The sequence below is a fragment of the Bactrocera neohumeralis genome, chromosome 2 (genome assembly GCF_024586455.1).
Source record: "Bactrocera neohumeralis isolate Rockhampton chromosome 2, APGP_CSIRO_Bneo_wtdbg2-racon-allhic-juicebox.fasta_v2, whole genome shotgun sequence".
NCBI classification, from domain to species: domain Eukaryota; kingdom Metazoa; phylum Arthropoda; class Insecta; order Diptera; family Tephritidae; genus Bactrocera; species Bactrocera neohumeralis.
Genome location: NC_065919.1, coordinates 58,591,689 through 58,704,686, shown reverse-complemented (window position 1 = coordinate 58,704,686; position 112,998 = coordinate 58,591,689). Strand labels below are relative to the sequence as shown.

Below are 112,998 nucleotides of genomic sequence, written 5' to 3'. Positions count from 1 at the left end.
TTTTGGGGATACCAAATTCAGACATCGCGGCATAAATGCAACTCCTTTCCGTGCTGTCCGTGCAGCTTTAAAATCGACTAAGTGGTGGTGTGCGTTGATTTTCTTTTTGTGGGTCTTTTTTAAGATCTGGTGCATGGTGAATATCTGGTCAATTGTTGATTTTCCAGCCCTGAAGCCACACTGATAACGTCCAATAAGTTTTTTAAAGGTGGGCTTTAATCTTTCACACAGTACGTTCGATAGAACCTTATATGCGATGTTAAAGAGGCTTAGCGACGGTAGTTGTCGTAGATTTTAGGATCTTGGGATTTTGTGGAATGGGCAGAGCACACTTAAACACCAATCGACGAGCATACTTTCGTCCAACCATTTTCTACAAAGAAGCTGATGCATGCTCCTTATCAATTCGCCGCCGCCGTATTTGAACAGCTTAGCCCGCAATCAATCGGCCCCTACTGGTTTGTTGTTCTTCAGACGGGTAATTGCTATTCGAACTTCTTCATGGTCGGCAATGGAACGTATGTTCTATTGTCATCGATTGGGAAATCGGATTCATCATCTCAGGTGTTATGGTTTCACTGCCATTCAGCAGAGTGTAGAGGTGCTCCCTCCAAATTTCAGTATGCTCAGGGCATTAGTCACTAAATCACCTCTGGGGATTCTACAAGAGTATGCTCCGGTCTTGAAACCTTCTGTTAGTCGCCGCATTTTTTCATAGAATTTTAGAGCATTACCTTTGTCGGCCGGCTTGTCAAGCTTTACGTACTCACGGATTTCGTCCCGCCACTTTCTTCAACCATTAACACTACAAATGAATAACCAGTCAATTTTGATTTTCTTGCGATCCGCACTCTTCTTATAAATTAGATTATTTATATTTACGAATCAATTGCAAATAATCCTGTCGTCCGAATATATATATACCCTGAACAGGGTATATTAAGTTGTCACGAAGTTTGTAACACCCAGAAGGAAGTGTCGGAGACCCTATTATATATAAATGATCAGTATGTTGAGCTGAGTCGATTTAGCCATGTCCTTCTGTCTGTTCGTCTGTCCGTCCGTCTGTCTGTCCGTCTGTCTGTCGGAATATATACGAATTAGTCCCTCAGTTTTTAAGATATCGTTTTGAAATTTTGCAAACGTCATTTTCTCTTCACGAAGCTGCTCACTTGTCGGAATTGCCGATATCGGACCACTATAACATATAGCTTCCATACAAACTGTACCATCGGAAAAAAGTTCTTGTATGGAAAACTTTTGCATTTGAAAAGATATATTCACGAAATTTGGTAAAGAATATTTTCTAAGACACCAATGTAATCTCCGAAGAAATTGTTAAGATCGGTTAACTATAGCATATAGCTGTCGTACAAACCGAACGATCGGAATCAAATTCTTGTATGGAAAACTTTGGCTTTTGACGTGGTATCTTCACGAAATTTGACATGGATTACTGCTTAAAGTAATAAATAATCTCCGAAAAAATTGTTCAGATCAGATTACTATAGCATATAGCTTCCGTACATACTGAACACATAGTTACTAAAAGAAATACACCTGTGAAGGGTATATTAGCTTCGTTGCAGCCGACGTTAACGTTTTTTCTTGTTTGTATTTAGTTTTATTAATGTGCTTTCAAAACTCCTTCTCTCAGAGTAATCTATTGACTATGTTCAGATCAGCTATTGATATTATTTATATTATTTACTTTCTACACATTGTAACGTTGTTCTCTTTAAAGTATCCACTGAACTTGACTTGGAAAATCTTACTTTACAGTGACCATTTTTTGGTATTTTCGAGGGTTTCCTCCATAATAACCTTCATCGTCTTCGGTATTTTATGGAATAAAACGGGATTTAGCAAAATACTGATAATTATTACTACGACTGATGCAGAACCCATATAAAACTAATCTGCCCATTTATTGCCCTTGAATTTTAGGTTCAACTTAAAAATATACGAATATTGATTATTTCAGTATTATTCTAGAAGAGCCCGAGTTTCTATGGTTCCCTTGTATTAAAGAATGTACGATTATATCTTAAGAAAATAACTGGAAAATTTGTCCAGTTTTCCAACATACAAACGGAGGTTAAATATTTTCTCTTAACCATATTGCTCTTTTAATCTCCCAAAACTGAATATTTTATTCGAACCTTGAATTAAAGCCTTAAGATGGATAAAGATTCCAAAATTTTGACTTAATATTCCGACACCTCTTACTGAAAAACTAAAAGTGAAACTCCCGTCTTCACACTGTGATACTGTTGATGATTAAGAATACGTCATACATGGAAGAAATCCGAAAATTATTACGCAATAAATTGCACTAAAGAAAAATTTCCATTTTTGATTGATTTCAGTAATTTACCTCTGATAAAGCATCAACGCACTTATGAGCGTCTAATGACTTCCCACAAACACACCTACAGCAGCAAGTACATACTTAGGCGGCATGTTCACACCCTACAATTTGACGCCATTCATATCCGTATTTATCCGCAATTGGCCACTAATCCATGCATGTTGCACGCCGACCGTTATTAAAACATGCAGCAGAGCATATTGTCAGATACGCCGTCATACATACGTACATATATGTATAACGCATACATATGTACATATAAATATATGTATAACACATATGTAAGTACCAAAGTTCCGTTACAAAAAACGTTTTGTTGTTTTCACGCAAGAGCAATACACTCTCAAGAATCAAAGAATACTCATATAATATACATATGTAAACATTTGAGCGTGTGTGTGTGTATGTGTTGCGGTCAAAATGCATTTGCCACGAAATTAACCTTTCGCCCAATGGCAAACGTCGTCAGTTTTTAATTTATCATTTGGTCAAAGTGGTTCAAGTGCATTTCCCTTCTTTTCCGGTTTTACTACCGCCCTTGAATTGCATTCGACAAAGAAATAACATGGTCGAACATGAGTGTGCTATCGTGTTGGATAAACTTCGTTTTTTCAGCTTTTGTACCTCACATTATAAGCTGACTTCGTGCCTGCCCCTCGCTGTTCAGCTGAATGGGGCACTCTTAAAATTCCTTAGGTAATTTGATTTTGACTACTTTAAATTATTGAGAGGCGTAAGCGTGCTCGTGTATGAATTATTCTCGAATTTTTAAAGGTTGAAAGTTCATGAGAATAACTTCAATAAATAATTTTACTAATATATACTTTTTCGTCTATTTGAAGTTAAGCTAATGGAAGGGTGCCATAAGTAAAAAGTATACGACAGAAACATTCTCTGCGCGCCAGTCTTTCTTCATTTTTGTTGTGTGGCGAAAATTGGAGTTTCCAAATGTAGCCAGGTCCTTCTCCACCTGGTCTTCCTAACGGTATGGAGATCTTTCTCTTCCTCTGCTCTCCAGGCCGGGTATTGGCTCGAATACTCTCAGAACTGGAGTATTTTCATCCATTCGGACGACATGACTTAGTCAGGTAGCCGCTGTCTCTTAATTCGTTGAACTATGTCAATGTCGTCGTATATCTCGTACAGCTCATCGTTCCATCGAATGTGGTATTCGCCGTTGGCAATGCTCAAAGGACTATAAATCTTCGCAGAATTTTTTTCTCGAAAACCCGTTACGCCGACTCATCAGATGTTGTCATCGTCCTTGCCTCTGTACCATATAGCAGGACGGGAATAATGAGTGACTTATACAGTTTAGATTTTTGTTCGTCGAGAGAGGACTTTACTTCACAATTGCCTACTCAGTCCGAAGTAGCACCTGTTTTCAAGAGTTATTCTGCGTTGGATTTCGAGGCTGACGTTGTTGTTGGTGTTAATGCTGGTTCCAAGTTAGACGAAATTATCTACGACTTCGAAGATACGAATGTCAACAGTGACGTTATCCATTCTAGAGAAAGCAGAACTAACGGCACAGGTTTTGAGACCAATGATTCTTTTGGTGTTGTTCAACGTCAGTTTACACAATCGTATTAGTTTTGCGGGGATACCAAATTCAGATATAGCATCGTAAAGGCAGCTCTTTTTGGTGCTGTCAAAAGTAGCTTTAAAATCAACAAAGAGTTGGTGTGTGTTGAACCTCTTTTCACGGGTATTTTTCAAGATTGGCATTATGAATATCTGGTGAGTTGTTGGTTTTCCTGGCCTGGAGACTTATCCCATGGTAGTTGGCGCAGATTGTCGGGTCCCCTTTTTTGTGGATTTCGCAGAACACACTTAAATTCTAATCGTCGAGTACGCTTTCGTCCGACCATATTCTACAAAGAAGCTGATGCATCGGCCCCGTCGCTATATTACAGTTTAATAATCTACAGGATCACACCATAGTCTAAACTAAAGTAATTATAGTATAATTTTTTGTAATATTGTTTCCTTCCTAATTTAAGATTTTTCAAAGTCTTGTGGAATCGATTTAAGGCTTAGTTCGACTTTTATTCTTTCTCAAAAAAGTACTGCAAATCTTTGAGAACTTACATAACTCATTATAATCTAGAACCATTTTAATACTTCTTCGTTCAGAATATCCTTGTATAGAATATATTATTTAAATTTGAAAACGATTGATTTTCTTCCGGACATTTTCAATGTTTTTAGTGTTCCCTAAGTAAGAGTACACCAAGGCCCATATCGGAAATATTTTAATACCACATTGTTACACCGAATGACCCTTTTTCAGCTGAGAACATTGCAATCTTGGCAAATTAAACCATTAGAGCTGTTAAATGTTTCAGGCCCATCAATAATCAGAAAAAAATTGTGGTTGTGACAAACTGGGATTAATAAAACAACTAGGTGGACTGATTCTTCGTCAGTTGTATCCAATTTGAATCATCAAGTGAAGGCTAATACTTTACCATCCTATCATTTCTAAGACTTTACTGTTTCTCTGCGACAACCAGCAGGAACCACGAACCACATGGAACCATTACCAACAGCATTCCAACTTGTCAAGATGGCAGATTTAAACTCAGTGCATTTCAATTTAATCTTTCCAAGATTTTGATACACGAAAATGAGGTCGATTGCAGAATCTTCAGGGGAAATCCTTCTCTGTTTTTTGAGATTTAGCAGACAGATTCCGCAAAAGTTCCTGCAGCTTCTAGAATGTCCACCTTGTTGCTTAAGAGTTGATGCATTTATTTTATGAATTCCCCGAGATCAATTTCTTCTGAGCTAGTACTTTACGATTTCCCTTCCCATACACGTCTTCGTTTAACAGGTTGATGAAGTGGTCCAACGGAAATTGAATATACTTTCGAATTCAGTGACTAACGTTCTTCTTCATTTTCCGTCTTTCTGGTTGTACTTTTCCAGTTTTGGTCTGTCTTTTCTTCGCAACCTCTTTCTTTTTGTCACCACTGGTTTCGACTTTCTTGAAGTCGCTCGCCTCCGTGCAGTTGAATCTGCTCGAGGGGATTGCTGTTGTGGGCTTCGCGTCACTTGCAAGTTCTATCGATTCTAGCTAATCTAATTAGAGATATCTCTTTGAAGATATTAAATACTAAAACTCAAAATCTTCCAGAAATATCTGATTGAGAGTCTTAAACTTATAAGCAATATCATTCTCCAAATAGTGAGCTAATAATTCTCCACCAACCTCATTGTGCCCCACCTATTAGGTATACCTACATAGATATATGGTATTTGGTGTAAATTAATTCATGTTTATTAAGTGCTTTTCGAGTACTTTGTGAAATCTTAGAAGGACTCACACAGTGAAGTGACGTACCACTCGCAAACTACCGGCGCTCACAGCGGTGGCGTCGTAATCAAAAAAGTGAAGTAACAAAAATTGAAAATAAACGAAATATAGTAAATGCCTTTGCCGATTAAACTGATTCACTGATTACGTGTTGGATTTCTGCTTTGTGTGGCAAAAAGTTAAAATAGTTTGCGCCAACTTCGGTGGATGAGTTCGGTCGAGTGCATAAAACAGAAATGTTTCCACTGCCACACGGCGCAACAACTTCACGCTCGAGGTGTTAAGCCTTGTCCCATTCAGCGTGCTTGGCGAAAAAGTGCTTGTTCGTTTGGCCGCTAAATTGTTTGACTGCTTTTGCCATAATTTCGCCAATGTATACGAGTAACATGATTTTTCGTTGGATTTCGCTGTTGCTATTTTTTCTTTGTCTTCTTTATGGTAGGTTTATTTATTTACCTCTTTGATTCTTTATATTTCGTGAGTTGTGGGAGCTTTCCATTAAATTGATGACGACTTGGTTGCACGCAATCCATTGCGTCATCAACACAAAATCTTTGAAGAATTGGGCTCGCACCCACCATTAATTTTGATTTTGCAAGTATTTTTACTTTGCTTCAGCTCACTCGACAATTATCGCCGTGTGCTTTGAAGGTGTGCATGATTTTCTAGCTTGTCTACTTAATATTACATTTCATTATTTTTATCAAAGCAAAGCAAAATGTCCGTGGTTGGTCTGCGTTATGGTTATTACATAGTGTTCGTGCTTATTTCTAATCCATTTTTATTTTCAATTTGAGAGATGAGCTGTGGAGTGCTCTCAGTATGAATTTCCGGCGGTTTTATGTATAACAAACAATCGTTCAATTATTGCTAGTTACTTGTGACGTGAAAGAATTCCATTAAAGTAGGTGGAAAATGAATAAACGCTTCTAAAAGGTGGTCCATTTCGAGGTTCCCTACTTTTTTAAAGAAAAACACAGAAACTTCCAATTTAATGCGGAATGTGTGTTATCATTCGAAAGAATGACACGCGTGATGTTTTGCTTCATGGCCTAAATCGAAGCGGGATTACTATTTGCATACACTTTAGACCTTACATATCCCCGGAAAAAGCCTAACTTTGTGATATTACACGATTTTGGTAGCCAATCGACCGGCCCAAAACGTGAAATTTTCTACTCACCGAAGTGTTCTCTCCGTTGATTGATGTGATGTGTGAGAAGTGGCGCCGTCTTGTTGAAATCAAATGTTGCCGAGATCAAGAGCTTCAATTTCTGGCATCAAACAGTCGGTTATCATGGCGAGATGACGGTTACGTGAAATGGTAACTCTTGAATCACTTCAGGTTGCTTTTTGTCCTACACTCGGCAATTTTTGACATACTCATTGAGCCAGAAATGGGTCTCATGGCTGAATAAAATTTGGCTCGAAATCGTTGGATTTTTTTGGAACTTTTCAAGAGACCATAGAGTGCGGTGATGTCGCTTGGGAAGGTCGAGCGGCTTCAGTTTTTGCACAAGATGTATTCTGCACGATTTCAATTTAAGATCTTTCCATGAAGAAACACCAAACAATACTGAACAAAAATAATATGACGGCTTGACAAGACTCATGCGTGATCTGTCAAAAAAGTAAATCGGGTACTCTCGGGATTGTCGGTTAGAAGAGTAACTCATGTAGAGATTATAGTCAGTTTTCTCAGGCTAACTTTTAATCGGGTAAATTTGGAGCCGTACCGCTTTGAATTACGCTAAAGTGCAAACTCGGTTATACAACTACTACCTTTTTTTCTATACAACGGTAGTTTTTCAAACTAACTAACCACGTCTTCTTCATATCTACCAACATTTTTAATTTCATTAAATCATTCACAAGAACTTGAGAGTTTATAAAAGTACTAATCGAGATCCAACCATAAAATTTACGCAGTATACCAACTGATCAAATTTGACCAGGACTGGTTTATTTAACTGCGTTAACTTGTTAGCGTACACATGTATTTGAATGACACAAATCTTTCAGTGAAAGTGACTTATCAAAAACTTGCCTTATGCGAATCGTCCTTTCATCGCGGTTAGTGATGAAATGAAAAATGAAAATCGTTGATTCAGCATCAGAGAGTTAACAGATAATCTCAACAACTTTAATGGATCGACTCAACACATTTTCGTTAATGTTTTGGGTATGAAACGTCTCAATGCTGCTTAGACCTGAATCTTTTGCAAAACCGAAGTCGGAAGTAAGTGGCAAAAGAGAGCCTTGACAACGTAGCAGTGGACACTACATTCGTCAAACGCATCGTTACGGATGACGAGACGTGGGTTTATGTATATGACGTCGAAACTGTTTAACAATCTAGCGAATGCCGCTACAAATAATTGACGTGATTTTCAAAGATTCAGTCTCTTTTTCGGAGTTGGTCTTTTTGACTGCTGTTACTTGATTTATAATCAGTTTAGATATTGTTCATACTCAGAGATGCCGTACAGTGAGCACAAAAGACCACAGCGTATCGAAGCAGATCCGAATGAGTCTAAGATTTTGAAGAGGCGCATCGCACGTGCGTTTAATGTGTCCAAAGCGAGATTGACACCGATTACTATTTTCTAAAGAAAATTTTGTTATTGTTAATAAACATATTTAGAGTTATGATAAACCATAAGCAACTATTGAGACGCCGTTACATCCTCAAGAAGTCAATGCTTATTCGGCTCTATGGGCAGAGGGATTCATTGGTCCACATTTCTTCAAAAAATTAAGCCGACCATAACGGTCTCATTGCTATAGGCGATTAGTGATCTTTTCGCGCTTGAAATGATGGATGTTGATGTGGACAACCTTTGGTTGCAACAAGACGGCGCTACATGCCATACAGCCAACGAAATAATCCATTTATTGAAAGAACTTTTGACTCCTATTGCGACAGTAAAGAAGTATTTTTGAAACGTTATTTGGATGCATATGTGCGGAGGACTGCGGCAAGCGCTCCTGTTCGAGAGCATTTGTCAAAGTCATATCATTCAGCAATGCCACAAAGCAGCAACTGCAATTTGCATATGTTTTGCCCACAAAGCTAAGGGTGCTTGACCGCAGCTTTTAGTGTCGAGATTGTGTCTAATCCTTCACATATAAATACTTACCCTCAATTACACTCTCAACGCCGTTGAAATATGGCAAACCAATCATAAAATCAAGGCACCTTAAATTATAAACCCCGTATATGTACAAGTATATGTATGTATGTATGTGCATGTGTATATATTGGCATGCATGAGTGAGTATATGCCAAGTACAGTGGTGACGTTGATGGTGGCATTGATCTGCAAGCTAAGCTGTTGATATCGACTACAAGACTTTGAAACTTAGTCGCAACTTTGATATAGTTCACTCTATAAAAATCTATGTACAGTTATATGTAGCGACGTTGGCATGTCGCCGTTAGTAAATACAAAAATTAAATGTGCATATAAAGTGAGGTTAATGAGTGTCCAAGTGAGTTTACCTGAATGCGCCAAATTGCGTGAATCGCCGTCGTAGCGCCAAACGTTCACCGCACACACTTTACAGTGATGTGCGAAATTTTTGCATAGCAAATATTTTGTTAATTTATAAGTAAGAAGAAAACAACTTAGTTTCAATTTACGCAACATGAGTGTATATTAGTAATAACAACAGGCATTTTTGTTTTTGCTAGTGTCGCTCACAGTTTGCGGTGGCGTTGGAATGTGCTAATGCCTTTGAGTATAGTGAACTTTGTGCCAAGTCAGAGTTTTTGCTTTAATCGGTTGCTTAATGCTTGAATATATACACACACATAGTGCCATGCATACACACCCACACACATACATATGTACGTGCCCGCAAAGAAAATAGCCAGCTGAAGCATTGGTAAGAAATGTGCCACTAGGCGTATAAGTAACATTGTGCAAATAAATAATGAATTTAAATTTACGCCAATTAATTTGGAGGCGCCCGTGGCTGCATGTAAACTCAAGTGAGTGGTGGAAAAAATTCGTATGATTAAAAACTAGGCTTTTATGCAGTGTTGGGGGCTATGGACATATCATAAGTGGCTTGGATGGGCTTTTAATTTTTATTTATTTTTTTTTTTTTGGTTTTTTTGTCCTAGGTATAAGATCGATTTTGGTTATATTTGTGTCCATAGTTCATTAAACTATCAATGAGTAAATATGTAAGATTTGTTCTCGTTTAGTTTTAAATCTTTATTTTAATTTTACTTAACAAAATTCAGAAGAATGAAAAGGTTCGAATAGCAATCCCATCTGAAGAACAACAAACCGGCGGGGGCCGTTGAATTGCCGACCGAGCTATTCAAATTCCCCGGCGAAGAACTGATAAGGAGCATGCATTAGCTTCTTTGTAGAATATGTTAAAAGGAAAATATGTCCAACGATTGGAATTTAAGTGAGCTCTGCCCAATCTACACAAAGGGAGACCCCACAATCAGCGCCAACTAACGTGGGATAAGTCTCCTCAACATCGCATATATGGTTCTATCGAGCGTATTGTGGGAAAGATTAAAGCCAACCGTTAACAAACTCATTGGATTTTATCAGTGTGGCTTCAGGGTTGGAATATCAACAACTGACCAGAATTTTGGAAAATACCCATGAAAAGACGATCGGCACACACTAGCTCTTCGTAGATTTTAAAGCTGCTTAAAACAAACCGAAGAGGAGCAGCCTTTATGTCTGAATTTGGTATCCCTGCAAAACTAATACAGCTGTGTAAACTGACGTTGGACAAAACCAAAAGCTCCGTCAGCATCCTTCCCGAGACGTTCGCCACGAAGCGAGGTTTCAGACAAGAGGACTTCCTATCGTGATACTTATTTAATCTACTGCTGAAGAAAATAATTCGAGCTGCAGACCTTAATCGACGACATCGATATCTTTGGTCTCAACACCCCTGCCGTTAGTTCTGCTTTCTTCAAGTTGGACAAAGAAGCGAAGCAAATGGGTCCTTTAGGGAACGAAGGCATAACGAAATATCTCCTGTCATCAAACAAACAGTCGTCGCACTCACGACTTGGCTCTCACGTCATTGTTGACTGTCATAACTTCGAAGTCGTAGATAATTTCGTCCATCTTGGGACCAGTATCAACACCACCAACAATGTCAGATTGGGAATCTAAAGCAGAATAACTCTTGCCAACAAGTGCTACTCTGAACTTAGTAGGCAATTGCGAAGTAAAGTCCTCTTTCGACGAACAAAGACCAAATTCTACAAGTCACTCTTCATCCCCGCTCTATTGTGCAGAAACATGGACGGTGACAACATCTGATGAGCAGGCGTGTTTTCGAGAGAAAGGTCCAGCAAGAGACAGCGGCAATCCTTTTTTAAGAACTAGCAGTAATCTACCATAAATGCCAAACGTTCCCATCAACCTTGATAGATCACTTTTACTTTTAGATCTTAGTGCAACAGCTTTCTCAGTGTCTCACTACAAGTATAATTATATAAACTATCCGAAACTTTATCCAGATGATTGCGAATATAATCTAACTCCAGTTTGTCAATCGGTAATTACTTGTTGTCTAGGAAATTTTCCACAATCAATACAAAGCTTTTCCGGAACAGTTATAACCATGAAATAATATAATTATATGCCGTATATCAGGTCCAACAAAGACTCCACCTTTCAGCTTTTCTCTATGAAGTTTGAAATTTTCTACAAATTTCCCTCAAACAATATCCTTCCAACACTTTGACAAATCGTTTTACAATTCCTAACTTGATCATATATTAAATCGCTAAGGTCATTTTGAGAAAATAACTTTGTTGTAGAAGCAGACCGTACCGATATCTGGGTAATACTTTGGAAACAGAAGCGAGATTTTCATTGAGTAAAACAAGAAATTTTGTAGACTGTAATTCTAGATACATATATCCACGATTTTTAATGAAACCTTAACACATTTCGGATAAGTTTTCGTATATTTTCGGGTTAGGAGCCTGAGAGTGGAGATCACGTGATGTTTGTATGCGCGAGAACGTTGCTCAAAACCCTTATCAGTACTAGAAAACTAAATTTTTATTACTAACAAGCCCATAATTATCAAAATATTTATGAAATTATCATAAATAAAAGGCACATTCAATATTTTTTGGAATAAGGAAACGTGAAAGCATCAAAATTTTTTGAGATATCTAGGGCGAATTTTTTTTGTAGAACTGCTCTCCATAATAAACTAATACGGACGGACGGAGAGAAAGACAGACGAACTCGGCTTACTGAGCGCATTATTCGCAACATCATCACCCATCTTGAGACCCAGCATCATTATTGGATAATATTCGACCGAATAGACCACGTCCAGCACGCAGTGAAGAAAATATAGCAGCCGGAGCTGAGACTGTATACGAATATCGTGGAGATATCGCTTCAGCGCCGATCAGAGCAACTCGGACTGACGTATGAAACGATTTAGCGTATTTTATTTCGAGATCTTAAATTGAAATTGTACAAATACAGCTTGTGCAAGAAATGAAGCCGCTCGACCTTCCCAAGCGACATTGCTTCGCCCTATAGTCTTTTGAAAAGTTCCAAAAAGGTTCCGACGTTTTTGAGTTCAATTTTGTTCAGCGATGAGGCCTATTTCTGGCTCAATGAGTATGTAAACAAGCAATTATCTCATGTGGGACGAAGAGCAACCTGAAGAGATTCCAGAACTGACATTTCATCCAGAAGAATAACGGTTTGGTGTGGTTTGTAGGCCGTTGGAAACATCGGTTCATATTTCTTCTAAAATGATGCCGGTGAGAACGTAACCGTCAATGGCGATTGTTATCACCGCGCCGTTCCCACGACAGTCGGGTCTACGTAACTGGAACGTACCCGGATTTTTATCCGGACAAGGACTGTCAACTCGGCAGAATTCTTCCGCTACAACAATAACAACAACAACCGTTATCACCAATATGATGATAACCGACTATTTGAAGCTTGGAATTGAAGCTCATTATTTCAACTTTGACAAGATGGCGCCACTTCCCACATATCGCATCCATCAATGGATTTATTGAGAGAATACTTCAGTGAGCATTCGTGTGATATCACATCGTTAGACTTTTTCCTGCGGGGATATGTAAAGTCTAAAGTCTATGCGGACAATTCCGCTTCGATTAAGGCCTTGGAGCAAACCACCACGCGTGTCATTCGCCAGTTACCAGTCAAAATGCTCGAACGAGTCATCGAAAATTGGACTCAAAGGATGGACCATCTGAAACGTAGCCGCGGTCAACATTTGAAAGAGATAATCTTCAAAAAATAAATACAAAGAATGTTCTTTCGAATGATCATAAATATTCTTCATTAAATTTGAAGTTTCTGTGTTCTTTCTTCAAATAAGTAGGAAACCTCGAAATTAATCACCATTTATAAACTATTGATCTTTAAGTTCGGTTTAATGGGTGAAAAGTTGCAGATTATTTCGAAAGTGGTGCATTTTCCATACTTTATAAGGTTTTCTGATGGCACTTAAATTCTCTATTAAATGGAACGATATGAAGCTGCTTTATGATTGCATGCGATAAAAGAGGAATGCCTTATTGGATAATCCTCAAACGAAGTCAACTCGTAGCATCAATAACTACAAGAAAAAAATCTCGTTTACCTACAAATGGTGAAAATTCTATCCAATCTTTCAAAAATTATGTATGAGTGAGTGGAATATATGTAATTGTAATATTTAAAGCATTCTAGGAAGAGCAAACTCCTTTTTCATATACTTAGCGCAACATAGTTCCTGCTTTTTCTATCATAGTAATTTCTTTGATAATGCTGAATATATCACTATACTTCTCAATACGCAGCAGGGTTTCTATGAATTTTACTAATTTGTTCTGGCATTGAGTTGTTGCTCCAAGTAATTTTGAGAAGTACTGCCGAGTTTACAATCTTTGGCCGGATAAAAATCCGAGTTCGTTCCGTTTAAAAAGAACTATAAACTGAAACATGTGAATCCTATTCACTTGTATTTAAGAACACTTACATATACCGATATTTTATGGTGTACTATACAGTTTCATACCATATACATATATAGATGTTAATCAAATTCACAAATATATGTATGAAAAACTTAAAAAATTTAAATTTTGTTGACCTGTAATTGTATAATGTCTTAATATATGTATAATAATATATCTCAACATATATGTCATACACATCTAAAACCACTGTATTAATATATAGAACACTTCTTGATAAAACACGTTATGTAACCAAAAAGGACATTATGGAGATGACCCACATTTAAAATATTTCACCAAATCGTATAATTGACATTTCGGTTTTGTAAATGCAAAACGGAAATTTTAGTGATTTCGGTTTCCTAGAAGCCGCACGTGTATAAAACTAATCCATACAAATTTCCACAAATTGCATTTTCCAATAATAAAGAAATATATTCTCATAATTAGCAATTGGCACACGTGTGACTTTTAGCGGGATTTTTCCACGGCTACAAAAAATGCATACATAACCAAGTTCCCTCAGAAAAATTAAGACAAGTAAATAATTCTCAAATTAACTACAGAAAGTATAAAAGAATTTGTAACCATTATTTTTCAAAGAAAAATGAGAAGGCGAAATAAAGCCATAATATCTTTTTTAGCTAGAAATTTATTTTGTATTACAATACGACAATCCTGCCTTCACAATAACTGAGCAAGTATATTAGAAAATAAACATAAGTATGTATGTATGTCTATTTAGTTATATATATATGGAAATAGAAGAACATGAACATTAATACGAGACTAATCTGCACAAGACTTAATTTCTTATCTCTAAACCATTTAATCAATTTCAAATTAACAGCAACTCAAAAATGTATAAAATGTCTATGACAATATGAAACAACAAACAAAAAGTGCATAAAGAAATAAAAATATGCTTTCGATACTTTTATATTTTTTTCAACAGCACACATTTCTAGCTATTATATGTCTGTACGTCTTATATTTATTTTTTGACTGCTGGCAAATTAAGAAACGTCGTTTACATATTGTCATAGACTTTTCACTTGGTAGCCATTTATTTTTACAGCGTGCGCTGCTCGTTTGTTTGTGCATTTGTAGCCGCGGCATCGTCATTGATGCACATCCATTGGTTCTCGTTATTTTCTTTCCACAGTGTCACTTTATTGTCACCACCAGTAACGGCTAATATATTTCCAGTCATTGACCAACTCACACTCCAAACCACATCATCAAAAGTATGCAATATTGTTGACGACCATGTCGTTAAATCAGTGCTATTCCAGATAATAACATGACGATCTTGTGACGCCGAAGCGATTTGTGAACGGGCCAGCCCGATTGATGGCGCCCAAGCTACGTCACGCACCCAGTCAGAGTGTCCCTCAAGCCGATTTTCCTCCACCCAACGATCAGAATCTTCTCGCCATATTTTCACACAATTATCGCAGCCAGCACTAGCGAGACGCTTAACCGCAGTGTTTCGTGTTGAAGAACGCTGATCAAATGCCGGTTCTGGCACAGTTGAAGAACACCAAGAAATTGCATTGCAACCGATAGTGTGTGCATTCGAGATCTTCTTGCTATCCCAAACGCCATATTCTATGTTGCATGTTAGTATGGATATCGAACCATCCGAACTGCCGCACGCTAGTATCAGACCGTATTCGGCAGGCGCAAAAGCTACCGAATTAACGGAGGAATCGTGATTGTTGTACTCATAGCTAAAAAAAAAAGTATTTTTGTTAGTAAACGATACCGTCTTATCTGTTATGTGTATATGTATTTACAATTTCGTCCATTCATTTGCAGCGCCCTCTTTCCATACGATAACTTTACGATCATATGAGCAGGAAGCCAATAGATTTCCAAACTTGGGATGGGCCCATGCTACTTGCCACACAGGCCCTTGATGACCCTTGAGGTCAGCAACCAAAATTTGATTTCCGTTCTTTACATCGAACACCTTTACAGACCCATCTGATGAGCAAGTTGCCAAATGCAGTCCATAGTAGTCCAGCACTGCATTGTGGATCATATCCTCATGACCGGTGTCTACTGTGTTGATCAAACTAACCATTTTAGCCAAATTTAATGGATACTGTGCGATATAAGCTTATAAAAATCACAAAAAATTTATTTTTTTATCGGGCAAGGCGGCTTCTGAGCTAATTCGCGTTTCGTTTGACGTGGAGCTATGATCGGTGGTGCCGGACTATAATACAAACTAGAATACATAAACAAAATCGAAAAATGTTGTATTAAACCAACTGAGAAAAAATTCTAAATAATAACATTTGTAGTATTAGTTAGAAGTTATTTTTGTTATTTATATATTCTTCTACATATATATTTGGCTTTAACATTTTTTTTTTTAATTACTATTTATTCATTTCATCTGGTATGACAAATCGATCAGCTGACTGTATTTAAATTTATAAAGTCGGCAACCCTTCTTCACTTCAAACAATTTGCCGCCAAATAAACATCAATTGCAATAAGTTTTTCACAAGTTCTGCAAATCTACGGAAATCCAAAGTTTTGCAAATAAATTTTATGCACATAATGGAGGATGGGGGTGGCAATAGACCAAAAATTCTTCAAAACACAGGCAAATTTACTTCGGACACACGTGCTGAAGGGTGAGTATTTTGCAAAATATAAACAAAATGTGACAAAATTGTAATTGTTGAATTGTACACAGCGATGACTTCTTCAACGAGGCTGGATACCGACAGTCGCGTGAAAACGATAAAATCGACTCCAAATATGGCTTCGACCGTGTAAAGGATAGCCTTGAGCGTACTGGCTACCTCATAAACATGCACTCGGTAAGTTACGTTTGTTATTCAGGTTTTTAACAGCCTTAAATATGCAATGCTTTATTTTCTGCAGACTGAGATTTTGGATGAAGACCGTCGTCTGGTTGCTGCCTTGGATTTGTTTTTCATTCAAATGGATGGCTCACGCTTCAAATGTACTGTAGCATATAAACCATATTTATTGATACGACCGGATGAGAAACAGTCACATGAAGTGGCACGTTTTCTGAGTCGCAAATACTCTGGCCAATTGGCAAATGTAGAACACATAAGTAAAGAAGACCTCGACTTGGCAAATCATTTAGTGGGTAAAAAACAACACTTTCTCAAACTTTCATTTCTAAATCAAACGGCTATGACGAAAGTGCGTCGTGAATTAAACGCAGCGGTCAAACGCAATTTGGAACGTGAGAAATCCAACACATTTTATATGCAAATGTTGTCGTCCTCACTGGCGGCGTCCAATATCGGTAGCGATGGTGAAGTCAAAAAACAAATGGATTATATGGATCTTATATTGGACATACGTGAGCATGACGTGCCTTATCATGTGCGTGTGTCAATTGATTTAAGCATATTTTGCGGTCAATGGTACAATATACGCTGCCGTAGCGGTGGTTTGGAATTACCATTAATAACACAACGTCCCGATTTGCTCGAGCGACCTGAGCCAGTCGTTTTAGCTTTTGATATTGAAACCACAAAATTACCGTTAAAATTTCCGGATGCACAAACAGATCAAATTATGATGATTTCATATATGATTGATGGTCAAGGTTATCTCATAACAAATCGTGAAATAATTTCCACAGATGTAGATGACTTTGAATATACACCGAAACCAGAATTCGAAGGCAATTTTATCGTATTTAATGAAAAGAATGAAATGCATTTAATACAGAAATTTTTCGACCATATAATGGAAGTACGTCCACATATTGTGGTTACATACAACGGTGACTTCTTCGATTGGCCGTTTGTTGAGACGCGTGCTGCTGTCTATGATTTAGACATGAAACAGGAGATTGGTTTCTCAAAACTGCGAGATGGTTTTTATTTGAGTCGCCCCGCTATACATATGGATTGTCTATGTTGGGTAAAAAATAAATTTTCTTTATTTTATTTATTATTTATAGTTTTTATGTTTACCAGGTAAAACGTGATTCCTATCTACCAGTCGGTTCGCAAGGTCTAAAAGCGGTAGCGAAGGCTAAATTGCGTTACGATCCAGTTGAGCTGGATCCAGAAGATATGTGTCGCATGGCTGTGGAGCAACCACAAGTTTTGTCGAACTACTCAGTGTCTGATGCGGTAGCCACCTACTACTTGTATATGAAATACGTACATCCATTCATTTTCGCTTTGAACACAATCATTCCTATGGAACCAGATGAAATTTTGCGCAAGGGTTCGGGCACGCTTTGTGAAACCTTACTTATGGTGCAAGCTTATCATGCCAACATTGTATATCCCAACAAGCAACAGAATGAGCTAAATAAATTGTCGAATGAGGGTCATGTATTGGATTCGGAAACATACGTTGGCGGACATGTAGAAGCTCTAGAGTCAGGCGTCTTTCGTGCGGATATACCATGTCGTTTTCGTCTCGATCCAAATATGGTCAATCAATTAAAAGATAATGTAACCAAAGTGTTAGTGCATGCCATTGAGGTGGAAGAGGGTGTGCCAATAGACAAGGTGACGAATTTAGAGGATGTGAATAAAGAAATAACACAAGCGTTGCAAGGTAATTATACCCAATTTACTTAATAGGATGTTGAGTTAACTTTATTATATTTATTTTAAGGTCTCCATGATATACCCAATCGTCTAGAACAACCTGTCATATACCATTTGGACGTTGGCGCTATGTATCCCTAATATCATCCTCACCAACCGCCTGCAACCTTCGGCTATGGTGAGTGAAACCGATTGCGCTGCTTGCGATTTTAACAAGCCAGGCGCTAAATGTAAACGCGTCATGGATTGGCTGTGGCGTGGAGAGATGTTGCCAGCGACACGGAATGAGTTTCAACGCATACAACAACAATTGGAAACAGAAAAATTTCCACCACTTTTCCCAGGCGGACCGAACCGTGCTTTCCATGAACTCTCACGCGAAGATCAGGCCGCCTATGAGAAGAAACGTCTCAGCGATTACTGTCGTAAGGCTTATAAAAAGACGAAGATCACAAAACTGGAAACACGCACCTCCACCGTTTGTGAACAGGAGAACAGTTTCTATGTGGATACAGTGCGCGCATTTCGTGATCGTCGCTACGAGTACAAAGGGCTCACAAAGGTGGCGAAGGCAGCTGTCAATGCTGCACTGTCGTCTGGTGATGCTGCCGAGATTAAAGCAGCGAAGGGCAGAGAAGTGCTGTATGATTCGTTGCAATTGGCACACAAGTGTATTTTGAACTCTTTCTACGGTTATGTGATGCGAAGGGGCGCACGTTGGCATTCTATGCCAATGGCGGGCATTGTCTGCTATACTGGTTCAAACATAATCACAAAGGCGCGTGAGATAATCGAACGTGTCGGACGCCCATTAGAGTTGGATACTGATGGTATTTGGTGTATTCTGCCCGGTTCGTTTCCTCAAGAGTTTACGATACAGACGACACACGAAAAGAAAAAGAAATTCAACATCTCCTATCCCAATGCGGTGCTAAACACAATGGTGAAAGAGTATTTCACCAATGATCAATATCATGAATTGGTCAAGCCCGCACAAGATGGCAAATTGCCGGAATATCGCATACGTGAAGAGAATTCAATTTTCTTTGAGGTGGATGGTCCCTACTTGGCTATGGTGTTGCCGGCGGCAAAAGAAGAGGGTAAAAAACTGAAGAAACGTTATGCTGTCTTCAATTTCGATGGTTCACTTGCTGAGTTGAAAGGTTTCGAGGTGAAACGACGTGGTGAATTGCAGTTAATTAAGAACTTTCAAAGTTCAGTTTTCGAAGCTTTCTTGGCGGGCAATACTTTAGAGGAATGCTATGCCTCTGTCGCCAAAGTTGCTGACTACTGGCTGGATGTGCTTTACAGTCGCGGTTCTAATCTACCTGATTCGGAACTTTTTGATTTGATCGCTGAAAACAAATCGATGTCTAAGAAACTGGAAGATTATGGTGAACAAAAGAGTACTTCCATTTCCACAGCGAAGCGTTTGGCCGAATTTTTGGGCGATCAGATAGTCAAAGATGCCGGTCTGGCTTGCAAGTATATAATTTCGAAGAAACCAGAAGGTGCACCCGTCACAGAACGTGCAATTCCGTTGGCTATTTTCCAGTCGGAGCCGAATGTGCGTCGTTATCATTTGCGCCGCTGGCTGAAGGACAGCACAATGGGGGATGCAGATATACGTGATGTGCTGGACTGGAACTATTACATCGAACGTCTGGGTGGCACTATACAAAAAATCATTACCATACCAGCAGCGCTGCAGGGACTTTCGAATCCCGTGCCGCGTGTTCAACATCCCGATTGGTTGCATAAAAAAATACTCGAAAAGAACGATGTGCTGAAGCAGCGACGCATTAATGAAATGTTCATGCCGAAAGCGAAAACAACGCGTGAAGTACGCGCCACCAGCGAGATCGCCGATATGGAGGATTTGGTAGCCAGAAATACAGCTGAAGGCTCGCTCGACGGACGTCCTGTTGTAACGAAACGCAAGCGCGTGAATTCGGGTGAAAGCGAGGAGACAGAAAATGAAGCTAACAAGGCAGCCGAAGCGGCAACATGGCGCCAAGCGCTTGGTGCGCCGCCAGCGATTGGCACAACGCGCACCGAAATAATCGAATGGGTGCGTTTTCAAAAGAAAAAGTGGGCGTGGCAGTTGGAGCGTCGTCTACGCGTGCGCCAAGCCAACAAGAGGCCACGCAACGAACAAACACTGGCGCCACTAATGCCGAGCGCCAGAGATGGCGTAACAGCCACCGGCACAATAGGTGGCTTCTTGCGACGGGCACAACGCGCGCTCATCGATCACGTGTGGCATGTGTTGCAAATAGTGGCAAATGATGATATGGGCCATTTCACTGTGTGGCTGATGATTGGTGACGAACTGCATCGCATCAAGTTGACGGTTCCGCGTATTTTCTATGTAAACCAACGCAGCGTGGCGCCACCCGAAGATGGCCAATTGTGGAAGAAAGTCAACCGCGTGCTACCACGCGCGCGTCCCGTCTATAATCTGTATCGTTACAGTGTACCGGAGCAGGTGTTCAAGGATAATTGTTTGGGTATGCTCGCCGATCTGGCGACGCCGGATATTGAGGGCATATATGAGACACAAATGTCTTTAGAGTTTCGCGCGCTCATGGATATGGGTTGCATGTGTTCGGTTCAGCGCCAGGAGGCACAACGTTTGGCCTCGCTCGCCACGAAAGACTTGGATAGCTTCTCAATTGAACAGCTGGAGCAACGCTTGCAGGGTCACACATATTTGAAAGACTCTCAACACAAATTGCGTAAAATATATCTTTATCAACACAACACGCCCACAGCCAAAAAGGAAATATGGGGTCTCTTTCTTTTGTCTAGCAGAAAGGCGTTAATCTTCGCATTAGACACAGTGCGTACCAATCAAATGCCGAATATGCGCACACTCTACACAGCCGAACGCTTGGCGCTTATCAAAACTATGAAAGATGTGGCTGAAATAGAACGTTTGCCACCGGAAGAGTTCACTTTCGAAGTGCTCATCGAAGTAGATGTGAAGCAGATCTATCGCCACATACAGCGCGCGCTTACCGCCTATAAGGATGAGAAGCGCGGTCCCTCCATGCTGTACGTGCAAACAGCGACAGAAGCGCGTAAGCTGAACTCGGCTATGCCTGTCTTACTTGACTTCCCACAAGCGCTCATACACATCACAGACGATGCGTCCCTTTTGTCTGGTTTGGATTGGCAGCGCCAGGGCTCACGCGCGTTGGTACGGCACTTTTTGCATCTGAACAATGTGGTCGAGATGATGTTGGATCAGTGTCGCTACTTTCAGGTATGTAAACATTGCTTTAAAAAAAATGGGTGACCTTGAGGTTGGTGACTGAATTATGACCTTGTTTTTTTCTATATCTTGATTTTCGAAAATTCTGAATTATGATATGAAGTAAAATCTAATTAAAACTAATGAAATTCCTAGTAAAGCTTAAAGTTTTCAAAATTAGATAATTTCGACTTTCTTTAGGAATTCTGAACGGATTTCAAACATCCTTGAGTATCTTTCAATATTTAATAACGGATATTGTTTTCGAAAATGTATGCTGAAAACTTATTTTCAAAAATTTAAATATATCCGGATGATCTCAAAACTTCGAAATCCGATATAAAAATTCTAAACAGATGATATAGTTTTTGGTTTTTTTTGGGAAACTTTTCCGTTATTTTCAAAATATTGATACTTATATCCGGATAACCTCAAATTTCCCAAATTTTTAATATTTCTTTCGCCGAAATTGTTTCCAAAAAATTTCAAATAATAAACGCAAGAATTAACTTCCACTTCAAATTTTATTTAATACCCCTCAGGTACCCATCGGTAATATGCCACCCGACACAGTGCTCTTCGGGGCGGATCTATTTTTTGCGCGCATTCTACAGCGCAATAATTTCGTGCTCTGGTGGTCGACCACTACACGACCGGATTTGGGTGGTCGTGAGGCCGATGACAGTCGTCTATTGGCTGAATTTGAAGAGAGTATTACGGTCGTACAGAATCGACCGGGTTTCTATAGTGATGTGTGTGTAGAGCTGGCGCTGGACAGCTTAGCCGTTAGCGCCTTGCTACAATCAAATCGCATACAAGAGATGGAGGGTGCCAGCTCGGCAGTAACCTTCGATGTGATACCACAAGCTTCGTTGGAGGAAATGATTGGCACCGTGCCCGCTGCAACGTTACCCAGTTATGATGAAACGGCGCTGTGCTCCGCCGCCTTTCGTGTGCTGCGGCATATGGTTAACGGTTGGTTGCGCGAAGTAGCCCTGAACCAGAATATCTTTGCTGATTTCCAATTGATACATTTTTATCGTTGGGTGCGCTCTTCAAACGCATTATTGTACGATCCGGCTTTACGACGTACCTTGAATAACTTAATGCGTAAAATGTTCTTGCGCATTGTGGCGGAGTTCAAGCGTTTGGGCGCCACAATTATCTATGCCGACTTTAATCGCATCATACTTAATTCGGGCAAGAAGACTGTGGCTGATGCTTTGGGCTATGTGGAGTATGTAGTACAGAGCTTACGCAATAAGGAACTATTCCATTCGATTCAGTTGTCCTATGAGCAATGCTGGAATTTCATGCTGTGGCTCGATCACGCCAACTACGCAGGCATACGTGGTCAACTGCCGCCGGGCGTAACAAGTGACACTGTTTTGTGTGGTGTTGATGATGACGATGAAGATGGCGATAAGGCAAATAGCACATCGAAGCCTAAGCGCCGCACTAATGACCACGAAGAAGAGGACGAAGATGATATCGAAGAGATTGTGCGTCCAGAAGCAGATGAAACCGGTACAGCCGACGGTGAAAGCGAGCAACAGCTGTCACTGGAATTGAACTGGACCATTGGTGAACATCTGCCAGATGAGAATGCTTGCCGCGAGAAATTCGAAACACTGCTCACACTATTCATGCAGTCCTTGGCCGAAGGCAAAGACACCAGACAAGCTATTAAAGAAATATCACATCCCGCTTTTGATTTTGTATCAAAATTGCATAAAAATTATGGCAAAGGTCGACCAAGCCCTGGTTTAGATTTGACGCGTGCTGTAGTGAAAGCGTTGAGTGTTGACAAGGGTTTAACCGACGATGTGAATGAGTTGCGGCGTAACATGTTACGACTCGTGGGTATTGGCGAGTTCTCAGATCTTGCTGAGTGGAAAGATCCAAGCGACACTTACACCATTGCTGAAGTGATTTGTAAAGCATGTAACCATTGCCGTGATTTGGACTTATGCAAAGACAAACATCGAGCAATGAAGGACGGCATGTAAGTACATAAGATTCCAACAAAATTTTTTAGGATTTGAATGCGACTAACTTATTTATAATAATAATGCTACTTGTTGACTAGCTATGCTGTTGACATACTTATTTTGAAATACTCTCCAAACGTCAATAATTTGTTTACAAACAATTTTTCTTACAGCCCTGTTTGGTTGTGTGCACAATGTTTCGTAGCGTATGAAAATGAGGAGATCGAAATGCGCATTATCGACGTGGTGCAACGCAAGGTCATGTCCTATGTACTGCAAGATTTGAGATGCGCACGTTGCAATGAAATAAAACGTGAAAATCTCGCTGAGTTCTGTCCCTGTGCTGGCGAATTCGTGCCACTTATAAGCGGTCGTGAAATCAAAGGTCTGCTAAGTACCTTCCGACGTGTCGCGGAATATCACAAAATGCAACTGCTGCAGGAGACAGTGGAGCAAGTCATAGCGACATAACCCGTTATCTTCAAACTTAATCTACTTTAAGTACGTCTCATTAACAATCATAAAAGTGTTGTGAGTGTTTTACCATTAGTTATTTTTTTTATTTTCTTCTAGGAGGCGTTATTATTTTATAGACCATAAAGAAATAAATTGTTTACCGTATTTTAATTAACACGCAAAACTTCTTAATGCACCGTTGGCAGTTGGCCACAAGCGGCATTTGAAAATTGCATCCTAATGAATATTAAAAATCTAATTGGTTGAAGTGATGGAATCGATTTTGACTTCAGGGAACTTGAATTCGGGGAATTTAGTCATATCGACCTTGCCATCTCCGCCGTATTGCTTTGCAACGCGTTCCAATTCGTTCTTCAACTCGCGTTCAATTTCGGGTGTTGAGTCAACCAATTTACCACCACTAAAATATGGAAGATAAAAGGTACTCGTTTATTTTTCTACTCTGTATTTACTATTATAAATTAGTATGTGTACCTGCTGCGCTTCTTGTAGTCGCGCACTTTGTCCAAGAAGAGCTGCTGGATGGGGTCGGAGACTTTGTTGAACGCTGGTGCCATGATACCAATGCTACGACGTGCCTCGGTGCGCAGCACGCGTACGGTAGACAGTACTGATTGCGACAACATCTGCAAATAATTTTTAGATGTTTAGCAGTCTAAAAGTTTCCAATTTCACGCAAAAATAATAGCAGAGTAACCTAAAAGGTTATGTAATGACGTTTGTCAAATCGCTTCTTGTTGTTCGTTAGACTGTTTTGTTTGTTATTTTGACTGAAGCGTGGTTGGACAAGCACTTAATTTTTATTTTTATGTAACATTTACCTTGTTTTAAATGTGTGTTAATTAAAATTCCTCACAAATTATATTTGCGATAAGAATACTCTCAATCAGAATGAAGACAACTGCTGCGGTTGGTGCTGTCAAAAATTTATTCGCAAGTTCAAATGTCACAATTGTGCTCAAAGTTAGCTGCAATACAAACGAGTGTGTTCAAAAATATTGACGTCTTTTAAAGCACTATTCGTCGATAGATGTCGCTTATAAATTAGTTGTGAACTACTAGCCGATCTGTAAATTTCGAATATATCAGATTTATTTGGTTTTAAATTTATTTTGATATTTTATAGTGGAACATCTTTGAAAGGTACATTAGGAAAATTTTCTAATTAAATGAAATTTACGGTAGACCTTACAATCAAATAGAATAGTGACTTCATCTCTTTAACTGCTGTTGGTTTCTGCACTTCCGCTGTATCCTTCCCATGAAGCCAGATTCTGAGCAGGTGTTCATATACGGAAAAAAAATTCTCTTCATAGATCCAGTATAGCTCATTGAACTTGAAGCGAAAGAAATCGATATCAGTTCGAAGCCCAATTTTACTAATTTGGGTGAGGCATCGACGAAGGTGTGGACCTTTTGTTGTTGTTGTAATGATTATGTAGACTCCATCCAAAAGGGTTAAAATGCCGAAATAAAAGCCTTTGGCCGCATAAAGCCGGGTTAATTCCGGTAACGTAGAACGGGCGTTTGTAGGAATTGGGCGCGGACCTGTCCGCTCTCATATTTCGTCGTGTCCGTTCTCATATTTTGTCCTGTCCGTTTTTCTGCAATGTAGTTGATTGTGAATCCTCGAAAACTCAGACCGTCATCGTTTCGTTTTCCTATGAAACACCGGTTGCCTTTTTCCACGGAGGTGCGTCGAGTAAATTGCATTGTTTCTACAGTTCTTTGGTCTTGGGCATGTATTCATCAGGTGTAGGATATTTGCAGGGTAGGGCAGGGCAGTGTTGCAATATCTCAGAAAATCTTTCAAATATAAAAGCAAATTCTTCAATTGTCTACCAATGCCTTAGCAAGTGAGTTAAATTTTCTCGAGGATGGGTCGATTTTTTCGAAGCAATTCCGGCTTGTAAAAACTCCTCCATTTCACTGCTTAATTTAAATCAGGATGTAGTGCTGCTTAGTTTTGCAGCGAGGACAGCGAGGTTATTTCTTTTGTTTTACCCAATTCGTACACCATTTTCTGAGATCGACAGAGTTTGGCGTGATATATTTTACTTTTTTGGAAGAAGATACATATAGCAATTTATCAGCGTCGAAACTCTGCAATCGACGAATAGAGGAGTCGTTTAAGTTCGAAGGATTTCTCTACGGAGACTACGTTAATGTTAACTGACGTTACCAGCAGGTTAAGTCTGTTTCCGGCTTTGGTAAATTGCACATGGCTTCCTCCCATCGCAATGCGGATCCCCAAAATACTTCTTTTTGCCACCTTTACTCCATCTGATTTTGGTTTTCATTTCTACCAGCAACACATTGTGTCCATAGCTGGGTATAACAAGTCTGCCAACGCAAAAACCCCGCAAAGCTCGAAGCACAATTGGAAGTTCATTCATAAAATCCAACTGCCGACATACTTACACGAACACACGCGCATGCAAAAGGTGCGCTGACGGCTACAGTGGATATTAACTCTCAGAGATGCAATGTTGCTCATCGGCGCTCTTTCCAACGCGCTGCACTGCGCCGCCGACACTCTAAAAAACTGTTGGAAATACATACAAAAACAACTTGTGCTTTGGCATTCGTCGTAAGGTAGACGACGCCTATCGGTGTTGCCAGTTGGTTCGCAAATGCTGACACACAGTTGTGACAATATTAGCGCTCCACCCGGCACACCTCACTCCCCCACAACGCAGCCAAGTACCACAACGAGCTCATCGAAGTGGAGACAATTTTGTAAAATATTTATTTGCGATTGCAAAAACAACAAGCGCGCGTTATATTGCTGTCATAATGTGTGAAATGTGTAAGCGCAAAATTAGGGAGAGACAAAGAAGCGAAAATTCGTTTCTGTTTTGGTTCTGCAATTGAAACTGAATTGACTTTCTGCTATCGCTGCTTCTTACCGGCGCGCGCTCCTCTTCTTCTGCATGTGATAAATATATGGTGCGCTTGATGTGTGACGTTGACTTAGCGGTTGGCGTCGACGCGAGAGTCGCTGCAGGCGTTCGTTTGCTCTGTCGCCCGATTTGTGTTGGAATGATCGGTTTTTCACTTGCTTTTTGTTTTTTAATTTGGCTGAAGAGGTTTGCAAGTAGAATTCAAACATTGTTGCGCACATGTATGTTTATAGCTGTTCGTATGTATGTGTATATTTATGTGTGTGTGTATATGTATACTTGTGCATGAATTTATTTTTATGAATTAGAGTAAAAAGCACGGTAACGGCGAACGGGTTAACGCGGTGTGGCTGGCGGACGAATTAAGCGATTTGTTGTTGCTATTGTAGCTGATGAATGAATTTTCACGAATACAGACACACACAAATACATATGATATATGGTGCATACGCAAATAGCCTTTTTTTATGCTGCGCCGAACGGTGAGATAAATTACACAATAAGAATAAAAAAGTAGGTAAGGCGCAGCTAAGTGCGGGCGAAACCGAATTTCAAATACTTTGAAAAATGTAAATGGATTTGGAAAGTTTTTTATTACGCTCCCATCCTAGGGCAGTGTAAGAGAAATTTACTAACGGCGGCTACATTTTCGAAAGTTTAGCTGATTTTTTTTAATAATGGAAATATAGTTTATGTTGTTGTTGTTGTGGCAGAAACATTCCGGCCTACCATAGTAAAACACTTTATTTTTGGCAAATTTATTTTTTTTTTATTCAACACAGTTCTCTTCAAGGGTGATACCCTTATTATGTGTAGCTACCCTCCAACTTTTCGATATCATTTTTGTAGTGCAATTTGCCCTGTGCTTGAAAAATGCCTCAGCGAGCATTGTTTTGAGATCTGAGAGGGGAAATAGTCGCTGGGGGCCAAAACTGAAGAATACGCTAGATGAAGAAGAAATTCGTTGCTCTTTATACACGGCCGTTTTAAAGGTTAGGGCATATGGATTTAATTCTAATAGCGCCATCTTTGTATATGTCAGGTCGGGGACTCAATTGACCTGTTATATAAAATGTATAGTCATCAGTATTTTATATAATTTTTCTATGCTGGAACTTTTTACTAAAGTAAATTATGTTTTCACTGTGTGAGCTGAATTTTCAAACCTTTTCCGCTTTGGCGCTGTATTCTAAGACCCATTTTATGGTTGTGATCGTGCTTGGTGCATGCATTTGTAGAAAGAATCTTTGATTGAATCCATTATTTTCTGTGAATTTCGCAGTCTCTCTCGCACCACACATCCGAAACCCAATTGGCTCTATCTTATTCTTAAAGAGCCTGAACCTGATCCTGAATTATCGAAAGATAGAATTTGCTGATATGAGGCAATATGGAAGTCTATAAGACGCTTATCCACCTGCAAGTCAGAAAATTGTTTTTTTTTTCTTTTTGAAGTAGATATACTTATATTTAATAAAATAACAAAAATAATTTAAATTTAATGTTCTTTAATAATCGGCGATTAATTTTGAAAAATTTTAGACAGTTCCTTGATTCTGTATGCGATCTTTGGGAGGATCTACGCTAAAAGTTATCTGACGGCGAGGAAGATTTGTCTATAGATGAAAACAGGTAATAATCGAAGGACTAGTCAAAATTAAATTTTCGGCGTTTTTGCTTGAAAATTCACACTTTCAAGGACTTATTCGAAATTATTATCAAAAACCTTATTCCTTCGATCATTACTAACAAATTATGATCCTATGAAATTTTCAAGGTGATCGATCCGATTCGAAACGATTTACCGGATCAACTTCAGATTTCATACGTTTCAATGCAAAAAAATCGTTTGCTAAGTAATTTTATGTATCGAAATTACTAGTGTTGTCATTAAAGAGCGTCTTGATTACCTTTGCTCTCTTCTTACTTTGTTGAGACTCTTGCTATTAGAAATGCCCGCAAAATTGTCGAAGAGAAATTCTCACTACGTCAAAATGAACTGATATGCCGTTATCACCCTACCTATGCTTTTCTTATCAAATTTACTGTTAGATTAGGCTGTCTACAGACAAACAATTGATATCTATTTAAATACATATATGTTGGTATGTGTACACTTTGCACTAAGCAAAGGCTTCCAGTTGGGCCGTGGACCCGGTTAAACATACGCTTGTTTGTGTGCATTTGCTCAGAACTCTAGATAATCGCACTTGGACTCTCACTTTTCGCTTGGTTATCAGCGGCTTCCAGCTGCACGAAATTCAGCGTGGTCAAAAACGAATCTAAACAAACACATACAGACCCATATATGTACATATTGCGTGTGAGTGTAAACTCATGGCGCAGCCGACTTGCAGATAGTAACAAAATCGTGAGCAAAGTCGAACGGAAGAGAGCCCCAACGAACGATCGCCAGCATGCATACTTACATATATACATATGTATATGTCTGTATTTGGCTGTAGTGTATGTGGCAGTGCAGGCTACGTCGGCAGCGACGCCAGCAGCGACTTGGTAACAGCGTTTTAGGGATAGGAGAACTCCGACAGAACAACAGAGCGACCGAAATCAGTTGATAGCAACACTCTGCGTGCGGCAAATCATACAATTTCTTAAGCGGGCGAAGCGTGAAAAAGTAAAACGAAAAAGCATTTTAAAAGAATTTTAGCGAGACGTGCGTAATTTGGGATTTTAGCAAATTTGAAAATTGTGAAAAGCAGAAATGTTGAGCGCGAGCATTTTACTATGCGGGAAATCTATGAATAATGGAAAATGCCAAATAAACGTCATTGAAAGTAAATAAATAAGTGTGCCGCTATTGGCAGTCAAAAGCAAAATAAATATATATTTTTACGTAAGCGCAAAACAGTGTCAAATTTTGTTTTAAAATTTTGATGAATTAATAAACAAAAAAAAAATAATAAAAATAAAATTAATTTTTGACAGTGCAACAATAATTTAATTAGGAGTAAATAGTATAAAAACAATTTCGTAAATAAAATGTATTTTTACAACAACAAAAAATATTTCTTACAACAAAAATACTTTTACAACAACAAATAAAAATATAATTTTTTACAAAAATAAAAATATTTTTACAACAAAAATATTTTTTCAACAGCAAAATATTTTTTTAACAACAAAAATTTTATTTTTACAACAAAAAATAATTTTGTACAAAAAAGAAAAACTAATATTTTTCAACCAACGTGTTGGCGTCGGCTCAGCACACATATGCATGCATTTGCGGCAAACGAAAAACCTACATGCAACCGCTATTTAAAGCTATAAACATCCACACACACATACTAAATATATTAGTGCATTAACTTATCCGACCAACAACAACTGCAAAAACAAAGAAAACTATTGAGACAGCGCCGGGCGCAGCCGAAAATCCAACGGCCTCTTGCAGTCTGCCTACTTAACCACACATACACATACATATATTCATACAACTGTAGCGACACCCAGCGCTACAAACCTGCAGAGGTTGGCGGGCACAGCTCACTTGCATACTATACTACGGGCACATATGGAACGCCGGCGGCATAAAGCGAACTAAGGCGAAGACGACGACGACAGCGACGTCGTTGACAATAACAAAAGCAGCAACAACATAAAGCCAATACGTATAGCTAGCCAAGTAGCTAAACTGATCGATCGATCGACGCAACGACCGATAGGCAGCCAGTCAACCACGCAGCAGGTACCCTCACACACATACTACTATACTACACTCTTCTGCAGTGTGTGCGTGCCGTGGTAACATAAGATTTGTCGGCTCTACCTACTTACCTACTACCTACTGCAACTATCGTAGCGATCGTAGCGCCCAAAAACCAACTGATCACTGCACAAAAGTAAATATCGGCGTCTGCCGCTACAGAGACAATAACAACGGACGGCAAGTGTAAGAAATAGCAACAATTTCTTGCGGCGCATGCACGCACTGTTCATCCAATTTGAGTGGTGAGGCGATCGGTTGCCAATACTTGTACTTTGTTGCCGAGAGAGCTCGTTGGAACATGATCCTGGCGACAGAAAAGTAAACTACTCAAGCGGTTTGCAAGCCGAGAGAAACTATAAATTTTAGTGAAATATTGTTAACTGATGCGAAAAAGTGCGAATTTGTTTTTCATAAAAGTGAAAATATTGTGTTTTTGTAAAGATAACGGTGTCATCTTTATACGCATACACACAAATAAAAGTTTCAAATAAGCTGCTTTCTCACTTCCAAAACTCAAAATCTCAGTGCAAAACTAAAAAGTGATCCATACGAAAGATCGTTAAAATTCATAACAAGAACGATCTCATAAAGTGGTTTGTGATTCTTTTAGCCGAGCTAAAGTTAATAAGAATTTTTATAAATAAATTTCAGTATATGTAAAGTGAAAAAGGTGCTCAGTGATAGTTAAGGAAACAGCTTTTAAAATATCAGCTTTAAATAAATCATTTAAAAAATAAGAAAAGAAGCTTTATAACTTTAATTGAAGTATTCTGAAATTCCTAAAAAAATTCTGGTGCGCAATAAAAGGTTATAAACCTTAATATTATGTAGGAGGAATAAGTGTTTTCAACTCAAAAGATAAAAACTAAAAATAATATTGTATTAGTAAAATAAATTTTATTTCTTAAACAAAGTGCCGTTAAATTGTGAGATCACGCAAGATCAGTTAAAAATTAGAGAGAAAAATATTTGATTTTTCTTAAATAAAACCATAAAGTTTACGCAAAGTAACTTTTTACAAGTTGTAAAAACTAAAATATTTAAAAAAAATTTTACAATATAAAGTAAAATCTTTCTGAAGTCAAAAAGTGCCTGATAGTTGATTAAACTGATCAAGTTCCATGTGTAGAACTAGCTGAATATCTCGTTGGTGCAATTATTAAGTGGAAAATTCGTTATAAAATATCAGTTTGCAATCTCAAATATATTAGAAAAGTGATTTTGTAAATTTTGAGCACAAAAAGTTGTTAAAGTGAGTTAATTTGATTAAAAAATATATTTTTTACGCAACTTTGCATATCAGCCAACAAGCTGTTGGATTCTTCATACCATCTCAACTCGTTTAGCTTCGCATATTTCCATCGCAGAAAATCGAGTGACCGCTTTACTCTGGCAATTTTAGCCAGCTAGATGTGAGTATTAAATATAATTCATTACTAAAGTAAAAGTGGAATAGTGTGTATTTTGAAAATAAATACATAATAATAATAATAAAATATATATAAGTATATATATCTCAGCAATTTTCGCTAAACTTAAGAGGTTAGTGAATCGAACAAACAACAAGTATATGTACATGCAATAGACCAGCATAAACCGTTTCAAATAAAAATATGTTGTAGACTGGCATATAACTTTTATATTATTGAATTTAGCTGGATTCTATATGGAATTATATATTCAAAAGATGAAGTATTATCTTCAAAAATGGCGTACAGAGAAGGAGATACGTACGAATGAAATTGTTATTAGAGAGATCAGTTTCATTAGGCATGTTCAATATTCGCAGGGTATGTTAAAATAATATATTGTTACTACTTCTAGGACCTGTTTCCGAACTTGTAGCTAAAAATATAACCTGCAAATTTCCCAAATTTAATAATTTTTTATAATTTGTAATGAGAATATGTCCTAAGCAAGTTCAAATTACCGAAATAAGTATTTTTCATAATTCTATAAGAAGTCGAACAAACTTCTCTGAAATATATAGTACCCACTCTCTTACAGTTATTTTTCGACTCCAAAACTTAACGTCGATGATATTTGCAATGGTTCTTATAACCATATAACTATGCTCTTTATCTGTCAAATCCCAAAAAGAAAGTAACAACGGCCAATTTTCCGAAAAAATTTGAAATTCTGTAGTCTGATCCCAATAAGAGCATGATTAGTATGTAGATTGAATTTTTGCTAATCAAAAACCTGAGCGAATCTTTTAGAAATATAGACAAAGAGGAAAAAATTATGGGGCAGACTTAGTCAGATCATAGAAAATCTCGAACTGGTCTCTCTATTTAAAATAAAATTTTCAAAATTTTTTTGTAGAATATACTCTAATAGAAACAAACATACGTACAATATGTTTAACAGGTTTGCCACGAGATTTGTAACATCCCGAAGGAAACGTCAGAGACCCTATAAAATACGAGTATACGAATGTTATTAAATGATGAATGTGAAGAGCCAAGTCGATTTAGGCATGTCCGTTTGTCTATAAATATGCGAATTAGTCCCTTAGTTTTCAAGATATCGATCTAAAATTTCGCAGTTGTCCTTTCCGCGGCCTGGCACCGTCTTTATGAGACCATTATAGCAAATAGTTGCCAATCAAACTGAACGATCGGGATCAAGTGCTTGTATACTTTTTAATTTGCCGAGATATTTTCACGAAATTTGGCATGAATTATTGTCTAAAGAAACGCTTTTGAAAAAATTGTAGCATATATGTACTATAGCTCCCGTATATACTGAATGATCGAAATCCTGCTTTTCTAAATCAATGGCTGCAAATGGATCGCCATTCTTAGATAAATGTTACTGTATTTTCTTAGTAATAGTTAAATTAAAGAAAAGAGTTTTTATTTACCATAATGGTATGAAATAGTTTAATATCAATCGATAAATCGATAACCATTTTTATAAAGTAATATCGCTAATCGATTAACAATGCATGATCGATTGTTGTGAAATATTTTAGTTGTAATCGATAACCATATTCATATATTTTTTATCGTTAATCGATTACCAAGAATTTATCGATTTATTGCATATTAGTATCATCAGTTTTTATTAACCTAATGGTGTGAAATATTTTAGTAACAATCGATAAATCGATTATCATTTTCATATACTAATACCGCTTATCGATTACAATAATTTATCGATTTATTGCACAAACAGTACCATCACTTTTTTTATTAACCCTGATGATGTGATATATTTTAGTATCAATCGATAAATCGATAGCCATTTTCATATACTTTTTATTGTTAATTGATTAACAAGAATGTATCGATTTGTTGTATATCAGTATCATCAGTTGCGAAATGTTTTCGTGTCAATCGATAAATCGATAATCATTTTCATATACAAATGCCGCTAATCGATTACAATAATTTATCGATTTGTTGCATAATCGTTACCACTATGTATGACTCTCCAACACTTTTATATACATTGACGGTATAAGTCACTTTTTCCAATATAAATACAAGTATGAAAACTTTAAATAAATAAAATCCTATAGAATCTGTCCGTAACCCAATGAGAGTCCATATTTAGATTTTTATAAGCATGCATATGTATTTATAAACAAAAACAACAGTAATACAACAACACAAACAGCGTGAAGTAAGCATAACCTTACAATAAAAATAAAAATTGAAGCAGAAAGTGACAGTTAAAAAGAAAAATACAACAACAATCTCTTTGCGATCATCATATTTCTCAAATTCTGCATCTCTGCCATAATTTCAGCAGCACCAAGTCGATGTGCGTTCGCCAAAGAATCGTTCTTCAGCCTCTGCACATCAACAGGAGAGTTGTGGTGGCATCTGTTAGGGCTCCTATTACCCGAAGTTGCACATGTGTGCCCTTTTTACATTTTTTATTTTTTAAATTTATTTTTTTTATATATTTTTTACTCGATAGCCGTGTGCATGCACATGTTATGCTGTGAAACCACCATGTCGGCACTATCGATCGCCGATCGCACACACAGCACACACATGCATCGCTGATACTCCTTGTTTGCATGTGTTAGTGTGTTTAGGTAATTCTGCTGGCTGTTTGTTGATCGCATCAAGTGCACGGCCAGCCAACAGCAGCTGTAAGATATCACCGAAAATCAGCGTCGACAGTTTGCGAACAGTGATCATGCTGCCTTCGCTGCTCCTGCCATCGCTGCTGCTACTCCTCCTTTTGCTTCACACTGCTGCGGTGAATTGTTGATCGCGGCAAATGACCAAGTGCATTCAAATGCGCGCCCATCACTTCAGCAGTTTATAATTGTTTTGTGGCATAACAAAGTGCTGATGTTAGGGTCCAGTTCGTCTTTTCTACATTTTAATTCTTGTTTCTTTAATTTTTTTTCATCATGCTTTTTATTTATGAATCGCTTCCTATGTCCGCGCAGTGCAGTGGCGCTTACAACAACGTTTACATGTTAGCCATGTTGTAATCATCATTAGCATTACCATGATCGGTTCGTAGACATATTACACTGCTCCCTTTGTACTCGTCTCTTTTGTGGTGTGTGTTGTGTTAAATCGTTTTGTTGAATTAAATTTTATTTCCTACACATTTTGGTTTGATTTTGATTTTTTTTTGGTTTTTACATTTTTTACTTTAGTTTTCTATACACATAAGCGCTGCGCATGCGCTCCATCACCGTTTACACTCCCTGCGTTTGCCGCTTCGCTCTCCGCCATGCATTATTTAATTATACACACTGACCTTTGTTTCTCTGCTTGTAGTGGCTTGATTAGCGGCCGGCTAATATACTCGCATTTAGAGTGGAAAAAAGTTGATATCAAATCAGGTTTATGTTTAGATGAACTGAAAACTACCTGTGCGACTTGCTTACAGATCGGATCTTCGGGATATGCATACTTAAGTCATAAATACACACAAATACTAGTATGCTTGCATAACTGTGTGTTCGGTTTCAGTGCGCGCTCACCAGAATCCAATCAAGATAAAGCCACTAATTTAGAGTTGTAATTAATTTGGTTATCCAGAAACAGTTAAGTGCCTACAGGCATAAAGTTGGGTTAGGAGAAGTGGTATGTAAAGGTAAACTACAGAAAGTAGGAAATGTGTAAAAGGAGTAGCGAGGAGTAGCGCAGCTATCAGCTAACTTGTTAACCCATATGAATCTAGTTACAAGCATGGTAAATATAGAGTTTATTGAAACTTCAATTCGAAAATTCATTTTAGTTCAAGAAATTGGTTATTCGAAATCGAGAAGTACAACAAGTAATACCCTTCACAAAAGATTTCATACAATAACTTCATTTTGATCGATCGGTTTAGGTATATGGCAGTTATATGCTATAGTGGTTCGGTCTGCAAATTTTCTTCGGACATTGTACCGTTGCCTTATACTAATACCTGCTAATTTGTCAAATAAAAAGTTTTTTCAAGAAGATCATGATTTTAATCCATCAGTTTGTATGGTGGCTATGTATACATATGTCATAGTGGTCCGATCTGAATGCTTGATTTTGATATATATGCTATAGTGGTTCGATATCGGCGGTGCTGACCAATGAGCAGCTTCTTTGGGAGAAAAAGACATATGCAAAATGTCATCTCAATAATTGAGGGACTTTTTCGCATTTATACAGATTAACAGATAGACGGACATGGTTAAATTGATTTCACTCGTCACGCTGATCATTTATACATATGTATATGTATATAATAGTTTGTGGATAACGATGATTTTTCGATTTTTTTTACTAGGGTTATCAATATTATGGGTAAAGAAGTCGTAAAAGCTAAGTGCCCATAATATAAGTACATATGGTACTATTAGAGCTAGATACTGCAACGAAAGGCATAATTTAATGATTGGAATTAGAAAACTCACCTTAAAAAGTCCCAGGCTAATACCCTTCCAAATGGGAAGCATAAATATGCTGACAAGTCGGATCTGTGTGGTTCCCTCATAAAAATGTCTTTATTTTGCTAATTCTGAAAATTGATCTCTTTGAGGTAAGCGTCTGATCAGTTATATAAAGGTCTAGTTTTTTTTCAAATCTATTTGAAGCATGACATTTTCTCAAAAATTGAAGGAAAGTTCTTGCATTTTATCGAAGAAAGTATATAAAGCTTCAAGAATCGCCAATAAATAATTTTAATTGCATGTCAGCTGCTTCTAAAGCTTTCTGAACAATTTGCTTTAGCTTCTGTAGTCTTTGAATTTCATTTTGTGAATCCTTTTGGATTCTAATTTCGCTATTTAGTCTCTTAGTCTTTAGTTTGTCACAAGATTTTGATTTACAATTTCATTTCCATATTAAGAAGAGCAGCTTCAAAATCTTTATGGTATATAACAAGCTCTCTAAAACTAAGATGAGATCTTTTCGACAACTCTGTCAGTTTCAGGGTTACGTTTTTAATGTATCGGATTTTTTAAGAATTTTTCCGGTTTTTGAGCTGTATAAACTATAATTTTAAGAGGCGCATGAGCTCTACACAGCAGCCGGCCGCACTTGGACCATCATTAGCCACATTATACTCCCGGGAGGTAAAAACTCTGGGTCTTTCCCACCCCAACTATTCAATGATTCCATAGTTAGAGTATTGAGAGCCGTGGGATATATCCCGGCTCATCGGGCTGCAAGCCGCTCATTCGCATATATAGTATAATTTTCCTGCGGCGCATCATCCTCCGCGCATGCTTTGCATTCCGTCGAACTCACTTTTCCCATTTTCTGAAAGATCTTAAGGATTGGTGTCCTGTGATGACCCTTACGATGTTAATAAGCTCCTTTTTACTTGGAACCTTTTAGGATTGAATAATTAAAAAAAACCTATTAAGGATAGCGTAGATATACAAAACTAAAAAAATAATTTTGATGCATTATTACCGCTCCGCTGGTTGGCAAAGTTTTGTGCGAAATCGTTATCTACCCTATGGAGAGGGATTTTCAGCACTAAAATCTTAGTTTTATCTTAGATCTTATTCTATGTACATATGCGCTTTTTGAACTACCATTTTATGGTTTCGACTAAACTAGCTATGTATGTACATATGTATGTATATATTATTCATGACCAGGGTTATAGATACGCATTTATCTATTGGCACGTGTGTGCTTAATTGTTGTCAATAATTTGATTGCTTATCAAACAAAACTACAATATTTTCGCCGCGCTTTTTAATTACTCGCAAATACAGATGGCTGTGGGTACACATAGTTAATATATACAGGTAGACTCATACAAGGTGCGTTCCAAAGTAAAAAGGACTTTTTGAATCTAGCGCCTCCTGATGGCGCCATCTGTATGTCGACTAGTGCGTTAGAATCTGCTATCTTTATCGAAATCTCCAGTGAGAATTTCATGACATTTCATCGATTGGAAGTGAAGTTATTGCGTTTTACAAGGTCTGTCGTAAAAAATAATATTTTTCAAAAGTTATATTTTTCTATTCAAAGTGTTTCCTTGTGCTTCGATACAGCGTTTAGCCCGATCAATTAGCATCTCAAATGAGTGTTTAAGGTCATTTTCCGTATCAGTATGTTTGTGTTATCGGTGCGAAAATGAGCTTCGAACAAAGAACCAACATTAAATTTTGTTTTAAAATTGGTAAACCTTTTACCGAAACGTTTCAACTGATGAAACAAGTTTATGGCGATGATTGCCTATCTCGTAGCAGAGTGCACTAGTGGTTTCAACGTTTTCAAAGTGGTCGTGAGGACATAAATGACGATTAACATGTGGGCCAATCAAAATCCGTGATCACCGGAAACTCCATCGAAACTGTGCGTGAATTCATCAAAAATCAGCCGAAATCATCATTGAAATTCAAGGAAATGGAATTGAACATCTCCAAAACATCGATTTATCGCTTTTCGACCGGACATTTGGGTTTACGAAAGGTGTGTGCACGGTTTGTTCCGCACAAATTGACTGACGACCAAAAATTGCTCAGAATCCAACATTCGAATGACGATTATTTGACCAAAAATCACATTTTAACCATTAACAACTCCCCGTATTCACCTGATATGGCACCGTGCGAATTCTTTCTTTTTGGGAAAAATGCATTTGACCATGAAAGAAAAGCGTCATGCAGACGTAGAGGCCATTCAAAAGGCTTGCACCGGCATACTGGCTATACCGCCCAACTAGCTAAAACACTCGTTCGACATGCTTTTGGACCGTACAAAAAGCTGTATTGAAGCAGAAGAAGACTATTTTGAATAAAATAAATTGATTTTGCCGAAAAAACCATTTGTTCTGTTTTTTTTTTAAGTCCTGTTTACTTTGGAACACACCTTGTATGTGCATTTGTCATTATATTCAAAGGTATCGAACTCGCAGTGTCTACTATGTGAGCTGCTTTAGTCATGCGGTGTCATACGTTGAACCAAAAATAAATATACAGTTACTTATCGAAGAACGCAACATGTTAGACATTTTAGTTTTTACCTTAATTGGTACTATGCAAAGCCACAAGGGCGCGATGATGTCTCAAAGAACCTTTCTTGAATAGAGCACGGGTTCAATATTTGATTCGACGAACTTCATTTTACAAAAAAAAAAAAGAAAATTGATTTAGCTTCAAAAAAGAGAGTCTCAAAATAAACTTGAATTGTGATTATCAATATTACTTAAATAGTGTTCTCCCTCTCAGCTTTAACCCTTAGTTGGAATTTATTTTTAAGTATTTTGTAAAACGCAGATTGTTTTCTACTAGCAGTGGTTTTTGGGTCATGAACGGCTTTCAAATTTTCTTATATTCAAATATTCAATATATGTATAATGTCACATAAGAAATTAAATATTTGTTTACTTAATTCAGTTGGGCGAAAACTTGTTATCACTACGTATGTATGTAAATAAGTATATTCATAGAAAAACCAAGCATTCTTTATTCCTAACAAAACAAAAAGCATTATTCTCCAAATGGAATGGTTCGCTGATAATAAAAGCTTATCTAAGTTAAACGAGAACATATTATATACACAAACTTTACTTCACGCATACATAAGTATATTTACTGCTTCGTTATTATAATTACTAAATTGATTAAAGCAAAGAATTGTTCATTTGATTCATTTTTTTTTCTTAATTTTTTTGTCTATCGGAAAGATTTATTTTTGTGAGTGTATGGGATTATTCATTTGAAATTGAAGAGGTCTTATTATATATATATATATATATATATATGTACATATGTATATACTTAAGGTAAACATGAGTGAGCACTATTAATATTTGTCGTCTTTAAAAGGTTAAGGTTGAATGGCTGTTCCTTGGTTTCTCGTATTCATACGGCTAACTTTTCGATCGAAAATTCGATTCGATTTGAAAAAAAAGAAGTCCTTTCTATAAGTTTTTGATACCTCTTTATATATTATAGTAATTTTTGCAAAATGATGCTGAAAGTATTGCCTTTTTCTGCGTATAAATACATATATTTTGTTCACTCCACAGACATATGTACATAAATATTATTTTATACTTATAAGCGAACCGCAAAAGAACACTCGGTACAATAAGTTGGCTAATTTCTTGAGTTGAGCTCAGCATTATTTTGCAAATCACTTACAAGCAAGAAAAAACGGTACTTTATGCCTTTTTATAACATAAAAGTGTATGTAATGTTGATTTTAAGGGGTTACATGGGTTTCCTCGGTAAAAAACAGTTTTTTTCAACAATTTTCTTCTCATAAAAAGTGAAATATTTTATTTGAATTTTTTATTGTTACAAACAAACTACAAGGTGCGTTCCAAAGTAAAGAGGACTTAAAAAAACAGAACAAATGTTTTTTTCGGCAAACTCAATTTATTTTATGCAAAATAGTCTCCTTCTGCTTCAATACAGCTTTTTGCCAGTATGCCGGTGCAAGCCTTTTGAATGGCCTCTACGTCTGCATGACGCTTTCCTTTCATGGTCAAATGCATTTTTCCCAAAAAGGAAGAATTCGCACGGTGCCATATCAGGTGAATACGGGGAGTTGTTAATGGTTAAAATGTGAATTTTGGTCAAATAATCGTCCTTCGAATGTTGGATTCTGAGCAATTTTTGGTCGTCAGTCAATTTGTGCGGAACAAACCGTACACACATCTTTCGTAAGCCCAAATGTTCGAATAAATCGATGTTTTGGAGATTTTCAATTCCATTTCCATAAATTTCAATGATGATTTCGACTGATTTTTGATGAATTCACGCACAGTTTCGATGGAATTTCCGGTGATCACGGATTTTGATTGACCCACATGTTGATCGTCATTTAAGTCCTCACGACCACTTTGAAAACGTTGAAACCACTCGTGCACTCTGCTACGGGATAGGCAATTATCGCCATAAACTTGTTTCATCAATTGAAACATTTCGGTAAAAGTTTTACCAATTTTAAAACTTAATGTTGGTTTTTTGTTCGAAGCTCATTTTCGCACCGATAACAAAAACATACTGACACTTAAAACGCAATAACTTCACTTCCAATCAATGAAATGTCATGAAATTCTCACTGGACAATCGATAAAGATAGCAGATTCTAACGCACCAGTCAACATATAGATGGCGCCACCAGGAGGTCCTGTTTACTTTGGAACACTACTTGTATTAACAAAGAAATGCTGAAATTTTTGGAAAGAAAATTGTCTAAATTCGGCCATTTCCGGTGACTTCTTGAAAAAAAGATGCGCCCGCGCTGCCGAGATATCTCCTTACAGGATCATCTAAAGTGAAAAATACGTGCTTTAACCTTAAAACCTTAACTTACGACTTAGACGAAGGAATAAAAAAATTAAAAATTGGATTTTTGGCAGATATTTTTACAAAAAAAATGAAAATTTCTGTGAAAATTTCTGGAAATTTTTTCTTCAAATAGTTGTAATCGAAAAAAATCCTTCGTCCAAGTCTTTAAGAATTGTATCTCAAAAGCCTGTGTAAAATTTCATGAAGATCGGTTGAATAGTTCTCGAGAAATCTTGCCAACCGACCTAAAAAACACAGTTTCGAGAAAAACGCGTTCAAGGACGGCACACTTAGCCTAGCTAGCCTCGAGCGCACAAGTTCTTAAGGCTGCATCTCTGAAACTATTTCTCAGATCAACTTGAAAATTTAGGACAATATTCTGGAGGTGTTTTTAATTTAATAAGACAATAAAAAAATTAAATTTTTTGAAACCCGTAAACCCTTAATTGTTCAGTTTGTATGGCAGCTTTATGTTATAGTTCTTCAATCTCAACAATTTCTTCGGAGATCGAAATTCTCTGAAAATTATTCTTGGATAATAAGCTGTGTATAATCTCGGGAATATAACAAATCAAATAAAAAGGTTTTCACACAAGGACATGAGTTGTATCGGTCAGTTTGTATGGTTTGTACGGTTTGTACGGTTTTGACGAACAATCAGGTACTTAGTGAGAAAGGGACGTGTGCAAATATTCAGATCGATAACTCAAAATATACGGACGGATAGACAGACAGACATGGCTAAATGGACACAGCGCGTCACGCTGATTATTTGTATGTACTTTATAGGGTTACTTACTGACGTTTTCTTTTGGATGTTACAAGCATCGTGGCAAACTTAATATATCCGCTCCAGGGTATAAAAATATGCTTACTGACTCACGTTATTTGTCAGTGGTTCATTTAGATCAACTTATTGTTTGCTTCTCTCGATATTCTCGACTAAATTTTGTAATTACATCGAATCATTGTTGAAACATTAAAATTTAACGAAAATTCATTATTGCCTCGTGGCAAAAATAGTAACCATTTTGTCGAATAAACATTTATTTTTGAAAATCTTCTACTACGAAATGCATACAAAGTATACCAAAAAACTGGTTAAAGTTGGACAGAAGTAGTCGTGTTCATAGCGAAAATTGTATGAATTAAAGTGATAGAGAATGTGTGAGAGGTGGAGTGAGGGAATGCGAAAATAGGCGAAAGCAAGCAAAGGCTAACTAAGCGAATAGCGGTAAGTAAGCAGAGTGGCGCAGTGGAAGCGTGCTGGGCCCATAACCCAGAGGTCCGAGGATCGAAACCTTGCTCTGCTAGTTGTGACGGAAATTTACATTCCGTTTTTTTTAAATACATCAATTTAAATAAAATACATTTTGAATAAATAAATAAAAATTTGAAAATTCATAATTATTTGTTCCAAATATATACCTACGCATATATTTCTAAAATGAAAAGGTAGTTGTTTTTAATAAAAAGAAAATATGATTGTTAATAGTTACATTTCTATAATTTTATAAAAACAAATTTAATTTGTTTAATGCATTTAATTTTTTCCAAAAAAAAAATTTTTTTTTTTTAAGTATTAGAAGAGAGTCTTCTAATATTGTATTTATGAAGTAAAAAAATTTTATAATGGTCTACTTGCCCCCGGCCTGTTTTTTTGTATTGTGTGCCATATATATATTTCTTGGCTTTTCATATGAAAATTAATAAATTTGTCTTGCCGCCAATGTTATTGCAAAATTTCGCTTTTATCAGAACATATTTTTGTCACTCATTACTAATTGTTTTCGCGTAATATCAACACCTCACTACTCAGCACCTAATTTGTACTAGCCGAACACCGTAGCACATCATTTCGCTGCTCTTCTGTCATCAATTGAGTCGAAAGTGTTCGTAATAATACTTATGTATCTGTAACATTATCAAATCAATCGTCAAACTAGGCAACGCAACAGATGTGCACACCTCAGGGTTATATGTACAGTGCACGGTACACATGTCAGTATATAAATAAATTTTATTCCCCATATGAAATTAAACAGTCGTACGCGAGTTTAGGTTCGCAACAGCGTTTTCGTGGCAGAAATCGAACTGGTGCAAAGAGTTATTCAAAGTGGACTAGTTGGGAATATTTAGCTTAGGTCAAAGAGCCTGTTATGTTAGCGTAGAGCAAGGTGCTGAGAGATACATATGTATATTGTTTCTAAGAGAGAGATTCTCTCAATACCGATGTCTGGTAACATCAGGATATGAAATATTGTATAATATACTAAAAACTAGAACTAAAGCACAACGCGCCCAAACCGTGAGGAAAATAGTTCTAAGTCGAAGTTCAGGAGTAAAAAATACCATGGACCGACTATTTTTCGTATGAAATTTTCATGAAATTTTTGATTTATTCCATTTGTTAAGGGATTATGTGAGTTTCACTGCGTAAAAAAAACAGCCTTTTTTCAAGAATATTTTTCTCATATAAAAAATTAAATATTTTTTTTAGAATTTTTTATTGTTACAAACATACATTATTAACAAAGAAATTCTGAAATTTTTGAAAAAAAAAATATTTTAAACTCGGCCATTGTGACGCAAGTTCCAGTGCCCATTCGGAAAAAGATGCATCCATCATCTAAATCATCTGAAGTGAAAAATACATGTTTTAGTGGAAACCTTAACTTAGAACTTGTACGAAGGGAAAAAAACTGAAAACTGGATTTTTGGCAGACATTTTTACAAAAAAAAAAAATAAAATTTCATTGGACAATTTGCGACATTTTTTTTTTCAAATAGTTCTAATCGAAAAAATTCTTCGTCCAAGTCTTTAAGAATCGTATCTCAACGATCTGAGTAAAATTTAATGAAGCTCGGTTAAGTAGTTCTCGAGAAATTTCGCCAGCCGACTTCAAAAACACAGTTTTCGATTTTTTAAAACCGTAAACCTATGTAACTCCTTAATATAGAGAAAGAAATAAATATAGTTCCGAATGAAAATTTCTCTAAAAACCTCAAAAAGGTGTGTTCACGACCTATTTGTATTTTTATGTGGTAGTAGCCCTCAATGTGTAACAAGAACCCCAAAGGAAACTGGACTGCACAGAGCATATAGTATGTTTCCATAAGCGTGAGATATCAACACTGTGTGAGCATAATAAAACATTGAAAATATGTGGATTCAGAAGAAGTTCTGTATAGACGAAAAGTTACTAGAAAACTGGCTGCAAGATTATAAAAAAGCGATTTCCAAATAACTTTAAGTGACTATGATCGAAATTCAGGTTCACTTACATATCTGAGTTGTATACCTCTTTAGGTACCGTCTTATATATGTAGGTAATTACAACTTGTTCGGTTTGTTGCTAACAGCTTTGCAACGCAAAAGTCTTCTTATCAACGAAAGAAGACCCCTTTAAAGCGGCCGTAATCACTCCAGAGCTCCGCAAGCTGAGTTTTCAAGGCCATCTCTGTATGGTGATATTGTGAAACACGAATATTCAGACATAGGACATACAACAACACAAACATTGCAATATGTATTAAAAAAATAGCGTATAACATTGGGTCTAACCTTATCGGTACAAGCAGTGTCTCATTAGTAAATCTAGTTACATTAGGGTGCTTCAAAAAAATTTTTAGATTTTTTTTTTAACTCTTACCCCCTCAAATGTTAGTGATTAACAAACAAAAAATCATCCCTCAAGCCAGGGCGCTTAACTCTACAAAATTAATATTTTCGTTTTTTTCTCATTTTCGTTTCTCAAAAATATCCATCACATATTCATAATGTTGGCTTTTCAAACTTTAAAAATTCTCGCGACAAAATTATTATTCTCAGAAACTTTTTTTATTTTTATTGAAAAAATTCCAAATTTCAAATCACTATGTTTAATCGTCTAATTGAGATAATCCAATTTTGTCGCAGAAATTTTAAAGTTTGAAAAGTGAACTTTTGAACATGTGATGGTTATTTTTGAATGAAAAAACGAAAATTCCTATAGTAAATGTATGGGAACCTAAAAAAAAATAGCGACACCTCAGAGATAAGCTACAGCTCCTGCCTTGAGGGATGATTTTTTGGGTGTCAATCACTAACATTTGAGAGGGTAAGATTTGAAAAAAAATTCGAAATTGTTTTTTGAAGCAACCTAATATATGTACATACATATATACAATTGTATGTACATATGCGTGTGTATGACTGCGTGATTGTCTTTTCCATGGAACTGAACAAGAGTCGTTGAAGAAACATTCTAATTTTCGAAACTTATCGTACGAGGGTGGCCAACAACAAAATCGAAAGATGTGCACGAATAATTATACTTAGCGTTAAATTACCTATGTACATACATACATATGTACATATATACGTACATACATATGTGCTTATGTTTATACATATATTAAGTGAGAATGACAATAAGAGAAGTCAGTACAAACTCTAAATACAATTGCATATATTACTAATACATACTTATATACAGACACATACATACATCTTCGTACAATGGAGGCCATTAGGGCAAAATGCCAGTCAGTCGGTTGGTGACAAAATCAGTTTCAATTCAATTTTAACGATCTTCAATACAACGGTAAATAATGTGTTGCATGTTCATACATATGTATGTGTGTGAAGGGTACCTTCCCTCGGTATTTTTGAGTTGTGTAAACAATTTGTCTTTATATTTATTATGTTACGCTGTACTTTTACCGATCACTAACTGATCGTGTATCTGATCGCCGTACGATCATGTGCAGATAACACATACACGTACGTACTTATATACACAATAAAAATGAGTTTCCCTTTTTGGTGGCGGAACCTGTGTTAGGGGTTAAAATGCATGCACTTGTCCGTAACGGTAAAAAAATCTTGATGTGTATATGTGCATACATATGTATGTATGTGAAGACCTTTCTTTTTGTGCACTGCCCTTGCTCTTTTATTTGTCTTCTCGACCACATATTGTGTATGGTTTCCCCTGACGATCACTTGTTTCTTTGGCAATGTAATGTCAGATTGACTTTAATGAGAGTTGTTTTTGTTGGGCAATCGATATCATGCTACCATATGGGGATACATATGTACGTAGATTTTTATAAAGAATCTTGTAGTATAGGGATATGCACACATTTGTATAAATTTACACCCGAACAGGAGGCACCACACCTTCGCCGAGTTCACTCTCATAAATATTTACGTACTGAGTGTGTGTCTGTCTACTAGCAGGGTAGTATCATAAAATCACCGATATTCTTCTCTCCCTTTATACATTATTATCCGACTTATACAAGATCTTTCGAGTTTATGTCAACGCTAAAGGTCTGTACGATATTTATGCCAATAATTCGCATGTCCGAAAATTTGGTATTGACTCACAAGTGTCGATCTCTTTCTTTATATTTGTGATTTTCCCACCTCAACCTTAGTAGTCATGTTCTCCTTTAAAACTCATTGCGAATCATATAAATACATGTGTGTATTTGAAGGTTTCCAAAATCGTTTTTGGCGAAGGGTTGTGCTCTTCACTTGGTCATTCGCTTCACAGTAGAAGAATATGTAGAATTTCAAAGAGTACGTAAAATCAAACTTTATATAAAAAAAAACTTGCCTGTTTTGGCATACAAGAAAAAGTAGCCAATTTTTGAAAACAACAAAAAAAATAGTAGAATGAAACACAAAATATAAAGCAACTAAAATTAAAGAACAAATAATTTATGATCTGTGCCCGGGAAGAGGAAGGCGAGGTGGAATTTTTGGGGGTTAAATCCGTTTATATTGATTTATGGCATAACCATGGATTCTATGGAAAAAAAGTTGTGGGTAATGAAAAGTCGACTTTTGTGTTTATATTTTTTCCTCATAACCTCAAAAATTATGCGAAAAATTTTTCCTTTTCCTCATAACCTCAAAATTTATGTGAAAAATTGACATAACCAAGTTTTTGGTTTCTTATTTTTATCTTTTACAGATTTTTTAGGTAATTTCTTTTAAACTTTTAGCTTTTTAGAACGCAGACTCAATGTATTTTTACTATTTTAATTTATTTTTTCTCTTTATTTTGACTTAGTACCGAAAAAATTCAAATTTTCAATCAAAAATTCTAAAAATATCATATTTTTTTAAAAAGTGAGTAAGTTTTGTGTTGGCTTAAATCTCTACTTTCTGATAGTATAAAATATATACATACATACATACATATATATATTTATTACTATGGTAAGTTTTCTCAAGAAATACAAAAAAGACCGCACCAAACGATTGTGAGCTGCTTCTTATTTCATCTCGTGCAAAACAATATTTTTTTCGACACTTTTCGACAGTTCGAAGGCTTCTGCACTGGCCTATACTTTTTATAAGCTTTAACTCATTCAAGTTTTTCGAAATCGAAATATTTTGATTTACTCGGTTTACGATCCCAAAAGGTGTAGCAATTGAATCTTTTTAGTTTTTATAATCTGTACATGGAACAGGCTTGAAGTAAGGTTCGGTTATACCGATTTCGAAAAATTTTGGAACATACCCGATAGTCTAACGAGTACAGCAAACAAATATAAGTGGATTCACAGCCTAATATCGACTGTTTGGATATTATTTTATTAATAATAATACATTTTCTGTGCTTAGAAATGCTTTGAGCGAAAAGAAAGGCAAAGAAATATGAACTGTAGTGACGATTGACGGGTTTTCGTACTCGAAACGGATCGATATTTATATCAAGCTCAACTCAATGGCGTTCCTGCAATTAATTTTTTCTAAAATTTCCGCCACTACAAGAACAATAGTATGAAGAATGAAAATGTTTAAATAGAAACAATATATTTTTTTCATTATAAGCATTATATGTACTTAAGTATGTGGATAATGAATATGTATGCACTCATTTTAGGCCTCAATTGCATTCGCTCATTTTTCACACTTCAACGCGATTCATTGGCAACACCGCCCACACTCCATTTTGAATATTTATAAGTTTTATACGCTACATTAACTAGAAGAGTTCACATTAAATAATTGAGCGCAACAACAGTATATGCCAAACGTATGTATGTGTACAAGTGTCACTATAATATGCACATTAAATATGTAATTGCTGACATGAAACTTAATTAATTTGCTATAAATAATTCGGAATGAATGGGTCTGTTAAGTATATAATATACTTTTCAAATATACATACATAAGTATATATAGTCAGATTTTTGTTTTTCGTAGTGTGAGTGCAAGCGATCGTGCAAATGTTAGAATGCTGCCAAATCATGCCAATTTTGAAATCGTCTGACCGCAAGCCCACGCCATTGTTGACAATTCAGTCACTTTCGTAATAATGCGAATGGCAATGCATACAAAGTATTTGCAATGCATATTCGTGTGTATGAGTTCGGCCGCCCAACCGATCGTTTGAGGATCACTTGAGACACTTCACAACACTGTAAAAATAAAACATTGTGAAAATCTGAATATTCGTTGATTAAATTATCGTTCTTTATTTATGTAAATGTGAGCACATTTGATGTTATATTTTTACACACCCAGTAGACGAATGGCTGAGAAAATTCCTCCTGCGACCGATGAAATTTAGTGATTGTTTTTTTGTATAAAACGTTGCGATCGGTAAAGGAGTAGTTTCAAAATGTTAGGAATTGGTTATTCGAACCGTTTTTGTGTGTGTGTTTTATAGCAGAGAGGGAAAAAGAGAGCGCGATCTATGATTAAGGGGTTACATGGGTTTCCTCGGGTGAAAACAGCATTTTTTCAAAATTTTTTGCTCATATAAAAAGTCAAATATTTTATTAGAATTTTTTATTGTTACAAACATACACTATTAACAAAGAAATTCTGAAATTTTTGGAACAAAATAATTTAAACTTGGTTATAGCGACGACATTTCCGCTGATCCCTCGGAAAAGAGATACGCCTTTGTTGCCCGTATAACTCCTTACCGGGTCATTTAAAGTGAAAATTACGGGTTTAAGTTAAACAACGTGTTTAAGAAAAAAAAACTGAAAATTGTAGTTTTCGCAGACATTTTTACAAAAAAATTTAAATTTCAAGTCCAAGTTTCAAGAATTGTATCTCAAAGACCTGTGTAAAATTTCATGAAGATCGGTTGGGTAGTTCTCGAGAAATCTTGCCAACCGACTTCAAAGACTGTTTCGAGAAAAACGCGTTTAAAGACGGCGTACTTAGACTAGCTAGCCTCGAGCGCACAAATTCTCAAGGCTGTATTTCCGAAACTATTACTCGGATCGAATTGAAAATTTAGGACAATATTCTAGAGGCATTCTAGATTTTAATAAATTTTTTTTAATCCCGTAAACCCATGTAAGATGATTTTATTTTATTGTTGTTCCGTTATACACTTTAAGGATAACATAATTTTGCTGGGTTTTTACTCGATCGAATAAAATTTCGGTATGAAGTCCGTAGCAACCTGCCTTTGGTTATGAATTTCATCTTTAGAGAGCTATAAAATTCGAGAAATGTCTTTCTAGAAACCCGGTAATTTTAAAGCAGTATTTCGAAACTCAAAAGACTTTTATGATATATTAAAATGGCGGTCAAGTAAATCTTACAAAATTGTTCGTATTCTGGTAGAAGATTGCTAAATCAATTCGGTTGTGATTTTATGGTGACCGCTCCGTTTGGTTGCATGAAAATCAGAAGTGTTAAGTATTCTTATTATATTTTCTCATCGATGATTTCTGACCTCTATATGAAGAATTCAGAATATGTTTTGACAATGCTGGCAAAAGAGATGTCTTCACATTTCAGCCATTGACACTGATCTTGCTGAATAATTCCTTTTCAATGAGGTCCTTACCTCTACAAGTTTAAAGTCACTTCCTACTGACTTGACTTCATTCAGATTTTCTATTATCTAAAGTACATTGAAAATTCCAACATTATTTCCTAGTGCTGAATGTTAATTTTTTATCAATGAAAATCCGATAAACCGGTAGTATTTCTGTATGTATACGTACTGGGTGTAAAAATTAGCATTTGCTCCTACCTTTCAATATATTTCATTTATTTATTAGTGAAATATAGAGGAAATACGAACATATTAGCAGACCACGTACAAGTCAAGTGCGGGAAAATCAGTTCAGTAGTCAAGTCGCCTGACAGCTCTCAGACATATCAGCGACACCGCAACCGACGTATATTTGAAGGGTTTAGATAGCAAGGTGTGTGTGTACCGACACATTTCTGAGTATATACCATACACATGTGTATATAATTATGCACATATTTAACAGTACTTGCGAATGCACTAGTCACACTAACTGACTGTCTGCTGTCGCACACTTGTCGGATATTGTTAGCCAATGCGTACGAGGAGGGGTGCTTTGTTGCCAGATATTAGATGTAAAGCCGTTGTAATTTGTGATTTGCAATGCTGAATGAATGAAATTATTGTGAAAGGAATTGAAGAGTCACATCCGACAACTTATTTCTAGATTTAAATTTATTTTTATGCTTGAATGATTCACAAAATATATAAAGAGATGTACAAAAAATGTGTATTGAATAAAAATATATTTGTTTGAAATAACGGTGTATTGAATTTCGGACGAAAAATTTTAACTTTCTGTTAGATCCTTGGAATATAGAGTGAGACTAGAAATATTAACTGAATTTATACATGTCTAAAAGCATTTCGTATTGGAATATATCCCGACCTGAGAAAAAAGTAGTTGTGCAGCAATTGAACCACGATCTTAAGATGAAATCCATATAGTTTTATGGAACGTGGCTAACTTTTTTTACAAGGCCATTGACGGCGTTAGCCTGCTTTCAAATGCAACCTGTTTCTTTTCTAATAGACGGCTTACTTGATTCGCATTTTCCAGATTTCTTGAAGTTCGGTTGTTTTATTACTAAACCGATTTTGCTAAGCTTCTTATTTTGTATTATCTCTTACAATATCATCATCTCAAGCTGGCTCCTTGTAGGCTGGCGACTTCTAGCGAAGGTTGACGTATTTTCCTATTCATCCTCTTATGTTGGACTGCTTTATATGCATCCTCTGAAGTAAGTGAATGGGTATACAACGGCCACTGTTAATCAGGAACCTGGCAGTAGTATAAAACGGTAGTGGTAGAGACCCCTGAAACAAAAACTCAACATGGAGGTCAACAAAGAATCGATGCGAACTGGGATATCAGTCCAAACGTCGGTGAGAGACGAGGCTGCTAACACCGGTTTGCACAGCGATAGTAGGAGCTGTGTCACCAACGGCCACACTTATTCCTATTGCAGAAGAGGATGCAGGAACATGATGGGAATACTAACTGGTCACTGTCTGGTAACGACGCCCGCTGGATGGGGCTGACAGAGCGAAAACCTACAGGAAATGTCTCGATCACTTATCCTCCATCGGCAAGACTAGGCTGTAAGCATCTGAAGCCCCCACGGTATGATACATTCGCTCCAAGCGCAGGCATTCTAAAGGATGATTATTCCTCTTGGACCTAGCAACTGAACTCCATCTGGTATCGCAAAGGACCTAAAGTGGTCTATTCGTGGCATATTGGCCTACCAGCGACCAGTTGGAGTAAAGGGACTTCTGGTCTGCTCTTTATTTTATGAGGGGTAAATGGGTTTCGAAATTTACGCGTAGTTCTGGTAACCTTAAGCTAAAAATAATGTTTTTTTGGAATATTCTAACGAAAATTTTCGTGCGTATTATAATAGTTTATATCTCAGTTATACTTGACCGATAAAATGCAAGCATATTTCATATAAATTTCGGAAAGCAAAAACCACAAATCCCATAACTGTTCGAAAAGTCATATATTACAGTACATATGTATGTATGTACTTAGCAACAATATCGCACTGTTGAGAAAAGTTATATATGGACCTAAGTATGTATATATGTATGTATGTGTGTACGCTGTAAAATGTATGAGCAAAATTATACATTCCATATAAAGCTAGCTAAAGACACACATACATATATAATATATAGAGATATATACATACGTCATAGCAATAAATTCTTTTACAGACTCTTCTTTTATCCTCCAAATATGTACCATACATATACATGCATACATAAGTATGTAAGCCAAGTTCATTTATTATGTGAATAATAAATTAAACAAAGATCAGTCATTGGCTATTTTTCAACTTTTCACTTCTGCCGATCAATCTCCGGAATACTTTACCCAAATAGCACCGAATAAATTATACATTTATACACACACAAATATACATGGATAGTTTTTTTTATAGAAACTTGGTCGACTTTGATACCATTATGCAGATGACTCTTATCGGCATAGTCTTAGCGTATGCTGTAGCTTTGTGTGATAACTTTGAATGAAGGAGTTTTATGTTCGATTGCACAATTCAAGAAATTAACTTGCAGGCTAGCGAATCGATTGAACAACTGGTATAATTAACATAAACTGGCCTAAAGAGGATTTGATAAGGTATTCGGATACTTTCTTGCGTCCAATTCAGATGAATATATTTTCTGTTGCTTTCAGCATTATTTTTAAGAGAGTAGATCTCAGTAGTGGTAGCGACCAGAAAAGTGGCTAATCAAATAGCATACTTATGCCAGAAAATTCGAACACAATTAAGTTTATACATACTGGTATATGGTATTTTTCAGATTGGTTGGAACTGTCATATGCTCCTGCATTTTTATGCTTCGCAGAAATTTTCTTCCAGAATGCTCTAGCCGAATAAAAAAGATATCTCTCGAATATATTTGTTATATAATTAAACTACAATCTTTCTTATAATTGCTATCCTTCAAACAACCAGTATAAACTCTTTGATTTTGAAAAAGGACCTTTCTACTACAAACTATCTAAGTAATCGATTGAAACATTTAGGCATTTATTTGAAATTTGTATACCCTCAGTGGCGTAACTAGCCTACGTTGTGCCTGGTGCGGATGATGAATTTTGCGCCCTTCATAGATTGTGCGCCGCGGGCCCCCCGTCATTCAAAAATCATACCTATGATAAAAAAATGTTAAGGTATTTTTACTTTATATGTTTTTTTATTTTTATTATTATTTATATTTAATTTAATTGTTGATTTAAACAAACAACAGTTAGAAAAAATAAATCACATTATTTTCATAAACAAAACGACAGTTTTTAAAACAAAGAGAAACATTTTTAAAATGATTGTTAATTAAAAAAAATTAACTACGTAACAATACCTATAGATCTAAAAAGTAACATCTTATACACTACATTTTTGGTGAAATAGGATTTCTTAAAACAAGGAATTAAGTCAGTGAACACTTAAGCTACCTACGAACTAAAACTAATTTATAAAATAATTTTGCGAGATTTGCGAGATGCAAACTCATCAATGAGTAAATCGAAATTCAATTGTTTCGCAATAGAATTTTCAATTGATAAAATCCCTAACCCACTGAGCCTTTGTTGGCCCTTTGACGATCTTAAATATGTTTTTATCAGTTTTAGCTTACTGAAAGCTCTTTCGCAAGATGCGACTGTTACAGGAAGGGTAAGGAAAATCCTGAGAGCTGCATCTACGTTTAGAAAAGTATCTGCCAAAGAGAATTCGTGACTAACCTTGAATGGTCTCCGATTCACTTTCAGAAAATAATACATCTGATTGAAATTTCAGTGATTCTAATTCGCCTAAATTTCTAATGCATTTACATATATCGCGTTCTTATTCATTTGCTAAATCTCTGGCATGCTTTTTTAGGGTTTCGACGTCATTGTGTTTCAAGTTAGCAATTGATAAAAAATTAAAATCCTTTGCAATTGTATTCATTTTTTCGAACCTCCATTTTAGATCGACTAATAATGAATCTATCGCCTGAAATATTTGTGTCCTAAATTTTTCTTTGCTGTTTAAATTGTACCCGTCATCAGTGCTCTCGTCCAGATCTTGCCGTTTAATTCGTCTTTTTCTTTTTTCCGGAAAATGGTCGTCAATATCTATTTCTTGTGCCAGATCTTGGGCATCATTGAAATATTTTTCAAAAGATTCATTTCGCATCTCTTGGACCTGTTTTGTTAAACTTTCAATTATTTTTGAAGCAGTATCCAGTGTAATATCTTTGCTTTGGAGGGTTTTATTTATTCGATCTATAGCAGTTAAAATTCTGGACCAAATTTGCAAGAAACAAAGAAACTTGAAATCGATGCTGTTGATCAAACTTTGTGCACCAGAGATAGTCTCTGCGTTAAAATTGTTAGACGTCAATGTATGTAGAGCACCCATTACTCCTTTAAGCTGGTGATATAAAGCATTTGCCGCTTTGGCTTTGGAAGACCACCTAGTATCCGCAAGACATTTTAAAGTTATTTGAATCTTCTCCAATAAAATATTCCAACGTATTGTTGATCCAGAAAAAAAAGTAAATATTCGCTGAACGGCCCCAAAAAAAGTTATTATGTCCGTTGTAACGCTGGCAGCATGTACTCCTGCCAAGAATAGACTATGTGCTGCACATGGCACAAATCGAGCATATTTATTAATTTCTTTAATTTTTGCTTGTACGCCGTTGTATTTCCCGCTCATATCGCTAACGTTATCATAGCCTTGTCCTCAAATATTGGATATATCTAATTCATCCGCTTCTATCTTGTCCAGAATTTCTTTTGATAAACCCTCGCCGGTTTTCTGGTATGAATGTATAAAATCAATAAATCGTTCTTCAATAGTAACTACTCCTTTGGTAATTTTTACATATCTTATAATTTGAGACATCTGCTCGTTATGTGCAAGGTCCGGAGTGCAGTCAAAAAGAATTGAATAATATTTAGCTGCTTTTACTTCCGCAATAATATGTTTTTTAACAGCACCACTCATTAAACTAATAATTTCATTCTGTATCAGCGGAGAAATAAGTATATGATAACTGTCCCTTTTTGTGTGTTTCTATGTGATATTTTAACTCTGGATTGTATTTCGAAATCATATTAAGAGCAATTAAAAAAACTCCTGAACCGGACTCTCCCAATTTTTCATTGTGTCCCCTCAATGCTAAATTGTTTTCAGCGCAAAAAAGAACAATACTAATATGTATATTTAAAACATGTCTCCACTTCATTTTTTCCCGTGGTATAGCTGTTTGGAGGGTTTCTGTTTATCTATAGAAGAGGGAGATTTAATGCTCTTTTCTAATGTTTTCCACCGTATAACATTTTGTAAATGGCGCGATGAATGTTCGTGATCTGGAATTCTAGGACTTAAATGACGCCAGTTGGTAAATCATTTTTCTGGATTATTTATAGGCGGTGTATTTGGATTTGTTGAAAGATTTTCATTAAAAAGAATGCACGGAAAACAAAATACCGCTTGCCTTTTGCCACTATAAATTATCCAGGTCCTCTCCGTATATAGTCCATTGGGTAATTTTCTTTTAAACCAGTCTCGAGAAAACGTCCTTTTGGCAGTATCATTGGAGGTCATATCGGTCATATCCGTAGAAGAAAAATCAAAATGTTTACCCTGATCAGGGCCCTGTTCGACCAAAAAACATCGAATTTGATCTGTGATTGGGTACCAAGTAACAGGATCATTTCTATCGACGGTGACGGCTGTATTGGCAACTACGGTATCTAGATCCATAGCATCTTGAACATCGGGCTCATCATTTCCATGGGAAGTATTTGAGGCTTCATTGTCGTCATCCTGAACAATCGGATTATTTCGGTTATCATTCAGACATTGATTAAATGTTTCCGATACTTCCTGCGACGTAGATGGAATATTTGTATAGTCAGTATCTGTTTTCTCTTCGCTATTAGATGCCAGATGGTCACTAGTTTTAGTCCATTTAAGTAATGTGTCGGCCATTTTTTTACTATTGGGTTCATTTATTCTTTTTCGTTTCCGAAACTCCGCGCCAGATGGTCTTTTTGATGACATTTTTGACAAAACCTTGGTTCTTAAATCATTTCTGATGGTGAACTTAGATTTGAAGATTGGTATTGTATATTATAGCACCGCGAGTGCGGCCAAAAAGAGTGACATTTTTTTTTTTTATTCTGCTCGTGGAAAAACGTAAAAACACGTCTTCGTATTTATAAAGCAAGAACGCATTTTTTTTACCTACTTTGCACCGCATAAAAATAAACTAACTACCTTATATTCGGAATTAAAAAAAATTAGGGATATGTCTGACTTCGATAAAATATCTATTTCAACAAAAATGTTACCGTCAAATAATAAAAGTTGTATTGAAGTTCCACGCAAATAACAGTAACTTAACGATAAACTTTTCTTAATAAATCTGTGAAATCGGCTATTAACCTGTTAACTAAACGCGAACAATGTAAAAATTCGCCCTTTTTTAATGCGAATTTAGATAAGTTTTATTAATTTAATAATACTTATTTCTATTAAAAATAAGAAACAATGATGTAGTACTTACCAACTTATATAGAGCTTGTATTTTGTAATTTTCAACTAAATTTAACAAATTTAACTTCCAAACACTAACCCGTTTGATTCTGATTCCACAAATAAAAAAGGATTTTAACTTGATGTTTTAAAGCTTTCAGACAATACCTCCCATTGAGCTCTGTTGTGGCTATACCAGCGATTAAATGCGTTAAATCAAGTTGATAATAAATTTGTACTTTAACTTTAGTTGCGAAAAGCGAACCGATTATTGTTTGTTTTCAAAGTGAAGTATATTTTTGTCAATTGACACATTGACAGAGTATTTTTTCACTGGAAAACGCCTATAAAATTAGGGATGTGCGATCTAGATCGATATTTTAATATTTTATGTAGTGTTCGGTGTTCGGTGATATCGATTTTAAATTATGTTGAGCTTGTGTTGCAAAATAAAAGAAATATTTCCACCTGCACCACCCTAGTTACGCCACTGTATACCCTGAACGGGCATCTTTTGAAGTTTGTAACACCAAGCGGCGAACTTCGGATACCTATAGAGTATATAATGATCTTGTTGATCTTAGCCGACTTAGCTACTTATTTCCGCCCGTCTGTAGTGGCGAACTAGTTCCTAAGTTTTTGAGATATTAATCTGAAATTATGCACCTGTCCTTTTCCAACCAAGAAGGTGCTCATTTGTGGGAACCGCTCATTTCGCAACCTTATAAGATATACATAGCTGTCTTGCAAACTGATTTATCAAAAACAAGTCCTTGCACGGAAAACTTTTAATTTGACAACCGAGCATTATGGTGTTAGATGGGTTACCTCGGGTAAAAACCAGCATTTTTTCTATAATTTTTTTCTCATATAAGAAATGAAATATTTTATTAGAATTTTTTAGCGTTACAAACATATACTACAAGTATTTACAAAGAAATTCTGAAATTTTTGAAAAAAAATATTTTAAATATTTCCGGTGACAGGATAACTCCTTACAGGATCATCTAAAGTGAAAAAATTGGAAGTCTTAGCTAAAACCTTAATCTTAACATTCATAAAAATCGGTTGAGTAGTTCTCGAGAAATCTTGCTAACCAAAAGCACAGCTTGGAGAAAAACGCATTTAAAGCGAGGCGCAATTAGACTAGGTCTCCGGAACTTTACCTTAGGACCTTATTCTAGAGGTCCGTAAACCCAAGTAACTCCTTATAGCATACATACTATATAACTGCCACACAAACAGACCTGTCAAATTTAAGATAGAGACCTCTTTATACTCTTTTATACTATAATAAATTCACGTGTAAAGGGTATTACAGTTTTTATTTTTTAAATTTTTTTACTAGAATCAACTGCAGTTAAAAATATTTCTATATGTACATACTTATGGACATATGTATGTACATATGTATTTATTACTTCGCATAAGTCTATGGAAAAGTGAAGCTAAATCTAGTGAAATATTTTCTCATTTTAAGTGACGATCAGCGATCAATTATCGATGATCTATGACTGTGCATTTTTTATTTACAACAAATACATATGTATATGTTTATATGTATATATGTGCTAGTAAATATAAGTATGGTGCATAAACAAAGACTTTTCGTAAAGCTCAAGCTCATTCATCAATGGCGTAATGTAATAAATTTAATAACAAAACTGAGAAAAACTATTGTTTATGATACACACACACATATGTACATACATATATAACAACAGTAAACAATTGTTGTTGCGTTATAAATAAATGTGTATATGTTTATACTTAATAATATGTGATATGTAAATCTATATAGGCGTGCATATGAATGTATGTAATAGCTAGTAGTGATTGTGCCCTGCACTCTGTGCCCACCCTCCACGAAACGTCCCTATGGACTTCCTGTGATAAAAGTTCATAACGATACTGGCACTGTACAAATACATATATAATATATTTACATATACTTATGTATACGTTATAAAACGCATAATGTTGCATATCTCGCCAACTATACTCCTATAAATTATGTACACTAATACATGTCTGTATATATTTATGTATGTACTTATGTAAATTTGTATATAATCGCTGAAACTGGTAGAGTTTTATTTTTGTCACATTGCTTGCCTGATATTACATATTATCGTACCAATAATATTGTGCAATATCGTTCGTTGCTACTTAAGATAAAGGGTGGTTCGTATGCAAGTTATCGTAAAAAGTTCTAACTGAAATTATATTTTCCTCGTTATACAATGTTTCAAAAAAGTACGCGGAAATTATACATAAAAAGTAAAAATATTGAACTGTTCATCAATATTTATTTTGTCGCCTTCAAAGTAATCCCCACCAGATGTAATACACTTATGCCAACGATTTTTCCAGTCCTCGAAACACTTTTTATAAGCACTTTTTGGGATGGCCTTCAGCTCCTTCAGCGAATTTTGTTTTATCTCTTCGATCGACTGAAAACGGGTTCCACGGAGCGGCAATTTCAGTTTGAGGAACAAAAAAAATTACACGGAGCCAAATCTGGTGAATACAGTGGTTGATCGGTGGTATTCATTGCGTTTTTGGTTTCAAATTCGGTAACAATCGTGGCTCGATGCGATGGTGCACTATCATTGTGTAAAATCCTTGAATTTTTCTTCCATAATTTCGGGCATTTTCAACAGAAAAATTGAACTCTTTATGGACCGTGCGTCCCTGCGGAACAAATTCATGATACACCAAACCGAAAAAAAAACAATGAGCATCACCTTGATTTCTGACCCGCTTAGGCGTGTTTTTTTTTTGGTTGCGGCTTGTGTTTTCCCCTCCATTGCGAGTATTGTTGACTTGTTTATAATACTCTCCATGAATTTGGCATTGGAACTGGCACGATCAAGCATGTCCAAAGAGACCTGTTTACTGTACTTTTTTTGCAAAAACTGCATCTTTATCGGGATGAGTCGAGCAATAATGCGTTTCATATCCAAAATATCCACTAAAATCATTCGAACAGACTCGCCAGAGATGTCGAGCTCTCTTGCCATCTCTCTAACACTTGCCTGACTATTTTCAAGCACTATATCTTTCACCTTTTTAATATTTTCATCAGTTAAACAAGTCAAAAGTCGTCCAGAACGAGGCATGTCTTCAACGATCTCTCGAACGTTTTTGAAGGTTTTGTACCACTCGTAGGCTTGCGTTTTTAATAAAACTGAATTACCATAAGCTTTTTCCAACATTTGCAACGATTCCTCACACGAAATTTGGTTAGAAATATGAAATTTGGAATAAATCCTTCGTTCTATATTTTTATCCACTGTAAAATCGCAACGCGCTTCTGAGGTGTACCGACTTAAGCAGCTGCTGTAAACAAACTGATTGACAGATCGCGTTCATATTTTGCAGAGTAATTAAGGACAATCCTATCAACTTAGCAAAATACATTGTTTGAAATATCATTTACCTGGGGAATTTAATTACAATTCTTGGGTGCTTTTTTCTCACTATACGAGTATATGTATTTTCTAAGAAATAAAAATTGTTGGAAATTGTTTTCGGACCACCATGTGTTTACTTATCTGCCATATTTATAAACAAAGGAATTAAAATCAAATGATTAGTATATATATATGACTCTAGAACTATTTATGTTGGTCCTCTTTCACGATCTAAACCTTTATTTCATTAGTAAAGTTGTGGTGATATTTCTTAATGTTGTCCCAAAATTAGAGGTTCAAACAAATTATGAGCTGCCTATGAAGGGCTGATATTTAAAAATCGATTTTATATTTCATATTCCGATATGTTAAACCTTTAAAAATAAATATAAAATTTTAAAGGGTATTTTAGTTTAGAGGTCCGACTTTCAGGCGTTTTTGGCTAGTGATTAAAAAAACATTTGATATTTTGATTATAATTTGTTTATCATTATCACGTTCGCGTTCATTTAAATTTAGCGGGTGGCTGCCAGATAATCACTTAATTTTTCCATACAAAATTGAAAGCGGGAATTCCCACTTTTTTCTACAGGTTACTTTTTAAATAGTCTGAATCATGCAAAAATTTCATTGCATTTATTTTTCAAGAGCATCCTTATATGTGCGGAAGAAATGGCGGGAATATAGCGCGAGAATTCCCGCAATTGTTTTATTGAAGGAAACATGAATGACGGTAATTCCCGCAATTTACGCGAATGTGTTATTATATTTGAAAAGTACACAAAGTTAATTAAAAAAAAAGAAAATTTCATTTAGTTATGCGTCTTTGAAGTAGAGGGGGAAAAAGGCTTTGTCATTGTCGCCATGATTACTACCCTTGTGATCATCTGAAAAATCAAGCAATGATGGATTCTTGATTGGCACGTATGTATGCATGTATGTCGCTAACTCTAAAAGCTGCAAAAGTGAAAAAATTCTTTTCCATAAAGTGGCGCCTACTCAAAAATAAAGGTCTCTTTTTTCTTTCTTCACTAATTTGTAAACTTTGTTGAATTTTTAAAAAATGTTAAAAATTTCAATCTTTCAGTTTTTGTTGCTTCATCTGATAGATATGTATATTTAAAGAATATTTATGTCATATTTCGAGTAAATCAAACTTGAGTAAAAGTTTTACGTTAAGTTTAAGGCAGCGTAACTGTAAGAATAATCCGATCCAGTTGCCACGTCACTAAGACAGTTATAACTTATATATATATTTTTAATTTCAAAAAACTCTTTTGGGGAGATATTTTTGAATACTATCAAATTATGGAAACATTTTTTTTTTTTAATTTGTAGACTAGAATTTCACTTTAAATCGAAATCTCAAATGGTTTTTGACTTAGAGTCCCCTAAAGTGTCACACAGTTCAATCATTTCTAATTTGTCTTGAAACGCGTTTTTTGATTTCTTTTTTTATTCTCGCAACAAAGTTGCTTCGGACAAGTATCTTCTGTAAAGGAATTTTGTTCACATAACGGTTTCATATGCACCTTTTTTAGAGCGAAAAACTAAAAGAGTCATTTTATTTATATATACCAAAGTGATCAGAGTAACAATATCTAAAAAGTCCCAGAGAGTCCCAGTTCCAAACCACTACAGAAATGTTACATAATTTGTTTTCAACGAACTGTGAAAAAATCAACTGCCCATACCGGCCCTCCTGGGAGTTATAGCCATTTTAGTATATCACTGTCAGTATTTATTCCATAGAAATAGAACGGAAATTCTCGGAATCACTTATTAAATAATTTAATCATATTGGTTTTCGGGGGACTTTCCGTCATCCCACGTCAAATTTTTATTATTTTCAGACCGGTTTCGGCTAATCGCCATCTTTTCTTTTTTGTCACTAATTAGTTCGCATGTGTATCCGTCTTTATATAGTGTTCTGATCCCGCAATCACAAGTAGGAGAATACTAAAGGAGAAGAAACACCTGAAATTATCAGAGGAAGAAAAGAACTTATTGGTAGATAACTGATAAAACAAATTTTGTCTGTAAATGCAATAAAATATAACCTATGTAATAAAATAGTTTCTTCAATTTTTTTTTTATTCTACATCTTTCTAGAAACGGCACAAAAATGAGCATTTTTTTTAAAACTGAAGCTATTGACTTCAAACCGGTATCAAATTAAAATTGCCACATTTCAAATAAACCGAAATGAAAAGATTTTGGTTTTATATAAAATTTCAGAGTTTTTCAACAAATATCGAAAAATCATGAAAATTTGATGTTTATAATTCTTACGAAATATATTTTATTTAAAAAACTAATCCAGGGTATTTATCAGAAATAAACGCTATTTTGAATTAAAATACATGATTTTTTGTAAATTTTTACAACTTTTTTTTTTTTTTTGACTGATTTGTTGAAAATTTGACCCAAATATTTTTTTGAAAAATTTTTTTTCACTCATTCTGTTTGGGATTTCATTCTGACCAATCTGTAGAAGTTTCTCATCGATACAATTAAAATTACAGTTTAGGCAATATGATTTCCAAAAAGTTCCGGTTTCGCAACACTGTGAGCTGAGTAGATTTGGCCATGTCTGGCCGTCCAGCGGCGAACTAGTCCTACAGTTTTTGAACTCTGATCTAAAATTTCGCACACGTTCTTTTCTCCAAAAGAAGCTACTCATTTGTCGGAACCACCGATATCGGACGAATATATGTATAATAGCATACACATAGCTGTAATAGAAACTAAGAATACGGAATTAAATGTTTGTATGGCAAACTTTTTTACTTGAAAAGCTATCATCACGAAATTTTTCTTGGATTACTACCGAAAGCCGGTACAATCTTCGAAGAAATTGTTCAGCTCATAGTACTATAGCATAAAGTTTTCGTACAAACTGACATATCAAAATCAAGTTCTTGTATGGCAGCTTTTGTATTTGTGAAGGGTATTAGGTAGTGGTGCCTCCGCCAATAAAAAAAATTATGTAAGTGTCTAAACTTTTCTAAGTATTCTTTTCCTCTTCATTAAACTACCGAGAGCTCTTGGGTTTTTGGTAATATGGAGTATGGCCATCTTCGTGCTGATCCTCGATGCTACAAAGTCGACTGCTATTGTTAATCCGTCACGCCTTATCCGGATATAAGACTGAATCTGCTTTAATTGTGTAGAACCGACAAACGGAGTATCGTTTTTTGTTTCTCTCAGGACAGTGCTGTTATTCGTGCAATCCTTTAGGCGCCTTCTTACATAATTACGGTTCATAATTTACGAACAATTTATTCTCAATCACGGATATACCTTAATTATATATTTATCTATTATGTAAATATGTATACGGTGTATGTATGTATATCCACAAAGGTGTGCGTGTAATTCCCTCAGATCTCAAGATTTCGGAAATGAGCTGCGCTTAATAGGCCATCAAATAGTCACAAAGCCAACAAACGTAAGTGTGCATATGAATTGATTTGCCCATAAACTAGATCTTACTTGGAGTTAGAAAGAGACAGTGTGTGAGGGAGGAGAGAGAGAGAGAGAGAGAGAGCGAGAGAAGTGCGGAAAGAATTACAACACGCTCTTAAAAACATAAAACTTCAAAGCGGCGCCTTTGTTGTGGCCTTTTTTTTTTACACATTTTCATTTTTAGCTACACGAATGATCGAAAAAGTTGCACTCGCAGATGGAGAAAAAAAATGAAATGTGTGGAAAACGTAAAAAGAAAACTATGAAGATAAAATATGTATTTGGTGCACAGCGCATCCCCGCCAAAATAACCTTTGATGTCGCCTGCTTTGACGTATTGACTCGCACGCATACCCAAACAACTGTACACACAATAACAATATAATGTGTATATGCAGTTTGTCTATAAGTAGTTGTGTGTGTATATCATATTGTACGCAATTGTTTGTATATTTGTTTGTCTCAATATTTACCTTTACTAATTACGGTGTTGGGGACTTTGAAAGTGCCGATTTTTGAACCAACAAATAAACCATATTATTGCCTTTAAACACACATACATACACGAATATATATAGGTGTAAAATCGTATGCACATATAGGGTATATGTGTCTAGATTGAGTTGTGTTGAAAAATTAATTAAAATATTTGCCTTTTTAAAACAACTGATTTGAGAAAAAGTCATAATTTGCCTGAAACAATGTAGAAATAATTAAAGTCAAACACAACAACAACGCTCAAAACATCATAATTGCATAAGTAAACAAATAATTTGTATGTAGGTGTTATTTGCAGAAATTTAACGGCAAAGTGTGAACTAAATGACAGCGCCAATTGGATTTGTCAATTTGTTAGCTTGTCATTTCGTGCCAGTTATTTACAGATAATGTCTCTATTTTCGTATATTGTACGTTTTTATTTTCTTTTTTCTTTTTTCACATTTTCTATTTTTATGTTTATTTTTATTTTTATTTTTTTCATTGTGGTTGTTGTACTTTACAAAGTAATAAGTGACGCCAAAGAAGAAAAACAAACACTTCATTGACTAAAAAAGCTAAAAATATATGCAATTAGCCGTTTAATTTATAGCTATTAGAACAACAATAAATACACATATACATACATACATATGTATATACATTCATTCATATAATTGTCATGCAACTATTTCATTATCGACTTACTTGATAATAAGCGTACTTGGGCCAATTACAGCTGCTCTATTACGAGCAACATTTAAAGCGATAAGTTTTACTTGCAAATCATCATCAAATTATTCACAAAAACACGTTAATAATGTTTTTGAAGAATTATGGATCGATGATTCTACCGGGCCACCAACCGTTCCTTTTTCTGTATGAAATGGCAGCTCTTGAAAATCTTCAGGTTGCTCTTTGTCCCAAATGCGGTAATTTTGCTTGTCTACATACCCAATGCGCCAGAAATGGGCCTCATTGCTCAACAAAATTTGACTCGAAAACGTTCGATCTTCTTGAAACTTTCAAGGAGCCCATAGAGCAGCTTCAGTTCTTGCACAAGCTGTATTTTGTACGCTTTCAATTTAAGAGCCCGACATAAAATCCAACATGTCGTTCCATACGTCAAACCGAGTTGCTGCGAACGACGCCGAATGACTCGCCAGTTGTGTGAAGTCGCGCGAAACGTGTTCAAAGCTGAACGGCTGCATTAAATTTTCTTCACTCGTAAAAATCCATTGGACGTTGTCTATTCGGTCTGCATATTATCTTCAATAATAAATCTGGGTTTCAAGATGGGTGATAGGGTTCAAATAGTACGCTCAGTAGGCCGATGTATGTTGTTTGATCATAAAGGAGTGTTTGAGTTATATATATAAAAGTGATCAGGGTGAAGTTGAAATCCGGATGTCTGTCTGTCTGTTTGTCCGATGTAAATGAGTGAAAATTGAGATATCATGATGAAACTTGGTACGTATTTCTTGGCTCCATAAGAAGGTTAAGTTCGAAAATGGGCAAAATCCCTACTGCCACGCCCACAAAATGGCGGAAACCGAAAACCTATAAAGTGTCATTCTAACGGCGCCAAGATCGTTAAAGTCTCCGCAAAGGATCGCATTGGGGAGGGGCATATTTGGCTATTTTGGAAAAAATTTCGTGGCGCCCCTACTGAACGTTTTTTTTGTATACATATCTCGGAAACTATTATAGCTATGTCAACCAAATCTCTACAGAGTCGTTTTCTTCAGGCATTTCCATATACAGTTCAAAAATGGAAGAAATCGGATAATAACCACGCCCACCTCCCATACAAAGGTTATGTTGAAAATCACTAAAAGTGCGTTAACCGCTAACACTAAATTTTACGGAAGAAATGGCAGAAAGAAGCTGCAACCAGGCTTTTCAAAATTGAAAATGGGCGTGGCCTCGCCCACTTATGGACCAAAAACCTTGTCTCAGGAACTACTAGACCGATTTCAATGAAATTCGGTATATAATATTTTCTTAACACCCTGATAACATGTACGAAATGTGGGTGAAATCGGTTCACAACCACGCCTTCTTCCAATATAACGCTATTTTGACTTCCATGATCATGCCTTTTCATCTGTATAATACTTAGACCAATATGATAGTCTACACAAATACGGTATTTGAAAAAATGTAAATGACGTATAATGAAATCTCGATTATCACTTTATCATTTGTTCGGTGACACCCGAACTTTACTTGTTTGTTCATTCTTTATATGGGCCCTGTGGGTGATTTCGTGTTTAGGTGCTAAATATTTGTTATTTTGTTGAGATGTTGGTAGTTTTGGGGTCAGCGTTAAAGAAATTTGATTTTTCAGGAATTACAAACCATGCATGTTACATATATAAGTATGTAACATGCATGGTACATTTATGATTTAAAGTTGGAAATAAAATTCTCCACTTATTGGTCCGTAACTGTATTTTATTTCGTACGATTTTTAAACAATTGTTTTTATAAGTATATGTTTTTTTCTTTGCAGATGCCTGCACAATATGGAACTTGCGATTTGTAAAACAGAGTTGCCAACTACCAGATTTATGCTGCCAACTGCACCGGCCTCCTTCTATCAGAAGAATAACGCTCACTTCAGTGAGATACTCAATTTCAACACCAACTATTTATTCAATAAAAATAATATAAACAACAACAATAGTAATAATAATCAAAATAACAACAGCAACAATCATAATAATAGTGCCAGTGTAAGTGCTAGTGCAATTGTAAATAATAATAATAATCAAAATATTAGTGCCAACAATAACAACAACCACAATACCAATTCAATTTTGTGCAACAACGGTAATAGCAACAACAACGCAAGCGGCAGCATGCGTCTGAAAAAGAATCGGCGAGTGACGTTCCTGAAGAATCTGATCGAGGTGAGTTATCTGCTTCACGAAAAAAATGTATAAAATAATCAAATCAAACAAATCTTCAAAATTTGTAGAATAATTGAAAGAAAAGGTGATGTTGTCTCATTAACATGCAAGTTTTGCATTTATCGACTAAGTGTTGCATTTAATATGCAACGCATGTGGCGAGAATTTGCATAATTTGCTGTCTTCATACATACATACATACGTAAATATTTATATATATATGCTCCCATATATGTATGTATTTTTATTCTTATATTAATTCATACTTCACTGCATTCGAAAGTGAGTGTGCATTAGGGGTGCTCTTATGATGTGCAATCGCCAGGCTGGTAAATCTTGCGGCTGCAAGCCAAGGATTGTCAGGTTGTACACCATGATCATGCGACCGATTATCACAAATGAAGCAGTGGCTTCAGTCTAGGAAGCATCGCAGACTTCGGTAGGACTTTAACTATCGAAACTGCAACGACTCGCCTGCATTTGCGTGTCGGGTGCCATGCGCACATTTCCGATGTCGGCATTTCGCTTAGTAATCCGGTCGGGTAGCCAAACATACACTGCTCCAAATGACAGCAGAAGTGTTTGGCAGTGGTAAGATAATCTCTTCCCAGCGCATGAAGGACTTAAATGGCGAAATACCACTGGCTCTTTTCCCAAGGGACGGTGTAAAAGTGTAAACTTCATTAAGAAGTTCAGGTTACCCTCAGCAGTAAAGCTGAATGGAACGATTCTGCTCCCAAGCTACTGCTTATGGATAGTACAATTAAGTGGTACACCAACGGCCCGAAAACGTCGGAGAAAATTTACGCAGGAGGTGTAGGATCCCGTATGGGCAGAGAAGGTTATGGGCACCTAATGGGTGATTACTAACGTAAAACACACTTCTGCCACATGGAACCTGAAACTCCAGAACATCTGCTAATTGACTGCACAGGATAAAGGCCTTGGATCCATGTTTCCAAATAGGGTGCACATCGCCTCAATAGCCCCAAGCAGTATATTGGAATTTATCAATATGCTGGGTCTAAGTAAGTCATTTCTTAAACACCTCAAATAGTAAACTTGACTGTTGCTCATAAAAACAAAACCTTACACTCGAATTTGTGTATTTGTATCAACCTACTAAAAATCCATAAAATTTGATTTTATGTACCGGATCATATTCAAATTGATCCCTTTAGTTATTTCACTTGTCATTGGCTCGCCAACACAAAGTGCATCCCTAGTGCACCAGTTGCATGTGGGGGAGTTCGATTTTTCACTTGATCACCCGATATACTTATGATGATATGTATGTATGTATATGTTGAAAGCACATAATTAGTTTTGGTTCGTTTAATGACAGTGACTGCGTTTGTTCTTGGCATAAATACCTCAGCCCATAATTTGTGCAAAGTGAAAATGTGATAAAAATGCTAAGCGCTTAAATTTTATATGAATTTTTTGTACACGTATGTACATGTAACATCTTCAAGACGTTCACGCACTAAATGTGGAACAGAATCTATTTTGATTTCATTGAAAATATCCATACAAAACTTCGTAGTTCAGATCTCATAAGTCCTTCGTTATGTGGGCAAAAAATAGTAAGACTTTTTAATTTAAATTTTGCATGAAAACCCATTCGTCGAAATATTTTTTTTCTAGGTTGGTATGACAGTGTCATATTAAAATAATCATTAGTGCTTAGTATTCGCTTGTCTTTCTGAAGTACATAAAGTGGAACTATCCTTCAATTTTGTGTGCCGGGTAAAATTTCTGGTGCCAAAACATTCAGAATGTTGGAAAAGGTCTTCGGCGATAATTTTTCGTCGTGAGCAAGTGTTTTTGATTGGTACAAATTATTCAAAGACGTTCAGGAGGGCCATTAACTCGTACATACATAAGTAAGTTCATCAGGCTGTCAAAAAGACGACCAAAGTTCGTTTGCCATAATCTTTATTATTACATCGATTTAAATTGTGTGCTTGGTGGAATTTCTGAGTTTAGTAGCTAGATTAGTTCAAATAGCAGAATTCTTCTGCATACCTCGTGATTATTCTTAAGTTTTTACCTCATTTCACGATGATACAGAGTCCTCACATTGGGGTTACCAAATTATTTCTCTATTCTGTTATGATAATAACCATAATCTAAAAAGGTAGATTTGATAATGTAGTGTCCATAATCTTGAGGTAACTGTTTTTAGGGGATAACGCAATTTGCAGGGAATTTCATTTTTTTTATCAAGGTAAAAATTGTTTAGCACAGCTGGATAAATTTTTGGCGTGACTAAAAAATGGCATTGAACAGAGAATTTCAAAACAATTGCAAACTTGATCCGCCATCCGTCTGTTTGTATATAGTATAAACGATCTAGCTCCTCAGTTTTGAGATTTCGATCTGAAATTTTGCACCTGTCCTTATCTCACCAAGTAGCTGATCATTTGACGGAACGCTTGATATCGGACCGTATATCATATATGTATGTACATATGTAACTGCCATGCACTGGACAATCAGAATCAAGTTCTTCTACGGAACCTTTTGTATTTGTGAAAGGTGTTATTCGAATAGAGGATAGAAATATGTATGTTATTTTAGAAGAAACATATGATAAAATGTTTATAGGCTTTAAAAAGTGATTTTCGAAAATTTCAAAAAAAGTGGAATTTTTTTTTTAAGGTATACCTACTATGAAACCATTTTATTATGTAAGTTAAACATATATACGTTTAAAATTAAGATTTTCGAAAATTCGAAAAATTAATAGAAATAAATGAGTGATTTTCTGTGAAATTTAAAAAAAAAATAAAAAGTTCTTGGTTACGTAGATTGCTATATACATATATTTTTTAATAATGTAAAAATATTTATCAACGAAAAAGGTTTATTTTTTTTAAACTTTTGTCGATTGCTGTTTTGTTTTCAAAAATTCCATGAAAACGATAAAAATCTTTTGAAGCACCGCGATCGGATATATCTTTACACCTGCAATGAAACGATTTCATTATGTGAGTTAAACATTTATACAGGTGTTTAAAATCGAATGATTTTGGGAAAATTCATAAATTAAACATACGGTCTTGATCCGTAAAATTCAAACGGCTGTTTTTGGAGAAATAAATTATTTGAGCGTTATACCTTTGATTAACCAGTTTTTAGTGCAAGGGAATATCAAGCCATACAAAAAAGGTTCATCGATGCACTCTTAGTTGTTAATCCAAAAGGTGAAAAATTCCACGAAAAAAGGATTTTTTGGCCTATGAATATTTGATGTTATTAAAACAATTACGAAGAAACGTTTTTATTATGTTAGCTAAAAAAGTTATATACTTTAAAGTAGTCAGATTTTGAAAATTCTAGGAAATTATATAATATTGAGTTTTTCAAAAACTGGAAAAAATATCTTGATTTTCAATGAAACGATTTTAATTTTAGAATTAATTTATTTTTTAGATAAATTATTTTTTGAATTCTGTTTTTGCAAGGGTAAAAGTTTATAAAGCTTTTCTTGATTTTAATAATTTTTGTTTCGAATATATACGTTTAAACTTTCAGTTTTTGTAAACGAAATTCAAATATTGATTTTATAAACTTGAATGTCTGATTTTGATTCGGTTTATTATATTTTTTTTAAAACCAACTTATAGAAACCATCTTTTTATTTTAAAAAAAATATATATTTCAAATAAAGTTTGATGTAACCTTGAATGTCTATTTTGACAATTTCAGAGAAAACCAACTTAAGATACAAATGTTGGTGTAGTTTGTTCGATTCATGACTCTCTAATCGAAGACAGCTTTCATTGAATATCAGATTGCTTGATGTCATCGTGTCCACTCGACACTCATTTTTCTTTAGCGCATATCCTAACCTCACAAACTGAAACGCGGGTTAACCTACCGAAGGAAAGCATATTTTATGATGCACACTGATATTAGCTAATTGTGCGATAAATGTTTAACGAAATAAATGTTACGAAGCCGTGAAACTGTCATTTAAATCAAAGAAATTGCGTTTGCAATCGCTTCCATTATAAATTACTTTGATTTATCACTTTGCTCGATCGTTCGCTGTCTTCCGCTGCGTTCGCATAAAGTTCACATTTGTTGATATGTATGTAAATATATGTATGTATATGCTATACATATGTACGTGTGTCTATTGCAGATCAGAGTTTGGATGCCGCTGTGTAGGACAAGCCACTGGGGCTAGGCAGCTACTACTTACGCGTTCGCAAATCATTCAAATACGCAAGCACAAACATATTTATATATATGTAAACAAGCACACACGTTTACATACATATTTATTTATATCCTCTTTTGCGGGCGAAGCTTTGGAAATTAACGTGTGCCTCGACTTATTGGCCATGCCAGTCACGTTATTAGCCAGATTTGTGCAAAGCCAAATGCAACTGGCTATTCTTTTCACACACACACACATATACATATGTGTATGCATAATCACATACACACTTGACATTTGCATTGCAATAATTTTTTTTGTAGTTGTTAGCTTTCATTTAAAGTGCTTATGCAAATACACGCAAAGAAATATTAATATTAATGCATACATATATACATACACACACACATGCAAAGGTACACATATGGACGCAAAGCATTTGCACGCGCTGAGTGACAGTGTTGACAACGATGAGTGTCTTTAAATAGACATATTTATCCTTAGAATGTGTGCAGGCAGGTAGCATACACCTACTTGTGTAGATATCCGCGTGCGTGTATTTGTTCGCGTGTAGGCACGCTTCGACGCATCGAAGGCAAATGCTAAATTGACGTTCATTGTATGTGCGTAAATTGCAAATTATAATTGTTAGTACAAAAGCGAATGTGGAAATACATAAGTATGTATGCGACAGCGTGGATATGGCAAATTGTCGATTGAAAAGGAAATGTATATTTGTAGTTGACGGTGTTGCCACTTTTGCATGTTTTTATGGCGAAAATGTTTTAATTTTTTTTCACATGTGCGAGTGTTGAGTATCTGTTTTTTTTGCTAAATTTATTGTAAACAAGTAAGGAAGGGCTAAGTTGGGATGCAACCGAACAATTTATAGTCTTGGAATTTGTGAGAACCAAAGCCAGGGAAATATCTTAGGAAAACGTCAACCAGAGGATCGGATTCCAAGAAATTTTATAAGTTATATGTACAACTTATACACTGACTGATATATTCCGCATAAGGTTCGTTAGAAAAACAAGAATTTTTGGTATACATATGTATATAGTATATGGGAGTTAGAGGTAGTATCGGGGAAGAAACACGCTCTCTAATTTTCATTGAGATAACTCACATTTTGACCGGTATAAAATCCGCTGGAAGCTCGAAAATCATTGTGTTAGGGGAGTATTGACCCGATTCAATTCATTTTTGATATACAGAGATACTATTGCCAGGAAAGGATTTTCTCTGAATTTCAAGTGTACATCAAAGTCAACTATAGATACTGGGGTCCATATACATATTCGATATCTATTTTAGAAAAAACATATGATAAAAGGTTTATAGGCTTTAAAAAGTGATTTTCGATAATTTCAAAAAAAGTGGATTTTTGTTTTTTAAGATATACCTATTGTACGTTAAACATATACTATACGTTTAAAATTTAGATTTTCGAAAATTCGAAATTCAATTAGTGATTTTCGTAAATTCGAAAAATGAATAGAAATAAATTATTCTAGGTTACTAATATGATTAACCGATTTTAACAAGGAAATATCAAGGAAAAAGGTTTATAGGCTTTAAAGAAAGTTTTTCAAAAATTCCAAAAACGATAAAAATATGTTGCTTGGGGATATACCTGCAATGAAACGATTTTATTATGTGAGTTAAAGATACATATGTACGTTCAAAATTGTGATTTTCGAAAATTCAAAATTAAAATAGTGATCTTCGAAAATTCGAAAAAAGAGAAATTAATTATTTTAGCCAGTTTCGATTAAATTTGGGTATGTTTTGGTCACAGGGTGGCATACTCTAAAGACATTAATTGGACAAAGTTTTATTCCGTTACATTAATTGTTTCTTGATTTGTATAATAGAAATAATGGAATTCAAAATTGTGCTATATGGAAAGTAGACGCCCATTTTCGCGCTGTGACATAGGAATGTGAGAACAATGCAACGAACTAAATTTAGTCGAAATCGGTAAGACGGTCCCGAGAAGTAGGATTTCACCTAAAAGTGGGCGGTGCGCGTCCATTGTCCAATTTTTACCCGGCTTCCATAAAACTCTCTCATACCATCTCGGGTGTAAAAGTGTCTCTGACATATTTAGTCATTAATTTATCGCTCCTTTTGTAGTTTTTAACTGTCCAGTTATATGGGGAGTGTTCACACTGTCGGTAGGAGTTCTTATAACATTTCTACGCAAGCAGATAATTTTTTGCGAAGTTGCTACCGATATCGAACCACTAGAGCATATAGCTGTAATACACACTACTTGGTTTAAGTCTTTGTACGAAAAAACTTTATATGATATATGACAAGATGACTTCACGAAATTTGACACAGATTATTGTCCAAGACAGTGCTGTAACCTTCGAATAAATTGTTCAGGCACCATAGCATACAGCTGCCATTCGAACTGACCGATCAAAATTAAAATAAATATCTTCTTACCACAAACATTCACTTGCAATATTAGCCTTGATCTTTGCTGACTTTTTGAAATTTCAAAACTTGCAGGAGAGGAAACGCTTACCTAAATTTCATCAGATGGGCAACCAGTCCGTACTCCGCTATCCAACAGACCGTTTAATTGGCTAACATGCAGTAAGGTCACATGAAAATTGCCAAAGCTGTATGAAAGAAGGCGGGGAAGAATCATTTAGGCAGTTTTTTCTAAACTGTCCAGCTTTTGCCAGACTAAGGTTAAAAAAAATCTCGGTAGATACACTTTCGGCGAACCTGTCGATGTTGCTGGAATTAGTATTAGCCATTTTAACAAAGTTTGGTGTGGGGATCATCTCAATCGCCTAACCTATTTTATTGTAAACTCCAGCGTATAGTCTTCGCAATCAGTTAACAATGCCAGATAAATGAGAGAATCGAGTCTATTGCTGAAATGTCATATTGCTTTATTCAGTAACAATTGGCTACTGATATTACTCGAAAATGTTAATTACCATTTAAGGTACTGAGTTCCATTAAAATATTTGAGGGATCCTAAGTATGTCAAATGTTAGACTGATTTATGAGAAAGTTCCTTATTAAAAAATAGTAACTGTCGAAACTAAGTGATGTTATGAGAAGTCAGCTCTTTTCAGATCGAGAATATCGCAGCTTTTATACATACATATATGTACCTATTTTTAAATATATTTGCTGTCGGCTTAACGTTCGTGCAGCGCATGGATAAAGTCTTATAAAATATTGGCTGTTGTCAAGAAGGAAAACCCATACATTTTTGCAGGATCCTACTCTTTATTATTTAAAAGAAATTCTCGACTCTTTACAGCAGTCACGCTTCCCTGTTCTATGTTAGATTTAATTGTCGAGGCAGAATATTACTTCTCAGTATTAGACTTCGTAAAGACATTGCTTTTACCTTAAATCCAAACACTAATCTTCTTCTTAGAATTATTCGGTTTACAAGGTGAATTAAATTCTCTCAACTTCAACTTCAAGGTTATGACTTCCTACGTAGAGAGTCGTTGGAGCGTAGGTACATACATATATGCGGCTATTTCTTCTTCTTCTTTATTGGCGTAGACACCGCTTACGCGGTTATAGTCGAGTTTACAACAATCCAAGGCTGTTTTTCCTTCCTTTGATCGGGATGTTCAGCGCACAACCCTGTTGAGCGATATTTTGGAGATCAGAAAAATGTATAACTCGCTTTCGTATTCAAATGAGAACATTTTAAAGTTTTGAATTTGACTTTCAGTCTAATTCTTTTTAAGTAGTATGGCAACACTAAATGCATTACATCCACACACATACATATGTATGAATATATGCTTGCCTCAACGTGTGTCACTCGCTGACTACCCATCAGTCGTTAATCTATACACATAAATATGTATATATGTATGTGTGTATGCCTTTGATGACTATAAATAAAAAGGGGACTTTTTTCACCGCGTGAAGTTCATCGCTAAAAAGCAAAAACATAAAAAATAAGGAAAATTCAAGCCAACGACGTCCGCACCTACCTACTGAACTACTCCGATCGCGAGACATGTCGGTAGTCATTCGAGACAATCGATCAGTTAGTTCATTGTGCCGGACGGTTGTCCAGTTGTGGCTGACAACTTTGATGTAATCTAAACTGCAAACCACGCACCTCATCCGGTCATTTTAACGTGCACTTTTTACATGCATAATATGAGCACACACACACATACATATATAAGTAAGAACATAGGTGAGTGCTTGGTAATTTGTCGTATTTCGCTTCCTTATGCACTCTGCTTAGATCGTTTGAGCGTTTGACACACCCTGACCCACACTAACCCATAAAATATTGTATGAACGTGTGCGGGTGTGTGTGTGTGCTTATTGTATCCTTTTCTCTTGGAAACGTTCGTTGATCTTCAGACGTGCCATACGCCACTTTGTAATCTAATATTCATATCCAATACATAGATCATGCATATATCATTTTTTTATTATTATGAATTTCACATTGGAAGCCGAAAATCGTATGACAGTGCAGGACAGTGAACCTGTGCGCCTGCGCAGTGTCTTGGAAAGTGAATGAAATTTAATAGCATTCAGTGCAAAAGGTAAAATGGCGCAGACAGACAGTTGTATGCAATCGGTTAAGCAACAACAAAATTCAAAATTATTAAAGAACATGTGTACTAAATACATATAGACTTATGTGGCCCATAAAGTTGTGCGTATGTGTGCCGTACTAACTCCATAACCCGTTGTGTACTGTACTTTATAGTTTTCATAGCTGGTTACGATCGCATATCAGATTACCCAAAAAAAAAAAAATTATCTCCGCATACATGCAGACAGATCAGGACATTTGGTCGTAAGTGATATTGTCGAGAAGCACCGAAATTCTTTTATGGTTTTATGCCACTTCCGAAATTTTTTTTTGTGAATATAAGGTCTTTTTTCAGCTTTTATAAGTATATATAGTATGTAGATCTGTGCAGTTTATATCATTTAAGTAGCTCATTTTCTTATTTAACCAAACTATTTTTTAAATAATTTCTTCTCCATCAGTGCTTTGACTGTGACTCTAGAGTGAAAGCAAAGTAATATTCTTCTACTAAACTGCGTACAAAGGCGTAATATACTGGTAGATTCCTCCAATTGCCATTCTACTTGGAGGAAGAGGAATTCATATAAATAATGAGATGAGAATATCGAATCTTTAATATTACTTATATACAATTCCGATCACCAGCCAATGCACCAGTGAGCCTCGATCCACTTTATTTCTTGACATTGACTTCCCTAAATAGCATATTACGTACATATATGTATGTTGCAGCTTAGCCGATCAAGCCCCTGCTCACCACGCGACTTTTTTCTAATAATTCTTCTTCTTAGACACCGCTTACGCCATTATAGCCGAGTTAACAACAGCGCGCCAGTCGTTTCTTCTATCGCAACGTGGCGCCAATTGGAAATTCCAAGGGAAGCCTTCCTTCCCACCTAGTCTTTCCAACGGAGTGGTGGTCTTCCTCTTCATCTGCTTCCCCCGGCGGGTCTGCTTCGCCCATACGTACGACATGACCTAGCCAGCGCAGCCCCTATCTCTTAATTCGCTGAACTATGTCAATATCGTCGTATATCTCATACAGCTCATCGTTCCATCGAATGCGATATTCACCGTGGCTAAAGCGCAAAGGACCATAAATCTTTCGCAGAACCTTTCTCTCGAAAACTCGTAATGCCGGCTCATCAGCTGTTGTCATCGCCCATGCCTTTGCACCATATAACAGGAGAATAATAAGTGACTTATAGAGTTCGGTTTTTGTTCGTCGAGAGGGGCTTTACTTCTCAATTGCCTACTCAGTCCGAAGTAGCATCTGTTGGCAACAGATATTCTGCGTTGGATTTCGAGGTTGTTGACGTTAATGCTGGTTCCAAGATAGACAAAATTATCTACAACTTCGAAGTTATGACTGCTAACAATGACATGGAAGCCTAGTCGTGGGTTCTAACGTAAACAATTTCTTTAGTTTCTATTTAAACCGTGCCTTAACATATTTTATTTCTCAAATTCCGGGTTTTCCAAACAGGATGATATGATGTATAAGTTTCGTTTCCGCATCTTTTAATATGTCATGATCTGTAATTTTATCCATTGTATTCAGTAATATTTCCATTTTCATCATGGAAAGATATACGCCAGAACAACGTTTACAAATTATTCTAATTTATTATCAAAATAATCGTTCTCCAATTGCAACTTTTCGTGTGCTTTTGCCATTTTTTGGCCACAGACGGACTGCTCAAGTAACGAAAATTTGGCTGCCGTTCAGTCAAGCAAGTTGCTGAAGATTGCAATTTGTCAATTTTAAGACGTTCTCAAGAATTGAGGCTCTCGCAAACCATAACCTGGCAGCTTTTGAAAAAAGATTTGGGCTTGCATCCGTATAAAATTGTTCTAACTCAAGAACTGAAGCCATTAGACCACTGTAAACGGAAAATCGTCTTCTCCAACGAGGCTCACTTTTATCTGGTGCGGTAATTAAACAAAACTGTCGATTCTGGTGCGAAGAAAATTCACAAATTATTCATGAACAACCATTCTATTCACCTACATTAACAATTTGTTGTAGTTTTTGTACTTCTTTCGAAATGAAGCTGGTGACACCGTTACTGTCCATGGAGAGCGGTATAGATCGATGACAACCAATTTTTGACAACATCTGCTTCCAACGAGACGGGGCTATGTGCCGCACAGCACTTGCAACAATGCAATTATTGCGAGAAAAGTTTAGGGATTCGATTATTTCAAGAAATGGTGACATTTAATGGCCTTCAAGAAGTTGTGATTGAACACCATTCGACCACTTCTTGTGAGGTTATTTGAAGTCGTTGGTCTTTAGCACTAAACCAGATTCTCTCCAAATTTTCGAAGTCAATATTGCACGTGCTATCTATGACATACAATTTGATTTAGTGGAAAAAGTACACGAAAATTAGGTTCTTCGAATTCGTTCCTGCAAGCGACGTCGTGGTAGCCATTTGAATGATGTTATATTCAGAACTTCATCGTATCGATTATATTTCTCATTAAATAAAGAAACATTTGAAGTTCCTTAACAATTAGTGTGTTTTTTCTTTAGAGAAATCATATCACTCTTATTGGAAAACCTCGTTTTTAATATGTGATTTTTTTATCCTTCTTCGTAAAAAAAAATTGTAACTCCAAAAAAATATATGCATATTAATGTTTCCAATGTTTCAAGCTTCAATATATGGTTTTCTCTCGCTTTTCCTATCTTAGCTCTTGTCAGAACTTCTCAGAATATTAACATATTGGAAGAAAGTAAGGATAAGATACTCGATTTTTTGAAGCTTCTAAAGCATGCTTCCAAATTCGGAACTACTTGATAATAAATAATAATATCGGGTGATTTTTTAAGCTTGATAACACGTTTATTTTTTTAAATATGTCTATAAAATTTGCAAAATGTGTATTTATCGCATATCAAAATCTTTTTTTGAAACGTTAGATTGGTTCATATTTATATTTTGAAGATATAAATAATTATATTAGTGTCCATAGACATCGTTGCGGCTTTTAGTATTAATATTGTATTTTTTTTTTCGAGCATTTTATAGCCCGAATTCCCGGAAAGTTGTGTGTTGTCTTCCAAATGGCTGGAATAGTTGCTGGCTTATTTCTTAAAATGTAGACATATTTATACTTGATGTACACAAAAAAATAAATCCAAACAAAGGAATTTCTGAAAGGCTGGTCATAGAAGTCGCGCGTCATGATCTTTACAATATTTCCATTACATTGTGTTGAGATGAATTGTTTCGAAAAAGTGTGAAAAATCAATGAATAGTCGCAATGACAATGGTAGAGCACTGTGGGGGTAATGTTATGGTTTTGTTGAAACCACATGAGTCAACAGCATATGTATGTTAGGAAAATGAAATTATGCTTCAAAAAGCAAAAAATTTCAACAGGATACCGAATACAATCTAACGTTTCAAATAAAGAACCGATGAGATTTTGCAAATTTTATGCGTTTTTTTAAAAAAAGTTATCAAGCTCTTAAAAAATCACCCACCTAAATGATAAGATATATTAAGAATATTGTAATTTGTATATTTGTATGTATTCATAATGTATATATAATCTTTTAAGCGCTTTCTTTAAAATATATGCATAGAAATAAATATATCTTAAAAATAAACAAACACGCTTATAATCACATTGAATTAAGTCTATCGATTTTTCACTTAAAATTACCAGAAACTTTAATGTAAGGCACACATTTCCCCACCAAAACCTCGCTTCAAACCCCTCTTATTTTTATTTTTAGGCATTTCGTTAGAAACTTATTTGTTGTTATCAAACTTGTTATAAATTTGATTGTAGTATTTGTGAAATATTCACTTGACATTGTGACCTTCGCTATCATACTCGTATCAAAAATTGTACGAGTCATTATTACACAAACAAGAAGAACATTGGCGGACTTCATGGCTTTCTCGGTGCCCTCTTGATGATGGCACAGTGTGGTGACGTCAATTAATATTGGAGTAAAAGTAGTAATAAATATTCTTTAGTTATACATTTTCGATTATTTTATATAATATATTTTTTTGCTGCCATGTTGGAAAAAAAACTTGATAGGATTAAATGAAACCGATTTATAATTAATGGAATTCAGTTGAAATTTGAAAAAGTCTTAAAAATAATAATTTCTTTCCGTTTTTCACAACATGATCGATATAGTTACGCTCCCAGCGCTCATAGAAGACATCTTTGGTCACCTCGTCCTTCTTTTCCGTCAGGACGTGAGCGCAAATTAGCGATATGTTGAAGAACTTCGCTTTGATGCGGATTGTGGCAAGATGTTCATTCAACGGCGTGAATGCCAGGAATCGGTGACGGAGTCTTTCTCCCACCACGAATACCACACCGAATTTATGCTCGTTTATATGGCCACTGTATGCGACAAAGATCTACACGTCTCAATCCTTGTCCGGTCCATCGCACTTTTTGGCCGGCAGTGAAGTCAGCCTTTACATGGTCATCAACCGGCTGGAAAGTGGCACCTTACCAATTAAGGTACCGGTCGTTCCAGGTGCATGCCCTTAAATCGTAATTCTTAACACGTTTACAAGGGTCGTGATGAAAAGGTGGTCTCTCATCCGAGACTGTTTTAATCTTTTCATTGGTGGTGTGTTTTTTTATGTGGCGGACCTCAAACCCAGAATTTGGAATTATCGTGAACTTCTACACATAGCTCCATCCTCCTACTGAGAGTATTTCTCAAACTTTTGAAAAAATTGTTGGGTTGATTCAAGGTTTCAGATCTGACTCTCTCTCACTAAATCAATTTACACCGACGGCTCCAAAATATATTACAAAAGCGAAAGAGTTCTTTGTTCTAATTTTGTCTATCGAGCTCTAGAATCTTTCCGCCTGTATATAATCGAACTTTTCTCTCAGTTTTGGAGACATCGAAACATCTTACTTTTCCTCTCAAGAAGCTGCCCATTTGTGAGACTTGCCGATATCGAACCACTATAGCATATACATAGCTGCCATATAAACTGACCGATCGAAATCAAGTTTCTGTAGGCCATCGAAATAAAGATCGTTTTGTAGCCTTTATGTTATGAGAAATGCAACTGTGAAGGGTATTATAACTTCGAGGCAGTCGAAGGTTAGGTTTTATCGTAAAATATATTTCTGTCGCGAAAAGTACCCTTAAAAATCAAAGTGTCTTTTATTCTTCTGTGAAATTAGAATATTTTTTACTGTGCGTGGAAGCAATTCAAGTCAAATGCACAATTGGATTTAGTGTTCGGAGTCAAGTAGTGTATGGGCAAGCCGTGCAAACGCATGCTTCTTCTTTCTACAGGCAGTAGGCGCAGTCACGCATAACAATAACAAAAAAGCAAAATAAAAGCGAATACGAACATTTATGACTATGCTGCCTTTGTATACGATTGTGATGGAGTACAACTCCGTAAACACTAACTAGAAGAACCTGCCAATACAATATAGTCTAGATCAAGTCAAAATGTTCATTGGGTGCCAAGTTTCTAGAGTCACAGTGTCACCATTGCACTCATATAATATAAAAATGTATGTATGTATGTATGTTTTGGTTAACGAGGCGGTTGGTGGTCGCATACACATCATAGATATGTTTGTTGCCAAAGAATCGTGTGTGCAGTGAGGAACCCTGGCATAAGTCGCTAAATACTCATCCAAAATTATACTCGACAGCTATAATATACGTATAAGTGTGTATATATATACATATACATATATGTGTGTGTGTGTGAAACGCATCTTTCATAAATGCTGTTTATAATGCAATATAATAAATTGGGTAACAGTGTCTTGTTTATAAATAGACAGAGAGACAATTTAATTGATCATTGAGATTAGCCTATATGGCCCATTATCATCACTAGGGTGCACAGCAACTTCTACACAATACACATACAAACCCATGTATACGCATATAAGTGCATTTGTAGTGCTGTAATTGCACGCTTGTTCCCCATTGCCACGCCGGGGGCTGTCAGATTTGTGGCGTGGTAATAAAATGTGTGGTCACGTAGTGGTTAGCTCTCGTTTTAATTGCACTTAATCGACGTTTTAATGGCAGCAGCAGTGGCATTGACTACCGTTGTGTGCACTGCCTCATATATTTTATTTGTTTGTTTATAATTATAAATGTTTGTGCGTGTGTAGATTGTGTTTTTAATAGCGTTGTTGGCGTTGTTTTTATTTGCCATTATAAATACTTATAATAATTTGAGAGCCATTATTTTTCAAATTAAAAGAAAATTTAGAAAATTTACCCTAATTGTTTTAGGCTTTTCATATTTAGGTTAGCGCTAATCTAAAAGTCTATAAATGAATATTAAAATTGCCTTGATTTACATAGGCATTTATTAATATGTATTATATATGTACGTACTACTGTGACCAAATTGAAAGGTGAATTTTGTCCATTTCATCTCCTTCAAAGTAATCCCCTCCCGCTGCAATACACTTATGCCAACGAATTTTCCAGACATCATAGCACTTCGAAAAATCCTCCGTCGTGATGGCCATCAGAACCTTCTGCGAATCAGCTTTTATATCCTTAATTGAGTCAAAACGGTGTCCTAGGAGTGGTCATGTGAATTTGCTGAGTAGCCAGAAGTTGCACGAAGGTAAATGGGGCGAATGCGGTGGTTGCGGCACGATATTAGTTGAAAATGTAGGAAAATGATCACGAATAACCAATGCAGTATGAGATGGTCCTTTGTCGCACTTCTTTGTTCGATAAGTTAAGACATACTTAGTAATAAAAATCGAAGAATTCACTTTTAGAGCCTCACAAAACGACGCGTATCTCAAATATTAATGAATATTTTGAGGGGAAATTTGGCATAGCTGTCACTAACAGTACTACCAACATACAGAAACAAATTTAACAATTCGAAAAACACGCAAAGTATAAATTAAAAATTCATTTTTCAATTTGATCACAGTAGTACATACATACATACATATGTAGCTGTCTATGTTTCGCTAAAATTTCGAGTGTGGTGAATCGAACAAACAACTGTCATAAATTAGTTCGGTTAAAATAAATGTCGTTTCGCTACTTCTCTGCTCATTATGCTTTAGCTCGTGTGGTCCTTGATCCCTAATCTGCTACAAATAACTGGTAATTGAAAATTCTTGCTTTGGAGCGACAGCGTAGAATCTCTTACAGTCTCTTATGGAACAACTCAACACATTTTGGTTAATGTTTTGGGTATGTAGCTTATTAAAACTAGGCTCCTACCAAAAGGCTTGAGTCCTTTGCAAAAACGACGTCGTGCAGAGTTCCCAATAGGGATGCTGGGAGCAGGACAATGATGATGAGTGACTTGTAGAATTTAGTCTTTCTTCGTCAAGAGAGGACTTTACTTCTCAATTACACCTGTTGGCAAGAGTTACTCTGGGTTGGATTTCGAGGCGGACGTTGTTGTTGTTGTTAATGCTGTTCCAATATAGACGAAATTATCCACGACTTCGAAACTAGGACTGTCAACCGTAACGTGGCAGCCTAGTCGTGAGTGCGACGACTGTTTGTTTGATGACAGGAGATATTTCGTCTTGTCCTCGTTTACTACCAGACCTATGTATTAGCTTCGCTTCCTTATCCAGTCTGGAGAAATCAGAACTAACGGCGCGATTGTTGAGGCCAATGGTATTAATTTCATCGGCGTACGCCAGCAGTTGTACCTTCTTATAGAAAATTGTGCCTTCTCTCTATTCATGTCTGCAGCTCGAATTATTTTCTCCAGCAGTAGATTGAAGAAGTCGCGCGATAGGGAGTCAACTTGTCTGAAAACTGGTTTGGTATCGAACGGCTTGGAGAGGTCCTTCCCGATCCTGACGGAGCTTTTGGTATTGCTCAATGTCAGTTTACACAGCCGTATTAGTTTTGCGGGAATACCAAATAGCGGCATAAAGGCAGCCTCAGTGGCAAATCGATTAAGCCAGTGTTATCAAATTAATAGGCTGTTATAATCGAATAGCTTAGAATATATGGCGCTTTCATGAGATTGTATTGCGCTCGACTTAATAACTTAACAACTTTAGGCGTATATAGCCTCCGGCTCAACAAATTGGAAACAACTCTAAGAGTGTATATGTATCTCCTATTTTCCATAGTGCATTTTGTATTTTTTGATACTGTCTAATATTAAATATTTATTTGTAAATTTGTTAAAAAAAAATGACCAAAATTTCACATGTTTTTTTTTAATAAAAAATTATAGTTTTTTAAAAAAATTTCAAAATATGTCAGCAACATTTATTATAACGACTAAATTTCTTTAAAAATAATAAAATTTTCTTTATATTCAGACAAATATCCGCATCAAAGAAGAGCCTGATGATGGCACCAAAGACATACCGCCGCCAATGTGCAGTTTATCGGATATGTCCGATCATGAGGCGTCAATCGGTGAGTGAAAATAAATTGTATTGAGCTATTATTGTAAGGATAAATTAGTTTTTTAAAAACTAAAAATGCCAAAAATTCAAATATATTCTATTAAATTAACGAGGACTCCGACTGTAGAAGCGTTTTTGCTGATGACAACTTCAACTGCAACGCTGTCAGAAGTCAGTCGTGTATTTTATTGATAAAGAACACATTGTTTTTCCAATTTATCTGTTTAGTAGTATTTTATTTATGCGTTTGAGTGCATTAGTTAACACAATTTCTCGCATATATGTATGTATTTGATACGAGTATATAAATTATATACATATGTACATATGACTCTCTTGCTCCCATATCTGCTCATGTTTACGTTATTGCTTTGCAATTCTGTATTTGTGCATGTGTGTGTATGAGAAATTGCGCCATAATTTTATTATTGTTATAAGTTGTTTTGCAAATATTTCTTTTATATCGTTTTTTCTTTTATGCACTTCTGTGTGTGTTTTTTTTTCTTAACGTGCCGCGATAAGAAATTTCTTAGAAACCATTTAGAACGCAAATGTGCCTTTTTGTCATTTTTTTCGAAGCGATTGTGTGGCTTTTCGCGTACTCCCAGCCACTAGGCGCTGGAACCATAAACAAAATGTACATTCTTTGAATTTTATTCACTTTTATTTAGCACACAAACCTCATTAAGTGGGTTTAGTGGATACATTGATGCGAAACGACTTTCGATTTTAGGCAAACATATACATACATATGTATGTATGTATGTATGTACCTATATGAGATTCCTTCAATTTCAATTAAACTTATATAGTAATTAAAAGTATATTGTATATACAAGCATTAAAAAGTTGCACCGAAAATGTTCATATTATTTTTCATTTCCAAGAATTTACACCCTTCGAAACTCTGATGAAATACAATTAAGGGCCCTTTAGTCAATGTCAGGATTGCAGCCACCTGTCAGTTAAGTTCTGGTTACAAAAAAGTTCTTAATCAAAATAAGAAGTCTTGATTAAGTTAACTCGTAGAGTTACCGTCTATTTATAATGGAACACCAACATTTTTAGCAAAATAAAATAACAAATTTTAAATAAAAATTGTTTAATTTTTTTTGGCTTAGACCATTTTTTTGGTTATTTGCGTAAAATACAGAAACAACATTTTAAATAAAAAATTTTATTTTAAACAAAAAATCATTTTTAATAGGGAAAAATTTAATTTTAAATAAATAATTAATACTAGCACCTATTTTGCTCTGTATTAAATATTTTATAATTACAGGGATATACTTAATAAGTTGCCAGCTGTTTGTAAATTTTTTTTGAAACAAAATTTATAAAATGAATAAAATATGTAATGTGGCCAACAGCTAAAAATATAAGGGGTAATTTAAATATTTTATTAATTTTATAAATTTTGTTTCAATAAAAATTTTGCGAACAGGTGGCAACCTTTTTTGAAAAAATATGTCTGACACACATATGTACATATGTACATTTTTCTGGAAATCGTATATGTTGCTGTCTGTATTGTAATAATAATTGTCAATTTTATTGAATTCAATTCATTCAATTAGACGTTGGCAACCCTTTAAAAAATTTTATACAAAATAAATATTTCATAAAGCTATCTAGTCTGATTATTGCAAAATTTTGTTTATTTTTCAAGCACTTGATTGGCTAACAGTTATTAAACAGGTGGCAACCCTATGTGAAAATTAATTTTAACTGTAAAACCTCGCTAGTTAACACACAATACAGCTATTGTAGTTTTTATCTATGTACATCATCAATTTGTATATAATCAATTTGTTTTAAACTAAAGTTTTGAAACAAGTGGCAACCTTATCTGGTCTGTTTTGCAAAATAATTTTAACTAGAAAATTTCTTAAATCACTCTAGTTAAATATACAGATTGTAGTTTTTAGCTTACAAATTGTTTTCATAAAAATATTGAAACAAGTGGCAACTCTACTTGTTGTATTTTACAAAATAATTTTAACTAAAAAAATTTTTTCACTCTAGTACAGATTGCAGTTTTTAACTTACAAATTGTTTTAATATAAGTTTTGAAGCAAGTGGCAACTCTACCTTTTTTGTTTTGAAAATTAATTTCTTAAACCTCTCCAGTTACCTACACAGATTGTAGTTTTTATTTATCAAATTCTTTTAATGAAAGTTTTGAAACAAGTGGCAACTCTACTTTTTTTGTTTTAAAAAACAACTTTAATCTTAAAATTTCTTAGACCTCTCCAGATAAATTCACATATTATATTTTTTAGCTATCAATTGTTTTAATGAAAGTTTTGAAACAAGTGGCAACACTACCTTTTTTGTTTATAACCATTTTGATAGTACACAAAATAATTAATAATTTGTATTTAAAGCGATTGAAATTTAACTCCGTATACTGCAAGCATGACTGAGTTTTGTTGCGGTACATAAATTCGTTGCAGAACCAAAATTTTACTGAATTATCAGAGTTTCGCTTCAAAAAATCTTAATATTTAGAAAAAATATCTTAGAAAAGTCAGTTTAGCCATCAGCTAAAAATATAGGGTGCACATCTAGGCGCAGTGTTACAGTGTACAGGTATGTAACTTATAAAGAACTCAAATCAAAACTTTGCTGTAAAATGTTGCAATTAAAAATGAAAATGTGTATTTTTGTTGTTGCGGTTTTTTTGTGAGACAAGTATACAAAATTTGTATGATAAGATAAGCACTAACATTCGCGCTCTCAAACAGACATAACATATGTACATACATATGTATATCATTATATATACCTACATACATACATACTTATGTAGTAAAGCACGCACAACAGTAGAGTAAATACATAATATGCATGGAATCAGCAACAATTGCAAACAATATGACAAACTGAAACACATTAAAAAAAAGTGAAACAAAGTGGGAATGGAAATATAAAAATAATGTTTAGTGGCGTAATAGGTTTTTTTCGACATTAACGTCATCAACGATACAAAAGATCTTTCAAAACAGCACATTTGTATAAATATGTATCAAATTTTGAGCGTGTACCCTTATACGTAGTGCATTCCTTCATGCATACTATATGTACATACATACCCTGTAGGAATGATAATTATGAACTCAAGTAGATTCCGTGAAGTTATTTACTTTCAAATAAAATTAAATATATTTTATCGATTGGCATAAACAATACAAAAATAATTTCATAAAATTTGGATTTCTTGTCTGAAATGAGTTATGCAAAATCTTCATTAGAGGTTCAAGTTGTTCAAAAATTCCAACAGTGTATTGTATATTGGTCCTGGTGTATTCAATATTATGTGAAGAAAAATTTCATCAAAAATTTTCCTTACTACTTCAATTTTTCCTACATTCATCTCTTATTCGCATACATATATATTCATGAGTGTTTGCAGAAAACTATGTAAATCAAATATTTGCAGATTTGAAATGGTGTGTGACGTACACACGTTCAAATATTCTTATTCGAAAAACTGTGTAAAATTTATGGCTGAATTTTTAAAAATAAATATTTGCAAATTGCGCTTAGTGGGGGCAAAATCACTCAGAAAAAGCTACACCGGGTTAATCCCCGAAAGCAACAGTGTGAGCAGTTGATATAAGATTCAGTGGATATGTACATACATATGTATGTAGTATATATACTCATCGATAATTTGGTTATAGCAACATCTTGCTTATTCATCAATATTTATTTTGTCGCCTTCAAAGCAATCCCCAACGGATGTATTCCAACGATTTTTCTAATCCTCGAAACACTTTTCATCAGCACTTTTAATAATGGCCTTCAGTTCCTTCAGCGAATTTTGTTTTATCTCTTCGATCGACTGACTGTGTTTCATGGAGCACAAATTACAGTTTGAGGAAGAAGAAATAATCACATGAAGCCAACTCTGGTGAATACGGTGGTTGATTTTTGGCTTTAAATTCGGTCACAATCGTGGCTTGATGGGATGGTGCATTATTTTCCTGTAAAATCCATAAATTGTTCTTCCACAATTGCGGTGGGTTTCGACTAATATTCTTACGCAAACGCCTCAATACGCCCAAATAAAACTCCTTCTTGACCGTCTATTCTTCCGGAACAAATTCATGATGCATAAAACGTGGCATGTCTTCAATGATCTATCGACCGTCTTTGAAGGCTTAGCGTCAATTTGATCTTGTAAAGATGGCGGCCAAGATTATTTCGCAAAATTCGCCACAACGACGTCACAGATATGCCCAACGCTTGAGAACGACGTGTGAGAGACTGATTTGGGTCTTCCTCAATTGATGCGGTAGCGGCAGCAATATTCTCGACACTACGGGCACTTCTTTGTCTCACTGGCACGGGAACATTTTGTACTGTGCCTGTGGATTCAAATTTTTCCACTTAGAGGCTCAATTGTTGATCTGACAGGACGATTATGAGTTTCGGTAGTAGGTACATAATTTCGAGTCGTTGTTGGATTGTACATACTATCTATGTATGTATATATTTCGCCTCAATTTTTGAGCACCATACGCTAGATTGTTGAACAGTTTCAACGTCAGATTCATAAACTCAACTTGTCACCGGTAATGATGCTTTTAATGATTGATGAAGATAGGGTTCTCAGCCTCGTTGACAGGCATATCTTTTGCGACCTTTACACTGCGTCGTTTTTGCAAAATTTTCACGTCTTTTTGATACGAGTCATGTTAAATAAGCTTTTAATATCCAAAACATTAACTAAAATTAATTGACTTCTTCCCTAAGAGATGTTGGGGATCTGTTTAAAACTTGTAATTCCCTCCGTTTGTCGACCAACGGTAAGTGAGAATGTTAGCTCGATATATGTACATACATACATACATATGTACATACTATGTATTTATGTATGTATTTACTTATAAGTTTTTTGCGCTCAAATGTCGAATAAAATTTGACTACTTTTAGACTTTTGTTAAGTGAGGCATTTTAATAAAGTTCTCGTATCACTACACACATTTCCGATTTCTTTGTTTCCTTTATTTTTATATTTATTCATAATTCCACTAATCATTTTAGCTTTTATTGTTGCTTATAATTCCCTTCTTCAGTTCCAAATTCTTCCACTCATTCATAATTATTTTATGTACATTCATTTGCTGGTACTTGTATAAGCATACATACATACATATATTGTATTTCCCGATTTTTTGTTTGTTCCATTTGCTTTTATTAAAAGTCACGTCGTTTATTTCCGGTCTTCCAGCGCCAGCGTCGACCGTTTGCCCGGTTACCCGGTTTGCGTTGCTACAATCGCATTTGCATTTAAATAGTACCTATGTACTTAAATAGATACATACTTATATACATATAAGTACATATGTAAGTAAGCACACGCACTCTATGTGATTCACCAGAGTTGAGGCGGCGGTGGCGGGGTTAGATGTAAATTTCTGTTTGGCATACGCAGTTTGACAAGTCCCTAATAGTAGTGATGGAATATGTTGAGCCCAATCTTTGTAAATACATATACTGTATGTACATATGTGTGTACTGTTTGTTGAGCTATCATATAAGCTTTAGTGCTAATCATTATTTTGCTCTTAAACACTGCCACGATTTATGCTTGTAATTAAAATGGTTGAAGATTCTGATTACATTTAGAAAAAAATTCTATAAAAGAAAAATCATGAAACAATCTTAGAGTTTACATGCACCCAGTAGGAATTTTTTGGTCAAGGGTATTCTCGTTCATGATTCTTAAGGCTCATAGAGAAAATATAAATGCTACGAACTATATTTTGACGACCAAAATCTGAACTCAGGACTGGGATGCTAATATTTCAAAGCATGAAAACCTCTTTTTCTAATCAGCTACTAAACATATGGTATTTCCCTAATTTAGTTTAAGTGGTATTATCAGTCTGGAATGCGCCTATAGTCGGAGTTTTTTTTGTGAGGGCTTAAACCAGTGGAGGGAAGCGTTACCAGACCAATTTTTAAGATTCGAGACAAACAAAAGTCACAATTGACCAAATCTGTCTAATAAGGTAAGAAAACGAAGATTTCTGCTGTGGAAATCTCTCTCTCTCTCTCATTAACATACTAGAAGACATGTTGTTCCAATTAATGTTGTTCCATGAATTCCGTGAAATCCTGTTGCTATGAAAAAGCAATTTTTGAAAAAAAAAAACAAAGGAAAATAGCCTTAGGTTCTAACGATTTTTAGATTCTTAATGTCAACCAAAATTTGTAGAATTAATCCAATAAGAGGCTTAGAAGATGCTTTTAACATAATTTTCGAGCTTCATTTTCTTTTACGTTTTCGACGAATGATATGAGGCAAGTTTTCTACCATTCCACGAAGCTCACTGAACACTTTATGTTAATTATATGCTTACGGTTTTCATAAAGTAGATTATTTAAAACACTTAAGCAGAATCCTTAAATTCTATGATAAGTGTAATATATTATATCAACTGACTGTGTAATTTTCCCAATAGCTAATAGCCAGCAAAGAAATAACTGTCAAAATATTTCTGTTCTGTCACATTTTGCAAAAAAGTAATTTCCTACTGGGTCTTTACCATATAGGGTACTAACTCAAAACACATAAGATATGCAATTAATCGCAAAAAAGATTGAAGACAGTGTCCAAAGTAAGTACCCACCTTATCTTAATTTTTAATTGGTTATAATTTTAGTTCTATTAGTCAGATTCGTATCTTTATCAAAGCAAAGTCTTGATAATCAGTCAACTTAATGAAAGTATAAAAGTATTTAAAAAATACAATAAATATATTATGTATTTTGATCTGATATCTAGTTTTCTTCTCTTTTTTTATGTATGTACTATATGTATTTGTACATACATATGTATGTATGTCGCGTGGAGAGAGTGAGAGTTACCTCACTTCAGATTATCAATTGAAAACACATTTATATTTTCAAATATGAATTCATAATATTAGTTATAGTTTTGTGTACCCTACTCGAAAAAACTTTAGATAATATGGAGAATTGTTTGTAAAACGACTAATAAATGATACATTGGTCGTTAGGTTGAGAGTATGAGAGAGTGAGTGGCAATGTATAGCATTGACGAGCTGCATACCCAAAACAGTAGCCAAAATGTGTTGAGTGGATCCATTCAAGATCACTCAGATGCCAAAGAAATTTGAATTGTTTCGGTTTTCTCCCAGTCCGGGTCATTTTTGATCGGTTGGTAAAACAATATTTTCACAAACAAATATTGGCTATGTTAATCTCAATATTAGTATTGTATGATAACTAAACATTATTTTATTGGAAATAAATTCGCAAAGCTCCAATCACTTATGTACATACATACATATATATATATGTATATCATATACATATATGTGTGTACATACATACACATACATATGTATATATTATATGTATCTAACATCTAAAAGATCTATTTTTTACAATTCTTCACACCAAAATGTAAATATTTATACATATGTACGTATATTTAAAACTATCGCAGAAAAGTAGACAACTCAAACAACAATTCCGAATAAACATTTATGCAATGCGTATACTTATATACATAGTTATTTACCATAAAACCGTGCACACATTTACATATACTTCATGCAAAAGACTTTTATCGCAATATTTCAATCTTAAACTTTTCAATGTCAACATAAAGTTCAGTGAGTCTACCGTGGTCGTTTCAGAAGCTACTGGAGAGACAAAACCGACATACATACATATTTACATATAGTAGTCAAATGCCGTTATAGTTAGCACTATGTACATATTTTCTGGATTTGTAGAAATATGTATTTTCTTACACACATTAGTATTAACGGGCACTCAAGTTTACGTAAAATAATTTTCTTTGGCTTAAAATTGAAAAGCTATCAATTAGGATTGAGTACTTTTAGTACAACCTAAGTACCTACGAAATGTAGTATTTTCAGTCAAAAAAGAGAAAGAAATAAATATTTTTAACCCTTAAGTTACCTAGTACCCAATTGTATTTAACTATGTTTTTATAAAATAATAAACAAACAACTAATTGTAAAAAGTCGGTAAGAACTCATCAAGGTGGAAATGAATATCAAATTTGAGAAAGCAATGAAAATAGTTTGCTATAAATTATGCAAATTGAATAGAAAGAAAAGTAATTGCTCACTCTTTGAGTGATCAAAGTATCCAAATCTTGCTTGTTTCCCATCTTCGTCCTGAAGCTACTCAGCTTTATAGTTGCCATCCATCATATGAAAGATATTTATTTATTATTATTTGTTATTATACCCTGAACAGTGTATATTAAGTTTGCCACGAAGTTTGTAACACCCAGAATTAAGCGTCGGAGACCTTATAAAGTATATATAAATGTATCTTGAGCTGAGTCGATTTAGCCATGTCCGTCTGTCTGTCTGTATATATACGAACTAGTCTCTCAGTTTTTAAGATATCGTTTTGGACATCATTTTCTCTTCAAGAAGCTGCTAATTTGTCGAAACTGCCGATATCGGACCGCTATAACATATAGCTGCCGTACAAACTGAACGATCGGAAAAAGTTCTTGTATGGAAAACTTTTGCATTTGACAAGATATATTCACGAAATTTGGTATAGATTATTTTCTAAGGCAATAATGTAATCTCCGAAGAAATTGTTCAGATCGTTTAACTATAGCATATAGCTGCCATACAAACTGAATAAGAGTACATGTTTGGTAGACAAGCATACATACATAAGTATTTACATGCATATATGCATAAATATATATGTACATACATATTAAGTTCTTGTATGGAAAACTTTCACATTTGACGTGGTATCTTCACGAAATTTGATATGGATTACTGCTTAAGGTTACAAGTAATATAATCTCCGAAAAAGTTGTTCAGATCGGATTACTATAGCATATAGCTTCCATACAAACTGAACATATGTATAATTACTAAAAGAAATGCACCTGTGATGGGTATATTAGCTTCGGTGCAGCCGAAGTTAAAGTTTTTTCCTGTTTTTTAAGTCAGCTATCGATCATTTTAGCCGGTTGCTTGTTCGTTTCGCTACTCTCTAAAGTTAAAAGGAGTTTAAAAAGATTTTTATTTAAATGCCAATACAATAGGAATAGCTAGAGTTAAATTAGATTACCCCTGCATAGTCAGGTGGCATAATAGTTCTATCGCCATCCCAGAGTTCAACCAGCATGCATCTAAAAGTGCTAATCAGAGTTTGTCTCGAGCAAAGGGTCAAAAAGTCAGTAGGAGTCATAAAGCCGTGAAGGCTGTATGTCGTTTAACGTTACCCAGAATACACCTCGAGATCGTAAATCTGCTCTAGATCCATAATTTTAATAAAATTTGTAGAAAAATCATTCAAGTAAATTTTTTACATTTTTCTATTAAGAATCCGAGTTTTTTTATTTTCTTTTATGCAGTTTTTACCTACATAAGTATATATTCGTACATAAATATACTACTTATACATACATACATCTGTCTGCTACAAATACTTTTAATTTATTTTTGAATTTAAATATTTCGAGCACACACGGGTTAAGCCAACTTCCACACTGGCTACCTATATTTGCCACTCAATGCTGGTGGTCTGACCGCTTGGCCGGGCGCCTGCTGTAGAGCCTCAGCACATGTAGCTACACAGGCTGTCATTTACGAGCTCGATTGTGTCGCCAAATTTTTCAGCTCTACGAGTACATTTCAATGAGCTGAGGTACCGATTAGTGTGAGTGTATATATGTACATATATATTTATGCATATATGCATGTAAATACATACGTATGTATGCTTGTCTACCAAATATGTAGTCTTATATGTACATATGTATAAATTCTAAACAGCGATACTCATGTAGTTACCCTTTGAAAATACATACCGACGTTCATCTATAAATATAAATGTAAATGTAACACTGACATTTGTATTTTCATCTGAAAAGCAGCGGACTGAAAGTGTCTTATTTTTGCTCTTTTGAGTGCTCACTACATATTTGTCACCTCATCTGCTTTACGACATGAGCTTGGGCTCTTGCTTTTATTTAATGGACTTTTACTTATACATACATATGTATATGTACATATATACTATATATATATAAATATGTTATATTTAATATAGATGTTTTTATTTTATTAATTTTATTAAATTAAATTTTTTTTTTAAATTTGCTTATACATACATACATTTTTTATACCCTCTATACATCCTAAAAACCTTAGGCTAACCTTTAAAAAGTTCTAATTCTACAAAAAAGCCTTCATACATAAACACTTCCAGACATAAATACCTCTTGACCACATTAAACCTACATGCATACATATACATACATACATATCTATGTATTTCCACACATACAAGCATGCTTCATTCACCATTTAGTTTCACCTCATTTCAATTTAGCAATTCATCGGTTCACTGCGTGGTTACCTGCCCGAAAAGCTGCTCGTTTTAATGCGTTTAAACGCTTCTTGTTCAGCTGATCGACAAATAATTCAATTCGACACATCTTAATTCGACGCTGCGGGAGGCCCGAAAATGTTGATGGTCATTTTTGATCGATTTCTGTTGTGCTCTTTGTTTTCATGATTCTCATTTACTCTTCTATGCGTCTACGAGCAAAAAATAGTAAGACTTTGGTCATAACTTTAAAGCTCTTAATTTATTCTTCAAAATCTATGTTGTTCCCCTTGGTTCTCAAAATAAGTATTTTCCAATCCTCGAAACAGTTGTTAAAGTCAATTTCCGGAGTTGCTTTTAATTCGCGTGGAGATTCACGTTTAATGTCTTCAATTGACTTAAAACGGTTTTCCCGTAGCGGTCGTTTGAGTTTCTTGCATAGCCAGAAGTCATATGGTGCTAAATCAGGCATATAAGGTGGTTGTGGCACGATATTAGTTGAACATATGGCATTCACGAGAATCAGTGCAGTATGCGACGGTGCTCTATCGTGGTGCGAAAATCAAGAGTTGTCGGTCCATAATTCCAGCCTCTTTTTACGAATAGCTTCGCGTAAACCACGCATAACACCTAGTTTGGTCGGTCGGAAGAAATTCGGAGTGCTCCACACCTCGATAATCGCCGACAACTGTCAATATAACCTTTATTTATGACTCACCTTTGACATGATATTAGACCGATTGATTATCTGTTTCCGTGTCGGAAGCATAGATCCGAAATTTATCGCCTGTAATAATACGTTTCAAGACATCCTGATAATCGGAAAGCATTTTTTCACAGACGTTAATGCGATGCTGTTTTTCGAAAAAACTTAGAGCTTGGAACCAATTGTGTTTTAACTATTCTTAGGCCCAATGAACTTTCAAAATGGTTTTTACTGATCCTTCCGATATTCCAACCATGCCAATAAGATCTTTGACTGTTAAGCGTCGATTCTCAAGCACCAATTCCTTTATTTTATTTTATTTAGTTGATGTTGATGGCCTTCCTGAACGGGGTTCGTCGTCAACGCGTTCTCGATCCTTTTGAATAATTTTTACCAATGATTTTGATTATATAGAGTCTAGATTGATTTTGAATGAGAAAATCCGTTTGAGACGAACGCCTTTATTCGCTTTAGAAAATCTTCCAAAATGAGCGGTAACAGTGGCCCGCGATAGTCCGAAATCGGTTATAAAAAAGAAGCTTATATATACATAAGTACATATAAATATATAACTACTATCAGACTTTAAGATGTGGATGATCTCTAGCTTCTAAGTCTTTCACTAAGTTTCCCATGGATCCTACACTTATAAAAGCAATAATTCTCTTGAACTCATAACAATATTTTTTATTTATCTGCAATTTTTGTTATGAATTTGTCACTCGAAGAACTAATAACATCGGCGGACAGCTTGTACCCATACGTTGGTCACTACATGCACATGTTTATACATATGTATATGTGTATTAGGCATCCCGCTGTAGCTGAAGCTCTCTAATTCACGCGCCACATGAGCTGGGGCTCTCCCATAAGTGTATACAAATGTAGCAGCCGACTCAGCTGTGCCTCCATGCCGCCACTTTGCGCTGTCATGACTACAGCGACTGCGACGCTTACTCACTCAGTAGCTCTCTTTCTCATATGCTCCAACTCTCAGTTGCTCCACCTTGTAGTTGACGAGCAGCGAATGTTGGCGTAAGCGTTGGCGATCACGTTGCCAGCGCGCTTTTTGTATTGTTTATATGTATGAACGAATAAATATATACATATATAGTATATAAATATATGTACGAGTTGGCACGGCTCTCCGATTATCTTTGGCGTCCATTGAATCATTCATTCAGTACTTCATTCATAGTTTTTTGTGTGTTGATTGTTTTTGTTTGCGATTCTCTTGGTCGGCTTCCCAAACACGTTCGTTTTCATTCAACGATGGGGGAACCGCGCTGTTGCTGTTGTTGTTGTTGTTTTTATTCTTCTTCGTTTTACTAATTTTTTGCATTTATTTCTTTATTATTTTTTCGTTTTGTTGTTATTGCTCTATCGCGAGATGCGCAGCTGTTGGATTAAAGTCAATTTTTTTGTCTTTCATTTTCTGCTCTTTCCAACTTCTGGCAGCGACTTTTTTGTAGTTTTCTGCTTATCTGCTGTTGTTGGTAGTTGGCAAGCGTTGTTGTTGTTTTTAGCAACATCGCGGATTTAGCTTGCAGTTCGGACCTGCATACATGTGTATAGAAATGCAAGGCAAGAGCGCTGAAGACGATTCTTAACGCCGGCATTGCCATTGACTTGCCGATCGCTACTTTATTTTCGTACTTCATTATGTTGCTGCATGCATGCACATACATATACAATATGTATATGTGTACATGTGTGTGTGTGCCTATAAGAATATTTACTTTTCTTCATCGCTGCAAGAAAAGCTGGTTCTTTTAGAGCTTTTGTTTTTCGTTCGCATTTATTCATTCATAGATCGGAGGAACATACATATACATATGTACATATGTATATAGAAATCCCTGGCAATATGTTCAAATAACTTAAATCGGTTTAGTAAATGGAAACGGTTTGGGATATCAATGAAATTATTTAATCCTGTGAAAGTACATTCGATGCCATTATGTATCGAACTCGATTTCTTTTGCATGGTCACCACGGGCACGCTTCCAGAAGTCCAGACGCTGAACCCAATTTTCGACGGTTTTCAAGCATAAATCGGTCGATACTGCTGCAATTTCACGTTCGATATTCGTACGAAGCTCATCAATTGTCGTCGGCTTGTTGACATAAACCATAGACTTGAACCAGAGACTAGCCCGACAGGAAATAGTCGCACGACCGAGGCCAATTGACAGGGCCACTGATTTTCAATACATCGATTATGACATTCGTTATGTGGCTTGTGGCGCCGTCCTGTTGGAACCACATATTGTCCTAGCGATTCCCATTCACAGTAACGTGCCGGTCTTGATCATCACGGAAGAAGTACGGTCCAATGACACCGCCGGCCCATAAACCGCACCAAACCGTAATTTTTTCGGGATGCAATGGTGAATGGTCATGGAGTACGTGTGGATTGCTGCCTGACCAATAACGCATATTTTGCTTATTGACTAAGCCATTCTGCCAAAAATGAGCCTCATCTCAAATAATGATGATGAAAATCCGGATCATATTCAAGTTGTTGCTCAGCCCAACTCCCGAAGATACGACGATTCTGGTGGTCAAGCGGTGTTAGTTCTTACGTCAATTTGATCTTGTAAGGACGTAGGCCAACATATTTTCGCAAAATTTGCCACAACGATGTCACAAATATGCCCAACGCTTGAGAACGACCGTGTGAGAGACTGATTTGGTTATTCGGTTACTAGTTATAAAGTGTGATATATTTTTTATTTGGGTATATTTGTTTGGACCTGGGTTATTGGGATGAATTTACACCTAGATTATACCAATGAGTATGGTATAATTTTTTGAGCGATGTAAGACTTCGTATTAGGTAGGTAGGTAGGACTGCAGCCCTGTTGTCTATCGGGCTCAATTAGCACTTGATGTGCCATTTTGATGCACTATTCGTAGAACCTTCTGTATCTGCTATCACGTTTCACCTTCTCTCTCAAACCATTTTGAGATTTCGATGAAACTACTTATGTCTGATACGCTTTTAGTAGAAATCCATTCAAGGTTTGGTGCTTGATGGATTCCAAGTGTTTTGTGTCGGATCTGTGCTAGGGCTGGACATTCACAGAGAAAGTGGAAAATTTGTGTCTTTGTTCCCGGATATTCCGCAGCCCCGGCAGATGTTGTTGTGGGGCATACCCATTTTGGCCGCATGTTCCCTAAATGGCCAGTGCCCTGTTGTGGTAGCTGTTACTCTGTAGATACTTTTCCTTGACCTATTTAATAAGCCGTTGGTTCTTTTCCTGCCATATGTTGGCCATAATTGTTTTGTTATGGTGCATTTTGTAATGTTTTTCCATCTGTTATTTGCAACTTGTTGAAATTGTCCATTGATCTCTCTTTTGATCGATCGTAGCGGGCTTGGTATTAGCTCCGCCTAGGATTCGTTAAGGAAAGTTCCTGCTTTTGCCAACTCGTCTGCTTTTTCGAAATGTTCCTGTGACCGGGAACCCAGATCAAGTCTAGTTGGAGCTTGTCTTTTATTGAGCTTAGTGCTTTCTTGTAGTTGGGGACTATACTGGAATTTGTCATGCTGGCTATCCGTAAATATAGTTGCTTTATGTGTATTCTCGTGGTTTTCCAATAGAACTTCGCAGGCTTTTTCTATGCCCAGAACTTCCGCTTGAAAGATGTTAGCCCAGTTCGGTAGACGTATAGAGAGAGAAATGCCTAGATCAGTGGAGAATACCCCGTGCCAACTCCTCAATCCATTTTGGACCCGTCAGTATAGACTGAGATGGTATCCTCCTCCCCTATTGAACCTCTTCTCCATTCTCGTCTAGATGGTATCCTCACCTGGAAGTGTCTATTGAAATCCAGCTTTGTAGTCTCATTTATTGATGGTGAGCTTATTTAAGATTACACTATGTCCGTAGTTCTGCTGGTTCCAACCACCCAGTTCTTTTATTCTTATAGCCGCAAATGCTGCTGTTTTGTGAATAAAGATATCCATGGGTAGTTGATGCAGGACCACATTGAGCGCGTCAATCGGACATGACCTGATTGCAAGAGACTTCGTGATACTTCGACTGAAAAAATTAACGAACTAAACCTTTTTTGATTTTCTTCGAAATTTTTTTAGGTTATTTGCTTTTATTGACCATTAATTAATAATTAAATAGAAGTAGTTGAATGAAAAAGTGTTAAATTCTACAGGGACATCGTTGACATTGGCAGGGTTGCATTTAATTTAGTGAAAAATTACAAAAACCGCTGACTTATTGACCGACCCTCTTATAAATTACTATTTTTTCTGTTTTTTTTCATTCTTTTTAGTTTGTTTTTGCCTTCTACCTTTACCAATTCTCTCTTTGCTTCGTTAATTTGCTTGCTACTCTTGTTCTTCCTCTTATTGTATATTTTTATACACCACTTTTTGCAACATTTGCCAATTTCGTTTTCATTTCTATGTTTGCGATCGATTTTAAGCATTTTCAGACACACTTTTGCATTTGCATACATATGTACATAGTCCACTGGTACATATGTATGTGTCCATATGGGCTAGCAGGGAAGCGCTGACGTGAATTTGACTGATGGATCATGGCTGCTGCGGCGCGGCGCTCCCCACAAGCTGCCCGATTTTCTCATTCATTTATTTGCGACAAAACGTAGGCACACACATACATACATACAAATGTGCATACGCAATTAATCCTACCTTATGCTATGCTTGCTTGTGCTGCATATAAATGACAGTGCGACTCTCTAGCTTTGCACACACACAAACCAACACAGTTGGACCTTCTTATTTTATTGGCCTCTTTTATTGCCACAGTGTCACTGTTGCTCTTTTCTTTTGCTGCTGTGCCCGGCACTCATAAGGAAACCGGCTTTATTGCCTTGCCTCTGAACAACTGCCTTCTTGCCACATGCAACAAGCAGTGCCTGTAGGGGCGCCGTTGAGCAACTTATACATATACATATACGTACATATATTCTTGTAGGTAGTTGCTTAGTGGCCCCTTGGTAAGCATAAGTTGACTTTGCTATTGACCGTGGGCGATAGCAGTCCCAACAACAACAACACCAACTGCATGCAACATGCAATCATGCCACAGCAATATGATCGTCGTTGTCACTGCATGCGGGCGCATTCGCTTTTATACGACTGACTGTTAGACGCTGGGCGCGTCATGTTGAATTCGTATACATATGTATATACATATATGTATGTATGTATGTGCATGCAGTCACTCATTCATATTCGTTGTGCCTTCCACTTGTGCCGAAGTGCCCAAGTGCCGAAGTGCCTACTCACGGCATTTGTCTGTTTGTTTGTAATTATTACCGACTCCTGCGGTTCTTTACTTTTGCAGTTCCATTCATAATTCTACACTTTCGTTGCATATGTTTGTATGTATGCATGTCATGTTTCATAAATAATCGTATACCAATTACGTCAGTTCTCTGGTTGGAAACAGCTATTTAAGCGGAGATAATATCAAAAAAGTACCAGTATGTTTTTCGTATCTCAAGCTATTCCCAATTTTTTTGGAGAATCCGTTAGAATACTTACTTTTACTTACCTTTACAATCTAATGTTTTGATAGAATAGAACTGAAATCCCTTAGCCGACTTAATCCAATCCTCAGAACAGTTATATTTTAACTCAAATAGTCAGTCCTAAACTATAAGTTTGGACATACAACAGTTCCAGTTTCTAAGGAATAAGATTCGTTCTTCGAGAGAAAACTACTCCATTGCTTTTCGCATATTGAAAAGTTGCTTTCACATACTCTTATCTAAAGAAAATATGATTCAAAATAAATTTATCCAAAGACCACACTTTGAATTTTGGAAACAGTGAACAAGTATACACAAGTGTCGACAGGCTCTCATCTGACTTCTTTCACTGAGCTATGGAACTTATTTAAGTTCATATATTGTGCATGTCGACCAACAGCATATTGAGCTCGTTTCATTCAACCCTAATTGGAGATTTTCAACAAGCGCAATCTCTAATCACCTCTACATGGCTACTAGAGATCCACAAATACTTCTAAAGAGAAACATTTAACCAAAAAAGTTAAAGTTAACTATCTTCAAACGAGTAACCCGACAAGTGTCTGTAATCTGTCTTCGAAGTTAAACGCTTGAAAAAGTTTAATGTTGAATTGGCTAAACCTCACACCCTCCAAAATATACTTTTATTTCAAAATCATTAAAATATATGACCTATTATATTCATGATTTGTGTATATATTTCTGGGCTTCTTAATTTTACGGTATGCGACTTGGATAAAGGTCCACAGAAGTTTGAATTTCCAGCGAACAGCATTCAAATTACTTTGTTCACATTTTCCGCTCTTAAAAAATCTCTAAATTTTAAGCTTTTTTGTATTAAAAAGTTTGAAGCTTAATGTATTGTTTTTCTAACTTTAAAATATACTTTTGGTATTATGATAAAATCGCTAAAGTCGTCTTAAGTCAGTGAGAAAACTTGGATTCGTTTACTTTAGAGAACAGCTAAAAAGCTTCTGCACCTTAAAGGAATTTCGTTTTGAAAAATACATATATACAAATCGCTGAAAGAGCTAGAGATTATACCAAAAATCGATTTTGGGAAGTGTTACGACGATGGCTTAATTTCAAATTAGAACTATTTAGAGAGGACAAAATTTATGTAGACGAAAGAATAAATATTTATTTTTTGAACGAAAATTCTGGTAATATTTGGACACAGCTCGTATTGCCAGATTTACAAAGCGATAAAGTTTGATAGTAAAATTATATGCTTTCAAAGTTCTTTTAATGGATTAGCTGCTCTAAATCCTTTAACTGTAAGTAGGTTTAGAAAAAGTTACTTCCGATCAATGTTTGGGAACAGCTGAAATGTTAAATCTCTGATATGAGAGATACTGTTTCTAAAAATTATTATTTGACAACTTGTTATTAGTGCTCAAAGCTGTATTCGAGAGAAAGATCATTAGAATTGTATCTGATCTAAATTCTATAAATATTATTATAGTTAGCTTAGAGATAGTTAGGCATTCCTGTATATTAAAATTCTATTATAAATGTACCTGTTTCTAAAATTTATTTTCTTGCAGCTAGTTTTTAGCGCTTACTTCTAATTTACGCGGATATAAAGTACATTTTTTTTATATTTTACCGTAATACTCAGCAAAGTTTGGGAACTTCTGCATGCGAAATTACTGTTATAAGAGTTACCGTTTGAAAAATCTATTTCAAATTTAAATAATATTAGGTAAATATTTTTAGGGCTTAGAAAAAAATAAGTCCTAGCAAAGTTTGAGAACTTCTGACTTTTGATATTCTTTTAAATTTTATTTTACATATTTTTTAGCGCTTAATGCTAACTTCCGCAGCATATAAAAGTAAATTTTATGCGGTTAGAAAAAATACTCGGCAAAGTTTGGGAACTTCTGCATGCAAAATTCCTATTATAAGAGATACTGTTTGTAAAATTTATTGTCTTGTAGTTCAAACTCAAAAAAATTAGCTAAATTTTTTGGGGTGTAGAAAAAAAATTACTGGTGCAGATTGAGAACTTCTGCCTTTTGATTTTTTTTTTTTTTTTTTAATTTCTTTTGACATTTTTTTGCAGTTAGTTACTAGCGCTCGCTTTCATCTCCTAAAGGGTATAAAGTCACTTTTTACACGCTTTCCTTAAGCTCCAACTCATCATAACCCATAATTCATATACATATGTATGTATATATGTACGTATGTATAAACACTATCAAATCTATCAACTCTTTCCGCCATCCGCACAAACTGCGTCGACGATTCATTAGGGAAATCAGGTTTTTTGTTTATGTTGCAGTTGAATTTATTGTGATCCGATCGCGTGCAGCTGGTTAAACTTTTCATTTGCGACAGCCGCGGCAGGCACTTGCGCTGACTGATACATAAATGTCTATGGAGGGCTGCCTAAAGCACAGCAGGCCCCCCGCCACACGTCTCTTGCGCACACTTTGCCTGCTGACTGTTGCCTTTTGGCCCTTTTGGCTGCGGTGTCTAATCGCGCGATTGAGAATCCATGCACATTTCTACAAAAAAAACAAAGAGTGGCTACAAACATAAGCCACTCGCACACACACACATATGTATATATAAATAATATTTATACACACTTGCATATGCGACAACAACCAACCGCATATAGCAATTAACTTAATGATGATGTTCGAAGTGCCCAAACTGGTTGTTTCTTAGCCACAATAAAATATATATCTCTGCCTGTGTGTGTGCGTTTATACATGTATTGTTCGACTTTTATATATGTATGTATGTGTGTGTGTGCGTGTGTTTGTGCGTTTATGCCATGGCTTTTGCGGTTGGCTTTTTGTTATTGTTGCTGCTTTAGGGGATCACTTGGCCGACTGCCTGCCTGCCTGCCGCTCCTATGGCTTGTTGTTGTTATTGCTGCTCCCCACTGGATACATATTCATATGCACGGTTGTCTTGCTGTTGTTGCTGCCACTGTTGGTTTTGATCCCCTGCTCGTATTTCCACGGAATCGCCGCGTTAACAATTTTTATGTCTTTACAATTTTTCATTCATAAACTTTTGTGCGCTTGTAAGTTTTTCTTGCCGGTTATTGCTGTTTGTCTGTCAGCGTTTCATTCATTCACACATACATACATACTTAGGTGAGTGCATGTACATATGCGTGTGTGTGTGTGCTATTCATTCATAATTTGCTTTTACGCGCGATCGTTTATGTCTGTTTATGCTGTTGTTGTTGTTGTGGCTTTTTTGTTTTTTTGCTTCTTCACGGTTTTTTATTGTTGTTGCTATTGCATTGCGCTTATTGCAATTATACGATTGCAAAAATCATTGCCGCCAGTTCGAGTCCATCAGTCAGTTGCTCAGTCATTCTGTCTGTCGAGATTAGTGTTGAAGCCTTTGAAATACAAACATACACTAATACATGGTAAAAAGTTTTTTTAGATAGAAAAAAAATATTTTTATATATTAAAAAATAATAAAAATGTAATCGAAGTTAGCCCTATGTCCATAATACTGCTCTGTAATTGGCTCTGGATCCGATTCCAACCGATACTGACGTGAAGGGAATTAGTACAAACTAGTTATTTTACAACCAGCTTAAACCACAAGTGCAACTAGTCTGTCAATTGTGATTTTTGTATGCAATACGAGTTTTCAACCGTCAAAACCAGTCTCTTACTAGTTCAAAATAGACTAAAAAGTATAGTCAGTTGAACCATAGACCCAAATCGGTAGATTGGGTTTACAAAATTATTAATTGGTATGTCCATATATCCATAATACTGCTCTATAATTGGCTCTGGATCCAATTCCAACTGATACTGAAATGAGGGGAACTAGTTACAAACTAGTTATTTTACAACCAGTTAAAAAAAACGTTCAAATTGTCTTCAATTATGTTTTTTATGCAAAACCTAGCTCCTTATTTTGCACAGCGTTGCCTGACGAGTTGTCAATAGTCAAAACTAGTCTCTTATTAATTCAAAATAGACAAAAAAGTACAGTTAATTGAAACATATACGCAAATCCGTAGATTGGGTTTACAAAATTATTAATAGGTAAATTTGTACGCGTTTCGCAGGTTATCAGCACACATAACCTAATACAATAATTTATTAAACAACAATTTTACAACTGTTATAAATGTAATGCTTTCTGGACTAGACCAATTTTAGTGCGGTAGATCTTTTTTTATCTTTCTTTACCGAGTACAGTAAGTGTATCTGTGCTATCATTCATACTTATCATACATATACATACTTACATATTCATGTCTGCTTCAAAATAAAGCAAAAAGGTATCATGACTGAAAAAACTAGTAATTTGAGCTAAAAAACTAATCAATATTATTTCAAAATCAATTATGTCTTAATAGTTTTTTCTTTAAAGTTAAATAAAAGTCTATTAACAACTGGTACAAGTTTGGTACTTTTTGGACTAGTTCAATTTGTATGTGGTTCTACACTAGTATGTTTTTTAAATTTTTCTTTTCAATGCGTCTTTACTAAGTTCAATATGCATATTTATACGTATGCCCAATCACCCACACACATATGAACACCTAGTCGCCTATTTCAAAGTAGACAAAAGTCTAATTATGTTCTTGTATTGATTAGTCATACCGAATTGGAGTTAAAATATTAATCAAAAATATTTTGAACTGAAATATTTTTGTATAATTTCTCTCTGAAGCCAAATAATATTCCATTTATAAAAGGTAAAATTTTGGTCCTTTCTGGACTAGTTGAAAAAACTGTTAATTTTGATCATTAAAAAAACTGTCAAAAATATTTTGAATTTTAATATTTTTTTATAAACTTCTTGTTGAAGTCAAATAAAATACATTTAAGCACTAGTGCGATTTCGGTATTTCTCGGACTAGTTAAAAACTGTCAAAAATATTTTTAATTGCATTATATTTTATTATAAACTTCTTTCACATTTTCTTCTATATTTTATCACTGGTTCATTTTTGATCCTTTTCGGACTAGTCCAATTTTAGTTTGTAAAATTTAGTTCTAAGCATACCTATTTTTTGATATTTTTCTACAGAATATATTGTATTCACATGCATACATATCTCTGATCACACACATACACACACATGTTCAATTCGACTTTCGAACATTTGTGTGTATTTGTATGTATGCATTTTATTAACTATTAATTTTGATAGCCTTTCGTTTTATTTATTTTTTATTGCTTTTGCTTTGTTGTTGCAGTACAATTTTTATACGTTTGCCAATTGCATGCCTCAAATGGCACACGTGTGGGTTAGTAATTGCATGCAGCGCAATAAAAAAATTTGCATGCACCCAAACTACCTACATGCTTATCGCTAACACTTAGCGCTGTCAAATGCACGCCGACATGAGTAAAGTCGTTCACATGCTGATTCGAGAATTACATGCATGAAGACAACTATACAAATGAATTAAATAAATATATTTTTTGTTGTAATACTGTCCTTTAGTTTAACGTCAATTTGTTAATAACGTTTTTATAATCATATTTTTTGCAAGAGTTTAGTAGTAGTTTTGACATAAAGCTTGTTTTTAACAACTGAAACTAATCTAAATAGATATTGGGTTATGAGACATATCATTTAGAGATGTACAAACTGAAAGTTAGCAAAATCGTTCTCAACAGCGCTTGTGTTCCATATAATGGCATATACCGTCTAGCGTTTGTTGAATAAAGAATCTTCCGCAACTCGATGTCGTTTTTGCGAAAGACTCAGACCTTTTGTTACAAGTCTAGCACTGATACCTAAAACATTAACCAAAATGCTTTGAGTTGATCCATAACAGATGTTAGAGACACGCTGCCATGTCTCTGATGCCAACACGACTTTCAAGCACTGCTTCTTTAACTTTTTCGAAGCTATTATTAGATCGAAAGAGGTGGATGAATGACTCGCTTGAGACAAGTTTTTGATGACTTCACTGCCTTTACTGAATGTTATGTGCTACTCCAATACTTACCTTCGTGATAAATTATACTTCCTAAAACAGTTTTGAACGATTTTTTTGGTTCTCAACGATTGGCTACGGACGTGATTCCGTTGGAAGCATAAAATTCAACCAGACCAACTTTTCTTGCCAAAGCAATAACTAGCTGACCGAACCCCAATTAAAATAATGGAGATCAAATTTCACACGACCATAAAACGGTTGTACCAATCTACGTTTTCGTAAAGATTCGGTTTATGTGCATAGGTTAAATGGGTCAGTCCGAGTCAAATTTGATCAGATGGTATGCCAGTACAACACAAACCTACGAGTAGTACAAAGCCTTTAAAGACGGTCGAGAGATCGTTGAAGATATGTCCTTGTTCTGGACGAGCTCTTAAATTGATGAAAATATTAAAAAGGTGAAGGATATAAAGCTTGAAAATCGTCAGGCAAGTGTTATAGATACATCAAGAGAGCTCGACATCTCTCTCGAGTCCGTTTGAATGATTTTGGTGGATATTTTGCGTATGAAAGGTGGTTTTGCTCGACTCGTCTCGATAAAACTAAATTTTTTCAAAGACAGTACCGTAAACAGGTCTTTCGACATGCTTGATCGTGCAAATTCCGATCTCATATTCATGGAGAGCATAATAACTGCTGATGAGACCTGGGCTTATAAGCCGCTCAAAGACCAAGGTGATGCTCATTGTTTTCTTCCGAAGGGACAGACGGTCGATAAGGAGTTCTATTCGTCTGTCTGTGTATACGCGAATTGTTCCCTCAAATTTTGAGATACGGATTTGAAATTTCGCACATATCCTTTTCTTCTTAAGAAGTGGCTCATTTGTCGGAACTGCCGATATCAGACCTCTATAGAATATCCTTGTAAGGGAAACGTTTTGATTTGACGAGATAGCTTCACGAAATTCAGCGTGGGTTATTGTCTAAGGCAATAATGTAATCTGCGAAGAAATTGTTCAGTTCGGAGCACTATAGCACATAGCTGTCATACAAACGCAACGATCGGAATCAAGTTCTTGTAAGGACTTTTTTCGGTGCAACGGAAGTTAACGTTTTTTTATATTTTTTACATAGTGAAATTTACTTCTTATATTACTGAATTGCTTACCTCTTTCATTTAACCGCCACTGGCATCATTTCAATGCCCACCACTGTTTGCAGTTATGGCAAAGTACATACATACATATATATGTAGGTATGTCTGCACAAAGCTTATTATTATTTAACCTACAAAATTTACAACTCACTGCGGCACATGTATACACATATACATACATATCTATTTCTACATATGTATGTATATTGTTCTCATTAAGCATTTATCTAATCAAATATTTTATTTACTTCTCTCTTCGTCTCTCGTCTCAACTTTTGTGCCAATATGCAAAAATATCTGCATGGGTTGCTGCGTGACGTCCCTCTGAGCGACCTGCCTCCCTTTAAACATGTGTATGTTTATGTATAAGCACTAATCGCCGAGGGTTCCCAGCCATTTTTCCCGCTCCATTTATGCCAAGCGTTCGAATTTTCGATTTTATTTTATTCTAAAATAATACCGTGGTTTTAGTTTGACTGTTTGCCGCTGATTTTATTATTATTCTTTTTAAGTCACAGTTTTAGGTGTTGGTTTGTTTGTTTGACTTTTCGTTGTGCAGCTAGCATATTTGTTCTTGTTCTATCTGCTCACCGGAAATGACTAAATTGTCGCATCCCGTTCTTTGGTCAGTCGTTCACCATCGAGTGCTCCACATTCGCGCAGTTATTTACTTAAGTTATGTTTATATGTATGCTTTTGCAAATATTCCTCACATATGTTTATGTGTTTGTGGATATTTGCATACAAAATTTGTACACAAATATACCATACACACATACATACATGCATTGTGCTCCACATAAGTGCCGCTGTAGGTACTGACCACATTCAACAAGTGTCTGGGTTGCAGCATCAACATGTGTGCTAAATTCATTTAAGCAAATTTATTTAAAATGTTGAACCACTTATTTATACATACATACGAACATATGTATGTCTGTAAATATGTATTTGTGCAAACATGTGTGTGTGTATGTATTTTTTCTAAATCTGTAAATCTGTATTTTAAAAGTGCTTAATTTCAGCAGCTTTCGACAACGCGTTAGTGGGTAGTGTGTCATTTGAGTTATTTGTAGGCAGCGCGTTTATTTGAACTTCCCTTTGGCTGATTTTGCTCTTTCGTACTTAATACTTTTATTCACAGTAAGTCTTGTCAAAGCTCCATTTCTATAGTACGCTTAAAGTTCACTTTAATCGCCATTATAAATATTCGGCTGCCACACTATTTTTTGCAATAAGAAGGTGTTCTCTTTTTCTGGATTAAGAGAGGGTTCTATTATAAATAATCTATAGTTCTCAAGAACTTTGAGTTATGGTCCAACGTTGAGTTAAGTTTTCGATGACTCGTTCGAGCATTTCGAGGGGTAACTGGCGAATGACACGCGCGCTATTTCGCTCCAAGGCCTGAATCGTAGCGAAATTGTTCGTATAGGCTTTAGACTTTATACATACGTATATACTTACAGGAACAAGTCTAATGGTATGATATCACACGATCTTGGGTGCCAATCGACCGGCCCAAATATGAAATTATCTGCTCATCGAAGTGTTCTCTCAATAAATAAACTTGTTGAAATCAAATGTCGCCGAGATCACGAGCTTTAACTTCAGGCATCAAATAGTCGGTTATCATCATAAACCACACCTAACCGTTGATTTTTCTGTATGAAATGGCAGCTTTTGAATCTCTTTAGACTGCGCTTCGTTCCAAATGCGGAAATTTTTTTGTTTACATACCCATTGAGCCAGTTCAGCCTCATTGCTGAACAAAATTTGGATCGAAAACGGCGGATCTTGTAAGCTTTCAAGAACCCACAGAGCGAAGCGTTTTCTCTTGGGAAGGTCGAGCGGCTTCAGTTCTTGCACAAGCTGTTGTTGATATAACATGGTCAAGCAAATTTCATTTACTCTTTTTTCTCAAATATTTTTTACCAGAAGCCTTCAGAATATTTTTATAATTTTTTGTTTCCTTTCCTAGATGCATATACATATATTCTTAATGATATTATAGCTCTGGCTATCTGGTTTGTCATGTCCCTGTGTAGTGTACTCGAAGTTACAGTTTTTGAGATATTAATCTGAAAATTTCCACACTTTCTTTCCTTCCCTATAAATTGCTTATTTTTCGAAACAATACCGGACGATCATATGTAGCTATAATATAAACTGATCTATCAAAATCAAGTATCAAGTGTATGAAAACAAGTCAACGGTACAATCTCTGAATAAATTTCTTAGATCGGGCCCCTATATACATATATTACTATGAACAAAAAATAGTAAGACTTTCTTCATAATTTTAAAATTCTTATGCTATTCTTCAAAAGCTATGTCGTCGCCCTCAAAGTTATTCGCTTGTCTCAAATACCCCTTCAACCGAAGCTTTTCCCAATGCTCGAAACAATTGTTAAAGTCAATTTCCGGAATAGCCTTCAATGCGTCTAGCGACTCACGTTCAATTGACTCAAAACGATTTCCTCGGAGCGGTTGTTTGAGTTTGCTGAATAGCCAGAAGTCACTTGGAGCTAAATCAGGTGAATACGGTTGTCGCGGCACGACATTGATTAAACATTTGGTGAAAAACTCACGAAGAATCAATGCAGTATGCGACGGTGCATTGCCGTGGTGCAAAAACCAAGAGTTGTTGGCCCATAATTTCGGCTTTTTTTTACGAATAGCTTCGCGCAAACGACGCATAACACTGAAATAGTATTCCTTGTTGACAGTTTGACCGGTCGGAAGTAATCCGGAGTGCACCACACTTCTCGATAATCGAAGAAAACTGTCATCATAAGCTTTTTTTCAACTTGCTTTGACGTCGGTTTTTCGTCTTCGGCTCACCTTTGACACGATATTCGGCCAATTGATCGTCTGTTTCCGGGTCGTTAGCACATATCCAAGACCTAGCGCCAGTAATAATACGTTTCATGACATCCTGGTAATCGGAAAGTAAGCAAACAAACGTTAACGCGACGCTGTTTTTCGAAAAAATTTAGGGATTTTGGAACCAATCGTGCTTTTACTTTTCTTATACCCAAATAATTATTCAAAATGGTTTCCACTGATCCTTCCAACGATGCCAGTAAGATCTCTGACTCATCGATTCTTAAGTACAAAATTCCTTTATTTTATTGACGTGTTGATTGATCATCATTTGATGTCGATTCGTCGTCAACGCGTTCTCGGCTTCTTTGAATAATTTGTAAAAAGTCTTACTATTTCTTGCCCACAGTAGTAGTAGCTGCCGTACGGAACTAATGTATGAAAATCTTGTTCTTGTATGGAATCTCTTGTATTTGTGAAGGGTATTCTAGCTTTGGTGCAACCGAAGTTAAGGATTTTTCTTCTTATTAATTTATTTAGTTCTTCAATATTAATATTTTACGTACTATATATTCACTAACTTTTATTGCTAGTACAGCACGTGTGCATGAATATTGAGCCCATATCTTATGTTACCCACTCCACAAGTATTTATGGGCCCGATTTGAACACCTGCCGATACAAATACAAATATCTATAACAACAAAAACAGCGAACACTGAAATCAACATTATTAAACAACAGTCCAATCCAATTAATTTATTTTCTTTGTACATTCTTTTCGACGAAATATGTAGATAGTAGATAGCATGTTTACATCTGTGCGAATACAAATTTGCTCGACAAAGTCTATAATAAGCAGAAAAAAAACTCATTGGAAGACAAAAAGAAAAATTAACAAAAATAAACAACGAAAAGTAGTGCAAGTAATAAAAAGATAGAGAGTAAGAACCGGGCAAGGGGGACCGTGAGGTGAAACACTCATAAAGGCAGACAATTAAATCAACACTAACACACACTAACGTAATTTTGCGATAAGCACGATAAAATACATACACGCATTCATACGTTTGTGTGTGTGTGTGTGTGGGGGGGCTCACATCAAAACGCGAAGTAAACAAAAAGCAAGAAATGCAAAAACAAAAAATATACTAGAAATAAATAACAAAATATAAAGCAAATTGCCGACGGCATTGGCATTAGTCATTCTGCAAATTATGCGCAAAACGAGGCACGCAGCGAGAAAGGCGACAAGCGACGGGCGGCCAGCACGTTCGAACGGTTATTTGATTATTTTTCGCATTTGCGACACCCAACCCCACCAAACCGCCCAAGCAAGTCGCAATTTTCTGATGATTTTTCATTCGACACGATTGATTTGCTTTCTGATTTTTTATTTTTTTTTTATTGAAAACGAATTTCTTTGATATACACATAAAAATACACAATAGAGTTGCCACTTAATTGTTTTCTGTACCAAAAGTTGACTTCATTTCGCCAAAAACCGATTTAAAATGAATATAGAAATAATATTTCTAAAATTTAACAAAAAAAAAAAATATATATATACATATACATATATAAAAAAGTAAAATAAATAAAAAAATATATTTATGTGTAAAATCTTATAAAAATTGATAGCTATAAAAAAAAATTGGCAAAAAAATTGCGACTAACCAATCAGATAAAGTTTATCAGTTTAGTGTGTTAAAACGAATAAGCTGGCAACTCTGCTATATACATACATACGTAACTATGTATGTACATTTCTATGCACATAATTATTTTTTATTGTATGTACATGTATATATACACACTTGTATATACTTACGCATACATACATACATATATAGCGCATACAAACCAAACACACATGCGCCCTATTTTAATGTTTCAGCTGTATTTGCCCATTAGTCGCCTATTTTTGCAACAGAAAATGGGCCATAAAGAGTGAGGTAAATGAAAAATAAAATCGGAAATAAATTAGAGGCGCAAAATTAAGCACAAAATCCACTTCATAAATCATTCAACTATATTTCCAAAGCAGATTTCAAGGTCCTGTCAAGCGCGCACAGTAGTGGGCGCACAAAAGTTACTACAAAAATAAAAATACAATTATTTTTTAATTTGATTTTTTTCTTGTTGCTTACATAATCAAAGTGCTTCAGATTTTTCTAAAACTGCATATTAGCATACAGATTTCTTGAAACGGTGTAACTATTCCCCAAAACTTGGAGGGTGCCCAATCGGTTAACTTAACTGATATACTTGTAATTCAAATAGTTATTGAGTAACACACAATTATACCACTTGAGTGACCTATCACCTACGCTCTCGCCTTTCACAAGCAGCCATGGTGCGGAGTGACAGCGTTCAAAGTGATCCAAGAAGAAAGAGCAGGCGCCTACCTACACTACAGTCTTAAAGGGTTTTT

At 35.6% G+C, this 112,998-nt stretch overlaps 4 protein-coding genes and 1 non-coding gene across 5 annotated transcripts; 3 read left to right on the top strand and 2 right to left on the bottom strand.

Moving 5' to 3' along the window:
- Positions 1-14,320: 14,320 nt before the first annotated feature.
- On the bottom strand, positions 14,321-15,906 carry LOC126765926 (protein SEC13 homolog). Its single transcript, XM_050483643.1, has 2 exons — positions 15,486-15,906; positions 14,321-15,419 (listed from the first exon to the last, which is right to left on the bottom strand). The coding sequence occupies exons 1-2, from the start codon at positions 15,773-15,775 to the stop codon at positions 14,759-14,761; spliced, it is 951 nt and encodes a 316-aa protein (XP_050339600.1). The 5' UTR covers positions 15,776-15,906; the 3' UTR covers positions 14,321-14,758.
- Positions 15,907-16,153: 247 nt separating this feature from the next.
- On the top strand, positions 16,154-24,135 carry LOC126765845 (DNA polymerase epsilon catalytic subunit 1). The gene is given in 8 exon segments (XM_050483530.1): positions 16,154-16,337; positions 16,400-16,526; positions 16,591-17,613; positions 17,670-18,264; positions 18,325-18,392; positions 18,394-21,525; positions 22,056-23,518; positions 23,678-24,135. Coding segments are annotated over 8 exon segments (6,792 nt in total). The 5' UTR covers positions 16,154-16,251; the 3' UTR covers positions 23,976-24,135.
- On the bottom strand, positions 24,041-24,921 carry LOC126765966 (ATP synthase-coupling factor 6, mitochondrial). Its single transcript, XM_050483710.1, has 3 exons — positions 24,803-24,921; positions 24,456-24,607; positions 24,041-24,381 (listed from the first exon to the last, which is right to left on the bottom strand). Exons 2-3 carry the CDS (start codon positions 24,605-24,607, stop codon positions 24,216-24,218), a joined length of 318 nt encoding a protein of 105 aa, XP_050339667.1. The 5' UTR covers positions 24,803-24,921; the 3' UTR covers positions 24,041-24,215.
- A 5,098-nt stretch (positions 24,922-30,019) lies between these two features.
- LOC126765940 (putative uncharacterized protein DDB_G0283051) lies at positions 30,020-84,103 on the top strand. The gene is made up of 3 exons (XM_050483683.1): positions 30,020-32,026; positions 66,563-66,962; positions 83,996-84,103. The coding sequence occupies exons 2-3, from the start codon at positions 66,576-66,578 to the stop codon at positions 84,101-84,103; spliced, it is 495 nt and encodes a 164-aa protein (XP_050339640.1). The 5' UTR covers positions 30,020-32,026; positions 66,563-66,575.
- Trnam-cau (transfer RNA methionine (anticodon CAU)) lies at positions 42,576-42,647 on the top strand. The gene has a single exon. It is a non-coding gene; the product is annotated as a tRNA-Met (tRNA).
- Positions 84,104-112,998: the final 28,895 nt, after the last annotated feature.

Excerpts from the sequence above, each read along its gene's own strand:
- LOC126765926 (XM_050483643.1), bottom strand. The coding sequence starts at position 15,775 with ATGGTTAGTTTGATCAACACAGTAGACACCGGTCATGAGGATATGATC. Across the intron at positions 15,420-15,485 it reads GCAAATGAATGGACGAAATT|CTATGAGTACAACAATCACG; the intron begins GTAAATACATAT and ends TTTTTTTTTTAG.
- LOC126765966 (XM_050483710.1), bottom strand. The coding sequence starts at position 24,607 with ATGTTGTCGCAATCAGTACTGTCTACCGTACGCGTGCTGCGCACCGAG. Across the intron at positions 24,382-24,455 it reads GACTACAAGAAGCGCAGCAG|TGGTGGTAAATTGGTTGACT; the intron begins GTACACATACTA and ends TCCATATTTTAG.
- LOC126765940 (XM_050483683.1), top strand. The coding sequence starts at position 66,576 with ATGGAACTTGCGATTTGTAAAACAGAGTTGCCAACTACCAGATTTATG. Across the intron at positions 66,963-83,995 it reads TCCTGAAGAATCTGATCGAG|ACAAATATCCGCATCAAAGA; the intron begins GTGAGTTATCTG and ends CTTTATATTCAG.